Source organism: Lepidochelys kempii, chromosome 2 (assembly GCF_965140285.1).
Source record: "Lepidochelys kempii isolate rLepKem1 chromosome 2, rLepKem1.hap1, whole genome shotgun sequence".
NCBI classification, from domain to species: domain Eukaryota; kingdom Metazoa; phylum Chordata; order Testudines; family Cheloniidae; genus Lepidochelys; species Lepidochelys kempii.
In genome coordinates this window covers 252,820,223-252,942,118 of record NC_136381.1, presented here as the reverse complement: position 1 = coordinate 252,942,118, position 121,896 = coordinate 252,820,223, and the positions used below count along the sequence as shown (strand labels likewise).

Below are 121,896 nucleotides of genomic sequence, written 5' to 3'. Positions count from 1 at the left end.
GTGCAGGACTCCAGTTCAGCAAGGTACTTAACCATATGCCTAACTTTAAACATTCCCAGAAGGGAAGCAACAGAGGTCAAATACCACAGATTTTATGTATTCCCTAATAAAGGAGTACTTGTGGCACCTTAGAGACTAACAAATTTATCTGAGGATAAGCTTTTGTGAGCTACAGCTCACTTCATCAGAGTGAGCTGTAGCTCACGAAAGCTTATGCTCAAATAAATTTGTTAGTCTCTAAGGTGCCACAAGTACTCCTTTTCTTTTTGCAGATACAGACTAACATGGCTGCTACTCTGAAACCCATGTATTATCTAAAACACAAAGTACGTAGTTTTAAATTAAATAGTATTTGCTTCACCAGCAAGCACAAACTCTTCGGGGGAGAGGTAAACATAACTGCTTGTTGATTAAGCAAAATATAGGTGCTCTCAGACTTATCTATTTGCTGATTAGGAATCTAAAGCAATAAATAAGATGTAATGGCATGTGTATTGCAAGAACAGTTCACTTTTGATAAAATAAAAGTGAAAAAATTGAGATTTTAAAAAATATTTCATAAAATTGATTATACAGAAGAAAGTTATCACAACAGAGTTAAGAGTGTGGGCTGTAGTCACTCCCTCCTCCAAGTTTATAAATGTGTTCCTTCCAACACATTTATACACTTACAAGAATTTCCCTTTTATTTACCTGGCTTTCATATATTTACATACCCCAAAAAATAAACTTAATCTTACACCACTTGGAAAAATGATTCACTTTCTTTTACCGGAGTGCCATAACTGCACAATATTTAAAAAAACACCACTAAAATTTAGAGTAAAACACTTATAGTACATTTATTTAAAACTTGGGAAAAATACCAATATAAAAGAAAATAGAGTAAGAAATAAAGTACAAAACATTTTCAGTCTTCAAATCCATAACTTAAGAGACAGCAAGCCCTTTTTATTTTTATTTTCACATCCAAATTTTCCTGTAGGTTGAAGTACCATAGTTAAAATGTTTAAAAACTAGCAAACTAATTAATTATATCTAAAATGGGATCCTTTAAAACAGTAGTATAATACAAAACATAGTAAATTATGTTTTTCTCATAATAAAATTACACATCCTAAAAAAGATGCAGTTTATTTTTGCTTTCCTGCTTTGAACTGCTCATCATCTCAAGGAACACAGCTGGAAAACAGCACTCACAGGAAGTATTAGTTACTTTACACAGTGGCTGGAACAGCTAGATTTAATGCTCCAAGGACTCCAAAGCAATAAGGCATTTTACTATCCATCAAGTAAATTTATATGTAAGTTTGTTAAGGGAACACAACTTTGAAAAATCAGTGCAGAAAACATTTACATAAAACATTAACTCAAAGTATACTACTTGCTTTTCTTAGGTGAATATTACTGATAGCTACAGGGTTTACAACATTCTGGACTAATGAGCTATTTGCTACTTCTAGAAACCACTGACATAACATTAAGCAAAAGTATAAATTCTATGTTCAATCTAATTTTTTTTTAATGTTCAGAGTAATCTTTTCTAGAATATACTTCAAACAAGCCACAAATTTTTAGGATTCCCCCCCCCACACACCAATCAATTACATCGTATTTATGTAGTACCTTCTTTATCCATCTTTGATACATTATTGCAATCCAAAAATGTTTAGTTTCAGTAATCCAGATAAAATCTGACATTTTAAAATTAATTATTCAGATCACTCCCCAACTCACCTACCCTAAAGTGTTCTCTGCTTTGGGGCATCCGAAGTAATCTGTTAGGTACTGGGAAAACAGCAAGTATGTTTTCCACAAATGCACCCAAGTCTTAAATTCAAGACAAAGCAGGCAGTGTCTAGATAGGTCTAACTGTGCAAAAAGGGAGGAGGATGAATATGACGGAGGAGATTACACATATGAGTGATTGTAATGCCTTCTGTGACTGGAAAAAAGTCACCACATTCATTCCACTTTAAATTGAACCTACATCTCCAGAAACCACAGACTAACGTTGTAACTTACCTTGTCTCCTAGTATATAAATACATTTAGTAAAACCACAGAACCTTTCCCAACAATCACTGAAGCATTTCTTGGTTTTCATATAAAAAGGATATGATTCATAATCCAGTGTTTGAGTAAGTACTCCAGTCAGAACAAACTCAGCATTATGGACATCTAGAAATATTAAAAAAAAGATTAATATACTACAGAGAGAGCCTTCTTCATTCTACATCACAAGGAGCATGGGGGAATCAGCTGAGATATGTCCACTGACAGACCTAGAATTGAACACTGAAGAACTGGAAGATGGGCATTCTCTTAGGATTGTTTTACTGTGACCATATTTCCTCTACCAGTGCAACACAGCTGAAGTCTACTGACTTGGCCTATCTGCTTGACCACTTGCCTGAAACGGACCCTGATCCTGCGCAAAGTTCTGTTTGAGAAAAACCCTGTAAATCACTGAAGCACCCCAGGAGTGCAGTCCTGTCAGTGAAGCACTACAGGAGCACACAGGGAGAGGGGTCTGTCCACACGGAGTTCAGTGCAGGATCAAAGCTTTGATTAGGAAGGTGTTGTTTTTTTCTTTTGTCTGAAGCGTGATTACTGTTGGTTATTGCACTGGGTCTGTATTTGTGGCTACTGCATGTAGACGTTCAAGTACTGTCTGTGTGGATCCCGCTATTGGTGTTTGGGCATCTCATGCACGCAGGTTCAGAAAGTTTGGCCACCAGTGTCAACTGGGTCCACACATGCAGCCTGCATGTCCCAGTTTCCCAAACCCAAGGGCATAAAAGGGAGTGCAGCCCCAACTGCCATTCAGTTCCCTCTGACTGCCTATGGCAGCGAGTTGAAACTGCCTACAGTCCTCCCTGCTACACACAGCAGAGTCAGAACGTCTCTGTTTGTCCCCTCTCCAGCGCAGGATTAGTTTGTGTTCTTCTGTCCTATTGACAAATTTATTTTCTTCAGATCCTTCAGGATTGGTATCAAGGCAATTCCCCCACCTCACACCAAACACAGACCCAAGTGTTTAAGCCCTGCCCTTCAATGATGGCATCATATCTGTCTATGCAATGGATTCTCACCCTGTGGGTCTTAGGGGGACACATCTCAATGGGTGCTCCACTCTCGGTGTACTTGTGCCCCCATGCCTTTGATCGGAGATTTCTCATAGCAGTGTCTGTTCGGCCTGCACATGTACTACGTTGGGGTGGCTCCGGAGCCACACGTGGCTCTTCAGAAGTTAATATGCGGCTCCTTGGATAGGCACCGACTCCGGGGCTGGAGCTACAGGCACCAACTTGTCAATGTGCCGGGGGGGGGGGGGGTGTGCTCACTGCTCAACCCTGGCTCTGCCACAGGCCCTGCCCCCACTCCACCCCTTCCCGCCCCCTCCCTTGAGCCTGCCATGCCCTCGCTCCTTCCCCTACCCCCCCCCCCCCCCCCGAGCCTCCTGCATGCCACAAAACAGCTAATCAGGATGTGCGGGTGGGCGCTGATCTGCGGGGCTGCTGGTGGGCAGGAGGCGCTGGGAGCGGGGTGGGGGGCTGCTGATTTATTACTAAAAAGAAGAGGAGGATTTGTGGCACCTTAGAGACTAACAAATGTATTTGAGCATAAGCTTTCGTGAGCTACAGCTCACTTCACTGGATGCAGCTGTAGCTCACGAAAGCTTATGCTCAAATAAATTTGTTAGTCTGTATTCGCAAAAAGAAAAGGAGGACTTGTGGCACCTTAGAGACTAACATGGCTGCTACTCTGAAACCTGATTTATTACAGTGGCTCTTTGGTAATGTACATTGGTAAATTCAGGCTCAGGTTGGTCATCCCTGCGCTACGTCATCTCATGCTCCACACCGCGTGCAGCATGCAATGCTGTGCAGAACTGCCCTCAGTTCCTTCTCTGCTGTGAAGCTCCACAGCACACAGCTCCAAAGCAGAGGGGAAGGAGGGCGAACAGTGAAGCACCTGTAGGGAAACACCTCTCAAAGAGCCAGTTACTGCACTGAGTAATCATTTCTTCTTCTCGTTTGAGTAGTGTCTCCGTCTGTGCTCCATTCTAGGCGACTATGAGCCTTCCCCTTAAGGGGGGGGGCTTCAGAGTTAAGTCCATATTGAATAAAGTAATAAAGCTAAACACAGCAGAGATGACATAACTGTGGATAGTGGAGGGGCACAATTGAAAGGCTTTGGGAGGGGCAGGTGATCTCCCCACGTGTTGCCTCTGCTTCCACTCCCTGACTCACCTCAGAAGGTGGTCTACAAAGCTGGCAGTGGGAAGTGCTTGCACTCCAGCAGCAGGGATGGAGAAGCAGCCCCGTACACCGAGGGGAAAGGAGCTCAGCCTGCAGCCAGTCACCCTGCTTCTTATTCCCTCCCCACGCTGCATGGACAGACGAGTGCAGCCACCAGGGGAGCTGCTGCTGCTTTGCTGCTGGGCGCCCCAACAAATCAGGGCAGGAGGGGAATGACACATGACCCCGCATGCCCGCCCCTCCACGCGTCACCTCTGAAACACAGCACCAGAAGCAGAGTTGTGAGGTTTCGCATAGTGCTCAGCAAAGGCATGTACAGGGGTCAAAGTTGCAGTGCTACATTTTCAGTAATGGGAACATTCTTCAAAAAGGCTTAGATAGACCACACAGAATGAGTACGCATGTCCAAGGCTGCTTGGAAATTGCAAGATTGATAGCAACAACTAAAACAGCCGGATATCCATTTGGAAAGCCTTGAGACTGCAGACCTTTCTGATCTGTCTGCAATTGAGACAAACAATTTGGGACACTTTCTGAAAGATCTAGTCCCATCAAGACAGAAGGCCAGGGCTCTTCTCACTCTTAGAAATTTGGGGAGAAACTGTCATGTGACTATCTTTGAAAAATAAAGTGAAAGGGGGAGTATGCCATAAGGGCCTCTATTTCCCCAACTCGTCGAGCTGACGTGATGGCTACCAAGAATGCCATTTTCATTGATAAATGGAGAAGTGTACATGTAGCCACTGGTTTGAACAGAGCTCTCATAAGACATTTAAGAACCAAGCTAAGGTCCCAAATTGGAGTAGGGTTATTGACTTGCGGAAAGAGATTTTGGAATCCCCTGAGGAATCTCACTATAATTGGGTAAGCAAGCATGGAATAATCCTTTATTGGGTAGTGGAAGGCTGTGATGACCGTAGCTAGACCCTACTGGAGCTCAGCAACAAACCCAAGTTTGTTTGTTTTTTTAAAACTTTCAGGATGTATTCCAGTGTATCTGACAGCAATGAGGTTACTAGTGGAAAGGTCACACAAAGCAGTGATATTCTGTCCATTTCTGCAAGTGAGTGTAGCACCCTGACTGCTTCCTGCTGCGTAACTGTACTCTTTGTACTCCCTCCGAACAGGTTGTCTCTGAACCTGTGAACAATAGACTAGCCATGCTTTGAGACAAAGAACTTAAGAGATTGGGACAAAGGATCTTCTCATGTTCTTGGGAGATAAGATAAAGAATGGTCCGGAGAATGATTGGTGAGCAAGCGGCCAGCTGTATGAGGTAAGAAAACCATGTTTGTCTGGGCCATGTCTGTCTGGAACTCTTAGAATAACTCTGCCTTTGTCCTTTTCATCTTCAGCAGAATTTTGGATATTAGAGGAGTCAGAGGGAAGGCATACAACAGACCTGATGTCCACTGAAGGTGAAAGGATTGGTGACCCTGCCTGCCTCTGGAGAGAAACTGAGCACATTTCTTGTTTCTGGCCATGGCGAACAGGTCTATCCAAAGGATGCCCCATTGCCAAAATATGTGGTGAAATGCAGTGGAATCTATTTCTCACTTATGGTTCTGAGAAAAGTACTTGCTGAGTGTATCCACAGTCACAATCTGAGCACCTGGAAGGTAAGCTGCTGTGATGGTTAAAATAGAACATGCCTGATATGTTGTCCATCATGACCTTTATGTGTTTGCCCTGATCAATGGTAGAAATTGGATACATGCATATGATGTCCCTGAACTCTAGGAGGTTGATGTGAAGAGAGGCCTCCTGAGAGGTCCACCTGCCCTGGGCTATGTGGGTGTCCAGATGTGCTCCCCAACCTAACAGGGATGCATCGGTCGTTATAACAATAATTGAGGAATGGCAGGCAAAAAGGACTGCTGTGCAGACGTTGTGAGATTCCTTCAACAAAGGTGGGTATGGAAAATAATGTGGTTAGTCTGGGTCTGCCTGGTGAATAAACAGTCCTGAGCCACCCTTAAAGGCAATGCATTCACAGTCTTACATGGTCTATAAATGAAAATGTCAGCTGCTATATGTCTCAACAGCTGTAGACAGTTCTTGACTGGAGTCTGTGGGCTGATCTGGATTGTGCTATGTTGGATAGGGCCATGAATCTGTGCATTGGGAGGTAGGCTCTTGCTGCTATTGAATCAAAATAAGCTCCTATGAATTCTAACCCTTGTACAGATCAAGGACTTGTGAATGTTCAATTGTAGGCGCAGCTCAAGGAAGAGGTCCATGGCCTTGCAAGTAGCCAGTGAAGTTTTGTTATGAGAACAACCTTTCAGAAGCCAATCATCTAGGTAAGGGAACACCAGAATTCCTTGTCTGCGGAGGTGTGCTACTACTACTGATGTAACCTTTGGGGCAGATGAGAGACCAAAAGGGAACCCTGCTCTGAAAGTGGTCCTGACCAACAGTAAAACATAGGAATCTTTTGTGAAACAGGTGGATTGCTATATGGAAATATGCGCCCTGAAGGTTGAGGACTCAGACTCAATCCCCTTGGTCCAGAGATGGCATTACTGCTACAAGTGTCACCATTTTGAAATTCTGTGCCTTCACAAATATGTTGAGTTGCCTTACATCTAGGATGGGTTTCCAACTGCTATTATTATTTTTGGAACCAGGAAGAACCTGGAATAAAAACCCTTCCCTCTGTGCTGCATGAGAACAGGCTCTATAGCACCCAAGAGTAGGAGAGCGTCTTTCTTATCTTAGAAGGGGCTCACGAGAGGGTTACCTGAAGAGGGATGGGGAAGGGGGATTGGCAGGAGGAAGAAAAGTGACCTCGACTGGAGTACTTGATGGAGATGATTTCCAAAACCCACTTGTCTGTAGCGATAGACTCCCAAGCCTGCAGGAAGTGGTAAAGGCAGTCTCTGAAGGGAGGAATGCAGGTGAATCATTGCAGTTGGTATGAATGGGGATAGGAGCTCAGTACCTTGACAACCCTGTCAAAACTGGTTTTCAAGGTGGAAGGGAGGTCAAAGGTTGGGAAATGGGTACTTTTCTCTCCTCTAGAACTTCTGTCTCTTGTGTTGAGGTTTATATGATCTCTGGGAGCTTGAAAATTGGACAGGGCAGGATCTCTGCACTGTGTGGGACTTACTAAACTTGTGGGTAGGTATATAAATCCCCCTAAAACACGAAGTCCTAGAGTCATTTAAACATGTGCAGAGATGTGTCTGCCCTGTCAGCAGTTTAGTGCCTTCAAACGGGAGGTCTTTGACCATATTGTGGACCTCCGGAAATCCGGAGAGCTGCAGCCAGGAGGCCCTCTTCATAACTACCGCTGTAGAAACGGAACGAGCGGCACTATCAGCAGCGTCAACAGAGGCCTGCAGAAATGTTCTGGCAAGAAGCTGGCCTTCTGCAATAGTTGCTTGGAACTCCTCTTTGTTCTGTTGGCAGATGCTCAGGAAAGGAATTCAGCTTGGTATAATTTGTATAGTTGTATTTTGCCATCAATTGCTGGCGGTTGGCTATTCTGAACTGTAAAGTAGCTGACAAACAAGATTTTCTACTGAACAAGTTGAAACTCTTATGATTTCTATCATAGAGCAGACATTTAGTGTGGTGCTGCCTTCTGTGTGTGCATTAACCACCTTGACCACCAGGGAGTTAGGAGAGGGATATGAAAATAAAGATTCTGAATACTTACAGGGGACATAATATTTCTTATCCACTCTCTTGCACATGGATGGAATTGTGCACAGGGTGTGCCAGATAACCTTTGCAGGGTCTAGGAAACCTCATTAACAGGCAGGGCCATGTGGGCCGATTAAGCTGTATGAAGGATGTCAAGCAGCTTATGATATGGCTCTTTAACCTCCTCATGAGGGATCTTCAAAGAATCCACGAGTCTCTTGATAAGGTTCTGGAACTGCCTAAAATTGTCAGCCAGGGATGGTGGAGGTGGCTTAACAGCTTCATCCGGGGATTAAGGAGAGATGTTGGCTGGTGGAAAGACCTCTTCATTAGCCCTAGCTTCCTGTTCCTCAAAGGCTTCTTCCTGAGGTTCTGGTCTCCCAGAGAGAGAGAGAGAGGGTGATGAAGGCTATCTATCTCTCTGACAGGTGGTACTTGAGGCCCTAGAGAATTGCTGATGGTAGGCCACTTAGGGGCCCAGTATGGCCAATGGGGTGGTGCATATGGCATGGGTGGAGGCATCCATGGGAGCTTCTATCAGAGAGATGGTGGCTGTGGACATCTCTCATGAATGTGATTAAATTCCTTAGAGGCCTCTGGAAAAGTGCCTTTAAGGGTGGAGAGGGCAGCCTTGGACAGATATTTGAGAGACCGAGGCAAGATCATCATCAGAATCCTCCTTTTCCAGATCACTCTGGAGTGGTGGAGCACTGGAAGAAACAGAAGGTAAAACTGTCTGTACTGGACGGGTGTCAGGAGAGCTGCAGGTCGTTGGTACTGAGAGCAGATCAGAGTCAAACAATGGTGAGTCAGGCATCTTGGAAACAGCGAGGTCTTGGGGAAAACAAAACTTTTGCAGTACCGAGAGTGTTGTCAGTACCACGTCCATGGCCTGAGCCAAAGTAATGGTGGCTGAGGGAGTTGCGGGGACTATGTGTCTCAAATGCTCTGAGGTGAGTCCAGATGGAGCCTGAGCGAGTACCAAGTGAGAAGAGGTAGAATTCTTCTTGCTGCCTTGCTTCCCTGACTGTACCAATGGCCTACTGGAGCCCGACGATCCGGAGTCTTTAGGCTTAACCGTGTCCTTGGTACTTGAGAAACCAGCAGCCTAGTGGATGCCAGGTTGGAGACCAATGGGTGCTGAACTAGCTGGTGTCCTTGGCCACCAAGACTTCTCTGAGGTAGATTCCATTCCTGGAGAACTCAAAGCACTATCTTTGGAAGACTGAGAGGAATCGTGGGTTCTCCTCTTAGATGGGAGACAGTAGAGGTAGCCCACTTATTCAGACACCAGCATATAGCAAGGTGCAGCGAGGTTCAGAGGCTGGGTGCAGCAAGTTCTCCATCATGAGGAGCTGAAATTTGATCCTGTTTTTTCTGGCTCTAGATTTTAATGCCAGGCAGAAGTTGCACTTTTGGGATATATGAGATTCCCTACGGCAATGGATGCACTAGGAGTGTCTCTCACTCACTAGCACTGCCTCCCGGCATGATAGGCAGCATTTGAAATCAGGATAACCAGGCATGCCCATAATATATATCTTTCTAGTTGTTGTTAATGTGTAGTTATATATGAATAACTACACACTAACAACAACTATTATAAGAGCTATGGGGTCCCAGTTGAGGTAAACATCAACATGGACGGCTGCTAAGGCTCTGTCTCAGACCAAGGCAGTTAAGAAGAAACTGAGGGTGGTTCGCGCACAGAGTGCTATATAACCACGGTGTGGAGCATAAGACTGGGTAACATACATGCACAGGCCAAATGGGCACTTATCTGAAATCTCGAAACGTGCAGAAGGAGCAAGCACACCTAGAATAAAGTACCCAGAGGGACACTACTTGAAGAAAAATTGATTACTCTGCCTTGGAGACACTGACAACTTCAAAATCACATTTCCATCTGAAAATGCTGTACCTACTATTTAAATTATGAAGATTTTAGGAGATATACCGAGATCAGAAAATAAACCTAAAACAGAGAAAGATATGCAGTTTGTGCATTTGTTGCTAGTCAACTGCATTTTCTGTCTTATGAATTGGTATGATGACATTACTCAAGCACTACCAAGTTGGCAAGGACTAACATGCAGTCTTTTTGGTCCTGGAAGAGTATTCTGCAGTAGCAGAGCTGAAACTGAAAGGCAGCAGAAAATTTGCACATAAAGGTGGCAGGAAGGAGAAGGTAGGGGTCTGACCTATTGGGGGACAGTAATGGGTCTACTCAAGCATCAGCAGGTGAACAGGAAAACCCCTATATATTCTATTTTATAACCGAGGACATAATATTAAAAAGGTGCTTCGTCATATTTGATTTTTTTTTTTTAAGTAGACAGTATTCCTTTAGCTGCATTTTAATCTAGGACTGTTCCCAGTAATAGGTGCATGTACTTAAACAAACAATGAAAAATAAATACAGTCAACAAATTTATGATTTGGAATTCTATTAGTAGTTCACACGTACCTATGCCTCTGGCAAAATATTCTCGACATAAGTGAAGATCATTTTCACAGGATATCAAGATTATCGCTGACAAACTCTACATTAAAAAAAATACTAAATATGAGTTCAAATAAGAGAACAATATATTTTATACATAATAGTTAGAAAGCCAAGCGATACTGTACTCACTTTGTTCTGTTTGTGTTCCATAAGTTTTCGAAAAGAAGGTTGTTTGGATAATACTTTCCCTCCTGCACATTCCACAATTGCCTTCATGGTGGAAAGACTAGGACAAATTCCAGGCGTAATGTAAAAATATTTTCCCTAAAAACAAACAATGTTTTAAAAAACATACACATACACCTATCAATAAGATGTAAAAAAAGGGGAAAGTAAAGAATACAACTTTTGATCCTTTAGCACCTGATGTGTTGTATAGTGCTGACATCCACTATAATGCAAGGGTCATTTTGTAAATTATGAAGCAGATCTTCAGCTGGTGTAAACTGTCACAGCTCCATTAAGAGCTATGACAATTTACATGAGATAAAGATCTGCCCCTATTTACCTAAAATCTTTCTGTGACACTTACAATAATGACCATAAAACCTTCAAATGGTAAATATTTTCTGAATGAATATTAAACAGCAATTAGGTAAGGATGTAAAAAGAAACACCCTATTTCAACCGTGTGGTTGCCCAATGGCTTGCAAAAGGACTTCTACAAAGAAAAGTTAAGTCTTATTGCCCAATTTATAACCACTAAATTTCTATTTCTATCTAATTTCTGTATCTAGCTATCTAATTTCACAGACAATTTCTTACTGTCCAATTTATAACCACTAATTTCTATTGTCTGCCAACAAAACTACAACTAGCTTTCTGCCTGCTTGAGAATCTTAATACAGGGGATCATATACAGTGTATTTTATCTGTTCCTACTTGCTAGAGGGAAGATGTGTTCTTGCCCTCTGAACTGGTGAAGAGATGCTATTTTAACTTTTGATCCTCCAGCCAACTTTACTTGCAGAAAAAAACTGAAGTTTTACATTATTTTTGGCTTCTGAATTTCTGACTGAAGTATGCCAGGTGCAAAAGGTTTTATGCTAGATCCCTCACGAGTTATTTTGACATGCCGAAAGTGACAGATTAAAAAAAAAATGTCTAGGTAAATTGGTCTCTGTTAAAACAACACTTCCACTCCAAATCTCAAATTGTTTCGTATAATGCACAATCCTGAGGCAAAGTTCAGGAAAGTCATCTTTTAGATGAGATATGTCTCATTATGTATTGCTTTCAGGACAAAGGTGAATGTGTTTTCTTGTTTGCTGTGAAAACACAGCACAGAAAGGCCAACAGAAACAGTTTTTCTTTAAGTATAAGAATAAAACCAACAGTGAATAGATGTAGTGTATTCCAATAGCAATACTATCTGACATATGATTTTAGTAATTTCCAGGTTATTTCATTGTAAGTTTTTACATGAAATATTTAGAAATCTACCCATACAAATATTCTTAGAAGAATCATATCATTCTGCTCTTAACAGGAGTCTGAAAGTGAAGTGATTGTACAGATGAAACTAGTTTGCATATATGTTTTCTATTAAGAAGTCAGACTGCTTTGAAAGATTATGAAACTGCATTACAACTTTGGCTCTAAGTGGAACTTTAATTCAAAGCTAACAATAAAAATATCACACTTGTATCAGCATTGTGCAATAAACATATATATAAGATTGTTTCCCCTATAAGTGCATGTATAAATTTCAGCTATAAATAGCAATAACACATTCTAGAGAGTTCTTTCATTTGGTTTTAGACACCCAAGTTTTTAGCCTTTTGTGTTACTCTGCCTTCTTGCAGAGGAAAGCTGTCTTATTACTTAAGCACATGTTTGGGAAAAGCATTGATAATTATCAGAAAAATGTACTTAAGATTGATCAAATGAGCGACCAAGCATGTTTTGTCCTTTATTGTAGCAATGAAACAAAAAATATGTATTTACGCATGTTATTAAAATGTGTGTACCTTAAAAAGCGGAGCCACTTGTGCTCTCTTTAGAGACTCCTCTAAACTGAAGCAGAAAAGCACCTCAGCTTCTGCATCTCGGAGCATGAAGTTCTGCTCATCTGAAAAAAAAAAAAATATACACATTACAAATGTGACAAAGGAAGAAAAGATGTCAACGTAACTCTTTATCCAGATTCAAACCCTATTTCAAACTTAGTTATAAAAAACTAATGGTAAAAAAAATTAAAAATCTCACTTGTTTTGATGTGACATGAACATAATCCCATTGTTAAGAAAAAGCTGCCTTTTATTGAAGTCAAGCAACTAAAAAATGTTGTACATTTAAAAGTCACGACTCCTGTATAAAATGTGTTTTTATTATTATTTAATTTTACTATTATTGTTGAGGATCAACCAAAATTACTGACTGACAAAAATTCTTAATATTTCTTTATTTTTGTTGCGTTTACTTTGTCCATTTGACAGCATTTTCTATCCTATATGGGCCCCATAATTTCTGTACTGGAGAGCTTCAAGCCACATTAATGCATTTATCCCCATTTATGAAAACAAAGGCACAAAGTGGTTAACTGAGTTGTGCCCAAGTCACAAAGGAAATATGTGACAGCCCATGGAATTGACTCCCAGTCCACAGCCGTAGCCACCTGGCAATCTTTCCATTTGTTTCCCCTGCATAGTCAGTCAGCATTCCCTTTTGCTTGGGCGGGATTTTCTTCCCTCACGTCTCTCACTCACACCCCATCCCTACCCTCATACCAAAACAGGAGAGGGAAATTATTATTATTTTTTTTTTTTAAAAAGCATAGTAAAATCAAAAAGACAGGTAGGGTGACTTGGGATAGATGTTGTACCTGAAAATACATAACTCCTTTTACTACAATCGATTACATTTCAAACTGATAGTCTCCCTTCAGTTCTATACAGTGTGAGAATGTCAACTTCTCCTCACATTTTTTAGTTACACCTTTTAATAGCTTTCTTACAGTTTGTTTTGTTTGATATGGCTGGACAAAGCAAGATAAAACTCTACCTCACGTTTATAAACAAGAAAATATTTACTGCTTATTATCTACAGTTTTAAGTCTTTGCAGTGGTTTGGAAGCAACACCATGTGTTTAACTAACCAAATAAATAAAAAGTTCAAACACATATTATATATATTATACATACACACACACGGTACTGTGAGCTTTTACAGGTAGTCGTCGTACATGTAGGTACCAATGACAAAAGGAAGGATAGAAGAAAGGTGCTGGAAGCCAAATTTAGGCTGGTAGATAAGCAATTGAAGTCCAGGACCTCCATGGTAGCATTTTCTGAAATGCTTCCAGTTCCACGCACAGGGCCACTTAGACAGGCAGAACTGCAGGGTACCAATGTGTGGATGAGACAATGGTGTAGGGAGGAGGGGGTTTAGATTTATTAGGAACTGGGGAAACTTTTGGGAAAGGGGGAGCCTATACAGGAAGGATGGGCTCCACCTGAACCAAAATGGAACCAGATGGCTGGCACTTAAAATTAAAAAGGTCATAGAGCAGTTTTTAAACTAAGGGCTGGGGGAAAGCTGACAGGTGCAGAGAAGTACATGGTTTGGACAGAGACATCCCTATGATGTCTCTAGGATTCTCTATGTCCTAGTAAGGAGGAGAGGATGGAAGATGATAAAATATGGGTAGGATATGATTAGAAACAGTTACATGAAAAAGAGTCCCATTCAATTACAACATGTCATGGCAGACAGCTAAAAAGTGACAAGTTTTTAAAATGCTTACATACCAATACTAGAAGTCTAAATACTAAGATGGGTGAACTAGAGTGCCTCATATTAAATGAGGATATTGATATAAAACAGGCATCACAGAAACTTTGTGGAACCAGGATAACTGATGGGACACACTAATACCAGGGTACAAAATATGTCAGGAGGACAGAACAGGTCGTGCTGGTGGGGAAGTGGCACTGTATGTGGAAAAAAAGGGTAGAATGAAATGAAGTAAAAAAATCTTAAACAAACCAACCTGTCCCATAGAATCTCTATGGATAGTAATTTCATGCTCAAATAAGAAGAATATAGCAGTAGGGATATACTACTGACCATGTGACCAGGATGGTGACAGTGATTCCGAAATGCTCAGGGAGATTAGAGAGGCTATAAAAATAAACTCAATAATAACGGGGGATTTCAACTATCCCCATATTGACTGGGTACATATCACCTCAGGACAGGATGCAGAGATAAAGTTTCTTGACACCTTAAATGACTGCTTCTTGGAGTGACTAGTCCTGGAACCCACAAGAGGAGAGACAATTCTTGATTTAGTCCTCAGTGGAGCACAGGATATGATTCAAGAGGTGAATATAACTAGACCGTTTGATAATAGGACCACAATATAATTAAATTTAACATCCCTGTGGCAGGGAAATCATCACAGCAGCCCAACATGGTAGCATTTAATTTCAGAAAGGGGAACTACATAAAAATGAGTTCTGCGGAAAAGGACCTACGGGTGACAGTGGACGAGAAGCTGGATATGAGTCAACAGTGTGCCCTTGTTGCCAAAAGGCCAATGGCATTTTGGGATGTATAAGTAGGGGCATAGCGAGCAGATCGAGGGACGTGATTGTTCCCCTCTATTCAACACTGGTGAGGCCTCATCTGGAGTACTGTGTCCAGTTTTGGGCCCCACACTACAAGAAGGATGTGGATAAATTGGAGAGAGTCCAGCGAAGGGCAATAAAAATGATTAGGGGTCTGGAACACATGACTTATGAGGAGAGGCTGAGGGAACTGGGATGGTTTAGTCTGCAGAAGAGAAGAATGAGAGGGGATTTGATAGCTGCTTTCAACTACCTGAGAAGTGGTTCCAGAGAGGATGGTTCTAGACTATTCTCAGTGGTAGAAGAGGACAGGACAAGGAGTAATGGTCTCAAGTTGCAGTGGGGGAGGTTTAGGTTGGATATTAGGAAAAACTTTTTCACTAGGAGGGTGGTGAAACACTGAAATGCGTTACCTAGGGAGGTGGTAGAATCTCCTTCCTTAGAAGTTTTTAAGGTCAGGCTTGACAAAGCCCTGGCTGGGATGATTTAATTGGGGATTGGTCCTGCTTTGAGCAGGGGGTTGGACTAGATGACCTCCTGAGGTCCCTTCCAACCTTGATATTCTATGATTCTATGAGGAAGTTAGTGAAACAGCAATTAAAAGGAACAGTGCCAAAAGTGAAATCCTTGCAAGCTGCATGGAGACTTTGTAAAGACACCACAATAGAGACTCAATTTAAATGTATACCCCAAATTTAAAAACGTAGTGAGAGAACCAAAAAAAGTGCCACCGTGGCCAAACAACAAAGTAAAAGAAGCAGTGAGAGGCAAAAAGGCATCCCTTAAAAAGTGGAAATTAAATCTTAGTAAGGAAAATACAAAGGAGCACAAAAGCTCTGGCAAGTGATGTGTAAAAATATAATTAGAAAGGCCAAAAAAGAATTTGAAGAACAGCTAGCCAAAGACTCAAAAAGTAATAGCAAAAAAATTTTTAAGTACATCAGAAGCAGGAAGCCTGCTAAACAACCAGTGGGGCCACTGTACGATCAATATATATACACACAAGCACACACACTTCCAGTCCTAAATGCACTTTTATCCACAAGTGCATTGGACTCAAGCTTTCATCTTTACTTAAGAAAAATTCCTGTTAAGCACACCTCCTAATTTAATTTAATAAAAGAGGTGGATCAACATTAGTTATTTTTTCTTTGTCTACATTACAGTCATGCCTACCAACATAATGCATAAAATGTGCACTTTTGTTTTTGACTGTTTTTCCAAATAAATAAATTAATAAATCCCCTCCCACCCCCCAAAAAAACCCAACCAACCAACCTGGACACCTAAAAAGTAGCAGAAGTGCAAGTGGGTGAAGCACTCGTTAAAATTATGGTTGGCAAAAACAGAAAAGGGAGGGAGGGTTATGAAGGCTTGAAGTAATATTAGTGCATACTATTCTATTTGATAATTCAGAAAGTTTAAAAAATAAGGAATAACGTTATTAAAAGTTAAGAAAAAAGGAACTAGTTTTCTTTCCTTTGGGTAAAGTAATTGGTATTAAACCATGCGTAAAGCTGAACGCAGAGGGCTTTAATTGAAAGAGAAAAAGTTAATAGAAAACCAAAGTGAATTTTGTTCCTGTGATAGCACTAAACCGATAGCAGAACCCTTATTCAACCATGAAATATTTTTAAAAAATTAAACATTTTGTCAGTTCTAAAATACAAAACAGACTGCTAAAGTCTTAGCTGTCAACTATGTGGAGAATTATGTTTGAAGTTTTACATACAATTTATTCATACAATAACTGAATGCCTAATATCACATTCCAAAAAGGCTGTCTAAACAAAGTCAACCACCAAAACATATGTTTTGTTCAAATATAATTACCACCCTTGCATACTTTTTTTTTTTTAAAGTTCAGTTTATCGATAGTGAATGAGTGATTCTAGTATTCACTTACCAACAAATTTCTGGCATTTGAAACACTCTTCTAACCACTCCGGAGTTACTATGTGCTTGACTACTGAAATTGCTGTCAGGAACTTTACAGTACGGGTCACTTTGCTGGCAACTAAATGTGTGCATTTCTGTGCAGATTCTGCTACTTCACCCCCAAGAATGTAGAGTTTCTGAAAGTTAGAATCATAGAATTATAGAAATGTAGGGCTGGAAGGGATCTTCAGAAGTCATCTAGTCCAGTCCTCTGTGCTGAGGCAGGATCAAATAAACCTAGATCATCTAGATTACCTAATCTGTTCTTAAAAACCTCCAATGATGGGGATCCCACAACCACCCTTGGAAAACTATTCCAGTGCCTAATTATCCTTATAGTTGGAAAGTTTTTCCTGCTATCTAACCTACATCTCCTTTGTTGCAGATTAAGCCCATTATTCTTGTCCTATCTTCAGCGGAGATGCAGTACAATCGACCCCTTCATAACAGCTCTTAATATATTTGAAGACTATTAGGACTGCTCCCTCCCCTCCATCAACCAAGTCTTCTTTTCTCAAGACTAAACATGCCAACTGTTTTTTAACCTTTGCTCACAGGTCAGATTTTTCTACTCCTTTTATCATTTCTGTTGCTTGCCTCAATTCCAAACAAACTAGGAACTGAATACTCACTAAAAACTAAATGATATCTCATCCACAGCATCATTATGAAAAACAGCAATATTATGCAATACAAATGAGGTACCGATTAAATAAGAAACATAGGATATTGGTGGCTTTGTCTAAAATGCACATTAACAAGAGGTCCATCATAAACTCATTCCTGTATCTATTAGAACTGGTTGGAAAACTGAATTTCCATCAAATGGGAAATTCCACATTTTAAAATGGAAATTTCTTGCAAAAGAAAAATTAAAAAAAAAAAAAAGATTTGGAATCATCAAAATATTCCAATTCACTAATGTCCAAACATTTTGATAATGTTAAAATAATAAAATATAAATAAAATACAGCTGAAACAAAACATGTCAACGTTCTCAAAATGAAATGGGAAAGTCAAAATGAATCATTTTGGACTTTACTGAAAATTTCATCAACATAGACATGTTTTGCAGTAATGTTTATTTTGACAAAACTGTACTTTTTGACAGAAAATTGTTTGGCCTAAATGTTTTGAGCAGGTCTAGTAACTATTAAATAAAAATATATATTTTTGGAGACATGTATCCCATACTAATCACAAGAAAATTACAAATAGATTCTCACAAATGCAGTGAAATCTACCATGGTACAGACTACTGTGAACACCACTATTTAACAAGGAACCAGAATTATTACTATCAAATATAGCTCAATCATGAGCATAGTTGTCCTCAATTCTTCCTGTTTGAACTAGAAATACTTCTCCCCAGCCTGAATTTACATTTTTAAGATTACATTAATAAAAACATTAAAAAGGATAGAGTGGGAAGCATAAAGCAGTCATCAACACTACTACAGCCCAGAGGCTGCATTAGCTGCTATGTAGTTCTATAGTGATGCTCTGTTGATTGCTAGTGGTGATGGTACTAAGGTAGGCAGACTCCGTGACACCCCAGCAAATCCTCCTCATATCATGCTTACTTGGGCGATGTTCAGGCAAAAGTATCTGGGCCTGAGGGAAGATGTTGAAGTTTCATTCCAAACCAATGAAACTTTCTGTAGAGCACATATATGCATCTTATAAATGCCAAACTGGTAAATCTATGAAGTGTACAAACTTCCTACATAAAATAAATAGGTGATTTTTAAAGTTTCAATAGGTTTACAAATCTATGCCATGTAAATATCAAAGACAAAACAATTGTACCAACAGTGAGCTTTTGTTTAGATAAACATTATACAGTGTAAATAGAGGTTACTGGAGGTTCTTCGAGAAGTGTGGTCCCTATCTGTGTTCCACACATGGGGATGCATGCGCACCTTGTGCCTGAGTCTGGAGATTTTTACTAAGCAGTGTCCATTGTTCTGCATATGTGCAGTTCTCCTCATGCTCTGAACCTAGGGTATATGTGGGAGGCGGTGCAGAATGGCGCCTCTCCAGTTCCTTCTCCTACCACAAATCCAGTTATGATCTACAGTAGAGGGGACGGAGGACAGGTAGTGGAATACAAATAGGAACCGCACATCTCAAAGAGCCTTTAGTTACAGGTTAGTACCCTCCTTTTCTTCTTCGAGTGGTGGTTCCTATGTGTATTCCACATGTGGGAGATGAGCAAGCAGTAGTCTAACAGGAGATGGGTGCACGGATGCAGAAATGATGGCTGACTGTAATACCTCTGTCCTCATAGTTGTATCTGTAGTAGAAGACTGGACCAAAGTGTAATGTTTTGTGAAGGTGTGAAAGGAGCTCCAGGTAGCTGCCCTATATATCTCTAGTAGAGATGCAGTAGTCTAGTGTCACATACATGCAGTAGAAGTTGCTTGCACTCTGATGGAATAGGCCCTCACCCTCTCTGGGGCAGGGATGTGAGCTAGTTGATAACAAAGGATAATGCAACCAGAGATCTATTTAGAAAGTCTCTGTGCAGATATAGCTTGACCACTCAATCTCTCTGCTATAGTAACAAAAAGTCTATGTGTCCTTTAATTACCGTTTTTCTTTGCAGATAAATGCCTGTGCTCTTAGGATGTCCAGAGATTGAAGCTTTCTCTCTCCTCATCAGAGGCATGCAGTTTTGGGGGAAAATATCTGGAAGTGGATGGTTTGATGAATGTGAAACTCTGGAATTATTTTGGTGATGCATTTTGGGTGGGGGAAAAGAGAGACCTTTTATTTATAGAAGGTAGTATATGGTGGGTCTGCCATCAGTGCTCCCAGCTCGCTGACTCTCTTGGCTGATGTGATGGTGCCTAGGAAGGAAACCTTCATTGACAGATGAGATATAGAACATGTGGCTAAAGGTTCAAAAGGAGGTTTGGAGAGAGAAGAAAGAATGAGGTTGTGGTCCCAATGAAGAATTGGCTTCACCAGCGGTGGGAAGGATCTAAGAAGTCCTTTCAGGAATCTAGTTGTCATGGGATGAGTGAAGATAATGTCAGACAATATGACAACCATACAATCAGGATATCCTGGGACCAGATGAGTGGGAGGAAAGCATTGCTGGCCGGGTGGACTGCTCTTAGTTCCAGTAAACTGATAGGCACCCTGGACTCCAAAAGGGTTTGGATGCCTTGTGCAGTATATTTGTCCAGATAAGCTCCCCAAACTAAGAGGGAGGCATCAGTAGCAATAGTTGCCTTAGTTGTAGGTGTGAGGAAAGGAGTCCCCACTCAAACTTTCTCCAGCTTTGTCTACCAGATAAGAGAGGCCAGAAACTTGGACAAACAGTTATTCTGGCATGGACACTGACTTTTTCTGGTGAGAAGATTGACTGAACCTAATTTTGCAGGCAAGAAAGATGAAGCCTGGCAAATGGTGTCATGTATGTGCATAAGGCCATGTGACCAAAAAGGGAAAGGCAAGTTCTGACCGAAGTCAGAGGTCAGAGAATGACCTGTTTTATGAGCTCTTCCATCGCATGGAATATCTTGATAAGTAAATAGGCTCTTGCTGTAGTTATGTCCAAGGTGGCTCCCATGAAATCTATGGACCTTGTGGTAGTCAAAGTGGACTTTTCTTGGGTGACACTAATTCCAAAGGAAGATAATAAATGGAGCAGGAATTGGGTAGCCAACTGGACTTCCTTGTATGATCTGCCTGTCATAAGCCAGTTCTTAAGTTACAGGAAGATGGTAAACCAATTTCCTCTTATCCAAGCTGCCACCACTGATGACTTTTGTAAAGACCCAGGGTTCTGTGGCTAGCCCAAACTGGGCTCTGTATTGGTAATTGTCTTCACCAAGAAGGAACCTGAGGAACCTTCTGTGGGATGGGTGACTGTCTATATGAAAATTAAAATTCCGCATGGTCACACTGGCATCAATAATTCCCTCCATGGAAGAGGGCAAACTATTTAACAAACAGTTTGCCCTCTTACAGAGAGGGAATTATTGATGCCAGTGTGACCATGCGGAATTTTAATTTTTGGATGAATAATGTATTTAGTTGGCACAGAATATGAGAATCAGACTCCATCTCCCATTCATTTTGTGGACTAACATGTATGAGGATGCTGAGAATGCTTTCCCTTGATGCTGAGATGGAACTCTTTCTATGGCTCCCTAGTGGAGAAGGGAGTCCACTTCTTATGCAGAATTTCCTCATGTGACTAGTCCCAGCAAAGGAGCCGGGAAGGAAGTTTGTGGATAGGGATTGACAGAAACTTGATCAGATAGCCATAGTGAATAATTTCCATCACCCATTTGTCCGTTATGAAAGCCCTCCATTTGTGGGCAAACTGGATATGGTGGCCTCCAAAATACTAAAGGGTAGGATGATGTGGCATCAATAAAGGGATACAGGTCTCAACAGTCTCATCAAAAGAAATTAAGGTGTGGCAATTGATGATGCAGGAGCTGTGTATCTTGGCCTTTGTATTGTCTGTTTGTGTGGTGGTTCCTGGGAGCACTGGTGGTAAAATGACTGAAGAAGTGGTCTGTACCATTGCTTATGATGGTTCCTCTTAGGTTTATGAATAGATACCCAGACAACAAACTGTTGTCCTCAAGTCCTTGAGAGAGTGGTGAGATTCATCAGTCTTTTCATTGAACAGGTTGACTGTATTAAAGGGGAGATCTTGAATGGTACTCTGCTCCTCGCCAGGGAAACCCGAGGATTCTATCAGGAATCTCTCCTCAGGACAATGGCCACAGCCATCCCTCTGGACACAGTGTCTGCAGCATCTACTGCCACCTGGAGAGAAGTTTTGGGCAATAATTTTCCTTCATCAATTAAGGACTGGAACTGAACTTTATCTTCCTGAGGGAGCTTGTCCTGAAAATCCAACAAACTCTGCATAATTAGTGACGTTGTATTTAGGAGGAAGGGCCTCATAATTTGAAATTCTAAATTGGAGTGAGGCAAAGACCTTTCCTCCTAGGAGGACTAGTCACTTGGCACTCCAGTCCGAGGGTGTAGTTTTGGGGTGCTGCAGCCTGGATCTTTCAGTGGCTGCTTGTACCACCACAGAGTTGGATGATGGGTGAGAGAATAGAAACTCTGCCCCTTTAAATGGAACAAAGTAGCGCTTCTCAGCACTCTTTGGGGTGGGAGCGCAGGAAGCAGAAGTTCTAGCTGGATCCAGGATGGCCTTGTTGATAGGGAGGGCTGCTCAACTGGGACCCAAAGGTTGCAAGATATCCAGCAATCTATGTTGGGACTCCTGAACCTCTTCAAGCTGTATCTGGAGCTTGGACACCACGCTTTGTAGGAGCTACTGATATTGCCTCTAGTTGTCAGGCAGAGATGGTGAAGATGGGATAACTGCCTCATCTGGAAAAGACAATGAAATTGCTCCCAAAACCATTGGAACTGTTGGATCCAGTTCAGCTCAGTCTTCTACATATTCCGATGGGGCCAGTTGGTGTTGGCCAGGTTATGGCATGTAAGGTTCATGTACTGATCCTGGGTAATCCCAGTATGAAGGATAAACCAGCTGAGGTGAACCCCCTGGCACTGGGTGCCACCTGTTTCTGAGAAAGTCATAGTTTGATTACAGGATGAAACCCTGATCTCTCTAGACCCGTTTCTGCATGATAGGGTGGGGCTCTTCTAGAACCTCTGACTCATCAGATGAAAAAGCTGGATCCTGAACTTCTGGCAGAACAAGTGATACAGTACCCAGGTTCAAGGGTGGGAGAGGAGAGAGACCCCAGGACCGCAAAATAGCTTCCTCTTCTGCAGCAGTTATGTCTGTGAATAAAGGCGAACCTGAGAGTAGGGGGGAGTGAGGATAGGGGAGAACAAAGATGTCCTCCAGAGAGACGTAGGTCTCGGACCATCTAGGGATATGGAGAGAATCAGCTGGTGGAACTGTCGGATCCAGTGTTTCCCTAGTCACATTGGAAGCTGGATCCCTCCAGGGCCGTGATGTTATTGGCAGAGTATGGTCTGGATGTTAAAGGGAGTGGCAGTGAATGCTTTTCTGTCAGCATATCAGAACCAGTACTGGAACAAATGGATCCATTCTCCTTCGTGCCACTTTCTCCTGCTGAGGTGGTTTACTTTGGCCTTAATCTTTAGGACCGGGGGAAAGAACTCTCCCAACTTGAAGGGGTTGGGGGGGGAGGTGTCTTTTTTTCTTTGGGGCAGCCTTGGAAGAATGTTGTCTCTGTGCTTGTGACAATGCCCCTTACTTTCATGAGAAGCCTTCACCTTAGGCTTAGAAGTCTCAGTCTCGAGCCCTAAGCTTATGCTTGGAGGGACTCTTCCTGTTGACTAAAGGTGATGTCTAGGGGGTTGTCCTTAGCCCGGATCTGACTGAGATCTCATGGCCTTTTCTAAGTCTTGACTCGCACGAGTTCTAGGAGGGAAGGAACAACAAATGTTGCACTTAGCCAAGATGTGAGCCTTGCCTAGGCTCTAAAAGCAGTGCTGGTGTTTGTCACTCACTGAAAAGGAGAGGGGGGGCGAGAAACACAATTCTGTAACCCTGGGACTCTGGGCATAATCCTAGCCTCCCGTGGATGATTTCCCCAGGATGGGGAAAAACAACTAACTAACTATACTAGTACTTAACACTAAAAGAGTAAAGTAGTAAAACTATTTACAATATTTATACACAGACTGAGGCAGTCAAAGAACGAAGCTGTGGACACAGAAGATTCTGACTCAGGCCATGCGATGATACAAAGGAACTGGAGAGGCTCCAGTCCTCACTGCCCCTTATACCCTTGGTTCAGAGCACAAGAAAAACAATTGCGCATATGCAGATCAATGGACGCACTACTAAAAAGTCTCTGGACTCAGGCGCGTATGTACCCATATGTGGAATACACCTCATTGGGCTAAAAGTTATGAGGGAGGTCCTCCTCCCTGAGAGGGGTGGGGCTTAGGACACACCCCTCTGCTTGGCATCTCCCATTGGTTGGCTTAGGCAGGGATCCATTTAATGTGCTTGCTTTTGTGACTCCCATTCTGATGAGTCTATCTCTCCGCATGCATTGTATAAGGAGCCTGAGCACCTAATTCAGGCTTTGAGAATCCCAGGGATTTTCTAGGCATGGTTAGGCATGTTGAGGCTGAACATCGCTACACCTAAGTTCATTTCTGAATCTAGCTCCAAGTACATAGCAAGGTTCAAAGAGGGACTGGACTTTTATATGGGTAACAAGAATATCCAGAGTTTTAACAATTAGTAAGTTTTGGAATGGATATAAAGCCTCATGCTTTACAATGTAAAACAATGTCTGTGAAGAAGCAGGATTAAACATTCATGGGAGACAGATAACTCGGAGTAGGCAGATGTGGGGTAATCTTGCGCCTTCCTCTGAAGCATCTGGTTCTGCACAGAGTCAGAGACAAGATACTGCACCAGATGGACCTTGGGTCTGATTCAGTATCGTAATTCATATGTTCCTCACCTGAACTTGGTCATTTAGTTTGCTATTGGAGGTACAGAAGGTACCCCCACCCCTTTGAAAATTAACATGAGGAAAGAAAAAATTAGACACAAGCATGAAGTACTTGAGTAAGGCTAACTTGGATAGAAACTAGCAGATAAAACTCAATATACCGAAAACTATACTCTCTACTATTTTAAAACCATTCCCTACAATTTTCTCTCTTTATATCCATTAGGCCTGTTCTGCTAAAGTCTTGTAGACACAAATTAAACTTGATGTATTCGGGAAAATAATCTAAAGTTGCTAAACGTTCCAACATATTGTGCATAAGTGAAAAATATGAAAGTCACCTTGATATACTGCTGGACTTGTGTAGGCTCAAATCCTGTGAAGAGCACCATTGGGGTCAATTCTGGTGAGAGCTTTTTAGTAGGTGGTGGTATGTCCTCAATTCTACAAAATAGAAAAATACAGGACATCATGAAGACTGGGACCAATGTTTTTATTTTAAAACCACTGAAGCACAATCTTGCAAAATTTTACTCATGGGACTACCCGCACAAGTAAAGGTTTTCAAGATTTATGACTTTTTGATAAAAGGTTGCCAACCTGAGAACAAGATGTGTTTAAGTTGGTTCAAGGCACAGACTGAGCACAGTCCTGACCCAGTGGAGGTCAGACTATCTCCAAAAAGGCTTCTTAAGCTGCAGCACTTTTCCAGAAACATATTGGATGCCCTGGCTGCTTTTCTTATTTATACTTGTAGATAAAGTTAAACATTTCACCATTATAAAGGACTGTAGACTTTACACAGTGAATGGCAGAATGATTCCCTAGAGAAAAATCACCAATGTCAAACCAATCATCCAGCATGATTTTAATCTAGAGAGTTAAGCATTTACATTAACAGGCAACATATTGTTTGTGCCATGAATGCTAACCCTTTAGAAGTCTCTGCTCAATTGCTCGGCCCAGTTTTGGAGACAGAGTGAAGAAATCTTTCACAAGATGATGTAGTCTCGGATTCATGAAAGGCTCATGAGTTCACTTTTTAGTGTATTTAAAAAGAGGCCTTTGCAATTATTATGTTTTTATGTGAATATGGTGTTTCCATTTCACTTTCTTTTGTCCATTCTCTCTTCCCCTCCCAACCTTTTCTATGTTCTCTTTGTTTCTTTGCCTTTTTAAATCCTTTTTTCAGTTTTGCTTTCTATTTTTTACTTCCATGTTTTCCTCTCCACTTCTCATCCCGTTTCCTCTCACTGTCTCTGCTTTCTTCCCTTTACCTGCTTGTGAAGCCCCCAGTTCTCTGCCTCTCTAATTTCTCCCCCGCAATTTCTCCAAATCCTATCCTCCCCTCTCTCTTCTAGTTCACTACCTGGGTGTACTCTCTTTTTTCCATCTCCTCCAGTGCATAGTTGGCAACTAGGGCTGTCAAGAGATTTAAAAAATGAGTCGCAATTAATCCCACTATTAAAAAATGAATCGCGATTAATCCTGCTGTTAAACAATAATAGAATACCATGTATTTAAATATTTTTGGATGTTTTCTACATTTTCAAATATATTGATTTCAATTACAACACAGAATACAAAGTGTACAGTGCGCACTTTATATTTATTTTTGATTACAAATATTTGTACTTTAAAAAACAAAATTTACCAATACAAAAGTATTGTAGTGTAATCTCTTTATCGTGAAAGTTGAACATACAAATGTAGAATTATGTTAAAAAAAAACCTGCACTCAAAAATAAAACAATGTAAAACTTTAGAGCCTACAAGTCCAATCAGTCCTACTTGTTGTTCAGCCAATCGCTCAGACAAACAAGTTTGTTTACATTTGCAGAAGATAATGCTGCCTTGTTTACAATGTCACCTGAAAGTGAGAACAGGCACTTGCATGGCATTGTTGCAGCTGGTGTCGCAAGATATTTACGTGCCAGATGCGCTAAAGATTCATTTGTCCCTTCATGCTTCAACCACCAGAGGACATGCATCCATGCTGATGATGGGTTCTGCTCGATAACGATCCAAAGCAGTGTGCACCGACGCTTATTCATTTTCATCATCTGAGTCAGATGCCACCAGCAGAAGGTTGATTTTCTTTTTTGGTGGTTTGGGTTCTGTAGTTTTTGCATCAGTGTTCCCCTTTAAAGACTTCTGAAAGCATGCTCCAACACCTCATGCCTCTCAGATTTTGGAAGGCACTTCAGATTCTTAAATCTTGGGTCGAGTGCTGTAGCTATCTTTAGAAATTTCACATTGGTATCTTCTTTGCATTTTGTTAAATTTGCAGTGAAAGTGTTCTTAAAACGAACATGTGCTGGGTCATCATCTGAGACTGCTATAACATGAAATATATGGCAGAATGCGGGTAAAACAGAGCAGGGGACAAACAATTCTCCTGCAAGGAGTTCAGTCAAAATTTCATTAATGCATTATTTTTTTAACGAGTGTCATCAGCATGGACGCATGTCTCTGGAATGGTGGCTGAAGCATGAAGAGGCACATGAATCTTTAGCGCATCTGGCACGTAAACATCTTGCGACGCCAGCTACAACAGTGCCATGCAATGCCTGTTCTCACTTTCAGGTGACATTGTAATTACGAAATGGGCAGCATTATCTCCTGTAAATGTAAACAAATTTGTTTCTCTTAGTGATTGGCTGAACAAGAAGTAGGACTGAGTGGACTTGTAGGCTCTAAAGTTCTACACTGTTTTGTTTTTGAGTGCCGTTATGTACCAAAAAACCCAACATTTGTAAGTTGCACTTTCATGATAAAAAAAGTGCACTACACTACTTGTATAAGGTGAATTGAAAAATAAGATTTCTTTTATCATTTTTACAGTACAAATATTTGTAATAAAAAATAATATAAAGCGAGCACTATACACTTTATATTCTGTGTTGTAATTGAAATTGATATATTTGAAAATGTAGAAAAACATCCAACAATATTTAATAAATTTCAATTGGTATTCTATTGTTTAATAGTGCGATACTCACAATTATTTTATTTTAATTGTGATTATTTTTTTGAGTTAATCGGGTGAGTTAACTGCGATTAATTGACAGCCCTAGTGGCAACATGTAGAAAATTTTTGCCAGATACAACCATCTTACTAAGTAAGGGCTTCGATGGTTACAGGCGGACAATTAATGGACAGTTTTGTGGACATTCTCCTAAGTTTTTTAATAGCAAAGGAAACAGAAGCCTGTGCAAAAGGAAGTTAATGAGCTTTTGTCACTGGTTGCCAGTTATTCTTACCTTGCCCGTTTAGAAGAAGGCTGAAGACTTGATTCATTTTGCTTTGGTTTCAGGGGCAATCTCACACCCTGCAATTAGACCACCATACATTTGTGTCTGAAGTAAGCACAAACTTTCTGATTAGCCATCCTAGTTTTTCTGTTTCACAATAAAACATTTAACTCCTATATTTTAAAGCAGCTGTTCTCAACCAGGGCTCTGGAGACCCCTGAGGGGGCCACAAGCAGGTTTCAGGGGGTCTGCCAAGCAGGGCCGGTGTTAGACTCCCTGGGGCCTAGGGCAGAAAGCAAATCTGTGCGGTGCTGAAGCCTGGGGCCCCAAGCCCTACCACTGGGCCTGAAGTTGAAGCTTGAGCAACTCAGCTTTGTGGGGCCCCCTGTGACATGGGGCCTCAGGCAATTGCCCTGCTTGCGACACCCTAACACCAGCCCTGGCTTTTATATATAGAAAAACAGTTGCTGTGGTACAGGCAGGCCGTGGAGTTTTTATAGCATGTTGGGGGGGGGGCCATCAGAAAGAAAAAGGTTGAGAACCCCTATTTTAAAGTATATGAAGGCAACTAAATCTACATGTAGATGAAAAATGTGTGCTAGCACAGGCTACATTTCAACTGGCAACCTAGAAATTGAAGGCTGCATATCCTATTGCTGCCTACTTAGTCAATCAGTCCCTCCATAAATATTGTGGTAAGTACCAAATAGTGCAGGCACACAAGACCATATTCCTAAGTATCTAAAATCCATTTAAAAAACTGGAAGACGGCATCGGGCTTAAGGTCAGGTGTCAGGGATACTTTAGTACTGGTTTTGTCCACTGCTGAGTGCTTGAAAAAAAATGGAATTATTTAAAATATTTTGACAGCTAAAAAAAAAGTTCAAATGATGTAGAGGTTAATCAGCTCTTGCTTACTAAAGAGTATGGTAATAAAACTGACATAACAAATAATCCAGAACAGAAAAGATAAGGCAAGTATTTTGTGTGCAATGTGAAATTTTATCTGAATGCCATCTGTTGTACAACTGAACTGTATATTAATTGGTACAAACTAGAATTAACATAAAATCGAGTCAAACGTGAAATTGTTAAAAGCTAGAGAAATGCTAGTCAAAGTTTTCAAGATCATAAAATAGGTTAATGTTATTATACATTGACAAAAAAGGAAATTCAGAGTGGAAGTTGTCACTTCAACCTTAATTTTTGTATTTATATTAGTCTAAATAAAATAAAAGAACTTTTACATAGTCTACAGTATGGACTGCAATATCAAGAAAACGTGAGGAAAATGTGGAACAGTCATTCTAAATTTCCTTGCTTTTGACAGTTTACACTACAGTTTTACCACATTTTTTATCAAGACAACTTTTTAGAACATAATATTCTTAAATAAGATAACAAATGCCTTTCACTTGGTATCAAGTCCGTGATTTTGGAACTTCATATTGTGTACTCATAACAGTACTTGAAGCCATATGAATGGAACAATTCTGCCTTAATTTTGCGCAGTATAAATATTATGCTGTCATAAATATAAAGGGAAGGGTAAAAGCTTCTGGCCAGGGGAAAGCTCCTCTCACCTGTAAAGGGTTAAGAAGCTAAAGGTAACCTCGCTGGCACCTGACCAAAATGACCAATGAGGAGACAAGATACTTTCAAAAGCTGGGAGGAGGCAGAGAAACAAAGGGTCTGTGTGTCTGTCTATATTCTGTCTTTGCCGGGGATAGACCAGGAATGGAGTCTTAGAACTTTTAGTAAGTAATCTAGCTAGGTACGTGTTAGATTATGATTTCTTTAAATGGCTGAGAAAAGAACTGTGCTGAATAGAATAACTATTTCTGTCTGTGTATCTTTTTTGTAACTTAGAGAACCCCTCTAGGCAAAACTTATGTTTTTGAATCTAATTATCCTGTAAGGTATCTACCATCCTGATTTTACAGGGGGGATTTCTTTATTTCTATTTACTTCTATTTTTATTAAAAGTCTTCTTGTAAGAAAACTGAATGCTTTTTCATCGTTCTCAGATCCAAGGGTCTGGGTCTGTAGTCACCTAGGCAAATTGGTGAGGCTTTTTACCAAACCTTGTCCAGGAAGTGGGGTGCAAGGTTTTGGGAAGTATTTTGGGGGGGAAAGACGTGTCCAAAAAGCTCTTCCCCAGTAACCAGTATTAGTTTGGTGGTGGTAGCGGCCAATCCAAGGACAGAGGGTGGAATATTTTGTACCTTGGGGAAGTTTTGACCTAAGTTGGTAAAGATAAGCTTAGGAGGTTTTTCATGCAGGTCCCCACATCTGTACCCTAGAGTTCAGAGTGGGGGAGGAACCTTGACATATGCATTAAGGCCAAGATTTTCAAAAGTGACTAATGATTTTGGTTGTCCAACCTGAAACATATTAAAAGGGGCCTCAGGTTCAGAATGTGCTGAATATTGATCCTCTGAAAACCAGAATCCTTTAAGAGATTTCAAGTGGGCACCCAAAATTGCTTGGATTTTGCAAAATGATTTCTTTTCTTTTTCTGCTGAAGCATGAAAATAAATTAACATGGAGAACATTATCAAATACAGGAAGGAGGCTTTTTAAAAAAATATACTTTTATACCCATCCTGATTTTCACCTACTCTCTCATACATGGATACAACAAAACCCTAGCAATAACTAGTTGAAAACACAACTGAAAGACTAAGTCAACATACCATTAGTAGCTCTGATGATACCTTCAATGGCACTCTCCAAGCATCTACAAGAGGTGAAGAAAAAACATAGGACTGTGTGAGTAATTTGTTACAAAAAAGATATGACACAGTCCAATATGACTGAGTACAATTATAATTTTGTCCAGTAGGCTAATCTCTGTGGTATACAGGATATTGTGAATGGAAATTCCCACTTACCGAGGAGGTTTAAAATTAGATGCTGAGTAGGAGAAAGTGGATCCTGAAGATTGAACACTGTATATCGGCTATGCTGAATCTGCCGTAATGCTTCAAAATTTCCAAGCAATATATCGCAAAGCCACTGTGCGTTTACACATGGTATCCTCCATTCTTTGGCTTTCTCATACTTTAACCCAGTAGGCCTTATTGTGTGGAGGGGAGGAGGGGGGAATATTCACATTAGTAAAAAGGTACTTTCTTCAGTAAGTTCTAGAATACCAACATTCTCTTTTCAGCCTACCCTCTGGGTATTTTTTATTGGTAGTTGCAGCCAAATACTGTTTTTCCTAAGAGATGTTTTTGCTATACATGTGAGTGGTTGGTGAGCTAGAATTTCTGCCCAGAACAGAAGATCTAAAATGGCTCTAGTTGAAGACCTTTTAACCAATCAGTATTAACCATTTACTTATAAATGGCCTAATAACTGTACCTTCTCTTTAAAAGAAATAAAATTTACACTTAAAGGCTCAAAAGTTAGCTTTCTAAAGTCAGAAGTAAAAAATTGTAATTACTGGAATATAACAGGACTTGGAAATATAATTAATAAAACTGGGCATCCATACTGCAGTTGTCTGGATCACTCCAGGAAAAAAATAATTAACACGTAAGTGCCTTTATTATGAAATAGCTATAAATGAATAACATAGCAAGGAAGTCACTAACATAATCAAGGATAGTTTTGTAGCTAGACTGGAAATAGGTTACTGAAGATTTGAATGCTGTTGAAATAAACCACTTACTCTTTACAGATGAGAACTGTGTTGCTGCGACACAGATAGCCTGTGTATTTGGCCCCTGCTAGATAAGCCATTAGTTTGAGATCATCTCTGTCACTATCAACAAATCCGGTCACTGAGATAATCTATTGTAGAAAAGAACGAAAGTTACAAATAATAATAGTAATAATAAATAATAATAATAAAAGAACTAGGCAGTATTTACACAGATGCACACAAAGGTTGCAAATAAATGAGAGATTATTCTTCTCTAGCCTGGTGAACTTGTCAGTGTGTCTCAATAAAATGGAGGTTACTTATTGTAAGTGGAAGTTCTTGGAGAGGAGTGGTCCCTATCTGAATTCCACGTGTGGGTACACATGCACACCGTGGACATGAGTCCGGAGAGTTTAACAAGCAGTATCCGTTGGACTGCACCTGCACAGTAGGTCTCCTTGTGCTTCTGAGTGAGGGTATAAACGGCAGTGAGGGTGGATGCCCCCCACCCAGTTCCTCCTCTTACCGCAAATCTAACCAGATCCAAAGCAGAGGGGATGGAGGACAGGTAGTGGCATGCAGATAGGGATCACACATCTCAAAGAACTTCCAGGTACGGTAAGTAACCTCCATTTCTTCTTCAAGTGCTGGCTCCTATGTATATTCCACACGTGAGTGGGTGGCAAGCTGGAACGGGGGTGTGAGGAAGCCAGAAGCAAAGATGCTTTCAATACTGTAGATCCCACTGCTGTATCTGCAACAGAGGCCTGGACTTCTGCATGGTGTCTAGGAAATGTGTATGGAGCTGGTGGCTGTACCTATGTCCTGCATTGGGAGTTCCTGCACAGATCCGATAGTGGTGGCTTGTATTCTTGTGGAGTGGGCTGTGAGCTAGCCTGTAGCATTTAACAATGAAGCCAGAAACCCACTTAGAAATTCTTTGAGAAGATATGGCCTGACTTCAGGATCTCTCTGCAATTGCAATAGAGTGTTTTGGTGACTTTCTGATACGTTTGGTTCTTTGCATGTGGGATGCCAAGGGAGTGAAGTCTCTTCTCTTCAGGAGAAGCATGGGGTTTTTAGAAAAAAAGACAGATAAGTGAATAAACTGGGTGATGTGAAATTGAGAGATAACCATGGGGAGAAATTTAGGCTGGAGGCAAAAGGATACCTCTTCCTTCTGAAAGGCCTCTGGGGAGGATCTTCCCAGTTTGCTGACCCTTCTGGCCAAAGTGAGGGCCACTAGAAACACTACTTTCATGAATAGGTGGGACATGAAGCACACTGCTAAGGTTCCAACAGTAGTCTGGTGAATTTTGACAGCACGAGGTTAAGATCCCATAGCGATATAGGTTTAATAACTGGCAGGAAGGCCTCAATGAGACCTTTCATGAATTGTGTCATAGCTGGGTGGGTAAAAAGAGAGTGCCCAGCTACTGGAGGGAAGAAGGCACTAATGGCTGCAAGGTGAGCTTATAACAAGCCGATCAAAAGACCAGACTTCTTTAGAGACAGGAGGTAATCTAAAACAATCAGGATACTTGAAGTGACTGGGTAAGACTGATTGTGCTGTGCAAAGGTGGAGAAATGCTTCCATTTAGCTAAAGAGCAAGTCCTAGTCAAATCTTTTCTACTTTGGGTAAGTGTAGCTTGGACCAGGAGAAGAACAAGAAAGTTCTACTTCCAACGGCCATTCAAACACAAGGCCCTGGGGCGGAGCGAGCTCAGGCAGGGGGTCTTTGATTCTGTCCCTGTCCTGCATTAGGAGTTCTGGGAAGGGATGGAGCTTTACTGGAGGGTAGGCTGACATTGACAGCAGCTCTGGGAACCAAAACTGCACCAGTAGGGTGCTAGGAGAATGACGCTGGCCTTGCTGCACCTCTTTCTCAGGACCTGTGGAAGCAGGGGAATGGGAGGAAAGGCATACATGAAAACGTTCGTCCACAACAACAGGAGAACGTCATCTTGGAAGTCATGGCCTATGGCTCCCCTGAAGCAACATAGGGGAAGGGGTTTTTTGTTTGGGATGCAAAGAGGTCCCAGGAGGTGTGCCCCATTGCATGAATATGTCTGTCGGAATAGGCTGTGGATTTCCTACTTGCAGTCTGCCTAGAAGTACCTGCTGAGGTTGTCTGTTAAGGAGCTGCGAATACCTGGGAGGTATGCTACCTGGATAGGAATGTTGTGCTTGATGGACCAGTTCCAAGCCTGACTGCTTCCAGACAAAGTGGTAGAAATCTTGCTTCTCCGTTTGTTTACGTAGACGAGGCAGTGATATTGTCTGACATCACTTGGATATGGAAGGCACATATAAGTGGGAGGAAGGCCTTGTATATGAGGCGGAGTGCCCACAGTTGCAATTATGTTGATGTGTAGCCTGGCCTCCTGTGGGGTCCACGTGTCCCGTCAGTGTGATTGTTCAGGTGGGTGCCCTACCCCAGAAGGGAAATATCTGTTACAATGGTGTCAACAGGAGTGGGAGTAGAGAAGGGGGCTCCCATTCTCACCTTTTCTAGGTTCGACCGCCATATGAAGGAAGCGACGATCCTGGAAGGAATGATCACCTTGGCGTTGATGTGGTCCTTATTGGGCAAGTAGACTGAATTGAGCCGGGCCCTTAGGCATCATAGATGAAGCCTGACAAAGGGTGTCACACGAGTGGCCTCACTGGGATAGGCACATTCTCACTGTAGTCTTTGGTCTGCAGGATATCAGAGAAATCAGGTTGCACATCATTTGAAATCTTTCTGCAGGGAGGAGGGAAGGCACTTGTAGAAACAGAATCCAATGTTGCCCCAATAAAGTTGAGCATCCTCGTGAGGGATAAAATGGACTTTTCTCTGTTCAGACAAATCCCCAGGGATGCGAGAAACTGAATGAGGAATTGTGTAGCTGACCTGACCTCCCATCGAGAGCATCCTACCAGGAGCCAGTCTTCCAGATATGGAAAAACTGTACGGCCCTGAGGTCTCATCTGGGCTGTCACCACAGAGGCTGTAGTAGGGATTCCACTTCCTGTTAAAGAATCACCTCGTAAGAGGGGTCCCTGAAGGGGTACCAGGAAGGGGGTTTGTAAAAACAGAAAGAGAGGAACTTATAGAGGATGCCTGATGGATAAGCTTCAAGACCCAACTGTCTGTCATGATTAGCTCTCAACTGTGGGCAAAAGAGTAAAATGGCCTACAAAAGTGGCAGGAGAAGGGGTATGTGGCACCAGTGATGGTAAGCATGGATCTACCGTGGATCCTATGAGGGGGCTGAGAATGGGTCACAATCATGGTGGTAGAGAGGGCTGAAAAGCAGAGCCTCTGAGTCTTCTGTTTGCATGGAGACTTGGCAGGACATTGGTAGTAGAAAGCATGAGGAGGGGGAGGCGGTCTTGGTTTATAGGTCTGACTCTGGTGCCTCCTTTTTGGAGCTGGTGTGTAGATCCCCAGGAAGTGGAGGGTCGACCTCGAGTCCTTTAACGAATGAAGAGTCTCATCGGTTTCCTCGTCAAAGGGAAGGTCCTGGATAGTATTCTTTTCCCTGGGAAAGACCAAGGATTGCAACCAAAAATCCCTTCTCATAACCATACTAGTGGCTAAATTTCTTGATGCTGTATCCACTACATCAACTGCAGTCTGAAGGGCTGTTTTTCCCACTAACTTGCCTGCTTTAGAAGGGAGAGGAATTGGGGTCTGTCTTCAGGGGAAAGTTTGTCCTGAGAGGCTACCAGCCTAGAATAGTTGCTGAAGTTGTACTGAACTAGCAGGCCTGGGAATTGACAATGCAAAATTGCAAGCAGCGGAAGAGAAGACCTTTCTCCCCAGAAGGTAGAGTCTTTTGGAGTCCTTGTCTGATGGGGTGGTCCAAAAGTATTGTGACCTAGTCCTTTCTGTAGCAGCCTGTATCACCAGGGAGTTGGGGGTAGAGTGGGAGAACATAAATTCGGCTCCCTTTGCCTGGACAAAATAGCCCCTCTTGGCCCTCTTAGGTGTGGGGGCGCAGAATACTGGAATATGCCAGAACCACCTCACTGGTTCCAATAAGGCTTCGTTAATCAGGAGAGCCCACTTACTTGGGCCCTGAGGCTGCAGAATGTTCAGTGGTTCATAAGGTGCCTCTTCAGCAGGCATAAGGGCTCTACATCAGCGTTTCTCCCACTCCCACATGCCGCGGCTGTGGCACTGCAACTGTTCTCTCCTTCCTAGGGCCCTGAAGCTAGACTGGACTAATTTACACCAGGGGCACAGCAGGACCCTAGCTGCATCAGAATACGGGGGGCACAAAAGGTAACTTCAAGCTAATTATGCTCCCTCAATATACTCCCGGCTCAAGTGCAGGACCTCAGTAACTGAGATCTGGGACCAATGAGATCGGTTTCTATACTGCAATGAACTGAACAGTACTGACTGACTACTTGATTTCTTGCTGTCTGACCCCTACGAAGTCCTCATCAACCTTTCTTTATTGAGAATGCATCAAGATTAAATATTTTAACACCCAAATTAATAGGTTGCTTTTGGCCTTTACAAATCCTGCTTCAGGCATCAGTGCAAACATTAAATTCTGCTAATTGAAAAATCTTCCAGTCTTCATTGCCCAGTTAACAGCTATATTAAGATGATGCTTTCTATCTCCTATGCTACATGTCCCTCCTTACTTGAATTCAAAATCTTCTCATAAAAGTTACAGGAACTGAAACTACTGGCTTTGGCCCCAATCATGCAAACATTACTCAGTGACTTCATGCACAAACGTTTGAAGGATCAGGACCTGTATGGGGAAAGTTCAGTGTCTTGTGGTGGGTTTTGCCGTTAGTGGTAATGAAAGTGGTGCAACTAAGACGCCATCCACTGCACTCAAAAAAATATCATTTCTCAACCTTAAGTATCAAAATCCAATCTCTTGAGTTTGTGAATGGTTAATTATCAGTCAAAGAACAGGTTTCATTATTCTTTTTGGTCCTGCAAATTGGGATTTCCCAATGCTGAGCATTAAAAATGAAAACATAAAAACTGCTACAGTTGCAAGAACATTAGCATCTATGAAGTTAGAGAAAAGTGATCACAGTCTAGTGGTTAAAGAACAGGGGACCTAGATTCTAATCTCGATTCTTGCTGTGCGATCCTGGACAATTTGCTTAATCTCTGTGCCTTAATTTCTTCGTGTGTAAGAGGGAGAACTATTAAAGGGTGTTGTTGTGAGGCTTAAAACTCATTAATGCATAAAACACTTTGAGATCAATGGATGGTACACACCATAGAAGTGAAAAGTTCTAACTACCACTTGTAAGAACAAGAGAAAATCCTTTATTTACATGTATCTGAAGCCAATTCCACCATTGGGAAAAGGAGTCCACATTTTACTTCAAATAGGTATTTTCTGGATATGTAAATGCTGCCCCAATACAACAAATATTCAATACTCGGTGCAATTAAGCTTTTAAAGAAAATGCTAGTTGTTTTAACTTCGGGTTTTCTTACGTGCTGAGAGCATGGTTTTCCTCCTGGTGGGAATGCCACTGGAAAATGAAGGGCTCGATGTGGTGGTATCATTTTCTTCTTCTTCAAGATGGAGTTCAGCCAGTGTGCTGTGATGCACCTCTTCCTTTCTCTCACAGCCTACCAACACATGTATATACAGTTAGAAGTTGTTACTCTTGCTTTAACTTATATTAAAAACAGTATGCTAGGACACCCATGTAACCCATTAAAAAGGCATGTTTTGCTCTTTTGAGCTCCCAGAGTATATAATACTTTTCCCCAGCCCTTTAGGTGCCCTCTTTCACACTACATCTCCTTCAGACATACCATGAACATGAGACCTGGGTGTTCCAGAATATACATTTTATTTCTCTTGTAATATTATGGAGGAGCTGGTCAAAGGAAACGGTTACCTATAGTAACTATAGCTCTTTGAGATGTGATGCAGATGTGTACTCTACTTAGGTATGTACACACCCAGAGCACCAGAACCAGAGAATTTGCCTAGCAGTACTAGTTGGGGGGTGACGCTTGCACCTCCTGGGTGTAACCCCTCCCCTGGCTCCACGAGGCAGCACCGCTGCGACCCTCCTCAGTTCCTTCACACCAAAAATCAAGAGTATAGACTCCAATGCAGAGGGGATGGAGTGGATGTGGAATACACATTTATATCACATCTTGAAGAAACACAGTTACAGCAAGTAACTGTTTCTTCTTTGAGCAGATTCAGACGTGTATTCCATTTAGGTGACTCACAAGCAGTACCTGCATAGGTGGGGCCTGGCATCTACTTAAACAAGGACTGCAGGACTGCTCTAACAAAGTTTGCATCTGCTCTGGATGCCGCAGGAATGGCATAATGGTTGGTAAATGTATGCACAGAAGACCAAGTGGCAAACCTGCAAACATCCAATTCTGAAATGTCACTTAAAAACAACATTGACATAGCCTGTGTCCTCAGAGTGAGGACAAGTTTTATACTGTATGGTTCCACTTTATCACTTATTTTCAATTGTATGTACAGATCACGTATCTGCTGAAATACTGAACATTGTAGTCTTACTTATAAAACAACTTCCATTTAAAAGGAAAATGGTGAATTAATGAGATCAGATCACAAGTTGTCAGAAAGACAAGCACACAGCAGGTTAAAAAAGAAATAATGAAAAAAATGTAAATATTTAATGTAGAACTACTCTAAAAATCTATTTTCTAGTCTTAAATTGCAGGGTCTCATAATTTCTCCAATTCTTTGTATTGATACTCCACACTGTGAATCTAATAACTGTGACAGTTTCACATATGCTGTCAACTTCTTTCCCCACTGGAGCTATGAAGTTATTAATACAGTGACAAATCTTGCACTCTTTACTGAGACAAATTCCCAGAAACAGCAATGGAATGTGTTCTGTGTTAGTGAAAACTGAAGAACTTGACCAATAGTGTGTTATTTATTCTGTACAATAAAACCTGCAAACATTGACATACTTCAGTGATACTTCAGTACATGAGCCTGTGTCAACTTATGTTATTAATTTTGCTTACCTGAACATACATATTACTGACTTGGCTTTCACAGAGAAGATGCGTACATCTGCTTGTAAGCGTAGGGTCCACAGTGCCGCCATGTGCTTGAATGATCTGGTAAACCATTAAAACCAAATTTTTAATTAAAATGTTCGTTAACCTAACAAGCCCACAGTTCCAAACAGAGTCCTCTGCTTAACAGACTTCATGTTAGTGGAGTGTTTTTACATCTTAAGTGCTGGCCTCAGTTAAAAAAAGATTGCATATTTGCAAGAAGCAAGAAAGTTTTGCAAACAAAGCCAAGTTCTTTCATACATCAATCCATCAATATGACAAGTGCGTTCTCTTGCTTATTCATCTTTAAAAACACATTCATTCATAATGATTTAAAAATGCATTACTTGGGAACAGCTTCTCTTTGTATGAATTTAAAAACGACAGTTAACTGTTCTGTAATTGGTGTTCTTCAAGATGTGTAGCTCGTGTCCATTCCATATTAGGTGCTCGCCACATGCACCGGACGTTTTTCCCTCAGTGCTATCTGTAGAGGACCGGCTTCGGCACCCCCTGGAGCGGTGCGCACAAGTCACGGTATAAAGGGCACCACCGGCTCCCCCCACACTCAATTCCTTCTTGCCGGAAACTCAGACAGTGGGGAAGGAGGGCAGATCATGGAATGGACTTGAGCAACACCTCGAAGACCACCAGTTATGGAACAGGTAACTGTCTTTTCTTCAAGTGCTTGCTTATGTCCATTCCATACTAGGTGACTCCCAAGCAGTACCAAGGAAGGCATGTAGGAGTTCATGGACGTGTAGACTGCAACGCAGCTCTGCTGAACCCAGCGTCATCTCTGGCCTGCTGAGTGATGGCATAATGCGCCATGAATGCGTGAACCGAAGACCACACTGCGGCTCTGCAAACGTCCTGGATGGGAACGTGCGCCAGGAAGGCGGCAGAGGATGCCTGGTCTTTGGCCGAATGGGCCCTCATGATTGGTGGTGGTAGGACCTGTGCCAGCTCATAACACAACGGTGGGCAACCTGCAACCTGCACGCAGCTCATCAGGGTAAACCACTGGCGGGCCGCAAGACAGTTTTTTTACATTGACCGTCCGCAGGCACGACTGCCCGTAGCTCTCAGTGGCAGCGGTTTGCCGTTCCTGGCCAATGGGACCTGCGGGAAGAGGTGTGGGCTGGCCACCGCTTCCCGCAGCTCCCATTGGCCGGGAACAGTGAACTGCTGCCACTGAGAGCTACGGGCGGCCGTGCCTGCGGACGGTCAATGTAAACAAACTGTCTAGCGGCCAGCCAGTGGATTACCCTGACGAGCTGCGTGCAGCCCGCGGGCCACAACTTGCCCACCATTGTCTCAACAGGACCGGATACAGGAGATGATCCAGTTGGAAATCCTCTGCGAGGACACCAGAAGGCCCTTCATTCTGTCCACTGTCGCGATGAAGAGCTGGGTCGACCTGTGGAAGGGCTTGGTACGCTCCAGGTAAAACCCCAAGGCACGTCTGCAGCCTCCTTTCCTCACTAGTGGTGTGTGGCTTGGGACAAAACACCGGGAGGAAGATCTCCTGGTTGACATAGAAGGAAGACACCACTTTCGGCAGAAAGGCCGGATGGGGTCACAGATTAACTCTGTCCTTGCAAAACACCGTATACGGCAGCTCCGATGTCAGGGCTTTCATTTCTGACACTCGTCTCGGTGATGTTATCGCCACAAGGAAACACTTTCCATGACAGGTGGGAAAGGGAGCAGGAGCCCATAGGCTCAAAGAACAGACCCATGAGCCTAGAAAGAACCAAGCTAAGATCCCACAGTAGCACAGGAGCCCAGACTGGCGGGAAGAGCCTCTCGAGGCCTCTCAGAAATCTGATTGACATGTCGTGCGAGAACACCATCTGACCTTGGATAGGTGGGTGGAAAAAGGAGATGGCCGCAAGATGCGCCATGATGGAAGAGAGGGCCAGTCCCTGGTTCTTAAGATGAAGCAGGTAATGTAAGACAGATTGTAAGGAAGAGCACAACAGAGACAGGTGATGCTCAGGTGCCCAGTGGGAGAACCTCATCCATTTGGTCAGGTAGGTTGCTCTGGTGGAAGGCTTCCCGCTTTCCAGGAGGGAGGACTTGCTGGACCTCATCAGAGCAGGCCTGCTCCTCCGGGTTCAACCATCCAGCATCCATGCTGTGAGGTGGAGGGAGGTGAGGTTGGGATGGAGGAGGTGCCCATGATCTTGCAAAATCAGACATGGTCGGTCAGGAAGGGGCTAGGGAGTGGCTGCTGCTGGGTTCATCAGTGTGCTGAACCAATGTTGGTGTGGCCACGCCATGATGACTGATCATGATGACTTGGGCCTTGTCTCTCGATCTTTTGACAGGACTCTGCTAATGAGCAGGATCGGTGGGAATGCATACATCAGACCCCCCAGCCCCCGCCCTCCAACCATGACAGGAGGAAGGAGTCGGAGAGAGAGCCCTTGCCCAGACCCTGCAGGGAACAGAACTGATGACATTTTCTGTTCTGTCTGGTGGCGAACAGGTCCACTTGCAGAGTTCCCCACCTCTGGAAGGGCATTTGGGCTACCTCTGGGTGCAGCAACCATTTGTGGGGAAAGAAAACAGACCTGCTGAAGTGATCTGGTCACGCTGGGGAGGTGACAGGCCTCCAGGTGCTTGATCACGTGCTTGATGCAGAAATCCCACAGTCAGAGAAGCCTCTTGACAGAGCTGAGTAGCATACTCCCCCTTGTCTGCTGATGTAAAACATCGAGGCCGTATTGTGGGTCAATACTCTCACCACCTTGCCTGACAGATGTGTCAGGAAGACCCCGCAGGCCAAATGTACCACTCTGAGCTCCATGATGTTTATGTGCAACATCATCTCCTCCAGAGACCATGTCCCTTGGGTCTGTAGCTCGCCTAGATGCGCTCCTCAACCTATGTCCGAAGCGTCTGATATCAGTTCGACAGAGTGGAGCAGGCTGTCGAACGGAACTCCTTCCAGGACTGCCTTGGGATTGGTCCACCATTGCAGGGAGGTAAGTATCACTGGTGGGACAGTAACAACCTTGTCCAGGTGATCTTTGGACTGGAAATAGACTGTCACCAGCCACTGCTGCAAGGGTTGCACTCTGAGCCTTACATGGTGGACAACATATGTACATGCTGCCATGTGGCCCAGCACATGCAGACATACCTGGGCTGTGGTTAGAGGGAACGCAGAGACCCCCCGCGATGAGGTCCAACATCATCTGGAACCTCTCCTGCTGCAGGAAAGCTCTGGTGCAGGTGGAGTCAAGCACTGCTCCAATTACCTCTATCCTTTGCATCGGAACGAACATTGACTTTGACTTCTTGTCATTCACCAATAGGCCCATGGACTGGCATGTGACCTGTAGCATCGCGATGTCCCTTTGGACTGGAGACCTGGAGCGGCCTTTGACCAGACAGTCATCGAGATATGGGTATATTTGAATACCCCGATGCCGGAGGTAAACTGCTACAACCAACATGCACCTGGTAAACATCCTCGGTGCTGTTGCTAGGCCAAAAGGGAGAATGGCAAACTGGTAGTGGTCCAATCCCACTGTGAAGCACAGGAAGCTTCTGTGTACTTGAAAGATCACAATATGAAAGTATGCATCCTTCAAGTCGAGGGCAGCATACCAGTCTCCCGGATCCAGGGAGGGGACGATGGAGGCCAGGGAGACCATGCAGAACTTCAACTTCTTTAGATATTTGTTGAGGTCTCGCAGGTCCAGGATGGGTCTTAGAAAGTACCACGAACAGAATCCCTTGTTCCTGTACTTGCGAGGAACTTCTTCCACCACTCCCAGCTGCAGCAGGCCCTTCACCTCCTATGTGGAGAGACTTTCATGAGAAGTGTCCCTGAAGAGGGACAGGGAAGGGATTGGGGGTTGGGATGAAAGAAACTGGAGGGTATAGCCCTGGGCCTCTGCGTTGAGGACCCAGCGGTCTGAAGTTATTGTGGTCCATGCAGGGAGGAAAAAAGAAAGAAAGGCGGTTGCAGAAACATAGGGAGGATGGATTTGGGGTACAGTCTGGTAGGTCGCCCTCAGACGCACCCTCAAAAAGCTTCCTTGCCACCCTGCCTGTTGTGGTAGGCGCCCAATTGCGTAGAGGGCGGAGGTTGGTGGCTCTGGAGACGTTTGTGGCCTCTGCTCTTCTCATGAGCCATCTCCTGCCTCGGTTGGCTCCTTTGACCCTGGGGTATTGCAGCTTGAACCACTTATGGGCTGGACCTGGGATGTAGAGCCCTAGGATTTTCAATGTAGCATAGGAGTCCTTCAACCTATGTAATTTATTGTCTGTCTACTCATCAAACAGCGCTTGGCCATCAAAGGGAAGGTCCTGTATGGACTGCTGGGCCTCCATCAACAAACCCAAGAGAAGGAGCCAGGAAGCCCTCCACATGGAGATGGCTGAGGCCATGCTGCGTGCCGCGGAGTCCACCACGTCTGAGGCTGCTTGCAGGGCTGCTCTGGCTGCAGCGTTGCCCTCATCGAGAATCGCCCGAAACTCCTTCCTGGTGTCCTCAGGAAGCGAATCCTCAAACTTGGCCATGGCTTGCCACATATTGAAGTCATAACAGCCAAGGAGGGCTTGGTGGTTGGCCACCCTCAAATGGAGGATGAATAAACTTTGCGTCCGAACAAATCTAGCTTCTTTGAGTCTTTATTCTTAGGAGTAGCTCCTGGTTGGCCTTGTCTCTCCCGCTCATTAACAGTCACTACTACCAGGAAGCTTGGGGCCGGGTCGGTATATAAGGACTCATGATCCTTAGCCAGCACCAAGTACTTCCTTTCTGCCCTCTTGGAGATGTGGGGCAGGGATGAGGGGGTCTGCCACAGGGCGTTTGTGATCTTAGACACCCCTTCATGGAGGGGCAGAGGCACCTGGCCAGTGCAGTTGAGCAGAGAACATCGAATAGGGAGTCCAACCGTTCCTCCAACTCCTCCGCCTGGAGCCCCAAGTTAGAGGCAATTCTTTTCAACAGTTCTTGATGAGCCTTAGCATCATCCTGAGGAACTGCGTGAGGGGCCCCCGCAATTGCCTCAACAGGCGAAGATGAGGAGGAAGCTGGTGCCATGGGGTCTGCGTGAGACTGAGGGGTTCTCTCTTCAGGAATGGCCGACTCTGGGGGAGGGCGGGATACCGAGGCCGATGGTTTGTTCGAGGCCCCCGCCACCGCCCTGAGCCCTTGTGAAGGCTGGGTAAAGCCCCATGGGTTACATGGGTACCAGGCAGCCGGCCACTGGCCCTGCGGCCATGGGGTAGTTGGCGGTACCGCTGATGTTGAGGGGACCACCGGTATTGGATTTTGGTCCACCAGCAATGACTCCTGACTGGTGGTGGAGCTCGAGGCCGAGTGGTTGCTCTCAGGTGACCATGAGCGAGTAGATCGGCTATTCCGATCACTGTGGTGCCAATCACTGTTCCTGGAAGGGAAACTCTCCACTCGGGACGAGTCCGTTCTGTGGGTCCTCAGGGACCAGTGATGTTCAGTGAATCAGCGACGGCATTCCAGCGATCTAAGCCTCATGCTGCTCAACCAATACCAAGATCTGGAGCGGGACCGGGAACTGCACTGGGTCAATCTCCATGAAGACCTTCCTCCTGACCTAGGGGATCTGTGTTGCGAGGACGTGTACCGATAACTCCACTCCTGTGACAGACTGTCTTGGGCCCGTGACCAGAGACGAGCCATGGGTGAAGCACTGGGCAGATTTCTATAGACCTGTGCCAGGTCACCGGCGAGGTGCCTCTTAAGTCCTGCAGGCGGTGCCGTCAGTCTGGACACTGGCGAGGGCTTTGCCGAGCTTGCCTCTCTGCCTTCAAGGCCTGGTGGTTCCGTCCCCCACGATGAGGAGTAGTGCCGCTGAGACAGGGAGTTACAGAAAGGACCCAAAGCGGGTTTACCCTTAGACTGGAGTACTGCTGTAGCCGGTGTGGGCGGCTCCAGTAGCACCAGGATATCCTGTGCTGCCTGCAGGGCCTCGGGGATCAACAGGATCTCTAACTGACAAAGGCCCTCATCACTGTCCAGAGTGGCAGCCATGGGTCAGGCAGGCTGGACCGCTCAACCTGAGCTGGGGCCCAACTCCCGGTAGGAGGCATTAAGTCGCCCTCCTCGGGCCTTGGCTCCCCTCTTACCCTCTCCTTCCCCTTGTGGGATGTAGGAGATCTTCCTCTCCCGGTCTTCTTTTGCTGGGGAGGCGGATTAGCGCTGGTCTATCGACGGCGCCGGTGGGGAGCTCTGCACCGACACTGTGGTGCTTGGGGCAGAGTCGGACCTCGACTGCTCTGGTGCCAGAGTCAGAGCCAACTCCATTAGGAGCACTTTGAGATGGATGTCTCTCTTCTCCTTAGTCGGAGGTTTGAAGGACTTGCAGATACAGAACTTGTCACTGATACGCGACTTGCTGAGACTCCTTAAATAACTATTATGCAGATCACTGATGGGCACTGGTTTCTTGCAGCGATTGCAGGGCTTAAGCCTGGGGACCAAACCTAGACTAATTCTCATTCAGGACTAACCAAGTAAATCACTCTAACACTAACACAGTATGGGAAACTTAACTATGTACAACTATATTACAAGAAAAGTTTGAAACACTGAACGAAGTGAAAAAAGCTAGCGGAAGCAGCAGACGTTACAGAACCGTCATTGGTGACAAGAAGGAACTGAGGGTGGGGGGAGCTGGCGGCGTCCCTTATACCGCAGCATGTGCACACCACTCCAGAGGCTGCCAGAGCTGGTCCCCTACGGAAACCACGGAGGGAAAAACTTCTGACACCGGTGCATGTGGCGAGCACACATACCTAATATGGAATGGACATGAGCAAGCACTTGAAGAAGAACTATTAGTATTTGAATGAAAGGGAAGAAACAGACTAGAGTTTACACTTTTTCGCTGAATGACAAAAGATGCATTCTCATCTTTAGAAGTATTAGAAAAACAAATATGTAATAACTATTTGTACTCTTTAGAAAATTGAGCAGGGCTTAGCTATAAAATTAGCTTACAAAATCATGCGTTCAGCCTGGATAGTAAACACAAAGTCCATACAGAACATTCACTGTTAACTGTATTTTATTATGCAAAATTTGATGTGGATGATCTTGGTAACTTTGTCTACAACCTGTCCAGCAGAAGCTCCAAGAAGATCAGCCTCCTCTCAATTAGAAAAGAACAGGGTTAGGTTTTGCCAATATTTATTCATCAGCAAAGGTGAAAATACATTACTCTCCCATCTCATTCACCTCCACCAGATGTGTGTTTCACAGCCTACTTAGGCCCATTTAACAGCTGAAGTTATTATGTGTGCACAACTTGCCAGAAAATGCTAAATCGTGCTGCCAATAGCAGCGTTAACTGAGCCATATGGCATATGTAGCATTTTCTATTCCTGTTTTGTCTGGTTAACTCTGTAGTTTAATATTACTGTTTATATCATAAATTATATAACAAAACATCTGGAATGTGTAACACAAAGTCTGTAGTGTTTTAATACCACAATACTTGCAATCTTTGCATTCTAATGATTTTACTTATCAATCATATTACATTAATTTGGTTCTTTTGAATACGGTGGAATCTTACCCGTTTCCAGGTTGCTAACAGCTGTTTGTCGGACATCTGTTCTGGATAATCAGCAATTGCAAAAACACAGCCCAACAGGAAATATTCTTCTGGAACTAGAACAGTTTGCAGATGAAAGAATAGCAAATTGTAAACTAAAGCAGTTTGGAGGCTACCATTTCAGACCACATTTGTTATATTAAAATTTCCCACTATCAGCTATGGAATAAATGAAATTTGAACGTTCTTTCTTTCTTTTTAAAGAATTTAATGCTCAAAGGTTCTAGAACTGGATACCCCAGACACTGAAGTCCTGCTTATCAACAATTCAGCTCAAGAAGTGTATTTTCCCCTAATGTGAAATGAAAACTACGTCAACCAAGAATTATATGTTGTTCATTTCACATAAACCACCACCAGTCAGATGGAAAAACTTTTCAGCTGATACCAAGACGGTCAGGAGCTGAAACAGAAATCTAGAAGTGAATGGTAATAGAATATCAATTTCTCTCATGAGCCATCTAGTTTCCCCAGCCTTTTGAATATTCTTCCTCAACCTCTCTCTTTTTGAAAATTTCCCTCCCTGCCTCTCAAAAAATAAAATTGTGTTTTGCTTTTGTGTGTACAGTACACATGGACTAACGCTGTAGTCACAGAACAATATATGCATTTAGATGGTAGTGGCGAAAAAAAAACAACCCAGAAAATAAAAATCTCAATGCGTTCACCTTTCATCGAGTACTGGATAGTCTCTAGTTATTATGTGTTTATAGTAGATTATATTTTTGATCAAGAACAAAATTTTAACCCAACAAACATTTCATATGACTGGCCATCACTGTCAGGATTATAAATCAATCATTACTAACTCTCTAGGGCTGGATCATGTCCAAACAGCTGATGCTGTTGCAGCGGTGGCTGCTGTGGCGGCTGGTGATGTTGCTGTAGTTGCTGGGCAGGCACCTGATGTTGGAGTGGCTGAGATGTTTGAGTCAAATGTTGCGGCGCTTGAGTTTGCAGTTGCTGCTGTTGATGTTGCTGATGTAATCGCTGTAAATGCTGCTGCTGCAATTGCTGTTGCTGAATTTGCTGCTGTTGCTGCTGCAGTTGTTGCTGTTGAATGTTCTGCTGCTGTATTTGCTGTAACTGCTGCTGCTGCAACTGTTGTTGCTGTAACTGATGCAACTGCTGTTGCAAGGCATGCTGCTGTTGGAATTGCAGCTGTTGCTGAGGACGGTGAAGTTGTTGCTGAGGATGTAGCTGTTGCTGTGGAAACTGTAGCTGCTGTGCAAACTGGTGCTGCTGATGGACTTGCTGTTGCTGTTGCGAAAACTGATGAGGCTGTTGCTGTGGGAAAGGTTGTTGAGGAATCTGTGGTTGTTGCTGCTGCTGCTGCTGTTGCTGCAACTGCATGAGTTGTTGAGGTTGAAGGTGTAAAAGAGGGTGGTGCTGTTGCTGCTGTGTTTGATGCTGTTGTTGTAATAAATGTGTTTCTGGAGTTAATTTCACTTGGCTAAACAACACGGCGTTTGTATGTCCCTGTTGGCTATGGTTTACTTGTTGTTCTAAACTTTTTGTAGGTGCTGAAAGGGACTGCAAGATCTAGAAAACAAAGATTAATGGTGTGACCTTTCAGATATAAAAATATAAACAACAAATTTGAAAAATATTTAGCTTTTAAAAAAATGAATATAATATGCCTATGTTTTACATACCTTTCAAAGTAAACAAAATCCTTCATTTATGTGTGTTATTATATCATCACTATTAGAGCATTCAAAAATGGAAAGAGCATATTTAAAGGAATAATTGCACTACAAATGGAATAGCTAAACTGTAAAGAAAACATGAAAGTGGAAATAACTCCAAAAATCTGTGCAGAAAGTCCCAACTGTCTAGGTTGTTTGGGAAGGGGAATTCAGCACAGGCCACCTTTTTCCCTCCAAAAATCTTTTTGTGGGCATCCAAAAATGGATCATGCTGTAACAGCACAAATGCTAGCAGTTGCAATGCAGTCAAAGGACGTTGTGATGTTATGAAACTATCTATTCTGATATGGCCTTTACAAAAAAGTTTAAAAGCTGCTAAAATATGAGGGGGATTTCTTTTTAAACTTAGTATGTCTATATTAATGGCAACAGTCATATACCTCTGGGGCTTAATTTTCATTTTGTACTTTGCAGTTCACAATTAAGAAAGACTGCCTCACACTTAACAGAAGTCCAGATACCATATATATTTAATTTTGTTAAAAAAGGTACTCCATAACAGAAAAACTATGCAAACTGTCAATAATACCAAAATGTGTACTAAAACAGCAGATACTTTTCTAACATTAATAAATCATAGAATATCAGGGTTGGAAGGGACCTCAGAAGGTCATCTAGTCCAACCCCCTGCTCAAAAGCAGGACCCATCCCCAATTAAATCATCCCAGCCAGGGCTTTGTCAAGCCTGACCTTAAAAACTTCTAAGGAAGGAGATTCCACCACCTCCCTAGGCAACGCATTTCAGTGTTTCACCACCCTCCTAGTGAAAAGGTTTTTGCTAATATCCAACCTAAACCTCCCCCACTGCAACTTGAGACCATTACTCCTTGTCCTGTCCCCTTCCACCACTGAGAATAGTCTAGAACCATCCTCTCTGGAACTACCTCTCAGGTAGTTGAAAGCAGCTATCAAATCCCCCCCAAATAATCAACTTCAAAAAGCCACAGAAAGATACAGTAGTCTCCATGAACTACTAATCTACAAATTTCATAAAAGTCTTTCAAAACACGAAATATTCATGAAGAGGAATTTAGAAGTTATACTGAAACAATCAAAACTGGTTTATTGGACTACTTCACTAAACAAAATCTGAATTTACTGATGAAAAAAGACTAAAATAAATCGTATTTAAAGATGGCAAATTAAGATGATAAACTATCCTGTTCCCCCGGCTTTCTTGTTTAGTTCTTTAGTATCTGAAAAAATCCGATATTGTGTCCAAAAAAAAAAAAAAAGAAGAAGAAGGGAAGGTCAGGAAGCCCACTTTCATTTTTGTTTAATACATTTTCACTTTTGGCGCTTCTGTGACTTCAGTCTTCCCATACAATAGTAGACAGAAATGCCTTCTGTGCTGGCGCCAGCCATCTTACTCAATGCAGCACAGTTTATGAGGGCCAGCAACCATCACAGTACCCACAAGCCAAAAGCAAACATCCCTTGTTAAAAGAGATGCCACTACTCAGGGCCGGTACTTCATTTGGTGTCAGGACTGATCAGCAGGCAGTGCAGAGCTGCCCATAAGAGACAGTTATGTGGGCCTATCACTTCAAGATTCTGAACATATCAACAGATAATGAATTAAATTAATGAATTTTGTCCTCCCAAATTCCCTGTTAGATACAAAAATACAATTACCCCAGAAAAGATACAATTACCCCATTTTACGGATGGGAAACTGAAACATAGAGGAATTAAATAATTGTCTCACGGATGCATGGGAAGCTTGTGCCAGAACCAAGCACTGAACCTAAATCTCTCGAGCCCCAGTTTTGTATCTTAAGCACAGAACCATCCTTCTTTCTAGAAGCAAATCCTTTTGAGATGACCTCCCGCACAAAGTCTTCACTACAGTAAATTTTATTATAAACATTTTTTAAAAAAATCTCTGAGATTGTACAAGATGCAGCGGGAAGAGGGAAAACAAGAATTCTAGTGGAAGGGAAATTAAAAGCACAGCCAGCATTAGATTTTCCGTTTCAAATCAAACAGAAAAACACAGAAAATCTTAAAGGTCTGATCCTCCTGTCTTACACAAGATCCCCATTAATATCAATGGCAGTTTTTGCATAAGGGCTGCATAACTGGTCCCAGTTGTGAAACACATATCAGCAACATCAGTTAAAATCTGACATAGACAGACTCATAGGTTAAAATGAAAGTTTAAGTGAAATTTGCATTAGTTATATTTGGTTGTTCTACTGCTACAAAAGAGGGAAAAAACATCTATTTTAAAAAGTTGCTTAGTGTCTTCAAAAGCCAAATTATTAAAAAGACCTGCTTGTACATGCATTGTTGTGTATGCATGTGCAATTGAAAGCCAGATACCGGCACAAGCAGAAAGCCAAGGAGACACCTAATGATCTACACACACGTGTCTCATTTACTCAAGCGATCAACAGTTAAGCATGCACAAAAACTTAGGACTGCAACCTTGTGTGTGCATCTCATGCCTCTTCAAATATTATATATAGGTCTAATTTACCTTTGCAAATAAAAACAATTAAGAATTTAGCACGTCATTCCATTTTTCATTTTGTCTGATAGTGCGTAGCCAATGTTATGTGGTATGCACTGCTCTGCCCACCAATGGAAAGGCTGTCAGACATCGTAGGCCCCTTCTGATTCCATCTTAAAAGGAGAAGATGGGGCTAGGACAGCGGTCCTCAATCGGGGTACCTGTACACCTGGGGGTACGCAGAGGTCTTCCAGGGGGTATATCAACTCATCTAAATCAGTGTTTCTCAACCTGGGGGGGCTGCGACCCCCCCCAAGAGTTGCGGGACAGGTTTAAACAGGTGGCAAGTGCAGGGCTGGCATTAGGGCGTGGCAAGCAGGGCAACTGCCTGCAGCCCCACACCACAGGGGGCCCCACGAAGCTAAGTTACATGCTTCAGCCCAAGACTGCAGGGCTCAGACTTCAGCCCCACACAGCGGGGCTTGGGCTTCAGGGGTACGGTAGTTTGGGAAGACTGAGAACCACTGGGGTAGGATTTATTATACATTAAAAATATTACATTTGTTCCTCAATCCCTTCTCATTTGTTTATCTTATCCACCTGTTATATCTTTTAAACTGTAAGCTCCTTGGGACAGTGACTGTTATGTGGTCTATGTTTGTGTAGCAGTTCGCAACAATGGATCCTGACCTCACGGAGGCCTCTAGAGGCTATAATATAAACATTACATAATAATAAGCACACACAGAGAGGATAGCTTTGGAAGGATCCTAGTATGCAAGGAGATCTGTATATTGATTCCCTCCTCATCCAAGCACAGAATCCAAAAGGTCCCATAGTCTGCAGGACACACAGCAAACAAAGGTTATATTTCAAGATGTGGGGCAAAACTCTCAGAAGTGCCTAAGTGACCTATGAGCCCTAGTCCCATTTTCTAAATTGACTTAGGCACATGGGAGCTTTCAATGTGATTTAGGTTCCTGAGTGACTCAGTCATTTCTGAATATGGGATGTGCCTTCGTATGTCACTTGGGGTCTGTCTACCCTGCAATGCAAGCCCAGGGTTCAAACTCGGGTTCAAGGCAAAGCACCCATCTGTCCACACAAATTGTGCTAACCCAAAGGTGAGACCCAGGGTCCCAGGACCCCATCGGGGTGGGAGAGTTCGAGCCTGAGTCAAACTGGGATCCAGGGTTCAAGCCCTATCACTTTGTAGTTTAGATGCAGCTCCACCGGACTTGTACTCTGGAAGACTACCAAAAGTATCCCATGATCCCATGATCCCATGGGCTGACTTTCTTTGTGCTCTAGATAGTCAAGTTTGATGGACAGTCAAGTTTTCCCACACTGCACCATGAGAAAAGGGCTAGAGCGGCCACATTTTGGGAGGGCACTATGAAGTCTGGGATATGGATGATTGGACTCAGTCCTGTATAATGCAGTGTAGACTCTAGAGCCCCTAGTTTTGGAACCAGTTACAAATAAGCGTAGATGCTCAGGCCCTAGGTTAACAAACCCAGGTCTGCTTACTTGAGTTCCACTAACCCTGGACTTACACTGACGTGTAGACATACCCTTAGGCACTTTTGAAAGTTTTACCCTGGTCCAACTGTTGCATATTCAAGTACAATTATCTGAATAAAATTCACTGTCTATAAGAGTCAAATAAATTCACCAGCACCTTGCCTTTCCCCACTTCCATCCTTTCAACATGCATTCACTGAAATCTAGTAGTGTGTTTATTTCAATGCATAATCACTCATTTCATATTCTTTTCTAGAAGAACTAGATTAACCATAGCTATTTTACACCAAAACTATGTGGATTGCACTGGAGATAGAACTTCTAAATTAGGACTTTTGCAACTGTACCTTGACTGTACTGCATCGCAATTTAACATTACTCAGTAGTACTAAACACTGAAAATGCACAATATGAATCAAACTGCAGCTCTTTGAGAGAACCATCAACTTTAAAAATTTTCTGAGTATAGTACATGGCAATTTATTGCACTGAATAAAAGTACTGAAGGACACAAAGTTTGGTTTAATAAACAGGGTAACTAGTTTGAAGACTGTGAATCACTTTGTGCTCCTGCCAACAGTGAAAGTGCCTAATATGAATCTTGGTATCAAATGCTGGAGTTAAATCCTGATTTTTGTAATATCACTATATTCCACCAGTCCACAAATTTTTCCTTTTGTAATGCTAAAATACTAATGAATAGGTTTACTACTGGGGCAAAGTTTAATCTAGCTGTATGTAATCTCTATGTAATCTGGGAATATTTTACCCCCCTTATCATATTTTGAGGATTTTGAAAGGAAACAAAGTTCTTTAAAATGTTAGCCCAATATTTTGTAAATTAAAAATCCAACACTTACATGTGCTACATTTGATGGTCTATTAATCTGCTGAATATCAGCACTATTAGTAATGTTTCTTAATGTCCGCACTGCTGGACTCCACGTAGTCATCATTTCTGGTCGTTCAGAGCCTTGGGTACCTTGAACGGAAGCCATAATATTACCTCTGATTTCCGGAGGCAAAATATTGCCTGGTACTGGTGGGACATTGGCACATAAATTAATTAACCCAGAATCCTTGCCTTGAGGCAACCTGCGCTTGGCTGCAGCTGTCTGTGGGACTTCAGCTGGTGTCCAGTTCAAATTCCTTTCTTGCTTTTCAGGAGAGGAATCTGAGGAATCATCAAACATCAATTCCCCTTTTGTTTTATCAGCACTAATAGATTTTGGTGAAAATGCCTGGTCACCCAAAGGGGATCCTTCTCGAGATGATGCTGGGCTTGATAATTTTTCATCAGTACTAGCTTCATTTTGAGAATCTTGTTCTTCATTTTCTGCGTCTTCCTCTTCCTCCTCCTCTTCCTCCTCATATATAATTAGACGTGGATGATAGGATATCTCTTCTTTTTTAGCTTTATCAGATATAGAATCTAGTACCCAATCAGGTGTCACAATTTTAATGCTCTCTCGTTTACAAGCGCATTCATATTTTTCCTGTGGACGAGGCATAAGAAAAGACTATAAATAAAATGTATTAGGTATCCCCTCCCACATATAACTAGACAAGATTTAATTAATTCTAGTGATATGAATAAATATTAGCTCTGAATATGATTTCATATACACTTAGCCGACACCATCACTATCCACTTTTATCTTGGTATCACAGTGTACATGACTACAATGGAATCTGTAAAACAGCAACAACTGAACATTTACGAATTACACTTTAACAAAACCCAAACTAAGAACCAAGAAAGAAGTGATGAGACATATTAAGTCAAGTAAGGCAACTGCTTTCAAACAACCAACTCTTACCCTTTCAGTTGAAATCTATTAAAACTCATCTCACGAAAGCTTATGCTCTAATAAATTGGTTAGTCTCTAAGGTGCCACAAGTCCTCCTTTTCTTTTTGCGAATACAGACTAACACGGCTGTTACTCTGAAACCTGTCATTAAAACTCATGTAATTATTCATTCACTTATGGATGCACTTTAACAACTGCCATGTCATTAGTTTGTTATGCCATTAGCTTTAAAAATATGGTCAATAACCGTGACAGTGACATTTTTAAATAAAAGACCACTCTTGCTGAGAAGTGGTGCTGAATGGTTCTCATCCTGAGTAAAAGGATCCAAACTATTCAGAAGATATATCAATCTGTTGGATGATAACATCCAGTAACCTCTCTTACCATAGTGTGGCCTGCGTTACACTAAAATATTAGGTCGACCAAGCTATGTCACTGAGCGGTGTGAAAAATCCACATCCTGAGTGGAGTACTTAAGTCAAACTAACCCTGGTGTAGACAGAGCTAGGTCAATGGAAGAATTCTTCCATCAACCTAGCTACTGCCTGTTGGGGAGATGGACTACCTATGCCGATGGGAGAACTCTTCCCTTTGACGTAGACAGTGTAGACACTGAAGTGTTACAGCAGCACAGCTACAGTTGTGCCATTGTAGTGTTTCAAGTGTAGACAGGCCCTAAAACTCAACAGTCACTGGTGGCATATATTAGTCATCAGATTTTAATATTAACTTAAAATAAAAAAGACAGTAAATTAGAACTTCATATGGCCACACATAATAAAAGTGTGTAACAAATTACAATATAATTTCTTCAGACAAGGGACTTGCATTAAAAACTAATTCAAAACCATATTTTAAAAACGAGCACCATTTTTATTTTTCAAAGTCCAAGTATAATCTGAACAATTTTTTAAACAGTTCCATTCTTGACCAATCATAACTTGGCAAAAGACATTTTCAAACTTAAAATATTTAGCCTCTGGATTGAAAGAAAGCATAAGAATTTTCAACTGCCAAAGGTAAATGTTTTAAAAAAGTTATAGGTAACTGCAGGTTCAGAGGACAAGTGCCTTCTCAAGCTTAATCGGAGCACTGCAATAATATAAAACAGCTCCTTAATTAGCTACTCCTGTCTGCTATTAAACACATATTTCTCCTCTCTTGGAGTGGAGAATTTCTTTTGTTGTTCACAGTTCGATTTCTCTGTATCTAGTGAACGTGTAGGCTCTTCCAAATGGAAGAGAGAAAAACAGATCAAAACCGAAGTTGTCACAAGCACATTATGTTTTCCACAATGTTTTATAAAGCTGTACAGTGCAAAATCTGGAAACTAGTTTAATAAGTTTAATTTATAATGCATCAAGACCAAATATAACTGAAATAAATGTAATTTGAACCTAGTTCTCCACAAGATAAGTGAAACCAATACTGATCAGACTGTACCTATTGATGTTTTAAAGTATTAACATCAGTATCACCATAAGAAAACGTTGAAGAAAACCAAAATCTGGCATGTCTCTGAGTTGGAAATACCAATTACTCAATGTTCACTTTATTATTAATGGAAAAGTCCAATATATGAATCATAAGTGTGTTCATGCAAACTAAACTGTGAACTTAAACATTACATTTTAAATAAGACAGGTAAACGAATCACCAATATCCAACAAGGGTTGTTAGGCTTTAAAAGCAATCCAGCACTGATATAATTGCTCTGTGTGTGCGTGCGCACGCATATAAAAAAAAAATCTAGCACTGTCGTCACATTCTAGATATTTTCAAAAGGGACCTAAATGAAGTTAGGCATTCAACTAGTGGGAGTTTGGTCCCTAGCATTCCTATACTCCTTTGAAAAACTCAGGCTAAAAGTATATTTTGCATCTCTTTTCTCCATTCTTTGGTGGTCTTGTATATTCAGACTGTATCTCTTCAAGGCAGGGGCTCTCTATTTCTATGTATTTTTAAAGCACCTGGTACATTCAAATTATGATCCTGATTGGGACCTTTGGATGCTACCGAAATAAAATAAAAATAACTATATTAAAAATCCTAAACATAATCCGAAAGACTTTTTTTTAAAATCAACTAATTGTGAGGTTAATATGCTAACTGTCCCAACCACTGGAAGTAAGAGGGCCACTCAACACTGATTTCAAACAAACATTTTCCTCACTTATTAGATCACAGATTGCTGTCTCCCATGCCAAATGATACCTGTACCATGAGACTGTTGACATCAGAGCCACAAAGGAACCTTAGTGGATCTTATAGCTAGCCTAAGAGGATCGAGTATTCTTCTCATATGACATGATGCAGCTTTTCATTTCATTATTTTAAATCCCCAAAGGTGTAAACTGTTAAATTTTTTTAAATTTGTGTGTGTGCGCGTGCAAAACCTGACCTTCTACAGGCTGGCTCCATGCTCCAGCACAGTGCTGTAGAAGTTGTGACATCACCAACATAAGCAATGCTGGGGCATCACTTGGAAAAAGGGGCCAACAATCTATTATTTTGTGGGACTTGAAAACAAAGACAAATTCAAAAATCAGTTATGTGCTACAGGCTCTCTTAAACCTCCTACGTGGGGCTTTTAACACACAATCCTACATTAAGTTGTTGCTTTTAAGAGTATTGTATTTAAAACAAAGTGCAATTTGGTTTGGTGAGCCTCAGTATTTTAAAGGCATTGTACAAAATAGATTTAAGATTCACATTAGAACTATATTGATAATGTGACCATATCTGCGAGTGGAGCTGCTATGCAAAAACAAACTAGCAAGTATTTTAAGAACACAGTGAACCTATAAAATAACTAAGCCCACACTGCTAAAAGACCAAATGTGTAATAAAAACCTTTGGACAAATCCATGAGGCTCTAAACTACACCACACTTCCTACCATAGAATTAAGCAACAGACATCCTATCGTCTGTGGCCAATAAAACTGTTCAAATCAGCAGGACAGTCACACTTGTGCAGGAAGTTGCCGTATTCAGATTTAATGCTACTATTAGTTAGTCTGCTTTATTTTCTGGGGTGTGCAGACTGTCAAGATTATACTTAACAGTCTTTCTAAAACAAAGATGGGCTGCAATGGAGACACTTTGACCTGTTCCATGGGAGGCTTAAGCAACAGCAGACTAATTAAAGGAATTAGGGCACCTCTCTTCCTTTGTGATCATTCTCACTTCAGACTCAAAGTACAAAAAACAAATTGGACACAGAGTACATGATTTTCATTCCAAACCTCATGGAATCTCACTGTGCAAATAACTCTCTCAGGTGCAAATAACTTCAGGAGAAATTTAAGTCATTCAGATATTCAAGCACTTAATTTGTACCTCAACTAACAGTGGCCACAAAATTACAACCCCAAAATGGATGCCACTTTTTGAAAATCTAGCACCGAATATTCATTCCATGGTTCCGATTTTGCTGAATTAGTCGTGAGGACTAAAGAACATAAGATCCTGGGTATCTGAAGGATCCCTAAAAGGGGTACATAGATGAAAGTAAAGGGGAGAGAGAGAGAGAGAGAGACACACACACACACACTCCTCAAAATGAAATCTAGACAGTGCAACCAAGGGAAGTAATGGTAACATCCTATTGCTTAAAGCACTTAAATTACATTTTACAATATGCTAATAAGTGTGCTACTATATTATCCTCAGCCTCTCAGATCTCCCCTTCCACCAGCAGAAGCCAGAACAGCTCTATCTGGGGGATAGGTCATTTTCAAGTGTACCAGATTTTGCTAGTCATTAGAACATAAGAATGTAAGACCGGCCATACTGGGTCGGACCAAAGGACCATCTAGCCCAGTATCCTGTCTTCTGACAGTGACTAATGCCAGGTGCTTCAGAGGGAATGAACAGAATAGGCAATCATCAAGTGATCAATCCACTGTTGCCCATTCCCAGCTTCTGGCAAATGGAGGCTGGGGACACCATCGCTGCCCATTCTGGCTAATAGCCATAGTTCCATACCTCAGCAGAATTAGCCTGCCTCTGCCACAGCATGTTTGCCGACTGGCACAGACACATAGGCTTTAGACGAGAGAAAAGTGCATCAGGCGGGAAGCCAGGACCACAAATTCAAAACTCACCTCTTCTACTCATTATTGTTTACATTTCTCTCTATTAGGCCTGTACTCCTACCTCAGTATCAGCCCTCCCCAACAACACTGATTTTACAAATAAGTTAACTGTGGAAATGTAGAAGGTCACTTCAGACAGAGCTCAGAACAGGACTTAGGTCTCTAACAGAGCAAACAAGTCTCAGTCATACTGCCTTACAAACCCCATGTGCCAAATCTGAGGATAACTCAAGAATTAGAGGTCTGTGCTAGGGATCTGAAGGTCCAGAGTTCAAATCCAGTTTACAGTCCATACGAAGAGTCCTTACGACTGCAAATGATGGCATCTGATTTTTCCAGCTCTCATTTTTAAACACAGTTTATTTAATTCACAGTGAGAAAACTTCCTTTAAAACTGAATTTATAGTTAAAAATCCATTATAATCTATAATGGTACAATACATAACAAAATACAGGCGCCTCATGTTTAACAGTCTGTTACACATTTCTATTGCTTGTATTGCACACTGGTAGACTGGATGGTTGAGAGTCACGGTCCCGGTTCACCACACTCCACTCCTACCCAAATCTATAAGGGAGCCATTGTTAAAATATTAGCTCAGCAGCTTCGCCTCTTACATTGCTCATGTTGGGGCACAGCACCAGCAGGAGACATTCTGGATTGGCCTAAAAGCTATAGCTCCTTTTCCTCCACCAGCAATAACAGCCTTTCACACCCACGCCAACTTCCTGACATCAGACTTTTACAAACAGATCTATGGTCACTTTACAGATGAACAGCTCTCTCTTCCAAATTTGTGCACATTACTCGTCTACATAACCATGCATTGTTGTTTCTATTATCCCTGCCTCACCCCAATTCCCACAAGCCTGCTGCCTCTTACCTTTAATGAATTAGTTTGTACACATTTTGGGGTAACGTCTTTTATAGCTCCCTGCACAACTAGGGCCTCTGGGTGCTACTGTAACACAATTAGCATCCCAACCTACCCTAGTCCAAGTTATTCTACTCCTAAAGCAAACCTCAACCTCCCTGCCCACCATGTTTCTCTCCATCATGCTCTCCCTATTTCCATTCTATTTACTCTCTTTCATAATAGAAGAGGATGTTCAATTAAATTGAATGACTTATTTAAAACGGATAAGAGAACAATCTGTGGGCCTCACCCCCACAAGATATCAGAGGCCAAGCATTCAATAGGATTCAAAAAAGGATTGTACAGATAATAAGGATACTACATTTACATTAATAGAATTAAATACCAGAAAGGATATAAACCCTCATGCCCAGGACCTAAGGAAGATACCGCTTGTATAAGTCAGCTAACCCATAACTGCTCACTATGGAGTTTCTTACCCCTTCCTCTGAAGTATCTTGTTCTGGCCACTGTCACAAATCAGATGCTGGTCTAGATGGACTACTAGTCTGATACAGTATGGCAATTCCTACAATCCTATTTCCTCCATCAACTTCTCTTTCCATCCCTTTGGTCTCCTTCTCCCTGTCCCAACTTTCTACTTCTCCCTTGATCTCTATTTCCCTTTCTTACTTCCTTTCATTCCCCCTCTCCCCACTCACTGCCACCTCATTTTAAACATCCCTCCACCACCACATAGAGACAGGAAGACCTCTACAAACCCAAAATAAAGGTGAACGTGGAACCCTCAAAAGCAAACTCATGTTACATTTGTAAGCCTTATCCCCATGACCCCTACCTGCCACCTTTTTGTTTGTCTCCCTTTGTTATGTTGTTATCTTTACATGGAAAGGCACAGAAATGACTTTTTGTGTGTTTCTGTGGAGTGCCTGACAGAGTTCTGGGCATTATGTATAAAAGGTATGACAAAGTTCCTCCTCTGCCCTGGTGGGTCCTGCGCTTATTGGCGGATTTTCTTGCCTCAGAGGTTCACGGCAGCTCTCAGTTTGGCCACTTTCGTGGCTCAAATCTGCCGTTCACTCAGATAGCCTCATCACTGGCCAGCATGGGGAAAGGAAGAACAACAATCCCTGCAGTCTCTGCTGATCCACCTAGTGGATCGGGGAACAGGCCAGAGACCTTCCCCCCTGGTGGAACCCACAGTCCAGGTCAACTCCTCTGATATCAAGTATGGAGTTGGGGGGATGGAGGGAACCCGGGCCCGTCCTCTACTCTAGGTTCCAGCCCAGGGCCCTGTGGATTGCAGCTGTCTACAGTGGCTCCAGTAACAGCTACGTGACAGCTACAACTCCCTGGGCTACTTCCCCATGGCCTCCTCCCAACACCTTCTTCATTCTCACCACAGGACCTTCCTCCTGATGTCTGATAATGCTGTACTCTTCAGTCCTCGAACAGTAGGTATTCTCACTCTCAGCTCCTCGCACCTCTTGCTCCCAGCGCCTTACATGCACACCACAAACTGAAGTAAGCTCCTTTTTAAACCCAGGTGCCCCGATTAGCCTGCCTTAATTGATTCTAGCAGCTTCTTGATTGGCTGCAGGTGTTCTAATCAGCCTGTCTGTCTTAATTGTCTCCAGAAGGTTCCTGATTGTTCTGGACCCTTCCCTGTTAAGGAGCCGGAATCGTTCTTCACTCGCTCCTGAGCTATTTGTTTTCCTTTCTTTCCTAAAGCCCCCCGGCCCGGATTTTTCACACTTTTCCTTTTGCTTAGTTTCCCCCCCCGCGTTTGGGCCGGACGCTTTGTTTTTTTGGTTTCGTTTTTTTTCGTTCTTTTGAGCTGCGTCAGTGTGCTGGCCGGTCGCCAGCACCCCCCCCCCCCCGATGCCTGCTTTTGGACTTTGCTCCTTGCTTACTTGAAACCCCCGGAGGAGGGGGGGAGGACTGCCAACCTGCTGTCCGGAGAGGGGAGTGGACCCCCCCAGACCCAGCTGTTTTGCTTTTTGCCTGGACTTTTTCCGAGAGCCTTGGGACAGAGCCAACAGCTGTAGCAGACGCCAGAGGCCGGAGAACTCCCGGGCAGCTATGAATCATCGTGGAGAGAGGCCGTAAGACTGAGGGATTTCTTTTGAATTTCTACCCTCGGAGGGGGGAGTTGACTGCATTTCAGCTGCGCCTGCGGCGGCACAGGGGTGTAGCAGGGAGCTACCCCCAGATCCATCGGTGCCCCCAACCCCCCCACCACTATTACAACTATCACGGCCCCCGCTGCTTCGTCCCTGCTGGCAATCTGCCATCTGCCTTCGGATCCAGCTGTTTGCTTTGGACTTTGCCTTTTGGACCAGGCATAACAACCAACCAAGCGAGACTCTTTGGACACTTGTGGTGGGTTGTCCTCCCCCCACCCCCCCCCCCGGATTGTTTACCCCATAGCCTACCCCTACTACCGGACCCCGATTTTTGCCCCCCCCCCTCCCAGTGTTTCCCTGTCTCTCCCTGCTTACAATGGCAGAGATGGAGGGACGCAAGGCCCCTCCACCGATATTGGTTGCCCCTTCCCCATCTACCCTCCTGCCCACCCCTCAAGATTTCCCCACCGCCTCCATTGTCAGAACCCCTGCCACCGCCCCCGCTGGGGCATCGGCAGTGGGAGGCACCGGGGCGATTACTACTGCTGCTCTGGTTCCTGCCCCACTAGATTCTAGGAACCCCCCCCCAGTTAGACGGAAAAATCGAGGCGGCCCAAAAGGGAAGGGCCCCGCTAATGCCGCTGGACCCTCCGTGGCAGAGGCCGCCCCCACCACAGTGGCCTCGTCATCGATCGCGGCACCCCTCCCAGCTGTTCCCTCCACCAGCTCTGCGACCATCCCTCCCCCGGCCCCCAGGACGTATGCCCGGGTGGCGACAGGCCCCCCCTCACCTGCCGCCTCCTCATCTCGCCCTCCCACTGCCTCCGCTGCCATTACTAGTAGTCGGGGCCCTCTTCCCGCCCTGACCAGGAAGCACGGTGTTCGTTGCCTCCTAGTACCCGCCTCGCCCCACGTGGAGGCATACGTGCAGGCGTTGGCGAAAGTGGTAGGACCCATGGCCATTGTGGCGGCCTCCAAGATGTATGGGAAGGTCGTTTTCTTTCTGGCCTCGGAGACTGCCGCCCAGGAGGCGGTGGAGAAGGGCCTAGTGGTGGGGGGGGTGTTTCTCCCCCTGGAACCGCTAGAAGATTTGGGCGTTCGCTTCGTCCTCACCTCCGTTCCTCCCTTTTTACCTAATGTTGCCCTGTTACCTGCTCTTTCTGCCCTGGGGAAGCTTGTTTCTGTTATTAGCCCTCTCCCGTTAGGCTGCAAGGACCCCGCCCTCCGTCACGTCCTATCGTTCCGCCGGCAAGTGCAGATTTTACTGCCGGCGGGGGTGCGTGACGGAGCGGCGCTCGAGGGGTCCTTCCTAGTTCCCTACCAGGGAGCCCGCTATAGGGTCTTTTATTCCACCGGAGAGGCCCGGTGCTACCTCTGCCGCTCGGCAGGGCATGTCCGCAGGGACTGCCCTTTGGCCCGGGGGAGAGGGGCACCTGAGACCCCCGAGACCCGGCGGGATATCGGCCCTGTTGTTGCCGACACCCCTGGCCACCCGGCACCCGACACCACCCCCCCTCCCACCCGATCCACCGCTGCCCCCGTCCGGGCCCAAGAGGCACCCCTCCAACAACGCCCGGGCGACCACGGGAGTCCCACTCTTGCCGTAACCACCTCGGCAGAGCCTATGGAGGGGGGTGTGGCAAAGCTTTTACCGGGTGCAGGAGAGGGCTCGCCCCAAGGTGAACCCCCCGCCCCTAATGCTGCCTTACCGCTACCCCCCCTAACCCCTGAACCTCTGCCTCCGCGCCCCGCTCCGTCCCCTGCTACTCCACCCCCGGACGACGCCATGGAGGGCTGGACTGTAGTCCAGGGGAAGCGAGGCAAGCGGAGGGCTCGAGCTCCGCTGCATTCATCTGACGCGGAAGCCCCCCGGAAGACCAGGAAGGGAGGTACCGACCCTGAGCCTCCCGCCTCGGCCACGAGTGAGATCCATTCGCTGGTGTCGGGAGGTGAAGATAGACCAGCATTGGAGGGTGGAATCCCCCCTCCGCGGGGGACCCTCCCCTCCGAAGCCCCGGGGGAAGCCCCTTCTAACCAGATACCACCTGAACTCCCAACGAACCCCGATGTGACCGCCGAGGCGGGCCCTAGCGGAGAGGCCCCTGGGGTGGTGGGAGTCGGCCTCTCCTCTGTGTACGCAGAGATTGAAGCCCTGGATTTGACCCCGGTCACCCAGGGAGGGGATGATTTACTGCCGGCCGGCCTCGATTTGGGCAATCTCACCCCAGGCCCCCTCTCCCCATGCCCTTTCCCCCTGACTGCCTTTCCGGGTGAGCACCCCACGGAAAGTGGTTTACCGCCTGGGGCCATGGCTGCCACGACCACCCCGGAGCCAGTACCTAGCATTCCTCGGAGCCCCCTCCCTTGCCCCTTCACCCCCGACCCTGCTCGGGAGGCGCCTTCTTTTCGCTGTGCGCCTCCTGAAGCCCAGGGCCTTACCTCTGCCCCTGCCCCCACCCCTATTCCGGTTCAGTCTCCCTCCTCCTGCAAGGCTACCGCCGCCCCTGGGGTTATTTCTTTTCCGCCTTTTGCAGATTCCCCCCAGGGAGCAGTCTTTATGTTTTCTAGTTGCGACTCCCCAGGAGTTGCACCTTTCCCCCTGCCATCCCCGTCCGCCCCAAGGCACGAGATGGAGTTAGTAACCCCAGCCTGTCAGACACCCCGTCGGCGGTCCGCACCCTGCCTACCCGCCTTAGCGGACCACGAAGCTGCATCAAAAGCCCCACCAGGGACTGCTCTGGGAGTTGTAACCCTACCCCCCCATGAGCTGCAGCATGCATTACGGGAGTTCTTGAAACGATGCCGTGGTGCCCGCGATAGGGCACAGCTGGCTCTCCAGCAATGGGGGGACTTTGATCGACTCCTTCGGGCCGCGAGAGCCCTTATGAGGGAGGGTAGAGGGCAAGGGAAGGGCGGTGCCGCGGCCTACGAGCGGGCCCGCAGCTTCCGGAAAGAGTTACTTACTCACGGGATGGGACACGGGTTGCTACGCGACCCGCCGGGGGCCATGAGTACCCCCACCCCTGAGAACTCCCCACCCCCCCAGCCCTCCGCATGACACCTCTCATCATTGTAACCCTGAACACCAGGGGCTGTAGGATGGCTCTCCGCAGGTCCCAGGTGCTCTCCTACCTTCGGGAGGGGAGGTACTCTGTGGTTTTCCTGCAGGAGACCCACACGGACCCAACCGCCGAGGATAGGTGGCGGCTGGAATGGGGGGACGGGGTATACTTTAGCCACTGCACGGCTTGGCAAGCTGGAGTGGCGACCCTGTTCTCCCCCACCCTGCGGCCCGAGGTGCTCGGAGTCACTGAGGCCGTGCCGGGCCACTTGTTGCACCTCCGAGTTCGTTTGGAGGGGCTCGTGGTCAATTTTGTTAATATCTATGCCCCGCAAGTGAGCTCACAGCGGCCGCAATTTTACCAGCAGGTGTCCGAATTTCTCGACACCCTGGATTCACACGAGTGCCTGATCCTGGGAGGGGACTTTAACACCACCCTCGAGGAACGGGACCGCTCGGGGGCCGAGCCGAGCCCGGCCGCCGCGACCATTCTTCGAGACATAGTCGACTATCACTCCCTAGTGGACGTCTGGCGTGACCATCACCCAGATGATACTTCCACGTTTACCTTCGTTCGGGTGGAGGCCCGTCGGTCGCACCGCTCTCGGTTAGACCGTATTTATCTATCCCGTCTCCATCTTTCACAGGCCCACTCCTCCACCATTCGGCCGGCCCCTTTTTCCGACCATCATTTGGTTGCCGTCACGGTCTCCCTCCGTGCAGAGGGACCGGGGCCGGCTTACTGGCATTTTAACAACAGCCTGTTGGAGGACGAGAGCTTTGTGATGTCCTTCCGGGAGTTTTGGCTGGCCTGGCGGGAGCAGTGGTGTGCCTTTCCCTCGGTGCGGCGCTGGTGGGATTTAGGGAAGGTACGCGCCAAGCTCTTCTGCCGCAACTACACTCGGGGCACCAGCCGACGGAGAAATGCGGCGATAGAGCAGTTGGAACGGGAGGTCTTAGAGCTAGAGAGGCGCCTGGCCGCCAGCCCCGGGGACCCGTCCCTCTGCGGAGCGTGCCGGGAGAAGCGGGAGGAACTTCGAGCCCTCGAGGACCACCGGGCCCGAGGTGCCTTTGTCCGGTCCCGCATCCGCCTCCTTCAGGAGATGGATCGCGGCTCCCGCTTCTTCTACGCCCTGGAGAAAACGAGGGGGGCCAAAAAACACGTCACCTGCCTTCTAGCGGAAGACGGCACCCCCCTCACGGATCCGGAGGAGATGTGTGGGAGGGCCCGTGACTTCTACGCAAACCTTTTCTCCCCGGATCCGACCGATCCTGGCGCTTGCGGGGTGCTCTGGGAGGAACTCCCCACGGTCAGCGTGGGCGACCGAGACCGGCTAGAGCTGCCTCTCACCCTGGCCGAGTTCTCGGACGCCCTCCGTCGCATGCCCACCAATAAATCTCCGGGCATGGACGGGCTGACCGTGGAGTTTTACCGCGCGTTCTGGGACATCCTTGGCCCAGACCTAGTCACTGTCTGGGCTGAGTCCTTGCAGAGCGGGGCCCTCCCTCTCTCGTGCAGACGAGCGGTGCTCGCCTTGCTGCCGAAGAAGGGGGACCTCCGCGATTTACGAAACTGGCGTCCCCTCTCACTCCTTAGCACGGATTACAAAATCGTAGCGAAAGCAATCTCGCTGCGGCTAGGGTCCGTGATGGCGGACGTGATTCACCCAGACCAGACCTATACTGTCCCGGGTCGCAGCATTTTTGACAACCTCTTTTTAGTCCGAGACCTTTTGGAACTCGGGCGGAGAGACGGTCTGTCGTTCGCCCTCCTGTCTCTCGATCAAGAGAAGGCGTTCGATAGGGTAGATCATGGGTACCTCCTGAGCACCCTGCGAGCGTTTGGATTCGGACCTCAGTTTGTGAGTTTTCTCCGGGTGCTGTACGCCTCCGCGGAGTGTCTGGTTAGGCTCAACTGGACCCTGACCGAACCGGTCAGCTTCGGGCGAGGGGTGCGGCAGGGGTGTCCCCTCTCAGGCCAGCTGTACGCTCTGGCGATCGAGCCTTTCCTCTGTCTCCTCCGCAGGAGGTTGACGGGGTTGGTGCTGCGGGAGCCGGAGCTGCGACTGGTCCTGTCGGCGTACGCCGATGACGTCCTCCTCGTGGTCCAGGACCCGGGCGACTTGGCGCGAGTGGAGGCATGCCAAGCCATCTTTTCGGCAGCCTCCTCCGCCCGAGTCAACTGGGTCAAGAGCTCTGGCTTGGCGGTGGGGGGCTGGCGGCAGGTAAGCCCCCTCCCACCCGCGCTTCAGACCATCCGGTGGAGTGCCGGCCCTCTGCTCTATCTCGGCGTTTACCTTTCTGCCACGCACCCTTCTCCGCCGGAGAACTGGCAAAATTTGGAAGGCGGCGTGATTGAGCGGATCAGGAAATGGACGAGGCTACTCCGATGTCTCTCCCTTCGGGGGAGAGCACTGGTGCTTAACCAACTAGTCCTGTCCACGCTCTGGTACCGGCTCAACACCCTAGCCCCGGCCCCGGGTTTCCTGTCCCACCTCCGGAGATTGATTCTGGAGTTCTTTTGGTCAGGATTGCACTGGGCCCCTGTTGGAGTTCTCCACTTGCCCCTGAAGGAAGGAGGGCAGGGCCTGAAGTGTCTGTACACTCAGGTCCGCGTTTTCCGCCTCCAGGCCCTGCAGAGGCTCCTTTATAGTGCAGGTAGTTCGACGTGGAGCATATTGGCGCATGCCTTTTTACGCCGCTTCCATGGGCTCCGATATGACCGACAGCTTTTTTATCTTTGTCCGAGAGGTTTTCCGCGAGACCTCTCTGGGCTACCGGATTTCTACCAGGACCTCCTCCGGGCCTGGAAACTGTTCTCAACGACCAGGTCCGTGGCGGCCATCGTGGGGGCAGATCTCCTCACGGAGCCCCTGCTACACAACCCCCAACTTTGTGTGCAAGCGGCGGGGTCCCGCACGGTGCGCCAGAGGTTGGTCCTGGCGGGAGTTACGAGGGTCGGGGACCTCCTGGACTACGACCGGGGGGACTGGCTGGATCCCCTGACGCTCGCTCGACGCATGGGGCTCTCCAGCCTTCGCACCCCCCGGCGCGTGCTTCAGGAGGTGGCGGCCGCTTTGACCCCCGCCGCTCGGGCTTATGTTAGCCGAGCCTTGTGCGAGGGCGCGCCCCGCCCATCCCTTACCCCAGGCCCGCTGGACCTTTCCATCGGGCCCCTACCCTGCCGATCCCAACACACCCCTCATCCTTTCACTGCGAGCCGGCTGCATGAACTGCAACCGGTCGGTTTTCAAGTTGCATCACGGAAATATTTATATACACTCACGCTCCATACCCTTCATGCCCGCACCCTGGTGTCCCGCCCCGATACAAAGTGGCGAGATCTCTTACCACCTTTGGAGGGCGAGCAACCTCGGTGGGCCAGCCTGTACTCCACCTTGGTCCCGAGGCCCGTCGGGGACATCAGTTGGCGGCTCCTTCACGGGGCTGTGAGCACGGGCGTGTTTTTGACACGTTTTACCTCCCTTCCGGAGACTTGCCCTTTTTGCAATGTGAGGGAAACCCTGGCGCACGTCTATTTAGAGTGTGCCAGATTGCAGCCTCTTTTTCGGCTCCTCACAAATATTCTTTTGCGCTTTTGGCTTCCTTTCTCCCCCCACCTCTTTATCTATACACTCCCCATCCGTGGCCCCACCAAGTCGCGGGATCTCCTGGTTAGCCTCCTCCTAGCCTTGGCTAAAACAGCCATTTATAAGACCAGAGAGCGGAGGTTGGCTCATGAGGCGTCCTGCGATTGCGAGGCCGTTTTCCGGCTCTCAGTACATTCACGTATCCGGGCGGAGTTCCTCTGGGCAGCGTCCACCGACTCCCTTGACACCTTCGAGGAGCGGTGGGCGCTGTCCGGGGTTCTCTGCTCGGTGACCCCGTCCGGTTCTCTCCGTCTGACCCTCTGATTGAGGGAAAGAGCGAGAGCCGCCAGTCACAGCCGTTAGTTGCTGTGAATACCATCATTATTGTTTTCTAGGAGGGGTCCTATAATACATGGGTGTACCCCCCCTCCCTCCCAACCACCCACCCCGCAGCCGTGCCCATTTTGTTGGGCACTCTCAGGAGAGGGAGGGTCGGTGACCCTGGGCGCGGCACTAGGTAACTCGAGAGGGTGGAAGACCACGAGTGTCGAGGAAGCCCCCCCGCTCTAGGCCACCAGGTAACTCAGGAGGGTGGAAGACCACGAGTGCCGAGGAAGCCCCCCCGCTCTGGGCCCGGGCTAACCTGAACACCTCTCCCTCCTGAAAGTTGTTGTGTTATACCTCTTGATTGCGTTGTTTTGTTACTAAGTTTTTCTTTCTCCTTTTGTATTCTCTGTAATTGTTACAAATAAATTTCCTTTCTGTTTTAAAAAAAAAAAAAAAACCTTCCCTGTTAGCTTAACCTTAGGAAAAGGGACCTACTTAACCTGGGGCTAATACATCTGCCTTCTATTACTTTCCTGTAGCTATCTGGCCTGACCCTGTCACATATCCCCCCACTCTGCTCAACACTACGGGGTTGGGCAACTTGGGATGACAGGCAGTGTACTCAAGACAAGCCATCTGCATTGCCATGGTGGCTTCCAGCCCGATGTTGTATGGTGAATTGGAAAGGTTGTAGGGACTGGAACCATCTGGTCACCCTTGTGTTCTTCTCTTTATTTCGCTGCATCCACTAGAGGGGTGCATGGTCGGTCACAAGGGTAAACCGTCGTCCCAGAAGGTAATAACGTAGTTTTTCCATGGCCCATTTCACAGCTAGGCTCTCTCTTTCAACCACGGCATACTTCTGCTCTCTCGGGAGGAGTTTCCTGCTGAGGTAGAGGATTGGGTGTTCTTCATCTCTGACCATCTGCGACAGGACAGCTCCCACTCCTACTTCAGATGCATCTGTTTGTAAAATGAATTCTTTGTTGAAGCCTGGGGCTATAAGCATGGGGTTACTGCAGAGGGCTGTCCCTAGATCCATGAATGCTTTCTCTGCGACATCTGTCCACTTCACCATGTCTGGACCCCGGTCTTTTATCAGGTCAAGGGACTCACCCTGGTAGCAAAATGGGGAACAAATTGTCGGTAGTACCCCACCACACCCAGGAATGCCCGGACTTGCTTTTCTGATTCGGCCGGGGCCAATTTTGGATAGCCTCTAGTTTGTTTAGTTGGGGCTTGACCATGCCCTTTCCTACAATGTAGCCAATGTATTTAGCCTTGGCTAGCTCTATAGCACACTTGGCTGGGTTGGCTGTGAGGCCAGTCCGTTTTAGCGTGTCCAGAACCGCTTCCACCTTTCCTAAGTGGGCTTCCCAGTCGGGGGTGTGAATAATCACATCATGCAAGTATGCCACTGCATAACTGGTATGGGGCCATAGGAGCTTGTCCATAAGATGCTGGAAGGTGGCAGGTGCCCCATGCAGTCTAAAAGGAAGAACAATAAATATATTGAAACAGACCCTCTGGTGTAGAGAATGCCGTCTCTTCTTTCGCATCTTTGGCAAGGGGAATCTGCCACTATCCCTTTGTTAAATCAAGGGTGGTCAAAAATTGGGCATTGCCCAGGCAGTCAACTAACACATCGATATGGGGTATGCATCAAATTTGGATATCTCATTCAGCCAGCGAAAGTGATTACAAAACCTAGTGGTGCCATCGGGCTTGGGTACCAACACAATCGGGCTTGATCACTGACTGTGGGACTCTTCAATGACTCCCAGCTCCAACATCCTTTTTACCTCTGCCTTGATCTCCTCCCTTTTTGCCGCTGGGACCCGATAGGGCCTTAAAGTTACTTTTGCCCCAGGGTCTGTGATAATGTGGTGATATGCTTCAATGGTCCGACCTGGTTTGGTTGAAAACATGTCCTGGTATCAGTTGATCATCTCAGTTACCTCCTTCTTCTGGTTTGGTGTCAGATCAGGGGATATCCAGATCTGCTCCTGCATGTTATTTCCCTGGAGCGGGGTCTCTTGGGCCACTACACACGCCTCTCGTTGGTGCCAACGCTTTAAGAGGTTAATGTGATAAATTTGTTCTTGTTTCCGGCATCCTGGCTGCCGCACCTTGTAGGTTACTTCCCCCACGGGTTCAACCACCTCATTGGCCCCTGTCATTGGGACAAAAGCTTGCTTTCTGTCGTGGGTACCAACACCATCACCCGATTCCTTGGTTGGAACTGTCGGACTTTTGCCTGGTGATTGTAATGGGTTCGCTGGGCCTCCTGCGCCTTTTCCAAATGTTCCCGTACAATAGGGGTGACCCGGGCTATCCGTTCTCGCATCTGCAACACATGGTCAGTTATATTTCTCCCCTCATCAGGTTCCTCTTCCCAGATTTCTTTTGCAATATCTAGTATGCCACAGGGGTGGCGTCAGTGTTATAATTCAAAGGGGGAAAACCCAGTTGAGGCCTGAGGTACCTCCCAGATTGCAAACATAAGGTAGGGTAGTAGGGTGTCCCAATCCTTCCCGTCCCAACTTACCACTCTCCTTATCATTGCCTTGAAGGTTTGGATAAACCTTTCTACCAGCCCATCGGTCTGCAGATCATACTGAAGTTCTCAGGGTATGTATATGGAGCAGCATACTGAGATCCTTCATTAGCTTCAACATAAATGGGGTACCTTAGTCTGTGAATATTTCCTTTGGTAGCCCCACTTGGGCAAAGATCCCCACCAACTCTTTAGCTATCGTTTTAGAGGCCGTGTTCCGCAGGGGGACGGCTTCTGGGTAGCGAGTAGCATAATCCAGAATGACAAGTATATATTGGTGGCCCCGAGCTGTCTTCTCCAGGGTCCCACTAGGTCCATGGCTATTCGCTCGAAGGGGACCTCTATGATGGGAAGGGGTACTAAAGCTACCCTCAAGTAGGGATGGGAACAATGCAGCTGACACTCCGGGCAGGATGCACAGTACCTCCACACTTCTTCATGTACTCCGGGCCAGAAGAATCGTTGCAGGACTCGTGCCAGGGTCTTCTCTACCCCCAAATAAAGGACTATGGGCCAGACTTAATACAGCATTCTGGTGTTTTTGAGGTACTAGGATCTGCTGTACCTTCTGCCCCTGTACTGGTGCAACCCGATATAAGAGATTCTTCTTCATTATGAAGTAGGGTCCTGGTCCATGGGTTTTCCCTTCCATGGGGACCCCCATCTATTTCGGTCACCTCCTTCCTAATGTTGTCGTACCTTGGGTCTTCAGCCTGGTCCCGTCCAAAATTTCCTCTCCCGGGGCTAATCTGCCCGAGATCTAGGGAGCCAGTCTCTGTTGCCTCTACTGGTTCAGAGGCATTAGGGTGTGGGTCAGACTTGGGTGCTTCTCCCTCCTAGGTGGCCTCCTTTTCAGCTGCTCAGGTCCGCCTACCTACAAGAGTGACCCTCTGACTTTGGGCCAGTATTCTGGTTCCCAAGGCCTTATCTGCCCTTCTTTCCCTTTTCGTCTTTCTACGCTGTCTGGGAGCGGAGAACAAATTTGGGGATATTTCAGAGAAGGTTGGGGGTTGACAGTCTACTGTGGATGCCTCACTACTTTCAGGGCTTCCCCGTTTCTCCAATTCCCCGACCGGGAGTAAGTCTTCAAACCCTGGGAAGTCCCTCCCTATGAGCACCGGGTATGGGAGTTTAGGGACTACACCTGCTGCTACCTCAGCAGTGTTCCCCTGAATCTCGATTTTTACTGGGATAGTGGGGTAATAACCAACTGTCCCATGGACGCATGTTATCCCTGTACGCTTAGCCCACAGCAGTTGACTACGCTTCACGAGGTTCCCCGAGACAAGCGTGATAGTACTCCCCGAATCAACTAGTGCTGTGGTCTCTACCCCATTTAGCTTTACTGGTCTGGTGTACATATGTGGGGTTAGTGAGACCCCCACAAGGAGGATTAAGGTGCATGGGTCTGCCCAGTTCCCCAGGTTACACTGCATAGGCTCCTTGGCATTGGGACACTGTGCAGCTATGTGTCCCCACTCCCCGCAGGTGTAACATCTGTATGGAGCCCCTAGGCATTCCCCGGTCTCTTGGTTTGGGCAGTCTAACATCACGATCCTCTTCCCCCTCAGTGCTCCGACTCTTTGTGGCTTCTGGTGGGCCTTCAGCCCTTCTCTTTTTCCCCCTGGGCTCTCCTGGTGACCCAGTCACCTGAGCTCTAGGGCTTGGCGCTGCTAGTTTAACCCAGCATGCTTCTTCCTTAACTGGTCGGGTCAGCTCCCTCACCGTCCTTCGCCTTTCTACCAGCGTGACAACCTCTTCGTAGGTGGAAGGTTTGTTCTGGCTTACCCAGGCACGAAGGTCTGGCGGTAGTCCTCTCATGTACCCGTCGATGACAAGAACCTCTACTACCTTCTCTGGACTCTGTGACTCAGTTCGTAACCACTTTCGTGCGAGATGGATGAGGTCATATAATTGGGACCATGGGGTTTTGTTTTCCTGGTAGCTCCACTCATGATATCGCTGGGCCCGCACTGCGGTCGTTACCCCAGATCTGGCCAGGATTTCTGCTTTCAGCTGGGGGTAGTCTGCTGCAGCCTCTTCAGGCAAATCATAGTAGGCCTTCTGGGCCTCCCCACACAGGAATGGAGCGAGGATGCGAGACCACTGTTCTTGGGGCCAAGCCTCCCGCAGGGCTGTCCTCTCAAAGGCCAGGAGGTATGCCTCTACATCATCCTCCCGTGTCATTTTCTGCAGCAAATTGCTGGCCTGCATGATCTGCGTCCCATCATGGCCGTGGGGGTTCAGCTCTGTAAGGGCCTTTACCTGGTTTACCAGTTCCTGCAACATAGCCCAGTCTTGAGCAGCCTGGTCCATCAGCAGGCGATTAGTCTCTTGCTGCAGCTGCACAGCCTCCTGTTGGACGGCTGCCTGGACACAGGTAGCCTCCTGCTGGGCAGCCGTGGCTTGCATCAGTGCCTGCACTACATCCTCCATTGTGGTGAAAAAAAAATCCCTCTCCCCCCCACCCCCCAACATCCTCCTTCTTCCGCTGTGCTGTGCACACCAAATCCCATTTCTGACACCAGTTGTGACAAAGTTCCTCCTCTATCTTGGTGGGTCTTGCGCTTATTGGAGGATTTGCTCGCCTTGGAGCTTCACGGCAGCCCTCAGTTTGGCCATTTTTGTGAACCCACGGTCCAGGTTGACTCCTCTTGTGTCTGACCAGGAGTTGGGAGGTTTGGGGGGAACCCGGGCCCGCCCTCTACTCCGGGTTCCAGCCCAGGGCCCTATGGAATGCAGCTGTCTAGAGTGCCTCCTGGAACAGCTGTGCGACAGCTACAACTCCCTGGGCTACTTCCCCATGACCTCCTCCCAACACCTTCTTTATCCTCACCATAGGACCTTCCTCCTGGTGTCCGATAATGCTTGTACTCTTCAGTCCTCCAACAGTATGCATTCTCACTCTTAGCTCCTAGTGCCTCTTGCTCCCAGCTCCTTACACGCGCACCACAAACTGAAGTGAGCTCCTTTTTAAACCCAGGTGTCCCGATTAGCCTGCCTTAATTGATTCTAGCAGCTTCTTGATTGGCTGCAGGTGTTCTAATCAGCCTGTCTGTCTTAATGGTCTCCGGAAGGTTCCTGATTGTTCTGCAACCTTCCCTGTTAGCTTACCGGGGGAAAGGGACCTACTTAACCTGGGGCTAATATATCTGCCTTCTATTCCTCTCCTGTAGCCATCTGGCCTGACCCCCCGTCACAATATGCATCGAGCTCAAAACATAAAACATAGTGTTTATAAGCTTTTTAGGGCAGAATGTAGGGCTTAGATACCCCAATACATAGCACATACGCAGACCACTGTGACTGTGGAAAGCCCCAGTGAAGTCAACAGGGCTCCACATCCACATCAAAAAATCAGTTTTGTTATGATTGAGGAGAGGGGATTTGTAGGTTTAATAAAAGAAGTGTGTCTTCAGAAGGGGTGCTTAAGGAAGAGGGGAGATTAGGTCAGGAAAGGAGTTTCAAACTTCTGTACCAGAATAAGGGAGTCAAACATATCAAACAGCTGACCTCCTCCACAGGAATAAATGCACCGTCAAAAAAGTGTGGAAAAAATACCCAAGATATTTTTCTGTGATAGAAGACCAAAAATAACGAAGAAGCCCTATAGCCCAAGGAAGGGGAAGGGGAGAGCAGCTAAATTCTCCTGTGAACAAACACAATGGCTGCTTTACTAATAGCATATCATCGTGCCAGAGCAAAAACCAAAGTCTAGGAACACTATTAGTTTTTTCTGCACCATTTGATGAAAAAGTTAATGTGGCAGGTAAGCAGATGGAAGGAAAACTGAGAAATGACTACTGTGTACCATACAGTGGAGTCGCATCTTACGCGGGGGTTAGGTTCTAAAATCAGCACGTAAGGCGAAAATCGCATATAGTCAAAAACAGAGAGAGATAGAAGAATGAAAGAATAAAAAAGTGAGAAAGACTACTTCAATGTCGTTATGCGCAAATCGGAGTGCCTCAGGATGGCCAGAAGTTTTGTCTATGATCAGCAACACTTTAAAGTCAAGTCCTTTCTCTTCGAGGTACCGCTTGACCTCTGGAACCAATCCAGAAATAATGCTGTTGTCACCCAAGCCTTTTTATTTGATTACCAGAACACAGGCAGGAGATTTTTGTTCCTGCCTTTTAGGGCACGGGGATTTGCAGCCCTGTAGAGCAAGCCCGGCTTTATTAAATGCCCAGCCGCACTGCCACTTAACAACACAGTCACATGGTCTTTAGCTGCTTTGAAGCCAGGGGCTTGTCTTTCTGATTTTGAAGTGTAAGTGCGGTTGGGCATTTTTTTTCCCCAGAAGAGCCCAGTCTCGTCAACATTAAAACTTATTCCGGAAGATAGCCCTTTTCTTCTATGATTTTCTTTAATTGTTGGGGTAGACTTTTGCTGCCTCTTCATTGGCAGATGCAGCTTCTCCAGTAGTCTGAACGTTTCTGAGGTTGAAACGGTTCCTAAAACTGTTAAGCCAACCTTGGCTGGCTTTGAATTCCTTCTCATCAGAAGGCTCTCCCTCTTCGGCGGGAGGTTTGAACAGTGCGTAGAGGCTAAGAGCCTTTTCTCACAATGTGTTGCCATCGATAGGCACACATTTATGGTTCATGTCTTCCAGCCATAAGTTTAATGCCTTTTCAGTCTTTACTAAAGTCTTACCATGCACTTGGCTCGTCACCTTAGCAGTTACTGGAGTACTTGATGCCACAGCTTGATGAATTTCTCTCTCTCGAATCTTGATGGCACAGATGCTACGTTCGTTGCGGACATATTTACGCGCTACAGAGACCGACATACCGTCTCTCGATAAGTCCAACACAGCCAGTTTTTCCTCCAGCGTTGGAACAGATCACTGTTTCTGAGGTTGGGCACCAGATGAAGTAGTTGGCTTGCGTTTAGGGGCCATGTTGTACAAAAAATACAAAAAATTTATAAATCGATTCCCGAGCGCTCTCCTGTCAACTCCTGTACAGTACTCCACCGCCACGAGTTATTGTTATTTTTCTTTTTTTTTTGCCGAATGCATATAGTTGAATTCACGTAAGTTAAATGCGCGTATGATGCGACTCCACTGTGTTAAGATGAATCCTCTAGCAGCAGCAGGAGTATACTGCATGTGTGGCATTAGACAGGAAGAGAAAGGGGAAAGAATTAAAGAAAAAAAGGGGATCATATGACATGCAAGGTGAAAACCCGTCCCACTTTCCACCCCCTCTCAGATTCTGACAAACATGCTCAGGTCCCCTACCACAAAACAACAAGAAAACAATTTTTTCAGAAGGAAAATTTGCTTTCAGTGCTCATATAAGGTAAGGAGGGTATCAATAAGGAAGATGAGTTTCTGAATGGGTTTAGGTCCTTATGGCTAAGCACCAGATACATACTACACAAATTTACCAGACACAGAATATTATCATTCTTCTGACTATTCAGATGATCTACTGGAGGGAGCTAATAAGATTGTGGACAAATTTTAGAAGCCTACTTTGACAGTCTGTGTCAAGGAACCTGGAGATTTTTTAATGTGAGCAAAAAGCAGGTAACCTGTAAAACTTATAACTAAAAATAATGTAGTTATATCTGAACACTGAAGAAAACATAACAATGGGACAAATTAATTTCACTCACTACTGCACCGATGATCCTCAAATGAACTGTTCAATAAATATTTGTATTAGGCACTGAAGGGAATACTTATTTTGCTTAATCTAAAATAAACTTGTTAAACGCACCTAACATTTTTAATACAAGACAGTTTATTTGCAAGTAAATGCAAATACATCAAATCTTCCACTCAGTTTCTGGTGCTTAGATATTACAGTGTAGATGTGATACTTCCTGGGGGTAACCAGGATTGTGAGACACTTCACTACCCCCTGCCCTTAGGGTCAGAAGCCTTGTCTATGCCTGCCATGGGTCAGCTTCCTGACTCAACCAGCCACAGGCAACACAAGCTCTCCTCTAAGCCTATGCAGGCCCCTCTCTCTCTACATGTTAGAGAAGGGGTGGACAAATTACGGCCCTCCGGATGTTTTAATCTGGCCGTCGAGCTCCTGCTGAGGAGCGGGGTCAGGGGCTTGCCTTGCTCCACGCGGCTCCCAGAAGCAACAGCAGGTCCCCCCTCCGGCTCCTAAGCATAGGGGCAGCCAGGAGGCTCTACACACTGGCCCAGCCCAAGTGCCAACCCGCAACTCCCACTGGCCGGGAACCACGGCCAATGGGAGCTACAGGGGGTCACCTGCGGACGTGGCAGCGCGCAGAGCAGCCTGGCTGCGCCTCTGTGTAGAAGCCAGAGGGGGGACATGCCACAGCTTCTGGGAGCTGCTTGAGGTAAGCGCACCCTACAGCTTACATCCCTGACCCCCTCCCGTGCCCCAATCCACTGCCCCACCCCTGATCGCCCTCCCAACCCCTCAGTCTCAGCCCAGAGCACCCTCCTGCACCCCCAACCCCTCATCCTCAGCCCCACCCCAGAGCCCTCACCCCCTCCGGCACCCCAACCCCCAGTTTTCATGAGCATTCATGGCCTGCCATACAATTTCTATACCCAGATGTGGCCCTCGGGCCAAAAAGTTTGCCCACCCCCGTGTTAGAGATAGGCAACTCCTGAGCCTTCCAAGCATCTCCCTGGAGTGTCTAGCCTCTGCTCAATAGGCCATTTGCAGTATTCAGGGATTCATTTCTCTCAAAGAAGCAGTATATCCCAGCTTCTCAGTTACAACTTAGATCACCACTCCACTTAACATACAGCACTCAAACAAGTTTATAAATAAATAAAAGCAACAGTTTTATTTACCAAAAGAATAGAGATTCAAGTGATAGCAAGTAGAAGTACTGGAAACAAATGGTTACATATAAAAGAGTCCTAACATGCATTCTAGAACCTATAAATACTTCATGTCTTATAGAGCAGAAGTTCACCCCCAAAGCCCTTCTAGCATTTTTCATCCAGGAAGGCTGTGATCCCTTTTTCATGAGACAAGCCATACTGTCAGCTTGTCTCCTTGGTGAAGGATGCTGGGTGTTTCTTGGTACCCTTAGACCAGTGGTTCTCAACCTAGTTACTACTGTGGCCCGCAAATGTGGCCCACAATATGTTATATGGGCTGCATCCAATACTACCCGCATGGCCCTGAGGATGTCACATGGGCTGCTGCTGTGTGCTGATCAGGCCGCAAGCTGACCATGGGCCGCAAATTGAGAACCACTGCCTTAGACATATTACAATAGTCTTTGTTCTTATTCATACACAAGACATTCCCTGCTGACTGTTTTTTCTTGGGGTCTCCCTCTCTTGTGGGCTTTGCAATCATTTAATTAGCATCTGGCTCCATATGTAAATAGGCTTCCATTATAAGACACACAATATATAATGACCAGATAGACAAATAAGTGTCTGCTACTTCTTGAAAGGAACCTGTTTAAGACAAGTCACCTTTTGGTTTCCTGCCTTAACTCCAAGGCTTTGAGAACATAATTTCCAGTACAGAGAAATAACTCCTTAAATACTATACTTACATACATTTCAAAATGATCATGGCGACCACTGGGTTACTGCGTCTTGATAGACACCTCACATGCCACCCTTAGGTGAACTTAATATGCATATATCTGACCCAGAGGATCCCTGTAAAACCCTATGCATCCCCTATGCCCTCTGGCACTAAGAGGTTCCTGGGTCACAATAGACATATCAGTCATTTCAAGGCTTCTGAATCATTCAATGTATGCTTTGGATACCAGTACTACGTATGTACTGGAACCTATTAAACTGTACTGGTTGATATAGTGTTTTAGTTTTATTTATTTATTTTGGAGGGGGGGGAAAGGGGGGAGAGGGGAAGAGAGGGAGGAATACTAAGATTCCTGCACACAATCAATAGGAATACCTTTTCCTTCTCCCAACTCCAGGCCACAAGAGGCCCAAAGATTTCCCAGATTAATTTTATAGCTGTGAAAAAAAACAAAAATCACACTGTTGATGGGATGGTAGTAAATTGAATCAATGTACTGCATACAGACACTATGTACTTTGCAAACATTTATAAAAAATTTATTTCTCAATCAAAAAATTTCCAAACTTGACAAAGGTCTACACAAGTTTAAAGTATATATTTTAGACCCCCAATTCAGCAAGCCTTCAGACACACGCTTAACGTCACAATTTTTTTAGACCATTCACATCCATAATGTCAAGCATGTGTTGAAGTACTTGCAGGATCAGTGCCTAAGTTACCAAAGAACAAAACAAAAACCAAGGAAAACCTTGCTGTATCAGGTAGCTAGAAATGTCTAAGTAGAATATTTTGTGGTTTGGTTTTTTTAAAATATTTAATTATGGTTTGAGAACAAACACACTAGGACTTTTTTTCTCCTGACATAAGTAATTATACTGGAACTGCCATAACTAGAGCATTACTAATAGGACACTATAAGACACTGTACTGGTGTTGTCTCCATGTGCCATCTTTAGCAAATCCCTTAGCCTCTGTTATTCAGTTTCCCCATCTGTATAAAGACAATACCACTTATTTAATCTGAAGGTTAGCTGGGGTTTGTGAAGAGCTCTGAATATTAAAAATTATGTATAAATGCTCAGTATTTTTCATCAAAATATGGTGCAGTAATTAGTGGGACAAAATAACCCTTCATCTTCCTCCAAGAGGAAAATCCTTTGGGGATTTTGTTATTTAGGGTTTCCTTTTGGATTCTTCTCCCCATACACATACCCCTAAAATGTCAACAAAATGGAAGGCACTGCAAATCTTTTTTCAGTGATACTCCAGTAATAAGATTAGAGAGTCAATATGTTGTTTTACAGTATTTCTACTCTAGCCTTGTAATTTTTCTTCAGGAATGCCACGCAGTCATTATAAAGGACATATACTAACTAATGCACATGCTCTACTGACTAGTGTATATGAGTAACTAGGAAGGCAACTGTAAAGCCAGTTATTTATCAAATAACTATTTGATGTCTAAAGTTTGTATGCAGCTACAAATCAGATTAGAAATACATAAATTGAAGCTGGGATACCTTTTGAATTAATCAAACTCAAAGCTTTAGGGAAAAATAAATATGAGACAATTAGCTGCAAAGCATTAACATGATCAGTTCAGCTGTTCAAATCCAGCAAGCAATTTGAGACTCTAAAGAACTTCAGGAAAGGTGAAAATTGTTTGATTATTCAGAAGCAAATGAGAACTACACCAGGAAAGATTGTACATGTCATAAACTCTTACCCCCTTTGGCTCAGGCACAACCAAATGAGTACACTTATTATTGAGGCTCAGCTGGCAATCCCCTCCATAAAAAGTAATCAAAGCCCACAGCACACTTCGGTCTTCAGATGAAATCTAATAGGAAGTTAAAAATAAACCTTTTAGATCTATGCAACAATACTTTTGCTTGAAGAGCATTATAGCAGCTTGTAAAATATTGTTTAGCAATTTGAATTATGTTCTACTTCCTACCATTTTTAAATAAAGGATTAGTATTAAAGTTTACACAAAACACTGAAGGACAATTCCTGAACCCATATAATGAAAAGAAACTTTAGAGATGTTCCTCACTTTTGCTAACCTGAAATTAAGGTATTATTTTGGGGGGAGAAGGAGCAAGTAACAACTATAGTACTAAAATGCAAATATCAGGTTTTGTAGATTCATTCAAGACAGCCTGTTCATTTAGCTTCAACCATTACCTTACAAAACTAGCTACTTGAAAAAAAACCTCTTGCAAGTAAAGTCCATAAAGCAGTCCTTTTTATTGTATCAGCATTCTCCAACCTAGGGAATGTCATTATTGAATAACAACCAAAAATCTGTAGTTTATCCAAGGCAATGGCTACCTAATTCCTAGGCATTTTATGTAATTGTAATGACCAAGACACCCACAGCCTTAAACAAATTCCAATTTCAACATTCTTCAGATTTTTAAGGATGAGGATAAGTTCATTTGAAGTATTAACGTCTGTTACAGAGAAAGGCACTAACAAAGTAAAATAGAATTAAGACCAGGAGACCACATATAACAACACAAGAAGACAATCAGAAGTGCCTGTTGCCTCTAACAGATTACGCTCTATTCTACCTGACATGCCAGGTAAACCTGGACAATCATTCATATGCAACAGAAAATTAACATTTTCCTGAAAGCACCAGCAATATAAAACCATAGGGCACCACCCTATAAAGGTGACTGCACCTGTTCACACACTGATTTCAATAGGAATGCTCACAGTGTTCAGAGTTAATCAAATGAATACATCTTTCCCAGACTCTAGCCTAGCCTGTCTCAAATTTTAGATGTGGCACTTCCAGTAAAGTGTTAGTGCACAGAAGAATAGGTATAATCATAGTGATCAGTTATTCTGCTTAGTGCATGGATAACAAGCAAAACAAAAACAACCCAGAAATAAGAAGTTGTAAAAAATTTACAAGTAAAAGACACTCAATTCCTACATGCTGCTCTCTGCATACTATAGTTTCTCTTTATTGCTAAATGCCATATAAATCATTCCCCTTTTATGCTAAGTGTTGAATGATTCTTGGATCCCCATGTCTGATATCCAATTAAGTATTTAGTCATATGCTGCTCAGGTAGCAGTTCACCTATTGTACACCAAAGAAGAAAAGTCATGGTACATATAGAAAGATAAGGAAAACAAGAATCAGAATACAAAAGTATACAAATGTATTGTAATTATTCTAAGTTATATTTCTTTAAAATCGTTATATTCTCACCTGAGAGAGACAAGCAGTGACTCCAAAAAAAATCTGACATGATTCTGGAGAGAAACCATTCACCCTGGGTAACAGATGTCAAGGACATAACAAAACCAAAATGGAAATTTCTTTAGGGGTTTCAGAAGAGAATTAATGACATCATGCACAGCACTTTGCATAGATTTTATCATTAAAAAAGCCAAACCAATAAACAAACAAAAAAAAGCTAGTCCTTCAAAGTGAGAGTTTTTTTTCTTCAAGTTGTAAGTTTCAGTGAAAATTCAAAAGTTTCTAGTCAAACTGATACAGATTACTTCGAACTACTGTGGGGGCGCAAATGGTACTCCTCCTGGACAGCTCTCTCAGCACATTCTATCCCACTAAAAGAAAAACAACAAAGACATTAAACCATCAACTTATTTTTCAGACATGTATCTTGTCTTTATAACCAGGAGCCCTCCATACTGGAGGATCACAATCACATAACTCTGCTTGACTTTTTGATATTTTGTTCCTGCTTGTTTTAGGATTTAGCTCCTGAACATAACACTAACACACTCACTGGGACCATTCGTATGCGTCGAGTTAAGCATGTACAGAATAAGGACCTTAATTTTGACTTAGTTTTGTTTCTCCGCCCCCACCAAGTGTTTTGGAAGGGAAAGGGAATCAAATATTATAAACAATACTAAGATTTCGCCTTTTGGATTTCATTGTCTTTTCGGAGTAGTTGAAACAGCAGTGAAATGGTGCTCTTTTTGTAAAAAGTCCAACAAAATCTAATTAAAAATCTATTTGTACTTCACAATTTATACAGAAAGCGTGTGTATACTTCTTGCTGATATACTCCTGTTCTCTGTACAGTTGAGGGCACCAGTGAAACTAATGAGACACTTGGAAGTTATTCACTGAGCTACTGCTGCTCAATATGCTATGAGCAGCTGCTAAGCCAGAGACTGCATCATCACACTTCATCCAAGCAGCAGAGGATTCTGCCTTAGCTCTTTTTTCTTTTTTAGCGATATCAAAGTGAAACTTATAAGAACTTTCACCAGAAAGGTATAACTTTCCTCATCTGACCACAGCTTAATAGTACTACACTAAAAACAAAACAAAAAAAAACGTATTCAAAGATGGCGATAGCATGCTCATTATTGTACATTTCTATTAGCTAAACCTGTAACAGGTTGTCTGAAAGAGCTCTTCTTCAAATATTTACAACGTTCAGCAGAACTTTGAGGATAACAAACATTTACAGTCATTTTATGTAGTACTCTCATACGCCTCCATAGCTTCACTTTTTTCCCCCTTTAATATACACAGGAGAGCTTTTGCCTGGCCTTGGTTTCTGATTGAAAATACTGATTAGAGAATGCTGGAAACTGCCAGGCGTCAGAAGGAAAATTCTTCAAAATTAAATCAGCACCCCAGAATACACAGGACATAAACATGCATGTTGTGGTTAAAATTTGCATAGTGTTATTAATATGTTTAAGAAAAAACACACATTGTTGAGACATTATTTTATACAGCTGATATAGATATAAATACACACACACTTATACTGTAACTGACATCACAAAATGCAAAAACCTCTATGATTACACCTTTAATTCCTACATTACCATAGAGTGCCATGAACATATACGGCACCTTGTAAATAATAACTAAACCACAGAGACTGAAGAAAGACCGTACATAGCAAGTGGAAAGCTGTCAATGACTTCCACAGCACACTAAAATTTACAAGAATATAACCAGTTTTACTGCTGTTACAGATAGTGTTCAAACAGCAATAAGATTAATGAAAAGTTTTTATACGTTTCACTTTAATACTGCTTACAAACATATAATATAAGGCAGAGGTTCAGTCCTCTGCTACTTGGTGGAGGTCTATTCCCTGCATTAGCAGCTGCTCATAGCATACTCAGCAGCAATAGCTCAAGAGTTCGAGTTTCAATGGAAATCTCACTTGTATACCGAGCAAGAGTGAAACCGATCCTTTTCATTCTGCCTCTAAGAAAAATTACAAGAAGCAGAACAAAGGTGTGAAAAGTGGGAGTGGAAGACGAAAGAACGAAAGAGAAAGAAAGAACTGTAAAGCTCCCATTTATTTGCCAGTAGCAAAGAAGGAGAAGAGTGCAGACTATCTCCTACCATCTGTCAGAGCAGTAAGAAAGAGAGAAACTCCTCCCACTGCCTCTTCGGTTGCTAGTAGGAGAAAGTATAATTGCCCCTCTTTTCAGGATGGTAAAATAGGAAAAGTGATCTGTGCTTACCTGAATATTTCTTTTCTTTGAGTAATAAGAACAGCAGATCCATTACAATGTGTATGTCAGCCTGCTTGCAGGTTGGGGACAGAACCAGATTTGTCAGATGCTGGCACCAGGGGAATGCCCTGCTCCCATAAGTTCCCTCCCACTGAGATAACTTCTACAGCCAGGATAATTCAATTTCAGTTCTGGTCACCCCATCTCAAAAAAGATACAATAGAATTGGAAAAGATACAGAGAAGGGCAACAACAATGATTAAGGGTATGGAAAAGCTTCTGTATGAGGAGTGATTAAAAAGACTGGAACTTTTCAGCTTTTCAGAAAAGAGACGACTAAGGGGAGATATGATAGAGGGCTATAATATCATGACTGGCGTGGAGAAAGTGAATAAGTATTATTTACTCCACATAACACAATAACCAGACTCCCCTCCCCACCCCCCATGAAATTAACTGGCAGCAGGTTTAAAACAAAGGAAATATTTCTTCACACAACGCACAATCAACCTGTGGAACTCGTTGCAAGAGAATGTAGTGAAGGCCAAAACTATAACACTGTTCTAGATACATTCATAGAGGATAGGTCCATCAATGGCTATTAGCCAAGATGGTCAGGGATGCAACCCCATGATCTGCGTGTCCCTAGCCTCTGACTGCCAGGAGCTGGGACTGGACGACGGAATGGATCACTCAAGATTGCCTGTCCTGTTCATTTCCTCTGAAGCACCTGGCACTGGCCACTGTCAAATGACAGGATGCTAGGATAGATGGGACCATTGGTCTGCCCCAATATGGCTGTTCTTATGTAAATCTACCTTCCTAAATAGTAGGTTGTGTTAACTATATTTTCAGAAAAAAGCATAAAGGTTTCTCCTACTACAAAGGATGGTAAATTGCACTTAACAACAAACCCAAATCTTTGGATGTCCATTGCCATCTCTATTCTGTATGATCCATTTGTGTGCAGGATGGGCCAGATCTGGGGACCTTGTTACCCTAAGAAAATAAATTTCCATGTAATCACAGATAATTTTTCTATTCTTCATTCCAAGGTCCACAGAGCTCTTACAATGGGATTTTTATAGCTATGTGCCACCAGGGTAAGAAGCAGGGCAATCGTTTTAATATGGATATCCAAAATGAGGTAGTGCATATATTATATCCTCCATCTTCCACTGGGCAGTAAGCATGGAAAAGACTTCTGCCAAAACTAAGGAAATGGCATTCACTAAGACTGGATGACCAATATGCAGAATTTGGTGAAATTATGTATTGAGGACTATGTGGCAGTCTATCAGACCTCGATATTCTATAGGAGACATGACTACCCTGCCCTGAAACTGTCAGTGCTCCTAAGGACTGGACTTTGATGTTTAACAGACCAAGTCTGTTATCTATGGAAGGAACAGTGCTCTGAGACCTCAATTAATCACTGTGTTCTACCTGGTGGATGCTGTATTCTCTCTTTCTGGAACCTTCCCTGAAAAGAATCAGGAGAATCTACAAACAAACAAAAAAGCAGAGAATATACAACTGGAGCTAGATCTCTGAAAACAGGTAAGATTGGGTAAGAGGCAGAGGAGATATCTATTTAGTAATTCCAGGTATCATATACACTTTAGAGCATAGAAGCATGCCTGTGAATGAGTTCAGAATTCATAATAGGCTCCAATAAGAATTGGATTTTTGTTTCTGATACTACTTGCTGTCCATTATGGCCATCTTCTGTTATTCTTCTAAGATGAAATCTTGTACTTGACAGTATTTATCCTCATCCCCAGTCAATGACTGACTTCCTTGCTACCATATGTGTGTGTTTGTCCTGAATCCAAGATACTCCAGGAACCGTATCACTCGGTGTGTTTGCTTCAGCTTTCTCTTGGTACAGATCCCTCATCAGAAAAATTGTCTAGAAAAAGATACGCAAATTTCCTTCTTCCCTAAATCCAGTATTATTGATACCATGATTCTGGAGAGAGTCTGTAGGGAGCACATTGAAACACCAAATGAAAATGATCCAAGTTAGGAAAAGATAAGAATTGTCTGAACATGGTAAAATGGGAATGCTCTGAAAACAAACCTCCTCTAGATGCTTCAGACAGGGCCCTGCTTTGCTTCTCCTTGATTCTCTGAGGCTAAAAATAGGATGAGGAGCAGGCTGTAATCCATCACCAGATGTGCATGACTGATGACTGAATTCATGTGATAGCTTTGCATGGGTTGCTGAGACTAGAAACCAGATAAAATTGTTTCTGTAATTCTTGCGTAGCTCCATAAGGTATGACCTCTGGACAGTGTCCTGTGACCACATTTGATTAAAGCTATAGATATCCCTATAGATGCTGGAAAAACCTCAGAAGGGTATGGGGAGTTCAGGGGAAGCTCCCAAAAATTAAAATGCAGCCCTGGGACACTAATCTGGTGTAATGAACCAAATTGTTAGTCTGAACATTTGAAATAAATTTTGTAATTTTCCTCAGAAAAGCTCTACATCCAGGGAATCCGGTTGAGCCACCTGCTGCTGGGGAGGCAAAAAAGAAAACGGAAGGAACTTCAGAAGGCAGAACATTCCCTTGCTACCAGTCTCTGACAGGTCTGGTTCTGCCCCTACTCTGCAAACAGACTGAAATACCAATCATAACAGAGCTGTGGACCTCAGCATGAAGACAACATGCTCCAAAAGAACTTATCAGACAAGTCAAGAATGACATAAAATATAGGAGCCCAGCAGGGACAGATACAGAACATGATCCTCCCCATATAGGACATGCTCTTGCTGTCTCTGAATAAGTAAACAAACTCTGCAGTACAGCATTCAATGTGGAATTTCAAAAGTGATTAAGTGTTGGCCTAATTCTGCTGCCAGTGAAGTTGTGGAAGTAGTAAGGCCAATGCTGAGCACTTCTAAAAATCCTATCGTAGGATGTTTTCAGATTATCCCTTCTCACACTTTCTAAGCAGCGTCCCCTGGACCCATAAGGGGTGCACCCTCAACAGCTATCAACTTTTTTATCAGCTTCTGGCAAGTAGCTTTAGTCTACTGGCTAGTAGTTATCTGGTAAGTATTTCAAGCCCTTTTAAACATTCAAAGGGCAGAAAACGCGCACTGCATCTTTGGCAGTCAAAAAGAATGCTATCCTTTTATACCTTTAGAATCTGGTACAAAGGGAAGAAAAGGTAACACAAGAGTCTGAGCTCATCTGCCAGGCAATTCTCACAGAAGGAAAGCATCAGCCTGAATCACTGTCTGTTATAAAGGCTCTCCTAGGACCAAATTTTCAAACACGCTTCAAACTTCACCCTTGCAAGAAGGCTGCTTCATTACCCAATCTGCATCCCTGGACAAACCGGCTATGCACAAACTGGTGAGGTAGGAAACTACCTGGTTTCTCTGTGCACATGCAGACTGCTTATGCACAAGTGTAGAGGCCTGTCTGAAAATTTGGCCACCAGCATCCAGAAATTACAATGATAACATGGTATTTTTCTGGTTACCAGTGTCTCCACAGCTTGCATTTTACTAAATGTAGAGATTGTAAAAAAATTCTGAATTGCTGTCCTAAAGACTGTGCTGTATCTGCAGGAGCTGCATGGCTTCCCCACACTGCCTTGCCAACGTGCAAATCCTTCCTTTTCACAAAGCTATTACTCTATATCTCACCTATCAGAACATTTTCAAAAAACGAGCCTGGGAGCCTAAATTCATAATTTTGCTAGACCCTAAAAATCAGGAACAGACTAGAGACCCTGGATTTATGGTTTATTACAACATTCTATAACCCACAAACAACACCCCCTCACCAACCAGGCTGCTTTCCTCCCAATGACTGGAGAGGTGTTAATGGATCACTTCACTTGAATGGTCCCTTGAAATATGTAGTAACTACTTAAGCTAAACAATTTGTTCTATCTTGTATTTAGCTGTGACACTCAGAGTAAGTTTCCCAGACTTGAAGAAGAGCTCTGTGTAAGCTTGAAAGCTTGTCTCACTCATGAACTGCAGTCGGTCCAATAAAAGACATTACCTCACCCACCTTGTCTCTCTACTATCCTGGCACCGACTTGGCTACAACACTGCATAAATCCTTCTCTGGACATCCCTATTGGCAAAAAAGTGTAAGAGCTTGTCTACGCTTACCGGAGTTCAACATACAGCGATCGATGCATCGGCGGCGAATCCATCTCCCGTTGACTCCCGAACTCCACCGGAACAAGAAGCCCAAGGAGAGTCAATGGGAGAGAGTTTCCAGTCAACACTGCATAGTGTGGACCCCGAGGTAAGTACATTGACTTCAGCTACGCTATTCACATAGCTGAAGTTGCTTAACTTAGATCGATCTCCCTGCCCAGTGTAGACAAGGCCTTAGTGTCCATGTCCATTCAATCTTTGCCTTAGCAAAAAAGCCAAAATGTTAAGTAGCCCGTAGCCTTCAACTAAAACAACATCTAAGGATGGCAATGCTACAAACTGAAAAATACACTAAAATTTTAAAAATCTACACCTTAAATAAACAGTACATAGAAGTAATATAGCATGGGGAACGCACTACCACATGCTCCAGTGTTATGAATGCTATTAAAGAAGTCACCTGGCAACATGGGCAGCAACCCGGCTGGGGGAGGCTAGTGCCCAGTCCTGCCCCTTCCACCCAAAGCCTCGCCCCGGACAGCCGGGAGGGCGGGTGGCACAGCCCCAGCCCTGGAGCACTGGGAGGGCAGTGCAGCCCCAGCGCCAGCCCGAGCCATGGTACAGAGTCAGGGGAACTGGCAGGATGGGTCTGGGGTTGGAGTATAGGCGAGGCCACGCCTGCCTGTTTGGGGAGGCCTGGCAATAATTATTACAGATAAATTATACCACCATTTGTACATGTTCAGATCTTTAGAAATTCACTTATTTGACTGAAATTTCCATACTTTGCCTCTGCTGTAAAATTATTTGTTTTGAAAGTGTAAACTCTGAAAAAGTGAAAAAAAATCCCCACTTTTCCACATTTTAAAAGAATGTACTGCTTTTCCCTTCTTCCCAAATAATTCTCAAAATGGCTCAGCTTTGAAACTTGCCCTGCTAATAGCCTTCACAAACCAGTATGTCCATGACCAAGCTTTTAAAACTTGGCAAAATAACGTGATTTAAAAAAAAAAAATCACTCTTGGACATACTAAATCAATCATCTGCTAACCATTTCTGCAATACCTAATTAAGGCCCATCACTCTTTGTTACATTAATACTGCATGTTCTCCCCAACAAATCTGACATGCATAGGGGTAGCTACTCATGGGCTGCTGCTCGGAAAACTTGCTGCAGAGATACTGTACATAGCTCATTGAAACAAAACCAAGTTACTGCAAAAGAACTGCCACAAATTGAGGGCATTAAAAAAATAAAGGGATAACCAATTTAGAGTATCTGGACCATGGACCAATATACTGCAAATTCAAAACTTTCATTAAAAAGAAATAATTCTAGCCCCTTCATACAAAAGATACAACCATCACAACATAAAGAGACATGCTGCTACTGAGTTAACCCAGACTTGCAGAAAACTGTCTCAAGGCAGTAGTAGAACCAAAGGCTGGGGAACTTGGCACTTTATTCACCTTCACTGAAGGTTTAACTTAAAAGCCTGACTGAAACCACTGAATGCTGATAATGCTGAAGGTGTCTTTGCAAGTCATCCATGCAACTCCCACCCGTCCCCCAGTCTTCATTTTTTATTAAATGGAAATACAATACATTGTAAAATACAACACTTAGGTCAGAAAAGGTTGCAAAATTAAAATAAAGTTAAGAAAGTGAAAATTTATGGTTACACAGCAACACTGACTCAGCCAACCTGCACAGTGTCTTCTGATGCGCATTTTTAAAGCATAAACACAAATAAAGCTACATTCTTAATCAGAAAGAACAGGAATAGATAATACTAGACATATGAAGTGTAGCTGAGTTACCATTTATTATTTGCATTGTGAGGACACTATTATTAGACATTTTGGCCCTGATACTGCAAATGTGTACGCATGTGGTTTACATTTACTACCACAGGTAGTAACAGTGGGACCACCTGCATTAGTAAGGTTAACCACGTGTGTAAATGCTTGCAGTATCAGGGCCTTATCTTCTGTATTTCCTGATTTTTTGGCTTTAACAGTGTGCGCATATTGCTGCAACAGATTTTAACATTTAATATGCAAAATATATACTTTAATTTTTACATATTTTTCATACGTATGTTACAATTTGAACAACTCAATAGGAAGGATACGGCAGAAGAGCTCCACACTGAACAGACAAAATCACCCAGGAAGGCTGCAAGACAAAATTAATGAAGTATATTTTTAGTGAAGTATCTACAGCAACACACACAAATAATAGTTTGATTTCTGTCTGTATTCATTTTAAAACCACTCTTCAGTTCTACACCTTTCATCTTAAGATCACCAAGTGCTTTATAAACAATTTACTTAATTCTCACAACAGCCCACGTGATATTACTAGCTTTTAAACACAGATAAACTGAAGCACAAAAAATTAGTGCTCACAGAGCAAGTCAGCAGCAAAGACTGGAACAGAACCCAGGTTTCCTGACTTCCAGTCCCCGGCTTTAAACACCATATATTTGGACTCCCTTAAAGATATGAAGAATTCAAAATATATGTATTTATTTTGAGGATTTAATCCTCTCCCCCATCCCAAAGATTCATTTTGTTTTTCCTTAAACTTTTTTCCAGCTTTACCTTTTCCATTTTCTCTATTTCTTTTCCCTATTTTAGCCACACACTATAACTACTTTTAGTCCCTTTGATATCCTCTCTCTTCATACTTAGGCTTATCTTCTTGATTTAAAAAAAGAAAAGGAGTATTTGTGGCACCTTAGAGACTAACAAATTTATTTGAGCATAAGCTTTCGTGAGCTACAGCTCACTTCATCCGATGCATTCAGTGGAAAATACAGTGGGGAGATTTATGTTCACAGAGAACCTGAAACAATGGGTGTTATCATACACACTGTAAGGAGAGTGATCACTTAAGATGAGCTAATACCAGTGGGGGGGTGGGAGGGGGAAGACGACCTTTTGTAGTGATAATCAAGGTGGGCCATTTCCAGGACTTGACAAGAACGTCGGGGGGGGGGGGGGGGAATAAACATGGGGAAATAGTTTTACTTTGTGTAATGACCCATCCACTCCCAGTCTCTATTCAAGCCTAAATTAATTGTATCCAGTTTGCAAATTAATTCCAATTCAGCAGTCTCTCGTTGGAGTCTGTTTCTGAAGTTTTTTTGTTGTAATATTGCGACTTTTAGGTCTGTAATCAAGTGACCAGAGAGATTGAAGTGTTCTCCGATCGGTTTATGAATGTTATAATTCTTGACATCTGATTTGTGTCCATTTACGTAGAGACTGTCCAGTTTGACCAATGTACATGGCAGAGGGGCATTGCTGGCACATGATGGCATACATCACATTGGTAGATGTGCAGGTGAACAAGCCTCTGATAGCGTGGCTGATGTGATTAGGCCCTATGATGGTGTCCCCTGAATAGATATGTGGACACAGTTGGCAAAGGGCTTACAGTGTGTATGATAACACCCATTGTTTCATGTTCTCTGTGTATATAAATCTCCCCACTGTATTTTCCACTAAATGCATCCGATGAAGTGAGCTGTAGCTCAGGAAAGCTTATGCTCAAATAAATTTGTTAGTCTCTAAGGTGCCACAAGTCCTCCTTTTCTTTTTGCGAATACAGACTAACAAAGCTGCTACTCTGAAACCTTCTTGATTTACAAGCTCACACTATGATGTTATCAGATCAGATTAAACAGCTGAGAAGTGCTGCCCTTCTACTTGATAAATGTTTTAAAAAAAAGTTGGTACTACTACATGAAATTAAATTATTTAAATTAAAGCCATTAGGAAGTGGAAAGCACTGTTAATGTTTCTAAGCCCTTCCTCTGCACCTAAGACTTACAGCAATCTCCTTGTTTGTGAATACAGAAGTAAGCCACAGAGCATTCCATGCAAACCATCAGCCATAGCATACAATGTGTCTGCAAGTGCCCCAGCTGAACAGATCCATATCTACTGTATACAAAAGCAGGGGCACGGAGTTACCAGAAAAGATAAAAAAGTTTGAGAAGCAGCATGGACAGGGGACCGGCAGTTGTGGATTAGCCACTGGGCCAACGGAATCTGTGCCCAGGGGCCCCGGCCAATTGAGGGTCCCCAGAAAAATGGGTGCCCCCGTGCCCCAACCTGCTTGGCGCTCCTGCTGGGGAGCGGGGGAAGTCCACGCGCCCCGACCCTGCTCCCTGTCAAGAGTACTGGGCGGGGCAGGAGCCCTGGGTGGGTGGGGGATTTCCCCACATCAGCTCCCTGGCAGGAGTAGAGGGGGAACAGGGGACCCCCACTTGCTCTGGCCCAGGGTCCCACAAACCCCTAATCTGCCTCTTGGCACCAGAATGGGTAAGTATCTGGAACCTGGGGTCTGTTTCCCAGCTGTGTGTGAGACTGGCAGGGAAGTGTCTCAAGGTCACACAATTTTGTGCCAGTTTCCCCATCTATGAAGTGGGGTGTGTGACCAAATGCAACCCTGTATTTACACCCAACACACTAGTTTAATAATCATTGTATAACATACGCCTTTTGATGCATCATTTGAAATCTAACAACTCACTGGTCAATAATATCATGGTGAAATGTGAGTAGCAACATTACAGGTAAAGTTATGAACATAAGCTGAAACTATGGCTGAAATGTGTTTACCAGACAAGTCTGGGAGGAATAAACTTGTTCCTTAAAGACAAAGGACAAGTTAACGCCTCTAGCCAGGTTTCATCAAAGCTGACTGGCAATCACTGGTCAAGTGGCCATTCTTTGGCACTGGCGGGGAGCAAGAACAAATCGATTTGCATTTTAAGAAGCAACATGGAACTTCTCACCATGAGACTCCATGTCTCCATCCTCAAAGTGAAAAGAAATTTTATCTAGGGGTAACCCTCAAGAAGATGCATTTCAAAGGGTGATTAGACTATAAGTTTCAGACTAACAGCCGTGTCAGTCTGTGCTCACAAAAAAGAAAAAGGAGTACTTGTGGCACTTTAGAGACTAACCAATTTATTTGAGCATAAGCTTTCGTGAGCTACTGCTCACTTCATCGGATGCATACTGTGGAAAGTATAGAAGATCTTTTTATACACACAAAGCATGAAAAAATGGGTGTTTACCACTACGAAAGATTTTCTCTCCCTCCACCCCACTCTCCTGCTGGTAATAGCTTATCTAAAGTGATCACTCTCCTTACAATGTGTATGATAATCAAGGTGGGCCATTTCCAGCACAAATCCAGGGTTTAACAAGAACGTCCGGGGGGGGGGGGAGGAAAAAACAAGGGGAAATAGGTTACCTTGCATAATGACATAATGCCACTCCCAGTCTCTATTCAAGCCTAAGTTAATTGTATCCAATTTGCAAATGAATTCCAATTCAACAGTCTCTCGCTGGAGTCTGGTTTTGAAGTTTTTTTGTTGTAATATCGCAACTTTCATGTCTGTAATCGCGTGACCAGAGAGATTGAAGTGTTCTCCGACTGGTTTATGAATGTTATAATTCTTGACATCTGATTTGTGTCCATTTACTCTTTTACGTAGAGACTGTCCAGTTTGACCAATGTACATGGCAGAGGGGCATTACTGGCACATGATGGCATATATCACATTGGTGGATGTGCAGGTGAACGAGCCTCTGATAGTGTGGCTGATGTTCCCTAACGCCCCTACTCTACTTGCGCTATATTGATGACATCTTCATCATCTGGACCCATGGAAAAGAAGCCCTTGAGGAATTCCACCATGATTTCAACAATTTCCACCCCACCATCAACCTCAGACTGGTCCAGTCCACACAAGAGATCCACTTCCTGGACACTACAGTGCTAATAAACGATGGTCACATAAACACCACCCTATACCGGAAACCTACTAACCGCTATTCCTACCTACATGCCTCCAGCTTTCATCCTGACCACACCACACGATCCATTGTCTACAGCCAAGCTCTGCGATACAACTGCATTTGCTCCAACCCCTCAGACAGAGACAAACACAAGATCTCTATCAAGCGTTCTTACAACTACAATACCCACCTGCGGAAGAGAAGAAACAGATTGATAGAGCCAGAAGAGTTCCCAGAAGTCACCTACTACAGGACAGGCCTAACAAAGAAAATAACAGAACGCCACTAGCCGTCACCTTCAGCCCCCAACTAAAACCCCTCCAACGCATTATTAAGGATCTACAACCTATCCTGAAGGATGACCCAACACTCTCACAAATCTTGGGAGACAGGCCAGTCCTTGCCTACAGACAGCCCCCCAACCTGAAGCAAATACTCACCAGCAACCACATACCACACAACAGAACCACTAACCCAGGAACCTATCCTTGCAACAAAGCCCGTTGCCAACTGTGTCTATTCAGGGGACACCATCATAGGGCCTAATCACATCAGCCACACTATCAGAGGCTAGTTCACCTGCATATCCACCAATGTGATATATGTCATCATATGCCAGCAATGCCCCTCTGCCATGTACATTGGTCAAACTGGACAGTCTCTACGTAAAAGAGTAAATGGACACAAATCAGATGTCAAGAATTATAACATTCATAAACCAGTCGGAGAACACTTCAATCTCTCTGGTCACGCGATTACAGACATGAAAGTTGCGATATTACAACAAAAAAACTTCAAATCCAGACTCCAGCGAGAGACTGTTGAATTGGAATTCATTTGCAAATTGGATACAATTAACTTAGGCTTGAATAGAGACTGGGAGTGGCATTATGTCATTATGCAAGGTAACCTATTTCCTCTTGTTTTTTCCTACCCCCACCCCAGACGTTCTTGTTAAACCCTGGATTTGTGCTGGAAATGGCCCACCTTGATTATCATACACATTGTAAGGAGAGTGATCACTTTAGATAAACTATTACCAGCAGGAGAGTGGGGTGGGGGGAGAGAAAACCTTTTGTAGTGGTAAACACCCATTTTTTCATGCTTTGTGTGTATAAAAAGATCTTCTATACTTTCCACAGTATGCATCCGATGAAGTGAGCAGTAGCTCACGAAAGCTTATGCTCAAATAAATTGGTTAGTCTCTAAGGTGCCACAAGTACTCCTTTTCTTTAGACTATAAGTGAGGGTCAAAAACAACCCAGGTATTCTAACTTTCTTTCTCTCCGTATCTGTCTCTCGCTCTCTTTCTCCTAAGACAACAAAGGAACCAGACTCTGGAATTTGAAAGGGTTCTGACCTGAGAATTTGGTCAGCCCCATTGCTGGGAACATGTGTAAGGATTTTATCTCGAACTAAGTCTTGTTTGCTAAGTTTTAGTTACCAGAAAACATTTTATCTTTATTTCTCTTTTAACCATTTCTGACTTTAATGCCTCATACTTGTACTCGTTTAAAATCTCTCTTTGTAGTTAAAGATCAAAACTAATCCAGTGTTACCAAAAACAATGAGGAGTCCTTGTGGCACCTTAGAGACTAACAAATTTATTTGGGCATAAGCTTTCGTGGGCTAGAACCCACTTTATCGGATGCATAGAGGAAAATACAGGAGCAGGTACAAATACATGAAAGGATGGGGGGGTTGCTTTACCAAGTGTGAGGTCAGTCTAACAAGATAAATCAATTAACAGCAGGATACCAAGGGAGGAAAAATAACTTTTGAAGTGGTAAGAGAGTGGCCCATTACAGACAGTTGACAAGAAGGTGTGAGTAACAGTAGGGATAAATTAGTATTGAGGAAATTAAGTTCAGGTTTTGTAATGACCCAACCACTCCCTGTCTCTATTCAGGCCAAAGCTGATGGTAACCAGTTTGCAAATTCATTCCAGTTATGCAGCTTCACATTGGAGTCTGTTTTTGAAGTTTTTGTTGTTGAAGAATTGCCACTTTTAGGTCTATTATTGAGTGACCAGAGAGACTGAAGTGGGGGAGGGATAGCTCAGTGGTTTGAGCATTGGCCTGCTAAACCCAGGGTTGTGAGTTCAATCCTTGAGGGGGCCATTTGGGATCTGGGGCAAAAATTGGGGACTGGTCCTGCTTTGAGCAGGGGGTTGGACTAGATGACCTCCTGAGGTCCCTTCCAACCCTGATATTCTAAGTGTTCTTCAACTGGTTTTTGAATTATATGATTCCTGATGTCAGATTTCTGTCCATTTATTCTTTTGCATAGAGACTGTTTGGTTTGGCCAATGTACATGGCAGAGGGGCATTGCTGGCACACATTGGTAGATATATCACATTGGTAGATGTGCAGGTGAACGAGTGTTCTATTTAAATCCAGTGTTGTATTTAAGTTGAACTGTTTGGGTATCTCCAGTTAAAAAGCAAACTGTTGGATACTGATCCCTTATAGGGGCAACAGACCTCTAACATCTGAACTGTCCAGGAGACAGCTAGACAGTGAAGAACACACGTTTGGGGGAAATTCTGGGACTGGGAGTGGGTTGGGGTCATCTTCCAAGTGGTAACCAAGGCTGGTGGAAGCCAGAGTGTGACTGGGGCGTGGCTGGCAGGCTGCAGCAATACAGATGCTCAGGGAGACACCTGCATACTGTTTGTTAAGGACCCAGGTTGGGAGCTACGGCAGCAAAGCATAGTGGAAAGAAAAGGAGTACTTGTGGCACCTTAGAGACTAACCAATTTATTTGAGCATAAGCTTTCGTGAGCTACAGCTCACTTCATCGGATGCATACTGTGGAAAGTGTAAAAGATCTTTTTATATACACACAAAGCATGAAAAAATACCTCCTCCTTGTGTGTATATTAAAAGATCTTTTACACTTTCCACAGCATGCATCCGATGAAGTGAGCTGTAGCTCACGAAAGCTTATACTCAAATAAATTGCTTAGTCTCTAAGGTGCCACAAGTACTCCTTTTCTTTTTGCGAATACAGACTAACACGGCAGTTACTCTGAAAGCATAGTGAGGCACCCAATGTTGAAGGCAGGTGGTAACACAACCCCCCACTGATCTGGATTGCACCCCAGAATGTGATAGGGAGAAATGATACTCCCCTTCCACTGATGTCACAGATGAAAAGCATTGTAAAGAGAGCTGTATTAGTAAAGTATTATCATCACTATTACTAAACCGAAGAGCCAAAATGGACTTGTTTGATTTGTGTTTAAATAGAAACCTGCTCCTAATGGTATTTCATTTTTGACTTCCACTATGTCCTGTTAGTTTTCTTGCATTTCTACAGTGTCATGCAAACCCATGTACTACAGTAGAACCTAAAAGTTACAAACACCTTGGGAATGGAGGTTGTTCGTAACTCTGAAATGTTCCTAACGCTGAACAAAACAGTATGGTTATTTTTTCAAAAGTTTACAACTGAACATTGACTTAAGACAGCTTTTAACCTTTACTTTGCAGAAAAATGCTGCTTTCCCTTTTTTTTTTTTGTGGGGCAGGGGGTACTTTATGTTTAACACAGTACTGTATTTGCCTTATTTTTTTTTGGTCTCTGCTGCTGCCTGACTGAAGACTTCCGATTCCAAATGTGGTGTGTGGTTGACTGGTCAGTTTGTAACTCTGGTGTGCGTAACTCTGAAGTTCTACTGTACAATATATTACGAGCCACCAGAATTCAGTATTGCCAACTTCTAGCATTAAAAAAATAATAATAATAATAAAAATCATGAGTCATGACCTCTCATCCCCAAACCATGAGATTTTTAAAATAATATATTCTAAGATCTTTATATTGACTTTCTGTCTCTTAAATAATTAGGTTCACATTTTCAAGCTTATTTCCACAAACATGAAATCAAGAAACATAGCTTTCATTAAAAAAAAAAAAAAAATGAGATTCTGGTGTATACACAAGACTCCTGCACTTTAAGAAAAAGCACCAAAAGACTCACAATAACATCACAAAAGCTGATAACACTGAGATTTATATGGAATCTATTTAGGCTTTACTTTTTAAAAAAACGGGTCTCAGAATGTGCATGTGAAGAAGAAATGTATATGCAGACTATTTTTTATAACAGTATTTTATTGCCCGCAACTGCAGACAGACTTTCCCAGGCCAAATAACTGTAACTAGGACCACAGCACCCTAGATAACAGAGGAAGAAGAAAGGCAAAGGTGATAAAAAAAAATTGGGAAGGACAATGAGAACAAACAGGCAACTAATAACCAAAAAAAAGGGGGGAAGAGCACAGTGCTGGTAAAAGGGTTATATGATGCTTTGAAAACCTATAACTGTCATTCAGAAAACAAGTTGGGCACCAAATTTAGAGCAGGTTAGACACCCCTCCCCCCATTTTCTTCACACATCAGGTGAACATGAATGATACTTTAAAAAAAACAACCCCAAATTACAATGAATTACAGTGGAAAACAATTATATTAACATTTCTACTGTGTTATACAGTAGTTACTCACCTTTACCACAGGAAGATCGAAGACCTCACGAGATTCTCCAACCTCGGGATTGTCCCCATCTTCCGAAATAATGTGTGAAGCCAGTGCATTATAAGAAACCTCCTTTGCTTTCCCAGCTTTCAGAAGCTGAATAACCTAAAAACCAAAGAGCAAGACAAATCAAAAGGTCATCTGATAATTTTTGGCTTGAGAAAAATATTAATGTAGCAACACTAACAACTCTTGGGGGTTGGAGAAGTAATATTTCACTTAGTTCTCTTCTTATAGAAATCATAATTATGTTGTAGGCAAGGCTGGTAGCACTGCCTAATATTAAGTTTGCCCCACACTGCCCATTAAAAGACCCTGTTTTCAGTTGCTTATAACTTTGCCAAACTTTAACCATTTGGCTGAAATTTTATATGGGGAATTATACTGAATTATTTTGGAAAATTTCATAACGTAAGAATGACCATACTGGGTCAGACTAATGGTCCATCTAGCCCAGTAGCCTGTCTTCTGACAGCAGCCACTGCCAGATGTTTCTAAGGAAATGAACAGAACAGGCCCTGTTGTCCAGTTCCAGCATCTGGCAGTCAGAAGCACAGGGACACCCAGGGCATGGGGTTGCATCCCTGATCATCTTGGTTTATAATCACTGTTGGAACGATCCTACACGAACTTGACAATTCTTTTTTGAGCCCAGTTATACTTTTGGCCTTCACGAACATCCCCTGGTAATGAGTTCCACAGGTAGACTGTGCATCATGTGAAAGTAGTACTTTCTTATGTATGTTTTAAACCTGCTACCTATTAATTTAATTGGGTGACCCCTAATTCTTCTGCTCTGTGAAGGGTTAAATAACTCCTCCCTGTACACAGTTTCTCCACACCGTTCATGATTTTAGAGACCTCTATCCTATTCCCCCTTATTAATCTCTTTTTCAAACTGAACAGTCCCAGTTTTTTCCATCTCTCCTCATATGGGAGCTGTTCCATACCCCTAATCATTTTTGTTGGCTTTCTCTATACCGTTTCCATTTCTAATATACCTTTTTTGAGAAAGGGTGACCAGAACTGCACGCTGTATTCAAGGTGTGGGCGTACCATGAATATATATAGTGGCACTATAATATTTTGTCTTATTATCTATCCCTGCCCTAATGGCTCCTAACATTATTAGCTTTTCTGGCTACCTTGGCACAGTGAGTGGATGTTTTCAGAGAACTATCCACAATGACTCCAAGATCTCTTTCTTGAGTGGTAATAGTTAATTTAGACCCCATCATTTTGTATGTGTAGTTGGGGTATTTTCCAATATGCATTACTTCGCATTTATCACCAATGAAATTCATCTGCCATTTTGTTGCCCAGTCACCCAGTTTTGTGAGATCCCTTTGTAACTCTTCAGTGTGCTTTGACTTAATCAGGGGTTCTCAAACTTCATGACACCGTGACCACCTTTGGACAATAAAAATTACTATCCAGGAGGGGGGACTGAAGCCTGAGCTTTGGTCCTGGGTCCCAGCAAGTCTAAGCCAGCCCTGGCGCCCCCATTAAAATGGGGTCGTGACCCACTTTGGGGTCCCAATCCACAATTTGAGAACCACTGGACTTAACTATCTTGAGTAATTTTGCATCATCTGAAAACTTTGCCACCTCACCTTTTATTCCCTTTTCCAGATTGTTTATGAATGTTGAACAGCAATGGCCCCAAAACAATTTAGTCGTTTACGAGAATCAGACTAGAAACTAATACAATGTTTTGTCCATGTTAAAAAATTCTGGCAACCTTTTATTTGAACTGCTCTAGTGTCCCGATGCTTTGGAGCGGTCTGCTGAGACTGGGAGCTGGAGGGGAAGAGAAGGCTAGTTGGGCAAACAAACTGGGGTGGAGAGCTGGTAAGGGATATGTTGGAGGAGGACTGGGACAGAGAGCCACATTGCTGGTGGAAACAGGGGATTCACTGAGATTGGACAGCTGAGAGCTGAGAGCAGAGTAGGACTAGTGTGTACAGGGATGGGGCGAGGAGACAAATCTGACAAGGAGCTATGATGTGAGGGGAGAATTAGGATTGGCTGGGCAAAGAGATTGGGACAAGGAGCAAGGGGGCAGGAGTGGGAAGATGGGAGACACAGATCAGATGAGGAGCTGGAAGAGGTGAATGGGGACTGGGTGTGGGAATGGGGAGAGACTGTGACGAGAATCCTAAAAAGGCAGATTGGGACTGAAAGGGTAAGAACAGTGGGAATAGGACAAGGAAGTAGGGGTGGGAAAGAGACAAGACTGAAAGAGGGACAGGGTAGAAGGGCTAATGCTTGGGACGAATTGCCAAAGAGTCTGTGCCTAGTAGGGTACATTCCACTCCACAGGCTGGACTAGAACTTGTGATTGCTGAAGCTAACTATCCCTCTGTTGTCAGCAAATATCTATGAAACCAACTGGCAAATGTGCTGGTCCACACAGAGGATGACAAACTACTACTGCTATTAGTTACTCCATAATGGAGGTCTGTTCCAACAATAGCAGAGATCTCTTCACTGGATCTAAAGATTCCAACCCTGCTGATGACCACTGTGGGTGTCAATATAATACCACATGTTAGAATTTCTGTTTTTTAGTTTGTTTTTTTAAAAACCTAGAAAGTTACACATAAAAAGCTATATTGAAATACCACTATTAACATTGCCAGGTCAAGCACACAAAAGTTAGGAAAAAACAAAATTAAGACTGCATTTGTAAAATGGGGATAATACTGTCCCCTCACCTCACAGCAGCATTGTGAAGATTTAATTAATATATGTTTGTGAAGCACTTTAAAACTACAGTGAGGGGCACCACAGAAATACCCTTGAGAAAATTAATAATTCTGTCTCCACAGCAGAGTTTGAATAGTGTGCAGTAAACAAGGCATGGGGTCACACACATTGAACAATGAGGATAAAACAAAATACTGAATAGCTAGCCGCTTATTAAGTAAGTGACATCCATACTTGCAAGGAATGAGGCAGGGGTCTTATGGGAAAAATAATACATGATCACATAATTAAAAAACTTTTCATAATGCATATGCATAAGGGAGCTGAATTTAGGTTGCACAGGCAACATTAATTCTGGCATTTCCTACCTTTTGGGTGCTTTACTTTGCTACTTTAATAATAAAAACATTTTTGGGTGTGTGTGTTTAATAGTATTATAACTACAAAAACAGAACAAATCTAGGTAAATTGTCTCTGAAAACTCTGCCATTTTTTATTTTGTCTCTGATGCAAGTGCACCCTACCATTTAGAAACCTCCTGCCCTGACAACACCACCTGCTCCCTCCATCCCCCCGCATGTATCCTTGCAGGTGGTACTTCAAGTTCTGTTTTATTTTCACTCCTGGAATGTTTGTGATTTCTTAGAATGGTCTGATTGGGGCCTTGTGTGCTACTTACTGACAATCAGCCAAAACTTTGTGAAGAAGTTAGACTGCAAGAATATTCTAATTTACTTTACTTTAAAAAGTAGAGAAAAGTTCTTTTAATCAACTCCAGCAGTTAGTTACGATAGGTTTTTTTATACAATTCTAATACTTACAGAGATGAATATTTCAAGTTTATCATATGAAACTATAACAAGTACTAAAAAGCCCCCAAATCACATTTTTCACATGCAAAAAAGTAATAACTGTCTGCTTTAACAAAAGTTATGTGCAAATATAGTAACTAAGTAGGCTGCTCACACCCCTAGTCCACACATGTTAAAGTGTATTCATTTTCAACCCAAGAACACAATGACAAGGTTCTCTGTATGTTCTCCATCCCCCACAAGCTAACTTTCTGCATAAAAGCCAACATGACCAGTATGCTCTGGAGCTGGGGAGAGAGCTGCCACTGGGGTCAGTGCCCATGGTCGGGTGCTGCGGGGAGGAATTATCAGTGGAGTCAGTGCCCATAGCTTGGAATTTGGTATGGGGTGTGTGTGTGAAGGGGGTATGTCAATGGGGTCAATCCCTGCAACCTGGAGTTGGGCATGGACGAGAGGGAGCAGTCAGTGCCCATGGCTCGGAGCTGGTCGGAAGGGTCTGTCAATGGGGTCAGTGCCTGCAGGCTGGCGCCGAGCATACAGGGAGAGAGAGACTGCCAGTGGCTGTCACCTGGAACTGGGCATGGGGAGAGAGAAGGGGTCTGCCAGTGGGATCTGTATTGGCCGCCTGGTGATGGGCAAGGGGGAGGCTGCCTGGCAGCGGGGTCAGTGCCCACGGGCTGGCCTGGGGAGGGGCAGAGGGGAAGGAGGCGGCTGTCGGGGGGGGGGGGGGGGCTACAGGCTGGCCCCGGGGAAGGGAGGGCTGTGGGGGAGTCTGTATCTGCGGGTTGGCCCGGAGGACGGTGGGGGGCTGTCGGGGGGGAGGGGGGGTAGAAGGGGCCGTGCCCACGGGCTCGCCCAGAGAGGGGGCTGCCGCCGTCGGAGGGGGCCGGGGTCAGCGCTGCCCCAGCGGCCTGGGGCACTGGCTCGGCCCGGGGCACTGGCTCGGCCCGGGGCAGCAACAGCAGCAGGCTCCCGGCCCGCCTCTGTTCCGCAGGAAATCCCTCTCCCCAGCCCCGTCCCGGCAGCTCGGCGCAGGCTGCTGTGGGGCCTGCGCACCGGGGGGCGGCCGGCCGGTTCTACGGCGCGCGGGGTCGACAGAGGCTGCAGCCCATTCGCCCGCACCCCCCTCAGAGAGGGCGCGAGTCCCTCCCCACCGCCCCACCTTTGCGCGGCGCGAGCTTTAAAGCGGCGCGAGCTCCCACGGCTGTCACCGGCGCGAGCCGCGCGGGGAAGCGGTGGAAGAACCCACAGTGCCCAGCGGGGGAGGGGGGGGGTGACTCGGTACCTTGGGGTCGATGTCTCCCACAGCGAAGAACTTGACATCTTTGAACATCTCCTCGGGCACTTTGAGCTCCTCCCCGCCCGCCGACATGGTCCAGTCCGTGCGGAGCCGCGGCCCGCGCTCCCTGGGACCAGCCTGGCGCTCACGTCCCCTCCCCCGTCAGAGCAGCCGAACCGCGGGAGCAAGGCGCGCGCTGCGGAAGGCACCATCCCCCGCCGGGACCCGGGGGGAGACTGAGCCGAGCGGTCCGATCAGCGTCCCCGACTGCCACGGACTCCGCTGGCTGCGCCTCCGGGCACGGGCACGGGCTCTCCCGGAACCAGGGCCGAGCGCCTGCGTTCAACCACGCCGCGCAGCCCGCCACTCCCCCCTCTCGCCACGTTCAATGGACTCTCCTCCCCAGCGAACGGGGCAGGCGGCGGGGCTGCCTGGTCCCGCCCATTAACAAACAACAGGGAGGGGGGAAGCCGCTCCCCTCGCAGGCCCCGCCCCTCCTGCTCTCCCTCCCCGTGTCCCCTGCTCCCCCGCCCGCCCCGTGCCTCCCCCTGCCCCCCCCTTTCCTGCCTCAGCCCTTCTCCCCTCCCCCACCTCATGCCTGGCTCAGACCCACCCCGCCAGCTTTCTCCCCCATCCCCTCCCGTCAGCTCCCCCCGCTGCTCCTCCTCCTCCTCCTCCCGCCTGGGCACACGTGGGCACCTCCGGAAAGGAGCCTGCACTCCCCCGCCCCCGGCCCCCACAGACCGGCCTGCTGTGGGGGAGGGGGAGATGTCTGGCTCTGTCCCTCCGCCTCCCTCCCCGCTGTGCAGGCGGATGGCGCGGTCCCCTCGCCCCTGCAGGGAGCGGGCTGCGAAGGGAGCTGTCGCTCAGGGAAGCTTCTGCGCAAATAAAGGTGTTGGTCTCCCAGGTGCCCCAAGTCCTTAAGCTTACAGGGGCAGCCCCCTACCCGTGCCGCTGGAAGAGTGCTGGTGTAGCCGCCTGTTGTCGGGGTGGGGGGAGAGCTCTCCCCTCCACACACTAAAAGCAGCTCAGGGGGCATCTCCCACGGACATAGCGTTGGGCTCACACGTGCTTATGCTGGCAAAATGTACGTCACTTGGGATGTGACCATTCCCCCCCCCCATACCTGAGACACAAAAGTTTTGCCAACATAAGTACTAGTGTAGACATGGACTAACTCAGGCCTTTCCAGTCCCCAGTGCTAGGAGGGAGCAAGCCCATCTATTGCCCTTCTCCCTGCCCCCTGTATTCCATGGCTCCCAGTTACAAACATGAGATTGGAGCTGCTCTACTCCATTTTAAAACACTGGTGCACGCAAAGATTCAAGTCCTATATGTTACCTCTGGCTTCTTCATCACTCAAGGCTCCATTCTCTGTCCATGGGGACCTAATCAATATTCAGTGACTAATCATTGCCTGCTGTGATAGTTCAGGTACTATAGATAGTGTCCTAATGAGTATTAATATTTGTACAGTTTTACATATGTCAAGCAATCCAGTAGTAAATGCCTCAGGGAACAAAAGTATTCTCCTGGGTTCTTTTCCCAGGTCTCAGAGTAGCAGCCGTGTTACTCTGTATCCGCAAAAAGGAGTACTTGTGGCATATTAGAGACTAACAAATTTATTTGAGCATAAGCTTTGGTGAGCTACTGCTCACTTCCCAGGTCCGCTACTGATCTGCTACTCTCTGTTCCTGAACTTCAAGCCCTGATTCAGTAAAGCATTTCAGCACTTGCTTAACTCCCTTTGATGTCAATGGGACTTTAAACTTGTAAGTGCTTTGCTGAACTGGGACCTCAGTTTCCTCAGTTGTAAAATGTGGATAATAATTTCTACCTCACAGGGGTATTATGACAGTTAAGTATTTACGGCCAGATGCTGCTACCCTGATATTCGATATTACAGTAATTCACTCGGAGTAGTTTAATTGAAAAAGCTACTTGTGAATTAAGGTGCTGCTCAATGAGTGTTAGTGGTGGCAGAATCTGGCTGCTAATGGTTGTAAGGTGCTTTGAGAATCTTGGATGAAAAGTCAGACATAATGCTAGGATTATTACTTAGTCACAACATTTTATTAGGTTACGGAATACATGAACAAAAATTGCAGACTATATAGCAGATATCAAATGCATGCTAATTTAAAACAACAAATTTACTACAGATAGTAACGGATTTATTAAACACATACTGGATACAACAGACAAGATACTAAAAAATACACCAGGCATAATATACAGTATACAACGTAAGGGCAACATAGAAGGAAGTAAGACAATTCATAGGACAGTTACAGGGAGAATTTTTTAAATTATCATTAAATACTGAAGACCCAATTCTGCTCTCACTCACATTGAAAAGTATCTTACTCTGGGAGTAGCCCCATTGAATAAGAATAATATTCTCTCAAAATAAGCTACTACTCAATTTGAGTAAGTGAGGCAGAATTGGGTCCTAAATAATTATTGCTTAGATATGCTTACTTGCTGTCATACTCCAAGTTGTTTAATTGCTATTTGTATACAGGTCACCCCCAAATATTTCTATTAAAATTATTATTTAAACTTCCTGATACATTTTTCTTCTTAAAATTCACATTTTCCATGGAATATTGTAACTACTTCAAAATTAGCAATCACATGTGGTTTATGGCTATTATGGTTTAAGTCCTTTTAAATATCATTTAAAACAAATCTTAAAAGAATAAGTATTTTAGCAGTTGTGTTGCTATTTGTGTTGGCTTCTCTCCTCTCCACTCTTTTAGAATTGCTCTGACCAAACTTATTAACAATCTTCTCATGGCTATGTCAAACATTTATTTATCATCAACACAGTTTATTGTTCTCTCTTCTTAAGCTTTCTCTATGCTGTTGGCTTATAAGTTTCTGTGCTAGGTCTACTGCATCTCCTCCTATCTTCCTGATGGGTCTTTCTGCATCTTCAGTGGATCCTCATTCTTCCCTCTTCCCCAAATGTCTGTATCCATCAGGTTTCTGTCCTCAGTTCCATCATTTTTTATTCTGCATACTCTTCTCTTGGTGATCTCACTCACTCCCATGGCTTCATCTGCCGTCTCTCAAATCTAATTGGATATTAGGAAAAACTTTTTCACTAAGAGGGTGGTGAAACACTGGAATGCGTTACCTAGGGAGGTGGTAGAATCTCCTTCCTTAGAGGTTTTTAAGGTCAGGCTTGACAAAGCCCTGGCTGGGATGATTTAACTGGGAATTGGTCCTGCTTTGAGCAGGGGGTTGGACTAGATGACCTTCTGGGGTCCCTTCCAACCCTGATATTCTATGATTCTATGAATTGCCAAATTTGTCTCTTTACCAATGACTCCTCCTCTATCATCCAGTGTTATATCTTCAAGTACCTTGTACTGAATGTTCCACTGCCATCAACCCCCACCAAAAATGAATTTCTTATCTTTCCTCCTGATTCCTCTCCTCTACCTATCTTCTCTATCGCTATTAACAGTTCCCCTTCTCCTTCCCATCTCTCAGGCTCACAATCTTGATGTCATCTTCAGCTCTTCTCTCTCCTCTTCCTACATAGCCACTCTCTAAGCCCTGTCCTTCCTGTAGTGTCATCAAAATCCATCCTATCCTCACTAGCCACACTGCCCCACTGTATGGTCCACACCTTGACTGCTGAAACCTCTCCTCTCCCTTTGTAACGGCTGAAGTCAAATTTCTCCCCCTCTGCTCTCCCTCCATCACACACTTCATTCTTTGAATCTGTTTGCTTACTTTGCCTCTTACTGGATCAAATTGAAATTCCTAGTCCTCTCTGTCAAGACCTTACACAATCTTGTTCCCTGCTCTCATTCCTTTCTATTCCTGCCTTTGCTCCCTATTCTTCTCCCAATCAATTCACTTTATCACTCCCTATATCTCTTTTTCACTCCTGTTTTTGTGCTTCCTATATACTGTCCCTCAAAGTCGACACAGTTTACCACCGCATCCATCAAGACCCCCCCCCCCTCCTTTTTCAAATCCCTCCTTAAAACCTACTTGTTCCAGGAATCCTTTCTTCCAACTTTTCTTCAGCAATCTCTCATCACACTCCCTTCCCTGAACTGCTGACCTATGTCTTGCATTTCTTTCTTTTTGGGTATCTTAGGGCCCAGTTCTACAAAGCCTTACTCACATTTTCATTACTCATGGAAGAAATCATTGTGACTTGGATTTTCCTAGTACTAATCCTTTAGATTGCAAACTCTTCAAATCAGACACTATGTTTTACACGGTTTAGAAAGCACATTGCAAATAGACAGCGCTATGTACATGATTTTTAATAATAAATACCCTTGCCCAGGCCTCTGCTTCAGTAATGCTAGGCAGAGGCAAGCTGGGCCGCTTTGATTTTCCAATACAATAGAATCTCAGAGTTATGAACACCAGAGTTACAAACTGACCAGTCAACCATACACCTCATTTGGAACCGGAAGTATGCAATCAGGCAGCAGCCGAGACAAAAAAAAGGGGGTGGGGCGGGGCAAACAGTACAGTCATGTGTTAAATGTAAACTACTAAAAAAAAAATAAAGGGAAAGCAGCATTTTTCTTTTGATTAGTAAAGTTTCAGTGCTGTATTAAGTCAATGTTCAGTTGTAAACTTTTGAAAGAACAACCATGTTTGTTCAGAGTTACGAACATTTCAGAGTTACAAACAACCTCCATTCCTGAGGTGTTTGTAACTCCGAGGTTCTACTGTATTTATTCAGCAAGACAAATCAGGAGCAGAAGAGATCCACCTGATATTTAAAATCCCATCAACCTGACAGCCTCTTTAAAATATCAGATGTTAAGTATGCAAGGTCAGAGCCCTGCACATGTTTAAATCATTGAGACCTATCACTTAATGCCCATTAATAAGGTGTCAGTCTTAACCAAACTGTTTTTCCTGGCCAATTATGATAAAGATCTCAGGATGAAGTTTAATTCCATCTGGGCATGTTTAATGCAATGTGAATAAAAAGGGGGAAAGTCCATAAAACTGCACCACAGACAGAAATCCATTTTATAATCTTTAGTCTCTAAAAAGGGTGCATTTAAAAAACAATGCCTTACAGTTGTAAAGTTTTTCCCAATATGTAATTTACAGTTTCTCTACTGCAGCCTTTTTCTTTCAAAATATCTTCCTGATGGATTGGTACATTTGAAAAAACCCAAACTACTGGATATTTAGAATGAGGAATACTTCCCCGCCCCTCCTCCCCCCAAACAGGTTATAAAAACTAAACAGAGATAAGATTTTAGGGATAAAAGCTTTAAGGTCTAAAATCGGAAGACTAAAACTCAGGTCCTTGATCCTGAGATTCATGACAAAACCGCCATTGGCATGGAGCAGGATCGGGCCCAAAGATTATACCAGTTGAGTATCACAAATTTTTCTCCCTGTCTTTTGCAACATCAATGATTGCTTCCATTTCCCCCCCATTTTTAATAAATTCTGTTTGAATGCGATCAAATTTAAAACAAAAAGGGGGGGGAGGAGGGAGAAAGTAGTAAACAGTAATACATTTTTTGCAAAGGGAAATAGTTTCCAATTTTCTCCATTTGTTTGAATTTGTCTTTTCCCAGTCAGCAGAGGCTCCTTTCTTTCCCCACAGTATATGAGTATCTGCCTTCCACTGAAGTCAATGAGAGTTACTTGTACCCTGAGGGGCAGAATCGTGCGATGAGATTGGGAACATTAGTGCTGGTCTTAATGTAGAAGGTAGTTCTTTTTCAATTCAAGATTCCTTGGGGCATTTCAAGAGACAGTTTTTAATAGCATGTGAGATTTTTTAAAAATTTCATTTATTAGTTGGGCTGGCCTCAGAGACTTATGGGAAGCCAATTTACAGAGTTGTGTAAATTCATTTCTGAAATGACAGTCACAGTAGTCTCTGTCAGAGGCTCTTAAAAATGAAATATATATGTAAAGTTCAGGAAGTTATTTAAGCCAGGTTCATAATTTTGCATGCATATAGAGATTTATAAATATTTGAAATGAACTGAAATTTCTGTGGGATTTTTAGAGATTCTGGGCCTGATTTTTTCCTTTTACACCCATGTAAGTTTGGAGTAATGCAACTGAAGCCAATTAGGAGACAGATCTAATAGCTCTGCGCTGCAGTAAAACTGCTTGTGAGAAAGAATTAGGCTCTCTCTGCCTTCACAACATAACTGAGACACAGTCTCTTTCCCACCCCACAATTACTTTTTATTAGAGAAAAGAAATGTTATTCTCATACACATCCCATCCAGACAGTTATTAAGGACTTTATTTTGCTTTAGGTTTATTTTGTAGCTGATTTTTCTGCCAGAAATGGTGAAGTCAGAGAAGTCAACTGACAAATCTAGCTAAATCTTATATCCTGATATTCACATCTCTTTTTTCTAGCTTCCAACTTCAAATATAGGGCTTGATCTTGTAAATTATTACTAATAATGGGTGAGATTGATACCCTGACTGATGCAGAGTAGTATCTTATTCCATGAGCGGCCCCACTGATTTCAGTCTGACTACTTATGAATTAAGGTGCTACTCAATACAAGTAGGGCTATCAATCTGCCCACATATGAATATCTTATCTTTATCCACGTGAGTAGTCTGGTTGGCTTTAAGGTGACCACTCACGTGGTAAAGATTACTCCTATGATTGGATATTCTTCTGAAACATCTGCTCTAGGAATTATTTTGGAGAAGTTCTAGCCTATGTTACACAGGAGGTCAGACTAGATGATCACAGTAGTGCCTTCTGGCCTTAGAATCTATCAGTAAGAATTTGCAGGCTCTGTCCCTTAATTAGTTTCTAAATTAGAGGGGGATTAAATTAACTAACCTATTTTTAATACTCTGTATATTTAATGAGTCATCTTCCAACAAGTTATTTTCCAGTTTATGGCAAAAAAAATTACATCAAGTTCTGCATTTATGTTTATAACCTATTTTATGATCAGAGAGAATAGAGAACTAGACTGAAAAATCCTGATGGTAAATATTATACCCTTCTCACCACCACCACCCCCCCACAAATATTTACCAGATATTAATTTCAAACTCTGTTTACAGGCCAACACCTGGACCCATGTCCAATCTGTGTCTCTAGCATGATGTCAATAACAGTTAGTGACAAACATACTCTTTCCAGCACTGTTAGGGTTACAAGTTTCTTCAGCTGAAATGGGGGCAATTCTTCACAATAAGAGGATTCAGTGAAATCATCGTTAAATACTAATCTACAGGAACAACTCTGGGGGTGAGTGCCCATTCACTCCTGTCTTCTGGTGTCTGCTGCTAATCTACACAGGACTGGGTGGACAAGGCATAAAAATCTGGAGAGAAAAAGTTACACACGTATCAAGTCTAAAGGTTTTTGTTCTGTTTTATTTTTTAACTACAAACAAATCCCATCCGATTTCCTTCTTCCCCAGGAACAGGCTTATCAGTTGTAGCATTTTGTAATTATTTATCTTTCCAGATTAAATAAATCATATTCTTGAATTTTATATTACTAATATATATTTACACATGCAATAGAATATAACTATATAATATGTTGTATGTAATATTTTGCATATGTATTATATACTATAAGCAAATAAACATACACCATAACAAGAAACTGTGCATATAATAATACCAATTTTCATATATCTTCCCTCACTCACTTCAGACATCACTTCTATATGAATGCCAGGAGTGAACTCCAGGTCCACTGAAATCAATGGGAGTTTTGCCATTGATGTCAATGAAACCAGGATTTCACACAAGCTTAATATATATGGAATTAAGGAACATTTACATGAAAAAGTCCTTTTGTATATTATATACTTTAAATCTGATTATTAGACAATAAGTATGGCTTTCCAGTATTCCTGTGTTGTACTAAATTTCCATTTGTAGACCTTGATCCTTCAAGGTGTCTGTATTATCAATCCCAACGTTCAAGACTCAGCCCCCCAAAATCAAATTGGTTTAAAAATCATGAGTTTGTTAAAAATTAATAAATTTTAGGGGAAGGGGGGTTATTTGCCTTTGGGTTTTTGAGCCTTTAGGGTTTACATTTTCCAGCGTTTTTCCTCAACCATGAGGGCTAGAAACTTCGTTTTATTTATATGAGAACTGAGATTCTCATATCATTGCATGACTACGGCTGGGGCTTGTTAGGAATAGCTGAAGCAAACATCATAAGAGCTGGCAATGCTGAATGGCTTCTTGTGAGGTACTGAGCTTCCTCAACTCCCATGGAGGTGCTCAGCACCTTACAGAACTGGGACCTTACTCTGTTGGAGAAACATATGAGACTTAGGCCCTGCTTATAGTGAGGTTTTTGCACTGATGGTGTAATATGCCCTCATAAATTACTAGAGTAAGTGACACCTGTGCAAATTCTGTTTCGCACTGGTGTGGTGTGTCTACATTGGGGTTGGCACCAATATAGTTACAACTGCACAAATTTCCAAAATCCACATGTGCCCTGAATAGCAAACTTGCTGCATAAGAAACATATCAAATCCCAGTGTACAGTATGCATACATTTATGGCCACATTTTTAAAGGAGTTTCAACCTGACCTTCACTTTAGCACAGCAGTTTTCAACCTGTGGTCTGCAGACTCCTGGGGGTCCACAGACTATGGCTAAGATTTCCAAAGGGGTTGGCACTTCCATTTGAGATTTTTTTTTTTTATTCGTGGACCCCTAAAACAAAGGTTGACCACCACTGCTTTAGCATGTACACAAAATCACTTTGTCATGACCTACAGCTCCCAAATCAGGGCTGCAGGGTTCCTGGAGGTCACCACACTTCACCCATCCACTGGACAGCTTACTGGCATCAACTAGAACTGAGACTCCATGAAGCCCAGCTTCAATAGACACCTCCACCCCTGGGGCCCTGACTTGTGGAACACTGAAGTGCCTGATTCGACTGCTCCCCCTACTTTAGCCTGAAGGAGGAGCAGGAAATTGTCTGGGCTCTACCCTGATTTGACCTGCTCATCCAATGCTACCTACTCCTGTCTCTGACCTGACTCCTGGTATCTGACTCTTGGTTCCTGATCTTTGACATATATCCTGATCCTGATCTCCTGGTTTCCTGACTCAGTCTGATTCCTGGTATCAGACTCTCAATTACCAACTCAGCTCCTGGTTCTGAACTGTGGCAAGTGGGGGGACCCAGCTGCTACTCTAGGCTAACCACTAGACCTGACAGCCCTGACACTTACATGTACAAGTGCTAGTGTGCAGAAATACATGCAATTGGCAGGATTTGCATAAACACTTGCATGCAGTTCATATGTGCAAATGGCTTTGCTTGACTAAATTATCTGTGTGCACAAATGATGGATCTCTCTTTCCTAATAAACTGTATTTTCACAAAAAGATATATTATCCAAGAGGTTTGTTAGTTTCAAGCTGTTGAGCTGTTTGTCAAAATAGGCATGCTTGCTATATTGTCAGCAAGCTAATTTTTTTCAGTGTGAGTTAACATAGATAAGAATCTTTTCTAATCATTTGAACCTAAATCTATAAAAATATGTACAGACAGGACTAAACTCTGGCTTGAGATGTACATGCACATTTCTATTGTCTTCAATGCACAGGCAAACATGATATAAAATTTAAAACTTGTCTTTCATTTGTGCGGTAACACTAGGGCTGTGTCTACACTGCCACTTTCAGCGCTAAAACTTCTGTCATCCAGGGGTGTGAAAAAACACCCCCCTGAACGACAAAAGTTTCAGCGCTGAAAAGCGCCAGTATAGACCGCGCTTTATTGCTGGGAGCCGCATTTCCGGTGATAAAGCTACCACCACTCATTTGGGCTGGATTTTTTTTTTTAAATCGCTGGGAGAGCTCTTCCACGGCGATAAAGCGTGTCTACACTGCCCACGTCACAGCGTGTAGTGTAGACATAATCACTGAAACGCATGTGAAACGGATGCTTTCACCCCCAACTGTTTGTCAGCTTCAGAGCTGCAGTGAGAATGGTTTGTCATGTGTTTGAGATTACAGAGGCTACAAAAATAGAATACTCAATAATAATGGGGGATTTCAACTATCCCCATATTGACTGGGAACATGTCACCTCAGGAGGGGATGCAGAGATAGAATTTCTGGACATCATTAATGACTGCTTCTTGGAGCAGCTGGATATGAAACCCACAAGAGAAGAAGTAATTCTTGATTTAGTCCTAACTGGCCCACAGCATCTGGTCCAAGAGATTAATACAAAACTATACAAAAATTAGGAAGCTAGTTATACAGAAATTAAAAGGAACAGTCAAAAGAGTGAAATGCCTGCAAGCTGCATGAAAACTCTTTAAAACCACCATAATAGATGCTCAAGTTAAACGTATACCTCAAATTAAAAAAAAAAAAAAAAAAACAGTAAAATGACCAAAAAAATTCCACCAGAGAAATTCTATACAGAGTAAAAGAGGTGATTAGGAGAAAAAAGGCAAACTTTAAAAATTGGAAGTCAAATCCTACTGCGGAAAAGAGAAAAGAGCATAAACTCTGGCAAGTCAAGTGTACAAGTATAATTAGGCAGACTGTAAAAGAATTTGAAGAGCAACTAGCAAAAGACACAAAAACGAACAGCAAATTCTTTTTAAGTACATCAGGAGCAGGAAGACTGCCAAAACATCAGTTAGGGCCAGTGGACAATCAAGGTGCTGAAGGAGCACTCAAGGAAGATGAGGCCATTGCAGGGATGCTAAATGAATCTGAGGAAGTGCCCCAGATTGAGGTGTCACTAGAGAAGATTTTGGAACAAATTGATAAATTAAACAGTAGTAAGTCACCAGGACCAGATGGTATTCACCCAAGAGTTCTGAAGGAACTCAAATGTGAAACTGCAGAATTACTAACTGTGGTACGTAGCCTATCGCTTAAATCAGCCTTGTACCAGATGGCTGGAGAATAGCGAACATAATGCAGATTTAAAAAAAAAAAAAAAAAAGACTCCAGAGGTGATCCTGGCAGCTACAGGCTGGTAAGCCTAACTTCAGTACCAGCCAAACTGGTTGAAACTACAGTAAAGAACAGAATCATCAGACATATATATGAACACAATATGTTGGGGAAGAGTCAACACAGATTTTGTAAAGGGAAATCATGCCTCACCAACCTATTAGAATTCTTTGAGGGGGTAAACAAACATATGGAGATGGGTGATCCAAAGGATATACTGTACTTGGACTTTCAAAAAACCTTTGCTTGAGAGCTTTTGGTTAGGGACCTTGTCAAAATAAGCAGTCACAGGGTAAGAGGAAAGGTCTTCTCATGGATCAGTAACTCGCTAACGGATAGGAAACAAGGGGTAGAAATAAATAGTCAGTTTTCACAACAAAGAGAGGTAAATAGATCTGTACTGGGATCTGTGCTATTCAACATATTCTTAAGTGATCTGGAGAAAGGGGTAAACAGTAAGAAAGCAAAGTCTTCAGATGATACAAAATTACTCAAGATAGTTAAGTCCAAAGCTGACTATAAAGAGTTACAAAGGGACCTCATAAAACTGGGCGACTAGGCAACAAAATGGCAGATGAAATTCAATGCTGCGTAGCCTTTTATTTAAAGTGAATTTTGTCATGTGGCATTACACCACCATGGTTTGGCTCTACAGTGGCTACTGTTTCAAGCTCAACAGAGTGAAAGTCACCTCTGTCACTTACTTCAGATTTAGTCTCTAGGAACACAAGACCAAGGATAGTGACCACTCACACATTTACAAGTACAAGGTCTAGTCTGTTTTACAAGTGTTATTACAGTTACAATGAAAGTTATGATTACACAAGCATATAGAAATTCTATAAAGACCCATGCACAAGTTACAAATATAGTTATACTGACATCCTTAACAATAGTATTAGGGTCTGATGGCTGCCTTGCCAGTTGATCATCAGTAGAGGGATGGTTCCTGATGGAGTTTCCCATAGGAAGCTCAATTTTCCTAATCTGGGCACCCTCCTTTTATGATGTGATTCTGACTATAGCTCATTAGCATTTATGCACATAGTGCACTCTGTGATTAGGGCATGTGTTATAAAAATGTGACTACCGGGTATCTTGTAAGCAAAAAATTAATTAATTTGCTGTTAATTTTTTTACAATATCACCCATTGTTACATCTTTTCCCATAATCTTGTGGTATAGGGTCTATGACGTTGCACCCCATAATGCTTTATAGAAATATGCTTATGAATGTAAAGATGACATAACTGGAATATGTGTTATGATAGATACGCCATGTAACATATCTCTGCAAAGGTTATGATCTACTGGATATATTTATCCTATTTCTATGCAGGTATCATTTGTGTATTTGAAGTTATGAATATTGGCTGTGTACTTGTTTGATTTTAAGTAGCCTTAGCCCTGGTCTACACTAGGACTTTAGGTCGAATTTAGCAGCGTTATATCAATGTAAACCTGCACCCGTCCACATGATGAAGCCTTTTATTTCGACTTAAAGGGCTCTTAAAATCGATTTCCTTACTCCACCCCGACAAGTGGATTAGCGCTTAAATCGGCCTTGCCGGGTCGAATTTGGGGTACTGTGGACACAATTAGACGGTATTGGCCTCCGGGAGCTATCCCAGAGTGCTCCATTGTGACCGCTCTGGACAACACTCTCAACTCAGATGCACTGGTCAGGTAGACAGGAAAAGAACCGCGAACTTTTGAATCTCATTTCCTGTTTGGCCAGCGTGGCAAGCTGCAGGTGACCATGCAGAGCTCATTAGCAGAGGTAACGATGATGGAGTCCCAGAATCGCAAAAGAGCTCCAGCATGGACTGAACGGGAGGTACGAGATCCGATCACTGTATGGGGAGAGGAATCAGTGCTATCAGAACTCCGTTCCAGTTTTCGAAATGCCAAAACCTTTGTCAAAATCTCCCAGGGCATAAAGGACAGAGGCCATAACAGGGACCCGAAGCAGTGCCGCGTGAAACTGAAGGAGCTGAGGCAAGCCTACCAGAAAACCAGAGAGGCGAACGGCCGCTCCGGGTCAGAGCCCCAAACATGCCGCTTCTATGATGAGCTGCATGCCATTTTAGGGGGTTCAGCCACCACTACCCCAGCCGTGTTGTTTGACTCCTTCAAAGGAGATGGAGGCAACACGGAGGCAGGTTTTGGGGATGAAGAAGATGAGGAGGAGGAGGAGGTTGTAGATAGCTCACAGCAAGCAAGCGGAGAAACCAGTTTTCCTGACAGCCAGGAATTGTTTCTCACCCTGGACCTGGAGCCAGTACCCCACGAACCCACCCAAGGCTGCTTCCTGGACCCGGCAGGTGGAGAAGGGACCTCCGGTGAGTGTACCTTTTAAAATACTATACATGGTTTAAAAGCAAGCACGTGAAAGGATTACTTTGCCCTGGCATTCGCGGCTCTCCTGGATGTACTCCCAAAGCCTTTGCAAAAGGTTTCTGGGGAGGGCAGCCTTATTGCGTCCTTCATGGTAGGACACTTTACCACTCCAGGCCAGTAACACGTACTCGGGAATCACTGTACAACAAAGCACTGCAGTGTATGTTTGCTGGCGTTCAAACAACATCCGTTCTTTATCTCTCTGTGTTATCCTCAGGAGAGTGAGATATCATTCATGGTCACCTGGTTGAAATAGGGTGCTTTTCTTCAGGGGACACTCAGAGGAGCCCGTTCCTGCTGGGCTGTTTGCCTGTGGCTGAACAGCAATGTTCCCTGCTGTTAGCCACGGGGATGGGGGAAGGTTGAGGGGGTAGCCACGTGGTGGGGGGAGGCAAAATGCGACCTTGTAACGAAAGCACATGTGCTATGTATGTAATGTTAACAGCAAGGTTTACCCTGAAAGAGTGTAGCGACTGTTTTATAAAATGTGTCTTTTTAAATACCGCTGTCCCTTTTTTTTTCCTCCACCAGCTGCATGTGTTTCAATGATCACAGGATCTTCTCCTTCCCAGAGGCCAGTGAAGATTAGAAAGAAAAAAAAACCGCACTCATGATGAAATGTTCTCTGAGCTCATGCTGTCCTCCCACACTGACAGAGCACAGACGAATGCGTGGAGGCAAATAATGTCAGAGTGCAGGAAAGCACAAAATGACCGGGAGGAGAGGTGGCGGGCTGAAGACAGGGCTGAAGCTCAAATGTGGCGGCAGCGTGATGAGAGGAGGCAGGATTCAATGCTGAGGCTGCTGGAGGACCAAACCAGTATGCTCCAGTGTATGGTTGAGCTGCAGCAAAGGCAGCTGGAGCATAGACTGCCACTACAGCCCCTGTGTAACCAACCGCCCTCCTCCCCAAGTTCCATAGCCTCCACACTCAGACGCCCAAGAACGCGGTGGGGGGCCTCCGGCCAACCAGCCACTCCACCACAGAGGATTGCCCAAAAAATAGAAGGCTGACATTCAATAAATTTTAAAGTTGTAAACTTTTAAAGTGCTGTGTGGCATTTTCCTTCCCTCCTCCACCACCCCTCCTGGGCTATCTTGGTAGTCATCCCCCTATTTGTGTGATGAATGAATAAAGAATGCATGAATGTGAAGCAACAATGACTTTATTGCCTCTGCAAGCAATGATTGAAGGGAGGAGGGAAGGGTGGTTAGCTTACAGGCAAGTAGAGTGAACCAAGGGGCGGGGGGTTTCATCAAGGAGAAACAAAGAGAACTTTCACACCGTAGCCTGGCCAGTCATGAAACTGGTTTTCAAAGCTTATCTGATGCGTACCGCGCCCTACTGTGCTCTTCTAACCGCCCTGGTGTCTGGCTGCGCGTAACCAGCAGCCATGCGATTTGCCTCAACCTCCCACCCCGCCATAAACGTCTCCCCCTTACTCTCACAGATATTGTGGAGTACACAGCAAGCAGTAATAACAGTGGGAATATTGGTTTTGCTGAGGTCTAAGTGAGTCAGTAAACTGCGCCAGCGCGCCTTTAAACGTCCAAATGCACATTCTACCACCATTCTGCACTTGGTCAGCCTGTAGTTGAACAGCTCCTGACTACTGTCCAGGCTGCCTGTGTACGGCTTCATGAGCCATGGCATTAAGGGGTAGGCTGGGTCTCCAAGGATACATATAGGCATTTCAACGTCCGCAACAGTTATTTTCTGGTCTGGGAATAAAGTCCCTTCCTGCAGCTTATGAAACAGACCAGAGTTCCTGAAGATGCGAGCATCATGTACCTTTCCCGGTCATCCCACGTTGATGTTGGTGAAATGTCCCTTGTGATCCACCAGAGCTTGCAGCACTATCGAAAAGTACCCCTTGCGGTTTATGTACTCACCAGCTTGGTGCTCTGGGGCCAAAATAGGGATATGGGTTCCGTCTATGGCCCCACCACAGTTAGGGAATCCCATTGCAGCAAAGCCATCCACTATGACCTGCACATTTCCCAGGGTCACTACCCTTGATATCAGCAGATCTTTGATTGAGTGGGCTACTTGCATCACACCAGCCCCCACAGTAGATTTGCCCACTCCAAATTGATTCCCAACTGACCGGTAGCTGTCTGGCGTTGCAAGCTTCCACAGGGCTATCGCCACTCGCTTCTCAACTGTGAGGGCTGCTCTCATCTTGGTATTCATGCACTTCAGGGCAGGGGAAAGCAAGTCACAAAGTTCCATGAAAGTGCCCTTACGCATGCGAAAGTTTCGCAGCCACTGGGAATCGTCCCAGACCTGCAACACTATGCGGTCCCACCAGTCTGTGCTTGTTTCCCGAGCCCAGAATTGGCGTTCCACAGCATGAACCTGCCCCATTAGCACCATGATGCATGCATTGGCAGGGCCCATGCTTTCAGAGAAATCTGTGTCTATGTCCTGATCACTCACGTGACCACGCTGACGTCGCCTCCTCGCCCGGTATCGCTCTGCCAGGTTCCGGTGCTGCATATACTGCTGGATAATGCGTGTGGTGTTTAATGTGCTCCTAATTGCCAAAGTGAGCTGAGCGGCCTCCACGCTTGCCTTGGTATGGCGTCCGCACAGAAAAAAGGAGCGGAACGATTGTCTGCCGTTGCTCTGACGGAGGGAGGGGCGACTGACGACACGGCTTACAGGGTTGGCTTCAGGAAGCTAAAATCAACAAAGGGGGTGGCTTTACATCAAGGAGTGTTTCAGGCAGGACTTCACGGAGGGTTCCAATAAGAAATGGTGCACCTAAGTTATTGTTCTTATTGGAACAAGGAGGTTAGTCTGGCCTCTGATTGATACATGGCTAGATTTACCTCGCTGCACCTTCTCTGTGATTGACTGCAGTGTTACCTAGAGGAATGAGTCCCCTAGACAGGGGAGGGGGGGAGCAAATGAGTACAAAACAAATCTGGTCTATTTCTTGTTTTGATCCACTCCATCTATCTTTTACATCTTTGGCTGGCAGCAGACAGTGCAGATGGACTGCATGCCATCCACATCTCATGGCTGCTCGGCAGAAGATGGTACAGTATGACTGCTAGCCATCCTCATCTCTTGCCTGCCCGGCAGAAGATGGTACAGTACGACTGCTAGCAATTCGTATTGCCTGCCTGCTCACCATAAGATGGTTCAATAGGACTGACTGCAGGACTAAAGATAATGACCTGGTCAAGTCACTCCAAATTTAGTCCCTGCGCCCATGTCTGCCCAGGCGCTCCCAGCCGACGTGGCCAGGAGCACCTCGGACATTACGATGACGGCTACCAGTCATATTGCACCATCTGCTGCCAGAAGGCAATGGGTTGTTGCTACTGTGTAGCAATGCAGTACCGCGTCTGCCAGCACCCAGGAGACATACTGTGACTGTTACCTGAGCGGGCTCCATGCTTGCCATGGTATGGCGTCTGCACAGGTAACTCAGGAAAAAAGGCGCGAAATGATTGTCTGCCCTTGCTTTCACGGAGGGAGGGAGGGAACGGGGGCCTGACGATATGTACCCAGAACCACCCGCAACAATGTTGTAGCCCCATCAGGCATTGGGATCTCAACCCAGAATTCCAATGGGCAGCGGAGACTGCGGAAACTGTGGGATAGCTACCCGCAGTGCAACGCTCCGGAAGTTGACACTTGCCTCGGTACTGTGGAAGCACTCCACCGAGTTAATGCACTTAATGCACTTAGAGCATTTTCTGTGGGGACACACACACTCAAATATATAAAACCAATTTCTAAAAAACCGACTTCTATAAATTCGACCTAATTCCGTAGTGTAGACATACCCTTAGTAAGGCATTTGGTCAGCTTCTTAAGAAAGGAATTTGAAAGTTAAGTGCCCAATCAAGAAACACTGAACGAACAATGGACCTTGTAAGACTCAAATCTGCATAAGAAGTCTATCTGGGGACTTTCAAGGTAGCATGTGAGCAATGGCTGCCACCTGTAAAGTTCTGAGTCATGCATGGACACGACTTGCCCATGTGACTCCAAAACTCCATCTTGCAGCTGGATTCTGCATAGGAGAGAGGAAGCGCTCTCCATCCACAAGAGAAAGTCTATTTAAGCCCCTGGGAGACTCCTCCATTTCGTCTTCAGCTGGCTCAAGAGATAGCCTCTCCACCCCCAAAGGATACCTGAAAGAAACTTGAACAAAGGACAGTAACCACAGGGGTGTGAGTGATTGCTGGACCCAGACTAGAAGGAGGTTAGTCTGTAAAAGAAGCTTGCTGGAACACCTCCGAGGGTGAGATTTAATCTGTAATCAGTTTCCTACGGTATTAGGCTTAGATTTGCACGTTTTATTTTATTCTGCTTGGTAATTCACTTTGGTCTGTCTGTTATTACTTGAAACCACTTAAATCCTACCTTTTGTATTTAATAAAATCACTTTTTACTTATTAATTAACCCAGAGTATATATTAATACCTGGGGGGGGGGGCAAACAACTGTGAATATCTCTCTATTAGTGTTATAGAGAGCGAACAATCTATGAGTTTATCTTGTATAAGCTTTATACAGGGTAAACAGATTTGGGGTTTGGACCCCATTGGGAGCTTGACATCTGAGGGTTGGAGACAGGAACACTTCTTAAGCTGTTTTCAGTTAAGCCTGCAGCTTTTGGGGAATGTTGTTCAGGCCTGGGGCTGTGTTTGTAGCAGGCTAGCATGTCTGGCTCAAACCAAGCAGCACACTGAAGTCCCAAGCTGCCAGGGAAAACGGGCTTAGAGGTAGTCTCAGCACATCAGTTAGCAGTCCCAAGGGGGTTTCTGTGATCCAACCTGTCACAGGGTTATTCTTTGGTCACTTACTTATGTCAAGCATATCTTAAGCCTATGGCCTAGTATGGCTAAGCTAAAATCTTTCAGTCCTCAGACTGCAGGCCTTGCGTTTCAGCCCTACTTACTTAGATACACAATATATAATTATCCCTTCTAACTACTGACCAATCTTATGTGTCTATAATCCTACAATTAACTCTATTTAGCATACAATGATTATATATGACATAACGTGTTAGTTAATCACAACATCACACAATAAATGAACAATAAACTAAAGTCATTGGCTACAGTTCACAAATGCAAAGTAAAGGACATTGGAAAACAATCTCAACTATACATACAAAATGATGGAGTCTATAGTACCTGTTAAAACACACACAAAAAGAGATTTTGGAGTCATTGAGGATAGTTCTCTGAAAACATCTGCTCAGTGTGCAGTGTCAGTCAAAAAACCTAACAATGTTAGGAACCATTAGGAAAGGGATAGATAATAAGACAAAATATAATGCTACTTCATAAATCCATAGTATGTCCACAGTTTTGAGGTCACCCCATCTCAAAAAAGATATAATAGAATTGGAAAAGGTACAGAGAAGGGAAACAAAGATAATTATGGGTATGGAACAGCTTCCATACAAGGAGAGATTAAAAAGACTGACTGTTCATCTTAGAAAAAATGTCTGATGGGATATGATAGAGGTCTGTACAATCATGAATGGTGTGGAGAAAGTAAGTGTTATTTATCCCTTCACATAACACAAGAACCAGGGGTAACCTGATTAAATTAACAGGCAGCAGGTTTAAAACAAAGGAAGTCGTAGTTCACACAATGCATAGCCAACCTGTGGAACTCATTGCCAGATGATATTGTGAAGGCCAAACATATAATTGGGTTGAAAAAAGAATTAGTTAAGTTCATGGAGGAGCGGTCCAACAGTGGCTATTAGCCAAGATGGTCAGGGATGCAACCCCATGCTCTGAGTATCCCTAAGCCTCTGACTGCTGGAAGCTGGGACTGGACAAGAGTGGATGGATCACTCAAAATTGTCCTTGGTCTGTTCATTCCCTCTGAAGCATCTGGCACCAGCCACTGTTGGAAGACAGGATACTGGGCTAGATGGACCATTGGTCTGAGCCAATATGGTCATTCTTATGTTCTTATGACAGTTTTTTTTCTTTTGTTTAAGTACAATACAAAATTACTTGTGAATGTCAAAGAACAAGGAGTACTCTTAACAGAACAATGTATAGTTGGGGGGGAAATGTTTTTATAAACACATCTAATATTACAAATATAAGCAGAATCACCCTTAGCAATTTTGGGTGGGCCTAGAAAATAATT

At 44.1% G+C, this 121,896-nt stretch overlaps 1 protein-coding gene across 4 annotated transcripts; it reads right to left on the bottom strand.

The window, feature by feature from the left end:
* Window positions 1–221: 221 nt before the first annotated feature.
* Window positions 222–102,794, bottom strand: PAXIP1 (PAX interacting protein 1). 4 transcript variants are annotated; one of them, XM_073334575.2, is made up of 21 exons: window positions 102,395–102,793; window positions 97,559–97,693; window positions 89,358–89,401; window positions 80,839–80,902; window positions 79,336–79,449; window positions 52,505–53,140; window positions 46,766–47,498; window positions 45,918–46,012; window positions 38,302–38,397; window positions 36,757–36,894; window positions 31,316–31,437; window positions 30,534–30,718; window positions 30,336–30,379; window positions 27,649–27,716; window positions 24,726–24,828; window positions 16,899–17,067; window positions 12,392–12,492; window positions 10,551–10,685; window positions 10,383–10,458; window positions 2,121–2,180; window positions 222–1,305 (listed from the first exon to the last, which is right to left on the bottom strand). In XM_073334575.2, the coding sequence occupies exons 1-21, from the start codon at window positions 102,479–102,481 to the stop codon at window positions 1,289–1,291; spliced, it is 3,222 nt and encodes a 1,073-aa protein (XP_073190676.2). In that variant the 5' UTR covers window positions 102,482–102,793; the 3' UTR covers window positions 222–1,288. The 4 variants fall into 4 exon arrangements, with proteins under 4 accessions (XP_073190676.2, XP_073190680.2, XP_073190678.2 ...); XM_073334579.2 differs by lacking the exon at window positions 52,505–53,140 and having other exon boundaries at window positions 102,395–102,794; XM_073334577.2 differs by lacking the exons at window positions 222–1,305; window positions 2,121–2,180 and having other exon boundaries at window positions 10,388–10,475.
* Between the last annotated feature and the right edge of the window lie 19,102 nt (window positions 102,795–121,896).

Excerpts from the sequence above, each read along its gene's own strand:
- PAXIP1 (XM_073334575.2), bottom strand. The coding sequence starts at position 102,481 with ATGTCGGCGGGCGGGGAGGAGCTCAAAGTGCCCGAGGAGATGTTCAAA. Across the intron at positions 38,398-45,917 it reads TGTTAGCAACCTGGAAACGG|ATCATTCAAGCACATGGCGG; the intron begins GTAAGATTCCAC and ends ATGGTTTACCAG. Across the intron at positions 2,181-10,382 it reads ATATTTTGCCAGAGGCATAG|ATGTCCATAATGCTGAGTTT; the intron begins GTACGTGTGAAC and ends TAATATTTCTAG.